Below are 144,179 nucleotides of genomic sequence, written 5' to 3'. Positions count from 1 at the left end.
TTTGAAGAACAGTTATGTAAGCTTATCATGTTTCCGCTAAATACGTTCCGTTACAAACAGATTCTGTCATCCGCCACAGAGTTACAAACAAAAGGAGACGGGAATTGCATGTAGAAGCTATCACTGTTCATTTTATAATTATGTTTGTAGGGTTCCGTAGCCAAATGGCAAAAAACGGAACCCTTATAGATTCGTCATGACTGTCTGTCTGTCCGTCCGTATGTCACAGCCACATTTTTCCGAAACTATAAGAACTATACTTACTTTTTTATAATGAAAATAAGGAATTAGACAAGCAGGATGGTAATTGATACGTCCTGCCCATTACAATGCAGTGCCGCTCAATATGATTTAATTGATTATTAATGATGAAAACCCAAAAATTCTGAGTGGCACTACAACTGCGCTCGTCACCTTGAGACGTAAGATGTCAAGTCTCATTGGCCAGTAATTTCACTAGCTACGGTAGAAGTTGGTAGTAGGTAGAGTTGGTAGAATACTGTCGAAACTTGGTAATTAGATGTATTCTGTGAGCTGCATTAAGATTTTGATTAAAAAAATAGAAAAAAAAAAAAACAATAAATTTAGGGGATTTCCGATACTTAGAACTGCAACTCAAAGATTTTTTTTTGATCAAACTCATACGTGTGGGGTAACTTTTTGAGCATTGAAATACCGTCGACTTTAGTAGACTATTGCGTCATAACAGATGTTAATGACGTCATAGTCTATTAAATACAACTGCTACCTTTCTTTATATGAAAATAAGGAAGGAGACGAGCAGGACGTTTAGCTGATGGTAATACGCCCTGCCCATTACAATTCCGCCGCTCAGGATTCTTGAAAAGCGAAAAAATTCTGAGCGGCACTACAATTGCGCTCGTCACCTTGAGACATAAGATGTTAAGTCTCATTTGCCCACTAATTTCACTAGCTACGGCGCCCTTCATACCGAAACACAGTAATGTTTACACATTACTGTGTCTCGGCAGAAATAGGCGCCGTTGTGGTACCCATAATCTAGCCTTTTAGCCAAATTTATTATTATTAAACTACTTATAATTCATAATAATTTGTTATAAAATATATTCATTTTATTTCTAAAATTATAAATTTGAATTAGGCTGTATGGCTAGGCGCGGTGTTTCGGTCAAATAGTTTTTGTGTGAAAACGTTACAAACATACATATAAAAACACAAATGTTTTATAATATTAATTTAGATATAGTGAAATGATTTAAAATTGAATTGAAAGAAATTTATATTTTTTTTTTATGAAAATACGGGACGAGACGTTCAGCTGATGGTAATTGATACGCCCTGCCCATAAGAATGCAGTGCAGCGCCGAATTCTTGAAAAACCCAAAATTTCTGAGCGGCACTACAGTTGCGCTGGTCACCTTGAGACATAAGATGTTAAGTCTCATTTGCCCAGTAATTTCACTAGCTACCGGACAGACTAAAGTTCTGTCAAAAGTTAAAATTAAAAGTTAAATAAATATAACGTACCTATTTCCGAGTGATTCAGTTATTTATGTGTCAACATGCATTTTAAATATGTAATATTTTCGAAACTATTCATTTAAATTACATGCTGTCATAATAATGTAAAGTATTAAACTAATGGAACCGACAGACGTTGTCCTGTACACACGTCTTAAATTTGAAAAATCGCTCCAGCCGTTAGGAGGATTTCACTAACATACACATGAGTAGGAGAATTATATTATATGGACGGAATTGAGAATCTAAACCAATCTCAAATTCAATGGAACACTCGAAAAAATGATCAAAATCGGTCCAGTCGTTTAGGAGGTAGTTCAATTGTGAATCTAAACCATTCTCGAATCCACCTGAAGACACACAGAAAGTTTCATTAAAATCGGTCCAGCAGTATAGGAGGAGTTCAGTTTCAACGGACGCACAAAAAAATATGTATCTATTAAGATGAACAATGTATTTAATGTTCCTATTTAATTGGATAAAGATTAATAAATGAATGGACGAAATTAAACCTCTCATTTCTCGTCTCGTCCTCAGAGTAAAAAAATGTTTATTTTGTTTTTTTTTTTTATGAAAATAAGGGATGAGACGAGCAGCACGCCCAGTTGATGGTAATTAATACGCCCTGCCCATTACAATGCGTTGCCGCTCAGGATTCTTGATGAACCCAAAATTTCTAAACGGCACTACAGTTGCGCTCGTCACCTTGAGACATAAGATGTTAAGTCTCATTTGCCCAGTAATTTAACTAGCTACGGCGCCTTTCAGACCTAAACACAATAATGTTTCACGGCAGAAATAGCGCCTTTGTGCAGCCCATAATCTAGCCGGCATCCTGTGCAAAAGAGCCTCCCACTATCCGTTATCCCTAAGAGATAGACATATAAATCCCGAACGTTTTTGTAGGCCAAATTAAGGTCTAACTAACCTCTAAAATTATCAGTGTTTCTATACTATATTATTCAATTATTATATCTATAAAACTTCTTTTTGAATCATTCTATCTATTAGAAAAAAACACAATATCAAAATACGTTGCGTAGTTTTTAAGATCTATGGTTATGGCATGGTGATATACATTCCCAAGGGCTCCCACGTTACCATATGTGTACCTAATAAGGTAATTGATCTTAAAGGGCAAGTCTTACAAAAAGCACTAAGGCCTATGGAACGTCATGTAAAATAATAATTAAAACAACTCACTAATAACACATAACTAAACCGTGTAATTAATTACACGCGACTAAAATTGCTAATTAGTGTGTTTACAAAAACACAACAAAAACAAGTATCCATAAATCGTAATCCTAGAAAGGATTTCAATGTTTCGTGCTTACTTTCACATTTGGCGTATGTTAAAATAACTGTTTCCAGCCAGTTTGCTGTGTGGCTGTATGCGTGGCCCACGTACATTGAGTGTAATAAAAAAGTATTTTAGTAGAGCTTCGCGCCAAAACATTCGTGTGACAGTTCTGTGGTGTGTTTTATTTTTAATTTGAAAAGTTTATGTGCGGTAAGCAAGAAGGTTTTATATCTTTGGAGTAATATTGTTTAAATTATATTATTGTGTATTACGACTTGGAATATGCGACGCATTGAAATTGTATTTACCGCTTTCAGATGTCTATTTATAATGGAATACTTTTAAGTGTTTGGAAATCAGCCGTAACATATTCTATCGTACTTAATACAATCCTACTAATATTATAAATGCGAATGTAAGTTTTACGCCAGATTTTACGCCAGAGCTACTGAACCGATTTTGATGAGATTTGGTACAGTGATAGACTAGAGGTTGGGGGAAGGATATAGGCTACTTTTTATCCCGGATAATCTATGGTTCTCGCGGGATTTTTGAAATATGACGTCAAAAAATATTAGTATAATATGTTGGGAATGGGAGTAAAAAATGGCAGCGGAACTGGAAAAAGACATGAGATTCGTATCTTATCGTAAATCTTCGATTTCAAACTTGCTTATTATTTTTAAAAACCCTTTATCTACGCGGGCGAAGTCGCGGGCATCAGCTAGTATATAATATACTTTGGATACACGTTTATGGTCGCTATAAGTCGGCTTATAAATTATTTGGTCGTAGATTCGTTATCCGGTGGGAATAAAAAATCCTCGCGTATGATATTTAGTTACTGTTTTGAAGTGTGTAAACTCCGCAATACAGCGTACCCATACCAGTGTGAGGCTCATACCAGGAGGTACCACAAACGGCAGTATGCTTACACATTACTGCTTCACGGCAGAAATAGGCGGCGTTGTGGTACCCATAATCTAACCGGCATCCTGTGCAATGGAGCCTTCCACTCGTAAACAACCTACGTACAATCTATTTTTGAATGTGTATGTTATTATGCTGAATTAAATCCTTAAATTAAATAATTAAAGAGTCTAGAACTTGTCTATTAATAAACTTAGTATACTAGAGTATTAGACGAACACTGTGTGCAAGTGAGATAGCTATCCTTACATAAAAACCTAGGTGTGAGAAAGAGACGGGATGGATGAAGACCATAAAACCGTTATGAAACGATTTAGTGTCCATTAGTCTCCTTTCAGATTGAACCACGTTTTAATTTTATTGTTTTTATCGTTATTGTTCTGTGTTTTAACGGATATTAATTAAAAAATATTAGTCATAGGGATTCACCTAAAGCAAAATACTACACACTTCACTAACGGCCGCTCCGAATATACTATCTACAGATAGAGATAAATTATTACCTTCTACTGTCAGTAATTAGCTGTCAATAATCTGAAGCTGTACTAATATACCCGATAAGTCCTTCTTATCACCTTATATTGGGACGCGTGAATTGCAATTTCCATACAAACTTCTATCGCTACGTCGTCCCATTGACAGACAGCGTGTGCGGATAAGGTGAGTTACTGTAGATAAGTTTATTGGCACAGAAAAGTCAACGATAGTAACGATTTTTATCTCAAGTAAGAGATAGATTGGATATTGGGAACGGCCGTAACTCACTAACACATCTGTAAAACTATCACACATGAACATTTTAAATTTAGTCTCGCCGTAATGAAGAGAGTGTTTCTCTATTACGTAGTAAACTAAGTTTATGAGACTATTTCGCTCTAACCGCCATCTTGTGTGGCTTGCTTGAAATATTTCCATTATGTCATTGCATAACTGTTACTTAGTGCTTAAGTGAACTTAATTGTCTATTAAATGCTCAGTAAGTAAGGAAGCTTGTAATTACAGTCTAACCGTATTTTGTGTACATTTCTGAACAAGTAACAGTAAAATGCATTGCTTTATTTTAATGTTGTTTGATTCTGTCGCAAAATATTTTATATTAATAATATCTTAATATATATAAATCCAGTGTCCTGATGTTTGTATCCAGTGAACTTCTAAACTAATAAACGGATTTGATTAGGGATTACTTCATGGAGTGCAATTGGGGACCCATAATTATTTTTATTTACCCGACAGACGTTGTTCTGTATATAATAAAAAAAAATATTGTTTTTATATGAATTTGTCAATAATATATCATAACATCAAAAATTACTTCGTAAAATATGCACCCTGCAGTCGTAATGAAATTGTTTCACAGCGAACTGTCAAACCGTGCGTCAATAAATTCTCTCATAGAAATTATGTATGGACACATCAAAGGAAAAACAAATATGTTGTTTTTATTTAATTTAGCAGCATTTTCCTATTTATTCACCTTTTAAACCTTCCCTGGACTTCCACAAATATTTCAAGACTCAAATTGGCCAAATCGGTCCAGCCATTCTCGAGTTTTAGCGAGACTTACGAACAGCAATTCATTTTTATTTATATAGATATCTGTTTTGTATGGACATATTTTCTATGAGAGAATTTATTGACGCACGGTTTGACAGTTCTTTTGTATAACAATTTCATTATACATACATCAAAAAAAATAACTCTAAGCAACATGCATGATATTACAAATTTACCATTTATATTAATTAATTTCTATGTCTTTATCCACTCAAAGTGCATAGATATATAAACTTTTTTGTTATTGATGACATACTGGCTGGTTGTAAAAAAAAAAATCGACTATGTTTTGATTTTTTCATAAAATTAAATGAAAGGAAATTGAAATTGAAGAATTAATTTCTTTAGAAATTTAATTTTCGTTAAAAAAATGTTTGGTTGCTTATGTACCATAGTTTCTGCAGTAAATTCTAATATTGTTATTGTTCATTTATGTTATTAAAATAACTTATAAAGACAACAGCTGTTATTTTTACATCATAGGACCCTAAAAATATTATTTTAAAAATAAAATACAACGTTATAATGTGAAAAACCGTGCTATAATTAAAATTAGTACATGTTGCTTAGACTTTTGATGTTAGTATTTTATATATTATAGTATTTTAGTGCATATGTTCTAAAGTAAACATCACGAAAGTAGAATTACAGAATCAGTATTTACACTTGCTATATATATATATAACAATACAATCTAAATATAACGATAAAAACACTAAAATTAATACGCGTTACAACTTGACAGGAGACTAATGGACACTAAATTGTTGGTCTTCATATCTGTCTGATTCTCACACCTATGTTTTGTGTAAGGTTAGTTACCTCACTTTATACAGGGTTCGTCTTTTACGCTAGTACACTAACCGCCGTTCCCAATATTCAGTCTATCTCTTACTTGAGATAAAAATCGTAACTATCGTTGACTTTTCTGTCCCAATAAACATATCGACGGTAACTCACCTTATCCGTACACGCTGTCTGTCAATGGGACGACGTATAGCTTACCAGCGATAGAAGTTTGTATGGAAATTGCAATTCACGCGTCCTTTTAACTTTCAACTATTGCCGTAATAAAATATCTATTGTTCTTAGGTAGTGCGGTACAGTAGTGCAGCGGAGACCAATTCCTAATCTAAGATGTAGCCATTAATTTATCTGGCCTATAAAAATCTGCTACTTCACTTGGACATTGTGAAAGAGCCCTATAATAATTTATCTATATTATATTGTATACTGAAAATGGTCTTTGTTTGAGGCTCAATCACGCCTAAACTACTGATCGTATCGACATGAAACTAACACCATTCGATGACAAATTTATCCTAGATGGTTGTTAATGGCTACTTTTATGGCTTATTTTTCGAATTCCTGCGTACCTTCCTTTTAAAATTCGCCTAGCGAACGAACAGCTAGTTAACTATAATAATAAAATTCACCAAATAGTTAAAATACACTGAAGTAATTCTTGAAGTGACTACTTCTTTAGTCGCAGTGATCACTTAAGCAACGCTTTTTTTAATTGGTACTAGGCGAACATGAGTACAGAAGAGATCTGTTTGACTAGTAGGTGTCGATTGACGCGTGTCTTAGCTTATATGGCGACGTAATACTTCCTTGTTACCAGGTGATCATAAGTATTATAGTGGTAGTGTTTGATAATAGCGATGGAATTCACGTGCAAGTCTGACGATATGTACCAGGACTTCATAATTAGTTTAGAGTCTCTATCTAATACTACATTTTATATATATATTTTCTTATTGTATTTGTAATAAGATTAATAAAATCTAATTTATTTCCATTCATAAATTCGCCCAGCGAAGCGTGCAATTTTTTCAATTTTTATTTATTAAAAAAGGTACTAGATATACAACTAATATTATGAATTCTTTTAATGTAATAGTTATTTATGCAACTGTTGTGTAATAAGGGGTATTAAAACACGAATGTGGATTTATCTCACGAGGCGAAGCCGAGTGTGATAATAGTATTATCACATGAGTGTTTTAATACCTAATTATCAACAGTTGCATACAAGACTTTATCTACACCCAGAATATGAATCCTCTAAAAGATTCTGGAACAGTTAGCTTACTGCTAACATTAAAACACCAGTCCTAGTAGTAACCTAATATCATTCGTTACTGATTATATCCAAATAAAATAAGTACTAATGAAACAATAATTATTTATTTTAGTAGTAATTTACGTTTTGTATAGTGCAATAATTAAAATTCACTCGAATATAATGTTCTTTTGCAGCGTTTAAAATGAATCGCTCATTTTTTGTAAAAAATTAGCGATTCATTTAAAAATTCAAATTCATTTCAAAAAACAATAAAAATATCGAAGAAAAATGGCGGGGATTCGAATAACCAACTTTTTTTTACGGCGCGCGACGTTCTGGGTCTGTGGAGCGCGCGTAAACGAAAATGTTCTTTTTTTGAAATTCATACAGATACCACGCATCGAGCAATAAGAATGTGGCTGTATGTTGAAACTCTTTGCGCATGAAGTGATAAAAAAAAAACATAGGGAGTGTTGTTATGAAATTCAGTACAACATTACAACACTCTTTTGGATGATGTAATGGTTATTAGAACATTGGGTGTTTTAATGTTGGTAATAAGCTAACTGTTTCAGAATCTTTAATAGAGGATTTAAAGTATGGGTGCAGATAAAATTTATTTTATTTAATACTTATATATCTAACTTATAGGTTATTACATACCTTCATTTATTATTGTAATTTAAGTAATACAACTGTAAAGACGACCTGTACAGCCAAGTGGTTAGCGATCCTACCTACTAAGCTAGAGGTGCCGGGTTCAAATCCCGGTAGGAGCAAACATTTATATGATGAATATGGATGTTTGTTTCCGAGTCATGGATGTTTAAATGTATTTATGTATTTTTAAATAAGTATATTGTATTAAATATATCATTGACTTGTAACCCATAACACAGGCTATATATGCTTAACTTGGGGCAAGGTAATTTGTGTAAAAAGTGTGTCAATATTATTATTATTATTATATTAACTATAAAATGTTTGTTTACTATTACTAAAACTACTTATAAGTTAATACATCCAAATTATAAGGGTTCAAAAGCTTATATTTTAAAATTGCCAAATTTATTAAAATTTATATCTAACTAGGTGCTATTACTATGGAATTTACTGTTATATAATTTTGAAATAAGTTGGATAGGCGAATTTGAGCCATAATTGGACGTAATTCCAGAAAAACGTTACAAACCACAATCATGTCGAAATTGAGTTAAGAACACAAAACTGGTCACGTGATTCATATTAAAGGATTGACAAAAAATGGCAGCCCTACTGTTACTCTTTAAATGACATCATGACTTAGTAGCCAAGCCCACATGTATGGAATACACTTATATTTATTAAGGCGAAGAGTAAGCAGAAAACACGCAAAAAGGTGTTTTTAGACAAGTTTTGTGGTGAAAATATAGCATATGGAGCTATGAACACTACTTTATCCTGTTACACATACCCTTAAGTCTTACTTGTAGGTTGCTAATGCTTGCTGTTAGTTAAACTTAACACTCCAGAGCTATTATGAACTACCAGTTTTGTTTGGAGTTAAACAAGTTTTTTCTCGGCATGATGCATTTGTTTAATATACTGCTCTCATAAAAGTTTTTCTTATAGCTTTTACTTTTTTGTGTTGGTACATTTATTAAGATTAGTAATCAATAATGAGGATTGTAAGCAATTAAACTGTTTGCGCCTGTTAAAATGTTAAATTTTCGACGCAAGATTTTTGAAAATATTGGCTTTGTTACATAGGAGTCGTGAACTCATATCGCTCAAGGTCGCCGGCATTTAGTGTCGCCTTAAACTGTAAACATGAACTCCTTAAAATATAATGTTTGTGGCTTGGAATATTTTTCACGAACTACGTCCAGTTGTTTCTGTAAAATCGTACATATACTGGCTGATATGTATACATATACTAACTGACCCAGCAAACGTTGTATTGCCGATATTAAAATCGCGATACAAAAGTAACTGTTGATCGTAGATGGGTGAAAATTTGAAGTTATATATATTTTTTAATGCTGACTCATAATCAAATTTAAAAAAAAAAATGTCAAAAAAATTATCGTGTGACCACCCTTAACATTTAGGGGGATGAAAGATAGATGTTGTCCGATTCTCAGACCTACCCAATATGCACTCAAAATTTCATGAGTTCAAAGTTTAACACCATGACACGAGAATTTTATATATTAGAGGTGATAATTACCTACATAAATTTATTTTTCTGAATTCGCCATAGTATGGCATTGAATCGATTGAATTGAGGCTGAATGAATTCGGGTCGAGGGACTTAGTTAATAAAAGACATAACATATAAACTCACTTGAACTAAAAACCGTAATAAAACAATGAACTTTAATTGACCCAACTTATTTTGCAATTGTAATTCTGTAAATACATTATCGTATGGATTTTTGTTGATATGTATTACGTTTTAAAATCTATTAAAAGTACCTAAGTGATTTTAACAGTGGGAGGCTCCTTTGCAGAGGATGCCGGATAGATTATGGGTACCACAACGTCGTCTATTTGTGCCGTGAAACAGTAGAAAAAAATACAAATTATAACGTGATAAAAATTCTTTGTTAGGTTCAAGTTTTGAAGCCATAATTGGGAACCAGAGCTTAAATCTGGCGTATTATACCACTTGACGAATCTGACCTGACTGTACACAGTAGAAATTAACAATTCCTGTCTTTCTCCGGGGTATAAAAGAAATAGGGAAGTCCTAGGCCCAAGGGTGTCGAAAGAGGCGATTAAGGGTTAGATAATGGGTACCACAAAGTCGCCTTTTTCTATCGTGAAACAGTAATGTGTACGCATTATTGTGTTTCGGTCTGAAGGGCGCCGTAGCTAGTGAAATTACTGGGCAAATGAGACTTGACATCTTATGTCTCAAGGTGACGAGCGCAATTGTGATGCCGCTCAGAATATTTGTGTGTTTCAATAATCCTGAGGAAACAGGGCGTATCAATTACCATCAGCTGAACGTCCTGCTCGTCTCGTCTTTTACTGTCATAAAAAAACGTAAGTGACCACTTAAGCCTATTACTAACATCATCGAGACATTGACAATCTTGTTTACTTGAACCTTGCAAAACGAGGCCGTAACGTAGTTAATACGCTATAAACAAGAAAAACAATGTTTCAAACTTAGTTGTTTATACATCTAGAAAGAGATTCTTAGCTTCTTGCAGTTAGGCACGCATTGACAAAACAATTTAAAGTGTATGGTGGTTATATTAAGGCATAGAAGGCATTTATTTTCTCAAAATTGATTCCTTTAGAATTCTTTTTGATGTCATTTCTAATAACTACTAGATACTACTACCGCTTCGGAAACAAATCGCGCTCTGAGATAGAAGAAGCGGCGCAAGAAACTCTCCCAGCATTCTTTCTTTGCGCTCTTTTCAATAAAAATATACAATATTGTACAGTCATTTCTATCGCTATAAAATAATCACAATCTAGTCCCAGGCTGTCCGATCATTTAGATATTCAGCAGTGGAGTAATAGGATTTACGACAGAGCCATTTTTAATTTTTTTAAAACATTTAAATTTATTTATAGATAATGCCTGAACAGTGGCTGGCACTTTATTATAGAAGTGTATACATTTACCCTTAAAGCCTGTATCTTACGAAGTACACTACTATAATTAGTTACAAGCAATCCCTTATTTCTAGTGTTGTAATAATGAAAATCACTATTAAGAGCAAAAAGGTGCCGATTTTTGTGAACATATATTAAATTTTCATGGACTGACAATGAACAGTCATAATATTTATTTCTTTAATTCTTTCTCTGAGAGACTGTCTATAGACTATGCTATATGCTGGTTATAACCAAGCTGATATATAGACACGAACAGCTCTCTTTTGCAGAGCAAACACTATATCAATATCAGCAGCATGACCCCACAGTAAAATACCGTAAGTCAGGGGTTTCGGAATGCATCATGGGGTCTTATGATATGTGGGTAGATAAAGTAATATTGTACATAATTAGGAATTAAAACACCTGTGTGATAGTTTTACAGATGTGTTAGTGAGCTAGTGAAGTGTGTAGTATTTTGCTTCTGGTCAATCCCTATGACAAATATTGAAAAACGGCGTCAAATTTACGTACTTATACACAGTGATCACTGCGTATATAAAATGTAATACGAAATATTTTAATTAAAATCCGTTAAAACACTGAATAATTACGAAAAAACACTAAAATTAAAACGCGGTCCTATTTGACAGGAGACTAATGGACACTAAATAGTTTCTAAACGTTTATAGGATCCATCTATTCCGTCTCTTTCTCACACCTAGGTTTTTATGTAAGGATAGCTATGTCACTTTTACACAGGGTTTGTCTGTTACGGTAGTATACTAAGTTTATGATTATGCATTCCTATTATTTGATTTGTTTATAAAATAATGTTATTGTAACTGGTAAATACCAGTTTTTAAAATAGCGATCATGTACTCTCATTTGACGACCTGTATAGCCGAGTGGTTAGCGATCCTACCTACTAAATTAGCGGTCCCGGGTTTTAATTCCGATAGGTGCAAGCATTCATATGATGAATATGGATGTTTGTTTCCGAGTCATGGATGTTTAAATGTATTTATGTATGTTTATATGAATTTATGTATGTTTAAGTAAGTATATTGTATTAAAAATATCATTGTCTTGTAACCCATAACACAGGCTATATATGCTTAACTTGGGGCAAGATAATTTGTGTAAAAAGTGTGTCAATATTTTTATTATTATTTCAACAGATTTTTGTGCTCGACTCTGGGTCGGTAATGAACCTAAGTACGGGCATATGCTAAGTAACTTGGTTCAAGTGTTTTTCGTATGAAGATGTGGTGTTGATGAGTTGTGTGTTAATGAATGATAATTGGTATGATTTTCGTCTTGGATTGTCAAAGAAGTTGGGTTCATAAAATGGCGGACTATAGAGCAAGTGTCTATAGTTATTGATTTTTGTAAGGGAATATATATATTTTCGTGAAGATCTAAAAGTTTGAGAGCAGATTTCAAAGATTTTGGTATTATTACACCTGTTGACGAAATTATGATGGTTATAACTCTGACAGTTTCTTGGTGCCACATTTGTTTGATTTCATCTGCGAGTGATTTATATTTTTGGATTTTTTCGGTGTGTTTCTGCTTAAGATTGTGGGTATTTGGTACGGCTACATCTATCAGATATTTATATATTTTTTTTATTATTTGTCCAGTAATAATTCCATCGAAAACCCTATTTGTATAACAATTTATAAGTGTAAAAGAAAGTACATAGTATGAGATTGCCATCCGCAATTCTCACAGCATTAGGACCGTAACGAATAAATAGAACATGACCTGTTACTTCACACTGCAATGGTATATTTCAAATTAATGATAATAATAATAATATATCTATTTATTTTCTCCTCACAAAAGATCTTAATGCAAAAACAGTACATAAGTTTAAATAAAACACCTTTAAAGAATTAAAACTCGTGTAATTGTAACTGTTTTTACATTAGATTTTTGCGTTAAAGTTACATTTTTATTTTAGTTGACACGACGTTTAAGACCTTTCTTTATGAAAATAAGGAACGAGACGAGCAGGACGTTCAGCTTACAGGGGCACCTCAGGACTCTTGAAGAACCCCAAAAAATTCTGAGCGGCACTACAACTGCGCTCGTCACTTCATCTTTTGAGCAAAGTTGGCATTTTCTCTAGCTAAAAAAAATGCCTTTTTTAATACATAATATAATTAATTCTATTTTATCAATATCAAGTGAGATTTTATTTATTTTACAAAGAATGATATAATGTTATATTTTGATATTATTATTCGTCAGAATATAAACACATACACTTCTTACAGGTCAGGTCATAATCAGGTTCTTGATTTTCTCTTTTATACTTATTTATTGATGAAAGAGTAAAATGTTCATGGGATTCCGCCATTTTATTTGACTGATTATTATTTTTATTATATTATATTCTATTTATAATACAGTGATACCATTCGCACATTTTAAAATTTTCACTCATTAATAAAATAATTGATAATATAGAAATTTAAGGTTATATTATTAATAGCACATATAAATATGACGTTGTTATTGAATATTAACAAATATGGCTGAATGGGCTCGAGCCCTTTGCCTATCCTAATAATGGAACCAAAAAACAAAAACGGAGAACAAATTATCGAATGTCAGAAAATTTCTGAAAACTTATATATTATATATATCAATAGTAGTAATAAATAAACAATAAAAACATATAATATAACTGAGCAATTTAAAATATTTTTTAAAACCGTTAAATTATAACGGCTTAAAAAATTCTTTCAATTGACTTTTGTACTGAGCGTTACTTCCGTCAGAAAAAAATTCTGAGTTACACCTAAGTCACACCTAAAGAAGTTTTACTTCAATAAGAAGCCTATTTTAATAATAATTTTTTAAATTTAATATCGCTTGTCATATGCCATATCCAATTATTTTTCACAGCCAGCGTCCCACATTCGCGATTTCCCACGGTTATTTAATAATTTTCCACTAGGCTGAGCAGTTTCCATACCTATGTACACGGGTAATATATAATTTGGAACAATGGTGAAACTTATCCTACCTCCGCTACCTAAACAGTATCAGATAATTTATAATTTTTTTTAAAAGCCAAAAAGTCACAGGATGCCGTGAATCAGTAATGTGTAAGCATTATTGTTTTGGGTCTGAAGGGCGCCGTAGCTAGTGAAATTACTGGGCAAATGAAACTTAAGATCTTATGTCTCAAGGTGACGAGCGCAATAGTACCACAGTTTCTGAAGACGAAGGTTTTTAACCAGTGTGTGTTGCCAGTGATGACTTACGGTACGCAGACGTGGTTGCTAACTATGGGCCTGATGATTTCTCATCATGACCATGACCATTCGGTCATGTTCGCTCAGAGGGCAACGGAGAGGGCTGTGCTCGGAGTGTCACTGCGAAATCGAATCAGAAATGAGGAGAAAGATTCGTAGGAGAACCAAAGTCACTGACAGAACCCGGATGATTGCGAAACTGAAGTGGCAGTGGGCAGGGCACATAGCTCGATTGGGGCAGTAAAGTCCTTGAATGGCGACCACGTACCGGAAGACGCAGTCGTGGTAGCCCCCCTTCCCCACTAATTGGACCGATGATCTGATCGCCGGAATAGATTGGATGAGGGCAGGTTGTGGAGTTCTTTGGGGGAGGCCTTCCATCAGCAGTGGACGTCTGATGATGATGATGATAAATTGAAAGGTATTAAAATTTGTGCAATTTTTTTACAAGTACGAAATCCTAATGTACTGTGCCTTATATTCAGATGTTCCAATACGAGTACGAGAAACGGCCGACAGAAAGGTGCGACAGTCGCACGACAAAGTCGCACGATTACTATGCACGACGACCCCTGCCGCCGCGACCTGAGTGTGTCACCGCGCCTGCCAATACTGCGGTGAGTATTTATTTGATTTATAATACCAAACCTAAGAAGAATATAAATCGCAAACGACCTATTTTCGCGGGTTGAGAGTAATTGCAAAATAATGACAGCAGTGCTAATATAAAAAATAATAATATTATATATATCATTAACGTACAATAAAAAACTAGATTCACAATCAAACTTAAAAATTATCTGAAGCAGAACAGATTTTTAGTTCAGTTGTGTTTCGACCGCGCTTTGAATACAACGCCACGCAATGGCAAAGTGTTCAGTGAAAAACTGCCCAAATAACAGCATTTCCATTCTTAAAAAGGATAGTGTCGTGTTTCAGGTAAGTCGCCTTTTAATGAACAAAATTGTGAACTAACTTGACGTTTTTAATCATTTTCAATCAATGAGCTTCTTATAAGCGTATACATTAGACTTTGAACGTTACTGCCACGAATTAAGGTGTTAATTTGAATGATTGTTTTAATGTTATCTGTATAAGTTAATGTATGCGTATATATACAACGCCGTTTGGACATTTTTGACGACCATTTATTAGGCAATTGTCAGTCTAGTCAATATATATATATAATGAAAATGGTCTTTGTTTGAGGCTCAATCACGCCTAAACCAGCGGTGGATTTACAATAGGGGCAGTTGGGGCAAGTGCCCAGGGCGGAAAATTTTTTAGGGCGGCAAAAGTTTGAAAGTGAAAAAAAATTTTTTAGTCTTACCAAGATTGCTCAATATACTTAATTAATTCTTGAGTTAATTAATAATTTTTGGTTAAAAAGATAATTCAAGAAATTCAATTTATCTATTATTTGTAAATTCATTTTTATAGAATATATAGGTAACATATAATAAAGTTTCTGCAATAAATTAGTTCTTTTAGTTATCAAAAATAAAATATATAAACTACAAGTTTAAGTAAAATTCCAGTATTGGGGCGGATTTTTTTCCGGTGCCAGGGGTGCCATTAAGTTTAAATCCGGCCCTGCGTAAACCACTGATCGTATCGACATAAAACTACCACCATTCGATGAGAAATTTATCCTAGATCAGTAGTTTAGGCTTGAAAGAGCCTCAAACAAAGACCATTTTCATTATTGTATACAGATTCAGCTTGCAAGATTTGTACCTGTAACATAAGTACTAACAAATTAATAACTTTAACGAATTTTATCGAAAATAATATTCCGAAACCGTAAGGTTCATTGCAAGATACATATTACCTAACACAATACTTACGTAAGTAACCGTAGGAAGTAATTAAATCATTTTGTAACTTAAACAGAAATATGTAGGGCTGCCACTTTTATTTATTAAAACAAATCTTATAACTATATTTACAATACAATGACTACATAAAATTAAAACTATCATTACGTGGAAGCGTACCAACAATACTGGCAGCATTTCCATGTTGGATAGCAAGGCTGATCCGTTGACTGAGATAGATGCCAGCGCTTGGGTTTCCAGTAGCCTTATTGAGGCGCGAAGATAGTATTTTGAACATTCTCCGCGCCTCTGGAACCCACAGGCCAAGTGTCTCGACACCAGAGGGCACATTATTATTTTTGGGGTAGGAGGAGTTGCTCACGAGTTTCATACGCAAATTTTTTCAACACACTTCCGAGGAATAATTAAAATCCATTACTTAAAGCGCTTAATTAAGAGAAATGGCGCGCAAGTGTTTTTTTTTTCACGCGCCAAATGTAAGATGATTGATTACATACAGCCTACTTCAATATTATAATTTTAGTTTTAAAATACATATATTTTACAACAAATTATTGTGAATTTGTTGTTACAAAAAAAGCTGTATTACCCGGTTAAATTGAAAAAGGTCTGTTTACTCTTATATAATTTGGAGTAAGGTACTAACTTAACTTTGTAGGGTTAATTCTATTATGCACTAGTGTGTTATATTATTATGCGCGTGTGTGTTATTGTTCGATTTATGGCCTTAAGCGTGATGTAATAAGGGTCATTTTACGAGCAAGTGTGTTGAAATAAATATTTTAATTATTATTATTATTATGGGTTTTATGAGAAAACTCATGATCGATCAGTGGGCAATGGAATACCAGTGGGACGCTCCTTTGCACAGCAAGCCAGCTAGATTATGGGTACCACAACGGCGCCTATTTCTGCCGTGAAGCAGTAACGTCTAAACATTACTGTGTTTCGCTCTGAAAGGTGCCTTAGCTAGTGATATTACTGGGCAAATGAGACTTAACATCTTATGTCTCAAGGTGACGAGCACAATTGTAATGCCGCTCAGAATTTTTCGGTTTTTTAATAATCCGGAGTGGCACTGCATTGTAATGAGCATGGCGTATCAATTACCACCAGCTGAAGAACGTCCTGCTCGTCTCGTCCCTTATTTTCTTTCATTAAAAACAATGGAGTGACTAGGTAGTAATAATTTACTATTTAATCTAATAAAAAAAAGGGTTGTGTGGTTTTATGAAGCCACGATAATAGTGAAACTTTTTTTCACATTATAGATATTTAACTAAAAATTTTTGGAATAATATTCGATTAAGGGTATAAAAATCGCTTTATCAATCTTAATTTTATGCATGAAAAATTGGAATGATAATGGGAAATAATAATAGTAGACTAAGTCTCCAACTAATATTTTTATTGAACTCTGTGTCTTAGCCGTTAAAAATATTGATTGAAAAGGATTAAAAATTATGAAATTTGAGTACTTTCAATTCTTTTTCATGTATATATAGATATACAGTTTACATGGGGTGACTGATTCCCAATACTTTTCAATCGATATTTTTAATCAGGGAGAGTACGACAAACATAATACTTAACAATTATTTTGATTATATAAACATATTAAAAAACTGAAAACAATATTTTATAAGGGTTTCATTCAATAGTCTATACACTACTCGGTCAGCTGCTGCCAACTATAGGCGCCGCACAACCGTCACGCGACATGCAACACACAGATGAAAAAGTTTGAGACGACGTAATAAAAGTTTCACTTTGATAATAATAGTCAAAGTCAAAGTCAAAAAATCTTTATTCACTATAAAACTTTATAAGTTATTTAGTGCAAGTCAGGATGAAGTACAAAAGTTACAATAGCATTCAAATGAGTATAACAATATTCATTAACAAAATTTAGAATTCCAACTATCTTTATCATTCAAATAATCTTTCACGCTATAATAGGCCTTAGATGTTAATTTATTTTTTACGATACATTTAAATTTTTTAATAGGTAACATTTTAATTTCATTTGGGAGTTTATTATAAAATACAACACAATCCACTTTAAAAGATTTAGCAATTTTACGGAGCCTAGTAGATGGAATTGCGAGTTTTATGTTTGTTTCGAGTATTGACACTGTGTACATCACTATTCTTTTTAAATTGGCTAATATTTTTATGAGCGTATAGGAGGTTCTCGTATATGTACTGTCATAATATTTATTTCACTAAACTTTTCTCTCAATGAATCCCTTGAACGCATTTTATAGACTGCTCGAATTGCTCTTTTCTGCAGCACAAATATGTTTTCAATATCTGCAGCCCTACCCCACAATATAATTCCGTAAGACATGACACTATGAAAGTAGTAAAGAAAATAATCCGTGTATACTTACTTATATACACGTGCCAACCCTAATTATACGATACACACAGCCTATGAAACTTTGCATAATGTTCCTATAACTTGTTCAGTAATAGCAGGCGAGAATTGAGCTTGTCGGTCTAGAATTGAAGCCAAAATGTGCTTTTACACTCCACTGGCGTTGCTGCCTTTATGCCTGCCATTCTGCATTTAGAATATTTTTTTATGATAATAAGGGACGAGACGAGCAAGACATTCAGCTGGTAATTGATACGCCCTACCAATTACAATGCAGTGCCAGGATTCTTGAAAAATCCAAAAGTTCTGAGCGGCACCATAATTGCGCTCGTCACCTTGAGACATAAGAAGTCAACTCTCATTTGCCCATTAATTTCACTAGCTACGGCGCCATTCAGACCGAAATGCAGTAATGTTTACACATTACTGCTTCACGGCAGAAATAGGCGTTGTTGTTATACCCATAATCTAGCCGGCATCCTTTGCAAAGGAGCACTGGTGAATATTATTCAGAACATTCAAATCATTACTGATTTTCGTAAAACAGCGCCTAATTCAATAAATTTTCTTTAAGTGTTAAAAACTTAGATTAAGGATTATTCTCCGCTACGCTCCAACTAGATACCGCACTACGTAAGAACAATAGCTTTTTTATTACGGCAACTATTAGATGCTTGTGTACGCGGCATCTTGACACTCATTTATCTTAATTCAATTAATTAATAAATTCTTTAATATTTCAAATTTTGTAACACACGCTTCGTGTTATTTTACATTGAAATTAATAAAATACAAAATACTTACTGATGATATGTGATCCCAGTGTCTTTCTTATTTCTTGTAGTATTATTTTTACAAAGTTTCACTACGCAACCCGACATTTTAGTATAAATTTTTAGCAAAGTTAAACAGAACATGTGGCACGTCAACGTCACACATTGTTTGAGACTGGCTCGAGTATGTCCACTTGGGCGTAGTATTAGTTGCAACACGCCCGCGGCATCTAGTTGAAGCGCGGCGGTGACCAATCCTTAATCCAATAACCAAAAATTAAAAAGATACTGCAGCTAGCAAAAGAGACATTCTGTAACAGACAAATGTGTAAATCCAAGTCCAGCCGGGTCTAAAACTATCTTCCATTTTGAACTAATAACGTCTTATGGGATGGTAAACTGATTTGTAACGTAACGCGTTACTTCCGTCAGAAAAAAATCAATTGAAACTCTTTTTAACTGTTATAATTTATTATGTGTATTTGTTTAATTATTATAAATAAATAAAATAGCCTTTATTATTACTATTGACTTGATTTTTCTTATAAATAAAACTTAGATTAGCTTAACTAGTAATTTGTCTCTCGACAAAGGCCTCCTCCAAGGAGTTCCACCTTATTCGGTCTTTAGATACTCTCATCCAGTCTGGTCCTGCTATCCTTTTAAAATTCTCCCCCCACCTTCTAATCTGTATACCTTTCCTTCGTTTCCCGTCTCTTGGATACCATTCTGTAACGGTTGTTTAAATATTACTACTTCTTTAATCTATATATATAAAACAGAATCGCTGTTCGTTAGTCACGCTAAAACTCGAAAACGTCTGGACCGATATGGCTAATTATGGTCTTGAATTGTTTGTGGAAGTCCAGAGAAGGTTTAAAAGGTGAATAAATATGAAAATACTCGGAATTAAATAAAAACAACAATTTTGATTTTCCTTTGACGTGTCCCTCGTCGTTCAGAAATCAAATTGAAAGAATAGTTTAAAATCAATAATAACTAATAAGAATTTTTATATCTATCTAACTTTCTCAGGAGGTTAAAAAATAAACTTAATTTTAGCTAACTATAGTTGGTAGATTAACAACGGTTGTTTACTATCTATCAGATTATTTTTATGTAGACTGATGTCGAGTAATAAGTTCGACAGTGACAATGAAGTACATAGGCTTAGAATCCAACGAGTTCGTGCACATCAAACAGCTATAATATTGTCATTCGAGCTGATAAAACATCTACCGGTGAACACACAAGGAGGTTCAATTCACCCACCATTGACGAAGTGGCTGTTTGTCATTGTGGGAGAAAATTTACAATCTAAAGCAATTATTAGACATATTTTATATTATTGACAAATTAATAAAATAAAAATAATTTAATAGTAATAATATAATATTGACACACTTTTTACACAAATTATCTTGCCCCAAGTTAAGCATATATAGCCTGTGTTATGGATTACAAGACAATGATATATTTAATACAATATACTTACTTAAACATATATAAACATACATAAATACATTTAAACATCCATGACTCGGAAACAAACATCTATATTCATCATATAAATGCTTGCACCTACCGGGATTCGAACCCGGGACCTCTAGCTTAGTAGGTACGATCGCTAACCACTCGGCTATACAGGTTGTCATTAGTCGGGTCAGCTAGTCTTAAATAAATAATAAAGAAAAGTTTTTAGATGTTTTCTGACGCGTGCGACATTACTTCCGTCAGAAAAAAATTGAATGGAGCAATTTTTAAGTATCTAATATTTCATAGTATTAAAATCGATATAGTATTTTATCCTTAAGAGATAAACATATGCCCTTGAGGACTTTTTTGTAGACCTATATAAGATATACAATTCCACTACATATTATTTTGATATATATCTCAAAGGGCTTAGACAGCGTTTTCGCTGAAAGTTCCTAGGTGGCTTATTTTTTTACCGTTTTTTTTAAATGCGGTTGAAAGGAAAATATTTGTTTTTCAGGTGCCGCTTAAAGTATGGATCATAGCCGGTGCTTCCTGTTTCGCTGTGTGTGCGGTATTGGTGCTAGCGACCGTGGTAATTACACGGTGGGGCACCACAGAGACTTACGCACCCCGAGAAGTCTACGCTGAAATCGCCGTAAGTAATTAAAAACATAAAATAGAATAACCGACAGCAGTGAAGGCTTGGCCCCAAATTATTCCAATTATAATGGACATTTTTTTTTCTAAACATAAAGGCACAACAAAAATGTGCCAATAGAAGCGCGAATGGCTGTACACAATGGAATGCTTGTTGGAACGTTAATGTATGGAAGTGAGAGTTGGGTATGGCAGAAGAAGCATAAAAGCAGAATTAACGCAGTTGGGATGCGATCACTGCGTAGTATGTGTGGGGTAAGACTGACTGACAGAATTCCGAATGCGGTAATACGAGCGCGCTGTGGTTTGAAAGAGGATGTTGTGACAAGGACTGAAAAAGGAATGCTGAAATGGTTTGGACACGCGGAGCGAATGAGTGAAGAAAGAATGACGCATCAAATATATAAGGCAAGTGTGTGGGCAAGTCGGTCGCGGGAGATCTCGTAGAACATTCGTCGACCAAATTGGGGACGTTTTGAGAAAAGGAGAGTTCCGAAGCACCCGCAACCGGCGAGCATGCATGAAAAGAGTAATGAATGTAGAGGAAGCGCGTGAGGTTTGTAAGGATAGAAGCAAATGGCATTCTATTGTCTCTGCCTACCCCGACGGGAACAAGGCGTGAGTTTATGTATGTATTTATTTTTGTTGTATTGATGGAATATTGAATATATAAATTCAAATATTTTTATTCAAAATAGGAATTGATATCACTTATAGAAAGTCAAACACTACTACCCATTTGTAACAGTATGCCTCAGACCTGAGAAGAACGGGCGCAAGAAACTAAGCGGGATTGTTTTTTTTTTTCATTATTATGTGGTTGCTGGTCGCTCCATTCCCAATTTGTATCATTATGAAGGTCATTTATGTTATAGTAACCTTTAACACACAAACGTTTTTGTCCAATTCCTTTGAATTTCGTAATACATTTGTTTTGGACATTTTCTGGGATTATAAAAGTTATGAGTTATCTTACGTCCATGAGTTAGAACTGAGGCTTAAAACACATGTTTTTATGTGGTTTTCGCAATAACACTATTTATAATAATAATAATATTGACACACTTTTTACACAAATTATCTTGCCCCAAGTTAAGCATATATAGCCTGTGTTATGGGTTACAAGTCAATGATATATTTAATACAATATACTTACTTAAACATACATATATTCATATAAACATACATTTAAACATCCATGACTTGAAAACAAACATCTATATTCATCATAAATGCTTGCACCTACCGTTATACGAACCCGGGATATACAGGTTGTCAATTTAGGCACTGTTTCACTATGTGTAAAGCAAAAGTTACGAATAGGCTACATGCGACTCATCTATCGAATAAAGATATCGTTTGCGATTCACAATCTGATGAATAGTGATAACCAGCAGATACAAAGCTTACAGCTTTGAGTCTGAATAAATCTATGTAATATATACCGAATAAACTATAAAATAATCATCAAACTTTGTATCACTATGGTCATTACTGAAACCTACAATTACTATTCTTCTACTTCGGCGTTACACTCTTGTCAGAGTGGTCGTGGTCGTCACGTCGAGGTTAGTGGCCTGTTTCACAATGCGACGCCACTCGTCGCAAACTGCCGCTCTTTTCGTGCATTGTCGTTACCGGAGAAATAAACGACATGGGTGTCCGTTGTGAAATGGCCATTTCCTTTCCAGTGGGTTTCACTCAGACCACAGATCCATGTGTTGCCTGGTTTCCTACATCCACATGGCCGGTAGTCCATTTCACACCGACTGCCCCGGACGCAGCATCGTGGGCCGGTTGCTAAGCGGGTCGCATGGCCACTTATTATTCGTTGCTTGTACTGACATGACGACTTTCATGGGAAAATAATGCAGTGGTTTCCCGTTGCCTTCTGCATCAGGCATTTCAGGAGTTATATATACTCCTAGGCCGCTGTCACCTCTTCTGACCAGTTGGCCGATATTATTATTATTATTCTTCCCGAAATTTTACATTCGTCTCATTATCTTGAAGCCAACATTTTGAAGCTTCACTTCTACCATGTGTGAATTGCACACATGTATTTATTTTATTTATATAAAATTATTTTCAGTCGCCAGTATACGCCGTTCCATATCCACAAGGTCGTACAAAACCACCTGCTGAAACCTCTGAAGAAATAAACAATGATATACAATATCCGATCCTCGAAAAACTATCAATATTCAAAAACATCGTATCGAACAGAAACAAAAAGAAAGAAGATACAAATCTTGCCCTTAAACCTCAACTACACCCAGCACACGATACATCACTGCAACATCCAGAGAGAAAGATCGAGAAGAAAGATCAGGCGAAACTGCCCGAGAAAATACCAGAATTTAAACCGACACTACCTGATATATTTCTTAACCAACACATAAAACTATCCGACGGGTATTTAACTGATTTTAAACATGATGATTACGAAGATTATTATAACGATGAAAATCTGTACGATGACTATATGCAGAGCAATTCAATGACAAGTTATTTGATTGAAAAAGTGCAAGAACTACACGATTGGCTAACTTCGGACGCCGATTTTGAGACTGGCAAAAATCGCGAGGACAAAAACGAGTTTGGACAAGTCCTAAAAGCATTAAACGATAGTCTAATTGAAGGGAATATAACAATAATTATGAGCAAATTGAGGGATATGTATTTCGGCGATCGTAATTATACTTTTGACAATAGCAGTCGGAAAATAATCTTGACAAACAGCACCAGTTTACTTTCGTTTGGTATTTTGACGTTGGATGTCATGCTTCTACATAATATTCAAGAGATGGCGTGGGAGAATCAGGTGAGCGGAAAGTTTTCATTATTTTCATTATACGAACAACAATTCTATTGTCTAAAGACATATAAAGCTCTGTTCAAACTGAGGTGAATAACGCGCGGGACGCGGGACGGAAGTCGTTGGCGCCGATTGTGTCAGCTAACTTGTATGGACGTGTTCAAATTGACGCGAGTAGTCGCTCAAGTTGAAGCGAAACAAGAGACGCCCGGCGGGATTGTTTGATCTCACAATGCATGATGTTTCTCTACTGAAGAACCAAAAATGACACGCGGGAAGTCGCGTCAGTTTGAGAGGCTAAGCAAGCGAGCGAATTACGCTAAAACGAGTCCCGCTTCCCGCGCGTTATTCGCCTCAGTTTGAACAGAGCTTAAATTGAATTTTTAGATATATTTTCTATATAGCAATAACCTAGTATACAAGCGTAATAGACGAACCCTGTGTTAGAGTGAGATAACTATCCTTGCACAAAAACATAGGTGTGAGAAAGAGACGGAACAGATGGACTGTGACACCGTCTTGAAACAATTTAGTGTCCATTAGTCTCCTATAAATTTCACCGTTAAATTTTAGTGTTTTTATCGTAATTGTTCTGTTTTAACGGACATTAATTAAAAAATATAACGGTGTCGGGTTCTGTATTAGATTGTGTTGTTACATATAGCAAACAATCCAACTAAAGAAACATATCACAGGTAATTCTTCAATATTACTTTCGTTATGTTTATCTTCTTTATTCTAAACAGTATATTAATAAAAAATGTGTTAGATAATAAAATATTGTATACATGAATATGACGCTGTTTATCAATATTTGTCATAGGGATTGACCAAAAGCAAAATACTACACACTTCACTCTCTAACACATCTGTTAGCCATCACACATGATCATTTTAAATTTAGTCTCACCGTAATGATCTAGTGTTTGTCTATTATGATAGTATACAAAGGGTATGTTCCGATATGCACTGCGAGCACTGCACAGTGCTATCACTGTAGAAAAATTCGTTCCGTTATGGACTATCAGCATACTGCCGCAGTACCCTAGGGTAATATATGACGGCATAAATCGCCGCCATATTCTACTGTGAGCACTGGCGTTATCGAGGTAACGTACTCGCAGTACTTTGATTACGTGATCAGTCAAAACCATCGAGTGCCTAACACTTTATAAACAATACCTACAGTTTAATCCCAAATATTTTTAATTTGACAGCACTCCAACAACAGTTTTTTTTAATGAACTAAAAAACTTTAATACACTCATTTGAATGCTGCGTCAAAAAATGCGGCTGACAGTATACGGGATTGCATTCCGTTTTAAATAGTAACCAGTAACTGGCTATAAAGGAACGGCTTCACAGTATAATAAATTGACGTCACACTGTACAGTGGTCGCAGTGCATATCGGAACATACCCTAAGTTTGTGGTATTAAGTGAATATATTGACACGAGAGTGGGTCAGGGATTGGGAATAATACTCCTCTTATAGGAACGAGTCTTTATTTACGTTCACTTTTTCTGAATTCTGCATTTCGTCGGTCTGCCGCTGTTCCTCTTGTGGGCGGCGGTACCTTCAACGCGTCACACCGCACCGAACACTAAGTCTCTTCTATCTTCTTCTTCTTGGAACACTTCCACTTTCCACTACTTATTCTTTTCTTCTTCTTCTCCTTTACACTTTCGAGTGAGAACTAGAACTGCTGTAGGCCACGCTTTGTACGCCTTATATACCCCCGGATCTGTTCTATTTTCAAAATGATTCTCCCATTCCATCTTTAAATTTAAATTGTACTAGAAAATTCTTTTATTTATTTTTATTCTGCTTACACATTTTCCATCCCTTTTTTTCTGTTCGATTTGAGCCTGAACTTACTAGAAATTTCCTATTATTTTCTTTTTTCCTTCCTTTAACTTTACAAAACCCAAAAAATTCCATACACTGGTAGGTGTATCGAACCCGGATCTACAGCGTCTAAAGTAAACACTTTCCGCTGAGCTACGAGTATTGAAATTAACAATGTCTTGAAGTTTGACAACTCTCGTCATTTACGTTGCTGCACGATATGAAGTTTGACAACTCTCGTCATATACGTCGAAGCGATGCTACGCAACAATATGTATTTATTTTCTATAATCTACCTTTTTTATTCTGTGACCCAATTACTAGTTAGAATTGTACACTTATCTTTCAGGAAGGTGCTCGGAATAAGATGTTAAAAGATCCAGATGTATTCGCTTTCAATGCATTATTCATGGAGCCAAGCAAAGTAGAATCCAAGAGGAGTGAAATTTACAATCATTTTGATTCTTCTAATTCTTTGGGGTAAGTCTATCTTCTTGTGTTACACACATAATTTTTGGCTTAAAAACAAACAGCATGTAATTTAAATATTTTTTTTTATGGAATAGGAGGTTAAACGAGCGTACGGGTCACCTGTTGTTAAGTGATCACCGCCGCCCACAATCTCTTGCAACACCAGAGGAATCACAGGAGCGTTGCCGGCCTTTAAGGTACCCATGTCGTATCGTTCTGGAAACACCGCACAAAGAAGTTCATTCCACAGCTTTGTAATACGTGAAAGAAAGATCCTTGAATACCGCACTGTGGAGGACCGCCACACATTTTCGAAGATATTACATATTTAAAATGCACGTTGAGACATAAGTAACGGAATCACTCGGAAATAGGTACGTTATATTTATTTAATTTTTAATATTAACTTTTGACAGTACTTAGTCTGTCCGGTAGCTAGTGAAATTACTGGGCAATTGAGACTTAACATCTTATGTCTCAAGGTGACGAGCACAATTGTAGTGCCGCTCAGAATTTTCGACTTTTGGACTTTTCAAGAATTCGGAGCGGCACATCATTGTAATGGGCACGGCATATCAATTACCACCAGCTGAACGTCCTGCTCGTCTCATCCCTTATTGGCATAAAAATATAGGGTGTATATACATCCTATATTATGGTTATTCATTGGCTTATGCCAAATACCGCAGTATCTAAAGACGAAGGTTTTCAACCAGTGTGTTGCCAGTGATGACTTACGGTACACAGACGTGGTCGCAAACTATGGGCCTTATGAGAAAGCTCATGGTCGCTCAGAGGGCAATGGAGAGGGCTCGGAGTTTCCCTGCGAGATCGAATCAGAAATGAGGAGATCCGTAGGAGAACCAAAGTAACCGACATAGTCCAAACGATTGCGAAACTGAAGTGGCAGTGGGCAGGGCACATAGTTCGACGGACAGATGGCCGTTGGGGCAGTAAAGTCCTCGAATGGTGACCACGTACCGGAAGACGCAGTGTTGGTAGGCTCCCCACAAGATGGACCTACGATCTGGTCAAGATCGCCGGAATACGTTGAACCGATCGTCGTGGAAATTTTCGGACGAGGCTTTTGTCCAGCAGTGGACATTTTCCGGCTGATGATGATGATGTCAAGTTATAAATAAATCTCCTACACCTTTAGGTTACCTGGAAGAGATTGCCGAATAGCGTTAAGTTCACCTAATTGTGCTACTATAACTATTATGATAAAATTGTAACTTTATTTTATATGTTCATTCATTCCTCTTCAATTAAATCGGCTTCATTACTTCTCTTATTAAAATTTTCTAAAAATTTCAGAAAACGCCAGAACCGCCAAGAAGATAACTTCGGTATCGAAAAGAATCTTCTAGAAAACGTTCTCGAAATAGGAATGAGTACAGCAAGAGCCGCCATACAGTTGGGGAAGGCGTATAAAAATACTAAGTAAGTAACATTGATGTACAATAATCAAACAGACTCACAATTACGCTCAAAAATTGTCTGAAGCAAAACTCTAGCTACGCGTCTATTACGCACAGTTCTCGTTCAGTTGTGTTTCGACCAAAGAGTGTAATAATATATAGGGAAAAGAGAGCCCTCTCTACGCATTATGAGCTGTCTATTTGAAAACTAGCGCCATCTGGAGATTGGCCCCGAAAATAACAATATTCCTCGAAATTATAAAATTTATTTTTAATGTTGTGACGCAATTAAAATAACTAACACTACTTTTTAATGCAGGTATCGCAATTTTTTACCATGTTGAAATTGCGCGTAGAGTTAGTTATTTAATTTTGTCAAAACATAGAACATAAAGGATAGATTTAGTAGTGTAAATATGCAAAAAGGAACACGAGAGTTACATACATGCGCAAACGCTAGAAGTAGCCGCCATTTTATGACCAGTGGGCAGTGACACAAATAAAGAAAAGTTAAAAGGTTTCAAAGCGAGTGACAGCTGACAAAGCTTTCATTTTCGGGCCAACTAACAGATGGCACTACAGTCTTCTAAAAACGTCACTTTAAGGCGTCTGTCCCACCCCTGGTTTCGACTGCGCTTTGAATACAACGTAGGCAACTAGGCACAGTAGACATATGTACTGTGACGTAGGTATCTATAAATTTGAAGGAGACCGCTGGGTTACGCTACTGTTGTGGTTGCTAAGGAATGAAATTTCCAACGTCGCGTTTTCCATAATATAATATATAGATATAGTTGTAGAGATTTCCTAATTTATTTTGAGAAAATATATCGAATGTATAAAATTCTCGTGTCGCGGTGTTTGTTGTTAAACTCCTCCGAAACGGCTTGACCGATTCTCATGAAATTTTGTGGGCATATTGGGTTGGTCTGAGAATCTAAAAACATCATATTTTCATCACCCTAAATGTTAAAGGTGTTTAAATATTTTTTTATATTTTTGACATTTTTTTTTTCATTTCTTTTATTATGATTCAGTATTAAGAAATAGTTACAAATTCAAATTTTCGCCCTTCTACGATGTACAACTATTTTAGTATCGCGATTTTTGTATTATTCTGTTTCATCCACAAATCTGCTATAAGGTTGCAAGATGGCAATCGAATACAATAATTGTAGTACGATAAATTTGGTAGGTCTGAAAATCGGTTTTTTTCGACGTTTCCAAAGCTGTCATAGTCTATCTAGACGTAAATCCTACTACTCCACAGCTGAATATCTAAATGATCGGACAGCCTGCGACAAGATTATGATATTTTATAGCAACAGCAATGACAGTAGAATATTGTATATTTTATTAAAAAGAGCGCAAAAAAGAATGCTGGGAGAGTTTCTTGCGCCGCTTCTTCTCTTTCTCAGAGCGCCATATGTATCCGAAGCGGTAGTAGTATCTAGTATATTAGAAGTGACATTACAAAGAATTCTAAAGGAATCAATTTTCAGAAAATTAATGCCTTTTATGCCTTTTGCTAATGATCGAAGTATATTATATGACTTAAATAACTTTCATAACACATTACAGGTTAATTTTAAATCAGCTAACAAACAGAGAATCGTTGAGTGCCAACATTCAGAACCAAATGTCGCGTAATTTAGATGCCAACACACACGCACTGAATCACCTGCAAACATCTTTCAAACATGACAACTCAAGTGTTGGTAGCGCTGATGAAATACACACGGACTTAGATTGTGTATGGATGTTGTATTGCAAGAATTTAGGAGCCACGGCTAAATTGAACGCGCCTTACGGGACCATGGCAAGAATTAATGGGTAAGCATAGTTTAACTGACCTGTATAAATACCACCGGACAGGCTGTTCCATATGTTTGACAACAATTTTTTTGACATTTGACACATTATTGACATTTGGCACATTTCTGACGAAATACATTGATTGTTTGTTTTATTTATTTAGAGCAGTGGTTACAAGGCCAAACCAAACCAAAATACAATAAACGAATATTTAAATCATATTTAAAAAGGTTTATAACTGCAAAATTACATTGACATAAAAGCAAAACATGTCCATTATGTATATCTTTTTGATGTTATTGAAGATAAATTTCTTTGACTATTACGTTGCGCGCGCACAACGACATCTAAAAATAAAAGTTTTCAGAAATTTTCTGACGTTTGACATTAGTTAATTTTTTGGTTTCTCCGTCCATTATTAGGTCAGGGTTCAAGCCAATACAGCCGTATTCGTTAATATTCAATAATTATTCACAATTATTATTTCACGATTTTTACAATATTGTTCTTTCGACAAACGTAGAATAGCACGACGAATAAATTATTTTAAGGATTTGTTTTGTTACGCCAAAGAAGTATTAACTTCTTGCGTGCATACATAAGTATACACACACTTTTATTTTTATTTTAGACAGTGGAAACTGCCCATTTTTTTTTAGTAAATCAGTAAAATTAATATTTTTATAATGAGGAACTTCGTTCCTATCCGGTGTCCCACGACATCACACGGTTTTTTGCATTATTTCACCGTATTCGTTCCAGTTTGGCACTCAGGATGCTGGCTGGAGAAATCTCAACAGACCGAGCGTTGGATACAATGTTGTACGAAGTTCTGACTGGCTGGACGGAGCTGAGATGTCATGATATGTTTCCAAGGTAACTAGCATGAAAGATGAAAGGTTCACATTATTGTATTATTTGGGCAGGACAAGTTCGACGGACAGATGGCCGCCACCGGCAGAAAAGTCCTCGAATGCAACCACCTAGTGGAAGACGCAGTGTTGGTAGGACAAGATGGACCGATGATCTGGTCAAGGTTGCCGGAATACGTTGGATGAGGGCAGCGCAGCACCGATCGTCGTTGAGATCTTCTGGGGAGGCCTTTGTCTAGCATTGGACGTCTTGCGGCTGATGATGATGATTATTTCCAACAAATAACATACGCTCGCGACGCCCAACCATGGTACTGACCGTTATTTTGTCACAGGCCATATATTTTTATTCAAAATAGGATATGAAACTATAAATATTTATTATTCAAACAAAACAAATCTTATAACTATATTTACAATACTATGACTACATAAAATTAAAACTATCATGACGTGGAAGCGTACCAAGAATACTGGCAGCATTTCCGCGTTGGATAGCTAGGCTGATCCGTTGACCGAAATACCTGCCAGCACTTGGGTTTCCAGTAGCCTTATTGAGGCGCGAAGATAATATTGTCTCGACACCAAACGGCACAAAGATGTATGACTCACTGAGACCGACATATTTGCTGCGGTTGCTGTCTTCGGCAGTCGAAGCAGCAGCCCCAGCACCAACTAACGTAACTTAGACCTGAGAAGTAGCCAGAGTGTCGACACAAGTCGCGTGACACACCAATGCCCTTCCCCGTGCCCGACAGCTAGTATATTAAGAGCGGCATATGCCCTGCGGACGACTTCCTTAATATTTTCTTCTTAATGACGACTGCGTCACGCCAGCATAATACAGAATGGGTGGTAGTTTTTGACGTTCAATAAATGATTTCATATCCTATATATTTACGTATCAGTAGACCGCCTGCCGAATTTAAGCAGAATTACCCGATGACAGATGTAAATATATAGGTTATGAAATCATTTATTGAACGTCAAAAACTACCACCCATTCAGTAATAATAATAATAATAATGCCTCTCACATTCACACTCAAAAATTGTCTGAAGAAAAACTCTATGTACGCGTCTATTAGGCGTATACATATATATGTATGTATATTCATTTTGAGCAAATTTAAACGTACTATAAGATTTGGGTAACTGGGTCAATGATTCAATGAACTTGAATATTTCAATATTATAAAAAATGAAAAGTATACTTTTTAACAAAACCAATGCGCGGATTTTGTTAATTTTTGGTATATCGTCAGCAAATATGCTAACAAGTATTGTACCTATATTTATTTCATATATGCTAGTTCCATACTGTATATAAGATCGAATGGTCTTGTCGAGAATGTAGTCCTTAATCAGCTTTTATCCTTTTCAGATGCAGCAAAGTGGACGCGGCCTCGATAGTACTAGATTCGATATTACAACCTTTAAGAAAAGGACAGATTAGTAATAAGTTCTTATAACATTTAGTAATAAATTATTTACAATAAGTTAAAAAATTAATAGCGGATGGGTTTGGATGTGTGCTTCGCGAAAAGACATTTAAAAATATAGACCAATAATAACTAGGCGATTAAACCGCACAGCGGTCAAGTGACCTCTACTAACAAAATGACGTTTGATGCGCGTTCAGTCGGCATTCAGACATAGAACGTGAAACGCAAGACGAAGAGCGATATTTATGCCTTTTCGTGGTGTAAAAATCGAATTGTAGTTCAAATCTAAGCTCACTGTAACATTACCTTTAGCCGGTAAGTACAATTGACTTAGATTACTTAATAAATATAAAAATTAACACGTCGTATATTATTGTGTATAATCCGACCAAATTATGAGAGTTGCAATAACACAATTATCATTAGGTCGTTATTGACGCGTTATACCGCTTTTGGCGGGAAGCGATATGATTGGTCAATTATAATCGCGTCATGGACGCCAAGCCCATATCCCCGCAGACTCGGACTGCATAGTATTAGTTGTATTGTCGTTTGTATATCTTTAAATGTCTTTGCCTTTTCCCTTCCGTTGTACAACATCTTCCCCAGACTAACTCCTTCCCAATTGACAGAATGGTATGTTTTAATCATTAACATTGGTCGTTTTCAATAACCTATCTATCCTTTTACGTTTACTTACATTTCAATAAACTATCGACAGAGAGCATTGGACTATAACTAATAATATAACTATATTGGACATAACTATGGATAAATTAGATCTTATCATTAAACGGTGATAGCTGATAGCAATGTATCCGTAACTAGTGATACGTTATTGAAAACGGCTGTTAGTATACGAGAGTAAAGTCAACAAGGTTTATGGTTGTAATGCAACTTACCGGTGGGAGGCTCCTTTGCACAGTATGCTGGCTAGATTATGGGTACCACAACGGCGCCTATTTCTGCCGTGAAGCAGTAATGTGTAAGCATTACTGTGTTTAGGTCTGAAGGGCGCCGTAGCTAGTGAAATTACTGGGCAAATGAGACTTAATATCTTATGTCTCAAGGTGACGAGCGCAGTTGTAGTGCCGCTCAGAATTTTTGGGGTTTTTCAAGAATCCTGAGCGGTACTGCATTGTAATGGGCAGGGCGTATCAATTACCACCAGCTGAACGTCCTGCTCGTCTCGTCCCTTATTTTCATAAAAAAAAACTTGGCAAATTAACCGCAGTTTTTTTTTTCAAGAAAACAATTATTAAACGACACAGTACTATCCAGTGAAAGTCCGCACCACAGATTACTTACAGGGTGTACCGAAATGATATAATAGAACATTGATTTATTTATTTAATTGAATTAATTAATTTTATTTTTGAATTGAGTGTTTCACAAATCATTCAGTATAATGTTATAAAGAAATTTAAATATACTCGAATATGCATTTAAAACTTATGTATTGTAGTAAGTTAAGATACAATTAATGTTGAGGCTAGATAATGAAATATTAGACGTATAGTTAAGATATTCATAAGTTAAAATATACTAGCGTTTAGACGACCCGAGAGCCTGATAATTTGTAATGAGACATGGAATAACTTACCAATAGGTGTGTCGTTGTTTACTAAAAGCATATCAAAGTTTTACTTTAATAAATAACAACATTTACATTAAACACTAACAATAGTTACATGAAACACTGATAAAAACAAAGAAAATAGCGTGGAGCACTGGAACAAATGAGTAATAGTCTATACACTACACCAGAGGTGCTCAAACGGTCGATAGGGATCGACAGGCCGATCGCGAGTACCATTTGAGTCGATCTCGAGAAAAAAATCTTGTATATTAACTAAAATCGGTAATTACGTTTTTTTATTTACCATCTTATGAAAAGTATGCTCAGGACATGCAGTGTCATGCAGATTCAACATCCAAAGTCACTATTTAGTTAAGCTTAGAACTTTAGAACGCGTTTGTTTTGTAAGAACCTTTGACATTTAAGAGCAGACCTACACTTACCTTGACGCAAAACTAATATCTATGTCATCGTGACACTCTACCTAGACGACAATCCTTGATCACACATACTTGAAGCCTCTCAGAGCCAATCGATCGTAGTCTAACAATTTTGAGGTAGATCGCCAGCAGTTCAAGCTTGAGCACCCTTGCCGGTCAGCTGCTGCGAACTATAGGCGCCGCCCGACTGTCACGCGACATGCAACACACAGACGAAAACGGTTCAGACTATGTAATAAAAGTTTCACTTTAATAATAAATATTAACTATCCTGTCAATAGGAAGTGTACGACTTGTCATTCAAAATCGGTTAGTCACAATAAATTCCCTTTCCATTTCTTCCTCGTTCTATCTCCGTTATAGGTATGTCCTTCTCTTTTACTCGCTTTGTTCGTCTACTCGCTGGTATATTGTAAGTTTAGGATTACAAGTTACGACCTAGGCTTAAGTATTGACCTAGACGCGACCTTATTAAGAGTTAAAAAAGATTTGCCACAATTTTATGTATTTTTACTTGACCCATTCCCTCCGTATACAGTAGTGACTGCAAATGAATGAATAAAAATCTGTAATCAAAATAATATTTGGTATGGCTATATGTCCGTGTGTGTATAAATCCAAAAACACCCGTTTACCGACCTTTAGACGGAGAGGTTAAGCGGCAAAGGCATAAAAGGCATTTATTTTCTCAAAGTTGATTCCTTTAGAATTCTTTTTATGTCTACTACCGCTTCGGAAACAAATGGTGCTCTGAGAGAGAAGAAGCGGTGCAAGAAAGTCTCCCAGCATTCTCTTTATGCGCTCTTTTTAATAGAATATATACTGGGTTCCATCTCCAGACTATGTGTACTTGTAATGACAATCTGATTAGAACTTTGAACTGGTGACATCTGAAGGCTTTGCCTTTGTCACCTTGAGACCAGTGTGAGGCTCCTTTGCACAGGATGCCGGCTAGATTATGGGTACAACAACGGCGCCCATTTCTGTCATGAAGCAGAAATGTGTACACTTTACTGTGTTTCGGTCTGAAGGGCGCCGTAGCTAGTGAAATTACTGGGCAAATGAGACTTAACATCTTACGTCTAAAGGTGACGAGCGTATTTGTAGTGTCGCTCAGAATCTTTTGGGTTTTCAAGAATCCTGAGAGGCATTGCATTTTAATGAGCAGGCCGTGTCAATTACCATCAGATGAACATCCTGCTCGTCTCGTCCCTTATTCTCATAAAATAGACATAAGATGTTAAGTCTGACATACAGATGAATCTATCGTAAAATGCTGGCCTGAATAAAAAAATCCTTTATCAGTTTATATTTATTCATCAATGTTAACAATTTCATTTATGTACGCATTAAGCATTGTAATGAGCTTATCTAAAATAAATTTAATTTTCTCGGCCGTCTCGTAAACTTGGTATATATTCGTTTCATTCCACACTTTATCGCGAATACCATTTTGAGGAATGTCTACAAAATACTTCAAAGCGTCTAAAGAACCCGACAAATATCCCATTTTGAACAATATATCATCGCAATACTTCTGTTTGACAAATGTAAAGAGCTCAATTTTAGATTTTATTTCGCTCAGCATTCCATTTATATTTGAAATTAAATTAAATTTTAAGACATTCAAACTTAATGATCTTGTAGGCGTGGCAGTTGTCATATCCAGTGACTTATTGCTCGTGGTAGTATCAGGATAGTCTGTGGTAGCAACAGTTTCATCTTTTACTTTATCTGTGTCATTACCGTTTGTTTCCACAGATGTTTTATTCGTGATATCATCTGTGGAATTATTTATAGCTACTCTACGTTTTCGTAAGTGATTATCGTAATTGTTAATTCGTTTGTATTTCTTTTTGTTAAACTGACGACCTCTTTCGGCTAATATGTTTTGTATTTCATTATTTTGGTCCCTTTTATGTTTGAGTTTGATTATGTTTAGTATCCAATATGGTGTTCGTCGATAATCCTCTGCGTCAATGAGCGCCGAATCAAAAATTTCATCTATTTTTCTTGTTATCGCCGGCGCAGATTTTTTGTATTTCTCTATGGCGCGCATTTCTAACTCGCTAAAGTCGTTGTACTCAATGTCTCCTGGAGTCCTGTACTTATGGTGTGTCTCTCCTTTAAGAGCCACTAAAAGACCTAGAATAAAACGCATGACTTTTTTATTTACAAGTGGGAGGCTCCTTTGCACAGGATTCTGGCTAAATTATGGGTAATACAACGGCGCTTAATTGTGCCGTGAAGTAGTAATGTATAAATTCCTTACTACTTCATTTTTATGAAAATAAGGGATGAGACGATCAAGACGTTCAGCTTATGATAAGTGATACGCCTTGCCCATTACAATGCAGTGCCGCTCATGATTCTTGAAATACCCAAAAATTCTGAGTGGCAAGTGGTCTACAACTGCGCTCCTCACCTTGAGACATAAGATGTTAAGTCTCTTTTGCCCAGTAATTTCATTAGCTACGGCGCCCTTCAGACCAAATCACAGTAATGCTTACATATTACTGCTGCACGGCACAAATAGGCGCCGTTATTGTGCCCATAATCTAGCCGGTATCCTGTGCCACTCACAATCTAAAAGATAATTTAAATCTCGTAGTATACGCTTTCTATTTGTAATGTAATAATAATCTTGGTGCAAAATAAATTAGGGGCTCTTGCGGGCGATAGGCAGCAGTTACTACCCGCCCACTGTCTCTTTAGTTTTGCAACCATTTGCGTGACTATGGTTATCCTACGGATCTCCTCATTTCTGATTTGATCTCTGAGGGACACTCCGAGCCCTCTCCATTGCCCTCTGAGCTATCATGAGCATCCTCATAAGGCCCAGAGTTAGTGGCCACGGCGTTCGGGCAGTAAAGTCCTCGAATGGCGACAACGTACCGGAAGACGTAGTTTTGGACCACGTACCACAAGATGGACCGACGATCTGGTCAAAATTGCCGGAGTAGGTTGGATGAGGGCAGCGCAGGACCGATCGGCGTGGAGATCTTTGAGGGAGGCTGCAGTGGGCCTCTTCCGGCTGAAACGATGTTATTGAAGAATATTTTCTCCATCTAAATTCAAGGCACTGCCGCTACAAAATATTGAAAATGCTGAATGCAGTTAAAAAACCGACTAAAAAATCACCTAACCTAAATATATTTAAATAAAACACTTTTAAAGGATTAAAACGCGTGTAATTATAACGGTTTTACATGAGATGTTTGCGTAAAAATTACATTTTTATTTTACTTAACCCAACGTTTCAAGACCTTTCCAGATCTCGTTTTCAGGGGGACTGCAGATGAAGTGGTCAAAGATAGTGTTTGTCATAGTTGTCACTATGAAGTTTAGCGCCATTTATTTCCTTGGAGGTGGTATTTGCTGTACACAGATGGTTTTTGACAAAATTTACTGCAGTGCATCAAAGAAAATACTATGTGCAACCTAAATATAACTTACTCACGGAGTGTTTCATTTTCAAATACATTAATTGTTTCGCTGCAACTAGATACCGCACTACCTAAGAACAATAGCTTTATAATTACGGCAACTATTAGATGCTTGTGTGAGTGGCATCTTGACACTCAATGGCATCTTTCAAATTTTGTAACATACGCTTCGTCTCTTATGATACTTAATGATGATATGTGATCCCAGTGTCTTTCTTATTTCTTGTAGTATTATTTTTACAAAGTTTTACGACGCAACCCACCATTTTAGTTTCAATTATTAGCAAAGTTTAACAGAACATGTGGCACATCAACGTCACACATTGTTCGAGACTAGCTCGAGTACGACCACGTCGCAATAATATTAGTAACCGCTCTTTAAGACTACGTCTGCGGTATCTAATTGGAGCGCAGCGGAGACCAATCTACGACCTTCGACTTAGATTAACGAAGTGATCACCGAAATGCTTCCCCTTCTCTTACGATGTTTATTAACATAAAAATACTTACACAACAGAAAAACAAAACGACCAATCATTTTCTAAACGCACCAAGATAATAAATAATTGATTTTCACTCTCTCAAATGTGAGTAATTGGTACAAGCATATAATTACATTGATAGTGACGTACATATGTGTACAACTTACATTAACATACAGGGTGTGATTAAGTTGATATTATTATCGTATTGTTAGTCAATCATTTGTAGTCGTTAGTTTGTAGTAGATAGTTGTTGCCGCCGAGAACTGGGAAGAAACGATTGGCGAGACCGCGGACGATGTATCGGTACTTCATCGTCTGTGCCGCCAGATTACCAACTCGGCACCTCCAGCTCGCGCGCTGCGTCACCCCGACGGAGCCTTCAGATACGCAGCGGTGGATCGTGCCGACATCTTCGCCGAACATCTTGAACGCCAGTTCCAGCCGAATACAACTGACGACGCAGCTCACGTGACAGCAGTTGAGAGAGAGGTCGCCGAATATCTCGAACGACCGGTAGCGGCAGAAGAAGACGCGGTGTTCTTCTCCCCACCAAAAGTGAGAAGCTCCATCCTTCGTACGAGGCCCAAAAAGGCCCCGGATGTGGATGGTCATCTGCCGCGTCAAACGATCGCGGCGATGACGCGACTCTTCAATGGCATCCTGCGCTCGGGGCACTTTCCATGTATCTGGAAAGAAGGCCTCGTTATAATGATCCCGAAGCTGGGGAAACATACCGCACTAGCACAAAGCTACCGGCCAATAACTCTTCTGACGACCCAATCGAAGATATTCGAATATCTCCTGCTGTCACTCCTGAGACCCCACATCGAGCTTAGGGAAGAACAGTTTGGATTCCACGCTGAACACAGCACCTCGCTGCAGCTGTCCAGGGTACTCCACACCCTCACCGCTTCTCTTAACAAGAGAGAGAAAGCTGTGGCAGTATTCCTGGACATGGAGAAGGCGTTCGACCGTGTTTGGCACTCTGGACTCGTGCACAAAATAGCTGCAACCTCGACACCTCCCCGCCTGGTGAAGATAGTTGCCAACTTCCTCGAAAATCGTCAGTTTCGAGTAAGGGTAGATGATGCCATCTCATCGCCCAAAATGATGATCGCCGGCGTACCGCAGGGGAGCTGCTTGTCACCCCTGCTGTACGCCAAATACACAGATAACATCTCGCTCGAACCGACGGCAACTCTGGCGCTGTATGCAGATGACGCGGCGTACATTACATCGTCACTCAACCTGACGCACGCCGCCGTGAAGATGCAGCGCCAGCTGGCACCCTGCTAGGATGGCTCAAGAAGTGGCGGCTATCGGTGAACGTGGGCAAAACCCAGGCACTCGCGACCAGGAGTGTGCTCACTGCCAAGCATAGGTTGCATCTAAACGGACAGGACATTTCGTGGTCCCCGACGGTAAAGTACCTCGGGGTCACTATCGACCGCCGGCTCAACATGAACGAGCACGTCACGAAGACCATCGCGTCGACAAACGTCGCGATGGCCTTACTTCGTCCAGTGCTCTCCTCAAGCCTCCCTCTGAGGGTGAAGGTCTTGGTGTACAAGACCCACCTACGCAGCCGACTCACGTACGCCGCGCCTGCATGGTACGAGCTAAAAAAGGCCTGATCAGCATTCCCCCACCGCGCCCATGTGGGCGCAGCGAGAGAAGACTACGACGTACTAGCTAGTTCAAAATATATATACACAGTATATCAGTTCGGTTTTATTTAATAGGGTAGTTGTGAAGTGTCTTCGTGAATATTAGGGTTCCCTGGTGCTGGGTACAACAGGGTGTTAATGTTATAACAATGTAATTTACATATGTCAATTAAATTTTTATATGTATGCTCATAGGCACATAAGTGAATTTGCTAGAAACTGTCATAACCATAATGTTAACACCAGGAACAGACATAAACTTATAATGCCTACTACTCGGCTAAGTCGAGTTAGTAAGTGTTTTATGGGGCGACGTATATGCTTTTGCAACAAGATCCCAGAAAATGTTCAAAACAAAACTATTATGTTATTCAAATGAATTATTAAAAAACGTTAGTGTGGTAAAGGTTACTATAACATAAATGACTTTCTTAATGATACCACGGATTGGGAATGGAGTAACCGCCCTCAGTCAATAATAAATAATAAGTTTAATTGTAAAATAAGGGACGAGACGAGCAGGACGTTCAGCTGATAGTAAGTGATACTCCCTGCCCATTACAATGAAGTGGCGCTCAGGAGTCTTGAAAGACCCAAAAATTCTGAGCGACACTACAACTGCGCTCGTCACCTTGCGACATAAGATGGTAAGTCTCATATCCTCAGTAATTTCACTAGCTATGGCGCCGTTCAGACCGAAACACAGTAATATTTACACATTACTGCTTCACGGCAGAAATAGGCGCCGTTATGGTTACCATAATCTAGCCGGCATCCTGTGCAAAGGAGCCACCCACTGGTAAATTATTATAGTTAATAAATCATTGTATTTTTTTAATGTGATAACTAATTATGACAGTAATCACGACCATCATGTTCACGAAGAGTCCTATGCTTTACACAAACAATGAATTAGAATTTAATGTTTATGTAAGCTTGAGAAGTTTGATGTGTCCAATATACGATAATTTATATTTATACAGTTTTTTATTTATATATTTTTATTTGATATTTAAAACGCGTTTAACTTTGAACTCGTTTCATATTCAATCTCGTGCGATTACCAATTCCATGGCCATCTGGAGGGCAAAGCCAAATTGGCTTCCAAGAAACTGGGCGTCAATCAATAGAGCACGGCAATACTTCAAGCCGGCCCACTTTCTAGCGCTCTACAAAGCGCAGGTCCGGCCATTCATGGAGTGCTGTGATCAAGGATATCATCCCCACCCTCTGGACGTGTAGCGGTTCTCCACAGTGCGGTTTTCAAGGAGCTTACTTCCAAGTACTACAAAGCTGTGGGAGGAGCTTCCTTGTGCGGTGTTTCCGGGAGGATACTACATGGGTACCTTTAAAAAAGCGCGAACACCTTCCTTAAAGGCCGGTGATTCCTTTGGTGTTGTAAGGGAATGTGGGCGGCAGTGATCACTTAACACCAGGTACGCTCGTTTGTACTCATATTCCATAATATTGGGTACAGCACCTTACGAACTAATTTCTTATATATATTACAGCCATTGTAAGCTACTCTATTGATTGAAAAGAGTGATTGTTCAGTTTCTTACAATGATATTTAAAAGTATAGATAGGTTACCTAGACAACATTCGGTGTTTGTAAATGATACACAAACGCACACATGAATAATTTAACATTGCAAAAGCACACTACATTGCGATTACACGTCAAAGAAGGATAGTAAATGCAATTATCGCAAGTGAAAAAGAGATACGTCTAATTTGCTAATTACTTCGTATTTGCATAGCGAAAACACTGAATCATTCACCAGATATGATTTTTTACCGTACACCGTGATTTATCCCTAAAATACGATTAATTCATGAGTTCATGTAATAAAAGTTTTAAAGTGGTAAAACTACATTTAAATTAGGTGTTATTGATTTAAAAAATTATAATTTAATATTGATTATAATATATAGCCATAATGATGATATAAATTATTTGTACAGTAAATACTAAAAAACATACAGACATATGAAAACAAAACCGAAATGTATTAACAATAATGGTTCCATTTTTACAATTGTACTAACGACGGCTCCCAAAAAGTTTTAAGTTTACAATTATTATTTCTTGTTTATCATATTATTTATGAATGTATTTCTGTTGAGGGTTTATTACAATAAGATAATGGGAGAAACAGAAAATGATCCATTGATTCTTCTGCAGTTAGCAAGGGAATTACCGAAAGGGCAGTGTTACTGTAAAAACTCCTACGCAAGCAGATAGCACTTACTGTCTACGTCCGCTATCTACCCTAAAACTTGTTTTTGTAGTTTGATAGTTCAGCTATACGCACTTGTTTATTAAAAAATATTAAATTTCGTATTACATTCACTGCAACAACGCCTTTTTTACATCATTTCCTAAATTGTCCTAAAATATACTACCTCGATCATCCCGCAGCAAACAGGGTAGTTGCGGTATATTCGGAGTATTATCGTATCGTTCCAAATGTGTCGTGGTCGATTTTGCGAGTAGACCTCCTGGTACGTTACATACATTCCAAGATTAAGTACTAATAAAATATCAAATAGCCTACTATTACTAATCTCATTCTATACCACCTTTATTATAAGACTTTGAAAGCCAGAACTTATTATAATCATCATAATATTATTTAAGAAAGACGCTCCCTAACTAACTAGAAAACTCAAGTTTCGCAATCAAGCGGTTACGAACGCTATGTATTCTGCCTACGATTTCACTTCTGGTTGATTAATCTTTGACACATACTATTTGTCTTTGTCGCGCTGCAGTTGACACCATATTCTCTATCTTGCTCGAACCACCACGTTAATAATTCGAGATTTATTTGTAAATAAGAAATAAAATCGTGATAAAATACAAATACGAAATTCTTTTATACAATTTCGTATGGTATGAAATACCTTCACTCTTTTTACATTTTCTTAAGACACAGGTTGGCATTTTAGATTATTATTGTCACGCCACGAGAACGTTTGGCTTAGTTCGCTGCTATTAGCCGACTAAATGAAATTACGACAATTGTCTGAATTTGTCTGCAACATTTTGCGCGCGCTAGTGCTATATCTACCTCTTTATTGTATATAATATCATTGGTTTCTTATATGTTCTTCTCACGAGCTCAACTTTTACCGAACATATGGTAGATTTAGTAATTGAAAATAAATATTTATAGTGACGATTCGAAAACGCTTAGTTTAAACCTAATTAAATTTTAAATTGACTTTGACAGATGTTGATCTATCAATCTCTATATATCTCTCAAAATATCTCTGACTTAAGATAAAAATCGCAACTATCGTTGACTTTTCTGTCCCAATAAACTTATCAACGGTAACTCACTATATCCGTACACGCTGTCTGTCAATGGAACGACGTATAGCTTACCAGCTATAGACTTTTGTATGGAAATTGCAAGTCACGCGTCCCTTCAGATTATTGACAGCTAATTACTGACAGAAGAAGGTAGTATTTTTATCTCTGTCTGAAGATGGTATATTGGGAATTGTTCTGTTTATTTTGGTAAATATTTTTTTTAAATGAAAATAAGGGACGAAACGAGCAGGGCGGTCAGCTGAAGGTAATTGATGCGCCCTGCTCATTACAATGCAGTGCCGCTCAGGATTCTTGAAAAACCCTAAAAATTCTGAGCAGCACTACAACTGCGCTCGTCACCTTGTGATATAAGATAATAAGTCTCATTTGCCCAGTAATTTCACTAGCTACGGCGCCCTTCAGACCGAAATACAGTAATGCTTACACATTACTGCTTCACGGCAGAAATATGCGCCGTTTATACTAGTTTTGCAACTACAACTTTCTACAAGTCTCAGAAAAGGTATAAAAAAACAATGAGGTAAGTATTTAAAATATACTTTATTTCAGTACGTTATTTACATTTACCAAAGTACTTAAATATTATAGACACAAATAATTCACGCTGTATATAAAGGTACTTTCACACTAGAGCAATTTGCTAAGATAACATGCACAATCTTATGAAATCGAGTGTGATTAATAATTTCACCGCGAGACTAGCTTATTAAAAAATATTTAAGTTAATATTAGCTTATATTATTAATGACTTACAACGTTTAGATTTACCATCGATTCTCGCCATTGACGTACAATAAACAACTAGACTCACAATCATGCTCAAGAGTTGCGTTGCGACCGCGCTTTGAATACAACGCCGAGCAATGATAGTGTTCAGTGATAAACTGTCCAAATAACAGCATATCTAAACTTAAAAACGATGGTGTGTCGTATTTTAAGTAAGTTCCAATTTAAATTAACAAAATTGTGTAGCTTACTTGAACTATTTAGTCACTTTGTTAAATAAGTACATTTCAATTGCTAAAACAAAAAAAAGACAATAGAAAAAAATTATGAACTTTACTGCTAACAAATAAGGTGTTAATTTGAATGAATGTTTTAATGTTATCTGTATAGGTTAATGTATACAACGCCGCTCGGACATTTTTTGACAACCTTTTAATAGGTGATTGTGATTCTCGTTGTTTATAGTACCTACGCCAATTAGTATGCGATTGATGGGTTTTCGAATAACTAAATAGATGTATGTATTTTTTATGAAAATAAGGGACGAGACGAACAGGGCGTTCAGCTGGTAATTGATACGCCCTACCCATTACAATGCAGTGCTACTCAGGAATATTGAAAAACCCAAAAATTCTGAGCGGCACTACAATTGCGCTCGTCACCTTGAGACATAAGATGTTAAGTCTCATTTGCCCAGTAATTTCACTAGCTACGGCGCCCTTCAGACCGAAACACAGTAATGTTTACACATTACTGCTTCACGGTAGAAATAGGCGCCGTTATGGTACCCATAATCTAGCCAACTTGCTGTGCAAAGGAGCCTCCCACTGGTAAATACCTTGTATACATATATCTATTCATACGACAATAGTTACGACTATTGTCGGAAATATGAATAAAGAACTACGGTTCTTATTTAGATTTTGAAAAACAATAATAAACTTATAAATAAACATATAAATTATTAAAGTATTTGACATTATTTTTAAAAAAATATTCAAATAAAACGAACAAACTTATATTTATTTCCTCTAATTTAATATATAAAACAAGCGTCAATAGTTCAATCTTACAAAAAGATTTTGGAACAAGTTAATTATTTATAAAATCTGTGTGATCCTTAAATAAAACTAATATTGCAAATATTTTTTTTTATAAAACAAAATAATGATATGGACATATTTATATAACAAAGGTAAAAAAAAAACAAAATTAATAATAAAACTAAAAAAAACTAAAAAGTAATTAAAAAGTATAAATTACGAATTATTCAGATGAATAATATTTGTTATAGAGCTGCGTCCGTTTTTTAAAGATTTTATGACGATACGTCACTCGAACGGTTGGCTCAGTTGGGAGGGCACTCGCACGGAACGCGAGAGGTCGTGGGTTTGAGTCCCGCATCGCTCATAAAATTTTTTTTTCCAAATTTCATTTCAACTATTTATAACATTGTTCCAACTATAAAAAAAAACATAATTTTATCAGTATACATTATCTCCGGACCTCGCTAGAACGTGAAGCCCCCACCCGTTCCGCTTTCACCCCCTCGCGCTCGTCCTGTTGTGTCAGTACGGTGTGCAGATTCATTACCGTTAGGTACTTGATATTTTCGTGCTATCGCTGCTTGTTTTTAATGTTTTCATTGTTACGTTTTGTTTTTTGTCGCTATAAGTACAGCCAGAAAAATAAACACCTTTTTTACTTAACCCAAATTCTATCATTGATTATTTATCATTATAATAATAATAATAATCAGCGCCACAACACAACACCTTTACATCAATCTATAATACTGATAAAATAAATCATAGTTAATTTATTTATTAATAATAATATCTTACTGATGCTTGTTTTGCACACCGTACCAAAGCGATGATGTGACGTCATCGTCCAGGTAGGTCCAGTGATAATGTAATCGGATAATTAATACTTTCACATAAAATTGTAAAGTATTCTTATTATAAATCAATAAATAGGAATGGACTATTATTTAAAGCGACTTTAAGCACCATTAACTACATTCAGTACGATGCAAATATACAGAGTGTTAGAAAATTTGCTACATTACATTATATTAAAATTCATATGATTTAAAAATTTAGTAAATACCTTATAAATATAAATTTCACTTATTAAATAAACATATTTATAATTAAATATATTGAATTAATTAATGTATAACTAAATAATTTTATAAAAGAAAATACTCAAATATGACTTTTACAACACACATGTAGCTACTAAGAGTTTTAAGTTATCAATATCAAAATAAAACGATACGGGTTTAAATTTTTTTTACCATTTCATGTTCATCAAAAATCAAAGTTAAAATTTACCGAAAAAAGCACCTTATTTAAGTAATACAAATGAAAATTTAAGTCACAATGAAATTAAACATAAGCACAACAGCCTATATATTATTAAAGAAAGGGACGGCGAATCTAAAATGTAATGGCGTTATATTTAATAAAATATGTATTGCAATAAATAAAGAACCTTAACCACTGATATTAAAATAATATATAGGATGGGCCATCTTTGACTTAGAAAGAACGAATTCTTTTTTTTAAGTAATTAAATAATTTTTCGCGGTCAAAAGTCAAAATTTCTCTTCTCAAATAAAGGAGTTTCAAAGAAAATACGTGTTAATAACAAAACAAATCAATTTAAGAACCATATAAGAGTAAATCACCATTGCCGTATCTATAAGGTGGGCCATCCACTTTTTCCACTTTAACTTTGAAAGGAAGAATGACATCCACTTTTTATTTCGTTTCATCATTCATTTGTAGTCATGGGTATAAGATATAAGATGTTACGAATCACAATAATAGTTCTCCATTCCTTGGCCGCATGCTGTGGCGTACACAAAATAATTATTAAAAAAAGAAATTGTGTGGTTTTATGAAACCACGATGCAAGTGAAACTTTTTTTCACAAAATAACATAGGTATTAATATCAGCATAGAAAAAAAACAAATTTATATATTATGCTTTACATTTTCATAAAATAAAAAAAACTTTATCAAGTGTGTGGGGTTCGAACCTACTCTTCCACCCGAACGTAATTGCATCCAATATGCGAACTATAGGCACCGCCCGACCGTCACGCGACATGCAACACACAGACGAAAAAGTTCGAGACGATGTAATAAAAGTTTCACTTTAACAAGTCTGACAGGAAGTTAGTTGCTAATTTGACTTTTGCAGAATGGGACGCTATATACTCGAACAAAATTGGGTAACAATTAAAACTTACTTCCAAAGTAGTCAGTCTTTAACGCAACTTTTAACCTCACAAACTGAATTGATGATCATTTCTCGAAAAGGAGGATGGCGACAATACATGTATTTTGAGACCCAGTGAAAGAAATGGCGTACATCATGGAAACTTATTAAGAATTATATAACGTAACAAAACTAAGAAAAAATCAAATCGTAAGTAATTCTAAAAAAGTTGGAGAAAAAAGTTATACCTAAAAGTAAAATATAACCTAAAATTATAAATCAATATGTGTCTATTGTTCAATCAATAATTTGTATCTTATGACAATGCCTAATTACTGTCAGATAAAAGATAATTTATGTGGAGGGTTGGCCAGCAGCTAATAATTGAGGATTCACAATTCATTTCCTTTTTCAAGAACGTATCGAAACTTATAAAGATACTACCTACTGATTTTAGTATCAAAAATCTATAATAATCTTATTGAATCTAATCGTGAATTACTGATTTGAGTAGTTATAGATAGTTTGATGGTGTCAGAACATCCATATAAAAATGACTGTCATGTCAAAAAAATGTAGATGTCAAGTGCGCAAAACGTTAGTGCAAGATGACTTATTTTTTAATAAATTATATTAATTTATTTCTTTTGAGTCCCATATCTTAGCGCCTCAATATTTTTTTTAGAAACATCGTATAAACTTAAGTTAATAATTAATACAAACTTGTACTTGTACGATGCTTCCTTAATTTTAAAATTATACGTTAAATTCCTTACAGTTAAAAGACTCACTACTTTGGAAGTAGGTTTTTAATATTTCCCAATTTTATTCCAGCATATAGTGTTCCATTTCGCAAACGTCAAACATATAAAGCGAATGACATTCTACCTTTCAAAGTCAAAGTGATCGATACTTCAAATTTAAAACACTAATTACAGCACCCCTATAGATAGGGCAATGATAATTTACTTTTCAATGGTTCTTAAATTGATTTGATTAGTTATCAAAACGTATTTTCTTTGAAACTCCTTTATTTGAGAAGTGAAATTTTGACTTTTGATCGCGGAAAAACATTTAAGGATAAATTAATTACATTAGCACTGATATTTTTTTTGTTTTTTTTTCTCAGATAAGAGTTCATTAATGGTAGGTGACCGATATGAGATTTTTTTCCGTAATTTTAAGGTAACGATGTATTCCACTCAATGTTTATGCCTATTTTTAACAATTTAGATCATTTATACGTCTAGATAGACTATGACACTTGTGATAACGTCGAAAAAATTGAGTTTAGAACTACCCTCTATTTTGAGCAATTCACGAAACTAATATTCCTGGCCTGTTTTTGTCGGTTATCTAATAGCAAGAGACTCTATCTAGACATATTAATCATCTAAGCAATTTACGAGTTACACCTCAATGCCTTATTCTATGTCAGCGAAATATAAATAATAAAAAACCCTGTGAAATCATACTCGTCTCGATGTGAATCTTTTATACTAAATACTAAGATAATTTATACGTCTAGATATACTCAAAAGTTAGGAACGCATCGAAAAAAATAGCGGCAAACTGTTAGCCTCTATTTTCAGCAACGCACGCACATTTAAACTAAGTGAGTGTAGTATCGTGAGCATAAGACGCACAGACGCAGTCACGCACAGTAAAGTTATAAATCTGGCCTGTTATCATGCGTTGCCATAACAATATCTAGACGTATAACAGCCGTTCCCAATATACTATCTACAGATAGAGATAAATAACTATCTTCTACTGTCAGTAATTAGCTGTCAATAATCTGCAGCTGTCCCAATATACCCGATAAGTCTTTCTTATCGCCTTATATTAGGACGCGTGAATTGAAATTTCCATACAAACTTCTATCGCTGGTAAGCTATACGTCCTCCCATTGACAGACAGCGTGTACGGATAAGGTTAGTTACCGTAGATAAGTTTATTGGGACAGAAATGTCGACGATAGTTACGATTTTTATCTCGAGTTCTTAGTTCTTCTCTTGACAGTCTGAATATTGGGAACGGCCGTAAATGATCTAAGACTAAACTAATTAAATTTGAAAAGTATGCGTCTTAAATAGTATTTACAAAGTATTATTATAAGAGATATATATATATACACTGGCCTTCAAAATTAAGTATCACACTTTTAAAATTGGGATAACGTTTTAAGTTTACAAGATATACTTTCGAAATAAAAAGGACTCCAAAGAGAATTTAATTTTGTACATAAAAACTTTATAGTCGGTAACCTTCTTTTAAGAATTGGCTTCAAAAACAAAACCATTCCTTTTTCAAAGTGGACGTTTCCGAATTACTATTTTACGATTCACATTTTTCTTTCTGTTTTAAATTTTTTTCAAGATCGATGGGTCTTGTTTTAAAAATTTATGCTAAAAAGCACATAACATTTATTTATCATGCCTCTTTCAGTTGAAGAATGTGCTAGGATCATGGCTTTTCTATAACTAGGCATCAGTATGCGTCGCACTGCAAGAATGGTGGGTGTGACGGTACGAACGGTCCAGAAGGTAAACCGAAGGTACGAAGAGACTGGACACCATCTGAGGAGACCTTGTAATGGCAGATCCAGGTGTACCAGTGCCCGAGAAGATCGTTATATTATTTCCACTGTGTTAAGAAATCGCCACCAAAATGCAGTTGAAGTCCAGCAACAGCTACTTCAGACCCGGAGGGACTACATTAGTGACAGTACAGTGAGAAGAAGACTTGCTGAAGCTAATTTGAAACCCCGAAGAACAGCGAGTGGCCCAAAACGCGAGAGACAGCATCGAGTAGCGAGACTACGATACGCCCGTGAACACATGCAGTGGGATAAAGAAGAATGGTCAAGAATTTTGTTTGCAGATGAGTCTCGATTCTCCCTTTACACTTCTGATGGAAGGTGAAGTGTTTACAGGCGACCTGGTGAGCGATACCTTCAAGCCTGCATCTCAGAAAGAGTCCAATACGGTGGGGGCAGTGTACATGTATGGGCTGGCATATCTTCAGAAGGTCGCACAGAGCTAGTAGCCATAGAAAATGGCACCCTCACTGAGCAAAGATATGCTCATGACATTCTCAATGAGTATGCAGGGCCGTATTTAGCAAATATGGGTGATGGATCGATGCTGATGCATGATAATGCCCGGCCACACACGGCTCATATCGTACAAGAGTATATTCAGGAGGTCGGTATCAGCGTGATGGCTTGGCCATCAAGAAGTCCTGATCTCAATCCGATTGAACACGCCTGGGATGAGCTTGGGAGGCTAGTCAGAAATCGCAGACCACCACCTTACTACCCTCAGGGCACTAAAGCAGGCCCTCGTAGAAGAATCGGAGAATATTCCCCAACATCGGCTCCGAAACCTAGTGTTCAGTATGCCAAACCGGCTCGAAGCTGTAATCAGAGCTCGAGGAGGCAATACATGTAATACATTTTAGTTGAATTTTTTTACACTAAACTAAAAATGTCTATTTTCATTGTTTTATCTTTTTTAAATTAAAAATGTTACTAATGTATAATTTTAGTTTCTAAGAATTAAAGCCTATAAAATTTGCACTAAACGGTTTTAATCTGAAATCTCTACCTTCTATAGTTAACAAAAAAAAAATTTGAAAAGTGTGATACTTACTTTTGCAGGCCAGTGTATATATATGTATATGGCGGTTCTTACACTAATAATTCCATAAAGATGACCAAAAAGAAATACATATATTACTAGCTGACCCAGCAAACGTTGTATTGACGATATTAAAATCGCGATACAAAAGTAACTGTTGATCGTAGATGGGTAGATGGAAAACTTGAATGTATTTTTTAATGCTGACTCATGATCAAACAAATTTAAAAAAATTTCAAAAATTTTGGCGTGGACCACCCTTAACATTTAGGGGGATGAAAAATAGATGTTGTCCTATTCTCAGACCTACCCAATATGCACTCAAAATTTCATGAGAATCGGTCAAGCCGTTTCGAAGGAGTTTAACTACAAACACCGCGACATGAGAATTTAATATATATAGATGAATGTAATAAAAAAAATATTTAACATCTGTGTAGCGGTTATATGTTTTTGAACGAATAATCGTCAAAACAATTTGTTATTTTTTTAAAGTATTTACAAAAACACAAATTAAAATTGATAACAATATTTATGAACGATGCGGGACTCGAACCCGCGACCTCTCACGTTCTGTGCGAGCGCTCCATCCGCTCATAAATTTTGTTTTCCTAATTTAATTTGTGTTATTAATCCCAGAAGTTAAGGTTATCACTTTAAAAAAATAACATATTGTTTAGATTTTAAAGAGCGACATCTCAAGTCAATTTCCTAATATGCGGATACTGGGGTTGAGCAGATTATCAACTGTAAAGTAGATCCTTTAGATGAACAAGACAAACAAGATTTATCAACGATACGTCACTCGAACGAATGGCTCAGTGGAAAGAGCGCTCGCACGGAACACGAGAGGTTGCGGGTTCGAGTCCCGCATCGTTCATAAATATTGTTTTCATATATAAATAAAGTACACTGTATGAAATTTCAATGAATTGTCATCATACAGGTATTTCGACGTAAAAAAAAATATAGATTCCGCATAATAAATCACCAACAAACATATACTAAAACCTCCAGAACACGCTGCTTCTTATGGTATAAGTATTATTCCGATCGGTTTAGCAGTTTTCACGGTATAAGCGAAGAAAAAGACCGGCTCTCATTTATTAGAAAATCAGTAGCGAGTACTCTCCGTGACTATCGTTACCATTCATACTGTATATGAAATAAGAACAACAGAAGGCCTACCATGAACTTTAAATTGGCGATTCAATTCCGATGCAGTTCAGTTTAGGTACCTAAACTGAATCGCTAAGATTCGTACCATGATATGCCTATAACTGAACGGCGTTTGAATCGCTTATGAATGAACGAAAGAAATTTGTCTGTGGTCGACGGTGTGAGAAAGAGATGACGCTGTACAGTCGTTGCATAAGTCTGTCTCTCTTACTCGAACCATAGGCGCTGCGTTTCGCTCTTATGACGTCGTGGTATGAAATAGCAAAGCAGTTCATTTTAGGTCTTCAATTGAATCGCAATAACAGTTCATGGTAAGCCCGCAGGAATCATATATATTAAACTGAATATTCTATTGCAATTATTGTACAAAACAAAGTTATAAATATATTAAAGATACTAACTTATTTTAGTAATTTTCTCCATTAAGTGACTAATTAAAGTTTTATTGATGAAAAATTAACCAAATTTATATTTACTAAAAATTTCTACACTCGAATTCTTAACATAAAAATCACGCAAAATAATGTTAAATAATTTAAATATACATATTAATTTGATTTCCTTTTTGGTCACCCTGTATGACAGAATAATTAACATAAAGCGTGTATTTACAATAATACTAAGATTTAATTGGTCATGAAGAGAGATAAAGTCTCCTCATAAATTATACAGCATGTAATCATTTATTACGAAGATTCAATTTAAATATAATATTATAACTTTCAAATTCCTAATGACAGAACTTTTTATTCATTGATAAACTCTATTTTTACTTAAAGGATATTAAAAATCAAATGTCCCTATTCTCTATTATACTATTATTACCCCCATTTAATAAACTTTATTGTATTAAAAAAAATAAGTATTTTTAATATTGAAGTAGGCGTTACTTTGCGGAAATCCATAATTATATAAATGATTTGAGTTTTCTTTCGTGTTAATTCCGCCAATATTTGTCTTTAAACAATTCGACACGTGTTTCGCCTCTACACGAGGCATCCTCAGGACGTGTTGTCTCGCCAAAATCTGCCAGACTTTTCCGCCGAATTGTTTAAAGACAAATATTGGCGAATTAACACTAAAGAAAACTCAAATCATTTATATAAAATAGGTATGCAAAAGTCAACCAAAATCATGACATAACTATAAAGGAAAATATAGAACTTTACTGACAACTGCTCTGCACGTTAAGAAATAAGATGTATCACTTAAAAAGGGAATTCGTTGCCTATAAGATATATTTTTGAAATAAAACTTCTAAGGAATCGTTGTGATTTTAAACTCGATGAAACGAAAAATCGAGACGACAGAGAAGAAAACTATCAATTAGTTTACAAACACTTATAAAAATAAAGATGATTGCAACTAAAAACTTTTGTTACATTAGCAGAAATAAAAAAACAATAATTCAAAGAACTATCCAGTACACATGACTCATTTTTTTTTATAAAAATAAGGGACGAGACGAGCAGGATGTTCAGCTGATGGTAATTGATACGCCCTATCCATTACAATGCTGTGCCGGGCTTTTCAGGATTCTTGAGAAACGCAAAAATTCTGAGCGGCACTACACCTGCGCTCGTCACCTTGAGACATAAGATGTTCAGTCTCATTTGCCCTGTAATTTCACTAGCTACGGCGCCCTTCAGACCGAAACATGATGTTTACACATTACTGCTTCACCGCAAAAATAGGCGCCGCTGTGGCACCCATAATCTGTTAACCGGCTTCCTGTGCAAAGGAGCCTCCCACTCAATTATGACGACTTGGTTTGAACATCCTGTCGAATCTCTAATTAAGAACATCTCTAATGAAGATACTGCAAGATATAAAAACTGTTTACTGTAACCAGTTTTGATTGACAAGTCGGAAACGGTCAGCCACGCTTGGAATTACCTCTTAATTATTTTAAATATTAAACTAACTAACGATATAAATGACAAATCTAAATTGGTCATAAATTGTCGGCCTGTCGGGTCGTATATACACTAGTATATATTCTATGTCTGCGTCGGTAAAACTGTAAACAGACCAATACATAAGTTTTTGTTTAACGTGGCGATATATAATAAATAAATATAATTTAAAACTTGGGGCTCTTTTTATAATTTACCTGCTACTGTAGCCGCCCTTAATTAATACCTCTTAAATTGATGTACAATAAACAGCAAGACTCATAATCACGCTCAAAAATTGTCTGAAATAAAACTCTATTACGACGATTTTCCTTCAGTTGTTGCGACCGCGCTTTGAATACAACGCCGCGCAATGACAAAGTGTTCAGTGAAAAACTGTCCAAATAACAGCATATCCAAACTTTTAGAGGATATAGTGTTGTATTTCGGGTTTCATTTTACTGAATGATTACATTTCAATTGTTAAAACAAAATGTTCTTGCATCGTGTTCGCGTCCAAGCTTCCAATGAGCGTATACAATATGCTTTGAACATTACTGCCACGAAATAAGGTATTAATTCGAATGAATATTTTAATGTTATCTGTATTTGTTACAACGCCGCTCGAATTATTTTTGACGACCTTTTAATAGGCGATTGTGAATCTTGTTTTTTATTGTAGGTCAATACTTTCAACGTACACTAGCGCCACCCTAACGAACACTTAATACACAGAAATAATTCAATTAACCTCTGGTTCATACTTGGACGAAGTACCTGAAACCGTTTCAAGCCACAACCATCACATTTTAAGGAATTCGTGTTTAAAGTTTAATTAACATTAGTGTATTCCATACATGTTGGGCTACTAACGGCGGTTCCCAATATACTATCTACAGTTAGAGATAAATTACTACCTTCTACTGTCAGTAATTAGCTGTCAACAATCTGAAGCTGTCCCAATATACCCGATAAGTCATTCTTATCGCCTCATATTGCGACGCGTGAATTTCAATTTCCATACAAACTTCTATCGCTGGTCAGTTATAAGTCCTCCCATTGACAGACTGCGTGTACGGATACACCTTATCCGTTACCGTCGATAAGGTAAGTTTATTGGGCCAGAAAAGTCAACAATAGTTACTATTTTTATCTCCGGTAAAAGATAGATTGAATATTGGGAACGGCCGTAAGTCATGATGTCATTTAAAATGTGACACGAGGGCGGCCATTTTTTTCAGTCCGTTAACATGAATCACGTGACCAGTTTTGTGTTCTTAACTCAATTTCGACATGATTTGGTCTGGAACGTTTTTCTAGACTTACGTCCACTTTTAACACTACTATAAATATGACTAAACTGTCAAAACGTTTGACAGCGCGTACACTAATCCTGTCACTAATATAATGACAGCTGATGTCTTGACAGCTGAAGCGCTACAGACTAAAACATCATTCGGGTATAAATTCGGCGGGGGCGCCTCTTCACCACCTTTGCAGTACTCTTTGCGCGACTGCAAAAAAAAAATTATGTATATACACAGTTTAAATTTAAAATTAATATCTATATTATATTTACAATATACTTAAACGAGACTCCCTTAGAGATTCAAAAATTATATATAAATAAAAATAAATATAAGTCATCGTTAAAAAAGTACTTCTTACAAAATCCTTCATTAATATAATTGTATCTGAGGTAAGCTAAGTAGACAACTAATTTGTAATTACTAACATTTACTTGATAATTCATTTTTGTAATCACTGTATTAATTAAAAATAAATGTTCTTTTCTTTTTAAATATTATGTAATTTAATTTTAAGCGGCTTCACACACAGATAAGCTTCCTAAAGTTTAAGTGTGTGTTTCTATATTGTAAGCTATTACATTGTATTTTAAATAAATATTTAAAAAAAATAAGACTAATAATAATATTGACACACTTTGACACAACTTATCTTGCCCCAAATTAGGCATAGCCTGTACTATGGGTTGCAAGAATACCATATATTTAATACAATATACTTACTTAAACATACAAAAATACATATAAACATTCATGACTCGGAAACAAACACCGGGATTCGAACCCGGGACTCCTAGGGAACCTTCGGGAACCCCTCTAGCTTAGTAGGTAGGGTCAACAATACTATAATTACATTAAATTAAAACTACCATTACGGGGAAGTGTACCAACAATACTGGCAGCATTTTCATGTTGGATAGCAAGGCTGATCCGTTGACCGAAAAAGTTGCCAGCACTTGGGTTTGCAGTAGCCTTATTGAGGCGCGAATACAGTAGTATACTTTATACATTCTCCTTTCTTAAAATCCATTCATTAGTTTAGGATTATATATTTACCTCCGCAGTCTGTCCTAACTAAACACATACATATTACCTAAATGTAACAGTACATATGGTAGGCGGAAATGGGAGTATTTATTGCCAGACACACTAAATGGTTTGCCAGCAAACGTTTTAGAAAGTATTGAGACAAACCCGGAAAAGGCAAAGTATTTACTAACCAAATAATTTTTAATGTTATTATGTGTATATAAGGCGTGTTAATATAATTAGTATAAGAATTTAATATAATAATGTAAGTAATTAAGAGCGATCTAGTCCCCACGGAAAAACCTAACATGGTTTCTTGTGGGTTATATGTATTTTCTCTGTAATACTTTTTATTGTGAACAATAAAGAAAAAAAAAAGGAGTTCACTGGAAACAAACATCAGGACTCTGGATTTATATATATGAATTTTTTTTTTTTGAATAATTCCAAGCAATCGGCAAAGATTAAAATTGATTTGATTGGTTTTAGCCATTCGATTACGTCCTTACCATATTAGTGTTAAATATAACAAATTAATTTAACATCAAATAAATACGTTTTTTTAGCGAATAAACTGAAAAAAAACCTCCGCTAAAAGATCTTCTGTGTATAAGTAGGTTTTCTGTGTCTTCATAATTAAATGACGTTATCCACTCAATTATTATTTTCTTGCATTCATAGTATGATTTTTCATATATATTGTTGTGGTTAAATATAAGCAATGTCTAAAGAGTGGTGAACGCTAAACAACAGAAAGACAAAGATTTGTAATGGAACTTTTTTAAAACAAGTGTTCAACACATGTTTAACTTTTTTGTAATAACACAGCTTATTTTTAGGGCCTACCCACAAACAAATGCCGCTTTTCACCTATTTCTGCTATTTATGCCACGTCCTGAGAGTTGAACAAGACCTACAAGATTTATCAACGATACGTCTCTCGAACGGTTGGCTCAGTGGTAAGAGCTCCCGCACGGAACACGAGAGGTCGCGGGTTCTAGACCCGCATCGTTCAAAATGTTTGTATTCAAATTTAATTTGTGCATTTAATCCCAGAAGTGAGGGTTATCAACACCACCCGCTACCCGCTGACATCTTATTACCCCGCCCCCCCACCGACTGTCACGCCGTGAGAAGGTCGCGCACCAAGTATCGGACTATAGTTATCAATAATTAAACTCACAGCAAACTCATCGCCGCATAGTTCTCGACACGGCGGGCAGACGACACCTCCCTTATGCAGCCATCCCTTCTGAATTATTCGAACTTGCAACACTTGGCCCGCAAAGTAGCACGTGTACGAATAGTTGCCAACCTACAAAATTTTAATATAATTTAGAGGCAAGAAATACTTTGAAGTCCAAATTAAACATTAGAACTTACTATAATATGAAGCCTTCCACTTTCACACTTATATTTGTAGCAACCCGAACCCCAGTGTTGCCACTCTCTTATCTGAAAACAGTAAAAGTACAAAAACATTGAACACCATACGTCTTTACTGCTGCATACTTCTAAGAGGAAAGGATCACGCATCGGCGACAATTTGTCTATCTGTGTGTACTTTTTCTCACTAACGCGTAAATTATGGTTAAACAACGGCGTATTGTAAGCATGAGTGGTGTATAATCAGCAAAAAACATAATTCGATATTGGGATATAGGAATAGAAAAGGTCCTAAAATCGTGCCCTGTGGAACCCCCATTTTAACGAATGATTACTACTTGAAAGAGACTTCTTGGCTAACCCACCGGTGCCTTATTCTACTTTCAAACAGTAATGGGCATGCTCTATTGTGTTTATATTTGGAGGTCGCCGCAGCGTCTGTCAATCATCTAGCGTTTCATGTCTCAAAGTGACAAAGACAATGCGATTTCGCTCAGAATTTTAGGTTATCTTCTCTCGTCTTTTTTCTCCTAAAAAAAAAATCTTATTGCGCTTACGAAATTTGCTTTTGGTTTTGCAGCATTAGCTGCCTTTTTCACCTGATATTTAGTTTGATCTTTCACTGTGTATTATAATAAATTAGATATATCTTTGAATGTTTACGTTTGTGACTGTGTACCACTTTCATTTTTCTTTTTGTTATTAATGTATCTGTGAAAGTGTTAGGACGCATCTATATTTATATCTCTTCCTATATTGTTTAGGTCTTGTGATGTTTTATGTTTTCTTGTCTATATACCAAATTATTTGTCGACCTCCAGAGAAGGTTTAAAAGGTGAATAAATATGAAAATTTTCGGAATTAAATACAAACAACAATTTTGTTTTTCCTTTTATATGTCCCCCGTCGTTCAGAAATCAAGTTGAAAGAATAGTTAAAATGAATAACTGATTAGAATCTTTGTAACTTTCTAACTTTTTCAGGAGGTAAAAAACATATTTAATTTTAGCTACCTATACTTGGTAGATTAACTACAGTTGTTAACTATGATGGCAATACAACGTTTGCTGGGTCAGCTAGTAAGAAATAAATAAAAGAAAGCGTATATATTTATTAGCACGATAAACACCCACACCTATTTTGAATGGATATGCCCTTAAGAGCGGCCAATAAGTTATATTATTTACCTTTTACAAACGATTGATCGTATCATGTGCTTTGTATCTAGGTTTCTATCGAAGCAAGGAATACAAATTTCAAGAAACAAATATCTGCTTTTTTGCATAAATTATACATGAACTTCGGCCGTTCATAATGTACTCATAAATTGTAAAAGCAATTGCAATAGAAACCTCGCGCGTGTAACGGGGATTCTATTTAATAAGCATTTATTCTACAAATTTGCAAGGATTACTCAAAAACACATATTTCCTCGAAGAAATTTTATGTAATTTCTGCACACAATTTTTCGTTTAATGTCATCGCTATCTTTTGCTTGTCTTCAATAGGCGGTGTTCGTTGAATCAAACATACTTTTCGACCATGTTCGCGTTAACGATAAACAGGACCGGAAAGGGGCCTCTTAATCATTCTTATATCTTATGTTTATTTTAAAGTGAAAACTTCATTAGCATAGTTGTGATTTGAAAGTGTAAAAAGAGACAGACATAAATTAATAAGATTTAACGTATATTATAAAGTGTTTTGGTACCAGGCGATCATAGCTGAAGAAGAGATTGTCTTATGTAGGACGCGAGTATACCTTAATATATTCCGACGTCATGCGCACGACGTATTACTATTACATAGACACCAGGAGAACAAAAATATGGTAGAGGTCATAGTAATGTCTTTTAAGCGGTTGAAATCATGTGTCATTCTAGTAACATGTACCAGGACTTCATATGTAGTGTAGAGGTTCATTCACTAAGCAGGGTTCACTTCTGACATGTGTACTTTGTACGCACGCAATTTTTTTTATGACCTACCTGTCTGCATGACTTCTGTTCCCATACACGTTCGCTATGGTCAAAACATTTGGAATGGTTGCCATAATTCTCAAGCGCGAAGTTGATGTCGCTTTCTGTAAATAATAACAAGAAATAAACTATTTATCTTTCGAAAACTTAATGTTTTGCTGTGACTGGGCCGAAACTAATCTCGTACTATATATGCTGCTAAAAAAGTTGTATGAAAGCCCATCACAAAGGTGTTTTATGCGAATAAAAAAAAAATTAAAAAAAAACTTCATTTAATCTTTAATGTGTTATAAAAATTAATTTCTCATGTGTTTTAAGCGATCAAAAAATGTTTAAAGTAATAAACATTTTTACTTACGTAACTTGTTTTGGGTGCATATTATTTCAAAACCAAATTCTAATGTGTTATAAGAAAAAGAAAAATTAATGTTAAGACATTAATTTTTCTTTTCCGTTGGACTCTTAAGTCCAATCGTAATTTATTGCAATAAGAATATTAAAAATCAAATTGTAATGTGTTGAGAATAAAAAAAATATTCAAAATCTAATAGTAATGTGTTGAGAATAGAAAAAATATTAAAAATCAAATTGTAATGTGTTGAGAATAGAAAAAATATTAAAAATAAAATTGTAATGTGTTGAGAATAGAAAAAATATTAAAAGTCAAATTGTAATGTGTTGAGAATAGAAAAAATATTAAAAGTCAAATTGTAATGTGTTGGGAATAGAAAAAATATTAAAAGTCAAATTGTAATGTGTTGAGAATAGAAAAAATATTAAAAGTCAAATTGTAATGTGTTGAGAATAGAAAAAATATTAAAAGTCAAATTGTAATGTGTTGAGAATAGAAAAAATAAAATTGTAATGTGTTGAGAATAGAAAAAATATTAAAAATAAAATTGTAATGTGTTGAGAATAGAAAAAATATTAAAAATAAAATTGTAATGTGTTGAGAATAGAAAAAATATTAAAAGTCAAATTGTAATGTGTTGAGAATAGAAAAAATATTAAAAGTCAAATTGTAATGTGTTGAGAATAGAAAAAATATTAAAAGTCAAATTGTAATGTGTTGAGAATAGAAAAAATATTAAAAGTCAAATTGTAATGTGTTGAGAATAGAAAAAATATTAAAAGTCAAATTGTAATGTGTTGAGAATAGAAAAAATATTAAAAATCCAATTGTAATGTGTTGAGAATAGAAAAAATATTAAAAATAACATTGTAATGTGTTGAGAATAGAAAAAATAGTCACTCCACAAAGTGATACTTACTGGGGGTATTTTCTTCGTATGAACACCTGCTCCCGCGGACTAATACACTCTTGTGTTTCCACGTGAACTCCTGCAGATAAGGGCAGTAGTCGGCCAAGGATACTGATCCACCGTAGTGGCTCTCATCTCCCGCCGGTACGTTGGGCAGAGTATCAAAATGCTGGAAACAAAAGAAGAGATAATTATTTATACCAGTGTATTCTTCCAATCTTCGCACAGGATATCAGTTAGGTAGGGGATGATAAATAAGTAGGTACATATATACATTGAAATGTATATATATACCTACTGAAGCTAGATACCACAGTGATGCTTTTTTCTGCCGTGAGGAAGTTATGTGTAAGCGAGAGGTTCCTTTACACAGGATGCCGGCTAGACAACCGATGAAAACAGGTCAGGCTGATTAATTATTTTAGTGTGCGTGACAAGCTACGTCTTACACTCGCGATTTGTATGTCACTTTGTGTTAGTGTGCCGCTATTTTTTTCGATGTTTTCACAGGTGTCACTGTCTATCTAGATGGGTAAAAGATCTAAGGTCAAACAATTTATGCTCACTGGGCTGTGGTGTGTGATACCAGATGACTTGATTCTCGTCGCATTTATCAGTGGGAGGCTCCTTTGCACAGGATACCGGCTAGATTATGGGTAACACAACGACGCCTTTTTCTGCCGTGAAGCAGTAATGTGTAAACATTATCGTGTTTCGGTCTGAAGGGCGCCGTAGCTAGTGAAATTACTGGGCAAATGAGACTTAACATCTGAAAATCTTTGTATCAAGATGACGACCGCAATTGTAGAGCCACTCAGAGTTTTTTTGGGTTTTTCAAGAATGATGTTATGGGCAGGGCGTATCAATTACCATTACGTGAACGTCCAGCTCGTCTTGTCCCTTATTTTCATAAAAAAAACCGCTTAAGAAGTTTTCACTTTTAAAAGCATTTAATCGCGTCTAATTGCTACTGTCTTTTTACATTCTTTTTTGATTTTATTACCTGATATTTTCTTGGTAGTACATTGTCATGTCTCACGAGGTTACAGAGAACAACAGCAGTCCGGTGAGGGGAACACTCGGTGCGCAGGGGATCACCTTTGATACGCTCACAAAATGGCGCTGGGTTCCGCCGCCTGGTAACATTGAAATAACATTAAAACTATTCTAATCTGACAACATTTCATTTAACGTCACATGTCATCATTATGACAGTGACTTACTACTTGACCAAAAAGGATGTAAATTCTATCTAATAAGAGGCGGTACTGCCTACGTAAAAGTTGAATTTTAGTTGAGTACGAAACGTGCAGTCATTTGACATAAGTTCGAAATATTAGTAATTACAGCATAGCGATTGGCGACTAAGTATAATCCGGCTAAGTTTGAAAGCGAACAGTTGCTTAAAACGTAGTGGGTTTCAGATGTCTCCGTTTTTACAAGATTATAGCCGTCATCTGTCAATCTATCAATCACTGCACGTTTCAGACAATTGAGTGAACCCCTTTTTTCTTAGAGAGTTTGAGACTGTGGAGCTTATAAGAAGTCAACTCACTAGTGGTGGTGGGCGATTATGAGATATATTTATCAAATCATTCGACTATAAAAATATCTCGAGATATCTCGATTAAAAACATTAGTAGGTAATTACTAATTTAATAGGTAATTGTGTTCGCAAGCCGACGCAGACAACAATAAATTGTTGGTATTTTTAAATTAATTTTAAAAAAACATATTTAAAGTTTAATAGAGTCAACAAAATATCATTAAACAATGTGCTGCATGGATGAAAATAGAGGCTAACAGTTCACCGCTAATTGCCTCAACGAGTTCACTGCTGTCACAGTTTATCTAGACCTATAAATTATCTAAGAGTGTGTAGTTTTAAGTTTTGTTAAACAAACATAAAAAAATCGTTGAAATATGATAAATACACTTACATTATTTCCGTCCCATTTAGATCGCTTGGTAATAAACAGAGGTATGAAAATTATAATAGTTAATATTTATTGACCACTTAGCAGTATCATTAAATAATAAATAATAACTACCGTCATTAGCAGATGACCGTGATTGATAGTGAGCATTATTAGATGATGAACATTATTAGATAGTGAGCATTATTAGATAAATAGTGAAAATAACAGAAATCGCGTGATAAAATAACGAGAGTAATAATTTATCGTCATGTTTATATTCTTATGATCAGACTGGTCATCATAATGACTATAAGTAACTGTTTGATAAATAATGAATATACTTAGACAATCACTATTAGTAGTAGCTCTATTGCACAGGATGCCGGCTAGATTATGGGTACCACAAGTAATGTGTAAACATTATTGTGTTACGGTCTGAAGGGCGCTGTAGCTTATGATTTTAATGGGCAAATGAGACTTAACATCTTATGTATTATGGTGACGAGCGCAATTGCAGTGCCGCTCCGAACTTGGGATTTTCAAGAATCCTGTGACACTGCATTGTAATGGCCAGGGAGCATCAATTACAATCAGCTGAACGTCCTGCTCGTCTTGTCCCTTATTTTCATAAAAAAAAACGGCGTCTATTTCTGCCATGAAGTAGTAATGTGTAAACATTGCTGTGTTTCGGTCTGAAGGGCGCCGTAACTAGTGAAATGCAGTACGCATTGTAATGGGCAGGGTGCATCAATTAGCATCAGCTGAACGTCCTGCTCGTCTCATCCCTTATTGTCATAAAAAAATCACTGTCATTAGCAAATCACCGTAATAAGAAGTTACTTTGGATTAGATTATAAAGTTTGCCTAGCTACTTGTTGATGATTTTTTTTTTTTATGGAATAGGAGGACAAACGAGCGTACGGGTCACCTGGTGTTAAGTGATCACCGCCGCCCAGACTCTCCTGCAACACCAGAGGAATCAAAAGAGCGTTGCCGGCCTTTAAGGAAGGTGTACGCGCTTTTCTTGAAGGTACCCATGTCGTATCGTCCCGGAAACACCGCACAAGGAAGCTCATTCCACAGCTTCGTGGTACGAGGAAGAAAGCTCCTTGAAAACCGCACTGTGGAGGATCCAGATGGTGGGGATGATATCGTAACTTGTGGCGTGTCGTGCGAAGGTGAAATTCGGCGGCAGGAATCAGGTTGAACAGCTCTTCGGAACACTCCCCGTGATAAATGCGGTAGAAGACACACAATGAAGCGATGTCTCTACGCAACGCCAAGTGATCCAGCCGTTCACAGAGTACTGGGTCCCCGACAATTCGAGCTGCTCTGCGTTGCACGCGGTCAAATGGATCGAGCTGATACTGGGGTGCGCCAGACCAGAGATGACAGCAATACTCCATGTGAGGCCGGACCTGCGCTTTGTAGAGCGCTAGAATGTAGGCCGGCTTGAAGTATTGCCGTGCTCTATTTATGACGCCCAGTTTCTTTGAAGCCAGTTTGGCTTTGCCCTCCAGATGGCCACGGAATTGGCAATTGCTCGAGATTTCGAGACCCAGTATTTATTTATTTCGATTATTAATTTTAATAAGATTTTTAACGTATTAATAATAATTATTAATAATTAACGAGCATAATTATATACATAACCACCAGTGTTAGTTAGAAGGATTAGAATAAACGCTACAAATTAGATGGTGAGCATTAATAGATAATTGAAATGTTCATTGAGATAATTTAGGAGCATTATTAAAATAAACGCTACAAATTAGATGATGAACATTTATAGATAACTGCAGAAGATATTATAGTGATCATAGTAAGATAATCACTGTCATTAGCTAATAACTATATATGAGATGGTGAGCATAAAATGTATAATATCTAAAATCAAAAGTCTGTCTGGCAGTCCCTAGTAGAATGTTAACGGCCGTTCCCAATATAATATCTACAGATAGAGATAAATTACTACCTTCTACTGTCAGTAATTAGCTGTCAATAATCCGAAGGTGCTCAATATACCCGATAAGTCATTCTTATCGCCTTATATTGGGACGCGTGAATTGCAATTTCCATACAAACTATATATCGCTGCAGCGCGCTGGTAAGCTATACGTCGTCCCATTCGTGTTGTCCCGACAGCGTGCACGGATAAGGTGAGTTACCGTCGATAACTTCATTGGGACAGAAAAGTCATTGACACTTTCGATTTTTATCTCAAGTAAGAGATACTAAGAGACTGAATATTGGGAAGGGCCGTAAGACAACAGCCTATCTTTGCTGTACCATTCTGTCGTACGAATTATAGATGAAACACATTTATTTTAAGAGCTATGCAGTCATACAATCATTTTTGTGACACGGATTAAATCGATCTTCTTAGCTCCAGTATTAATTCAATTAGAGCTCATTTGGTAAAACAATTTTTTAACATGCTTTCATCTGGAGTGCGAGTAGTTTTGTTTAATAATTTTATGAAGTTTTAAATTGGAACTTTTATTGCATCGTCATTAGATCGCAGCAGCTGACCGTGTAGTGTATAGACTATTACTCATTTGTGACAGTGCTCCACGCTATTTTGTTTGTTTTTGTCAGTGTTTAATGTAAATGTTGTTATTTATTAAAGTGAAACTTTTATTAAATATTTTTAAACAGGGCTAAGACACAGAGTTCAATAAAAGTATTAGTTGGAGACTTAGTCTACTTTTATTATTTCCCATTATCATTCCAATTTTCCAAGTATTAAATTAAGATTGATAAAGCCGTTTTTTATACCCTTAACGGAATATTATTCCAAAAATTTTTAGTTAAATGTCTTTAATGTGAAAAAAACGTTTCACTTTTACTGTGGTTTCTTAAAACCACACAATCCTTCTTTTATTTAATAATTTTTAATATTACTTGTGTTGTTTATTTGTAATTAATATGTTAGATTTAATAATATTATAATTGTTCATATGTACATGTGGAAGCCTATTATTGGCTCGAATGAACTATTCATTTTTAGTTAAATGTCTTTAATGTGAAAAAAACGTTTCACTTTTATTGTGGTTTCTTAAAACCACACAATCCTTCTTTTATTTAATAATTTTTAATATTACTTGTGTTGTTTATTTGTAATTAATATGTTAGATTTAATAATATTATAATTGTTCATATGTACATGTGGAAGCCTATTATTGGCTCGAATGAACTATTCATTTATTTATTTATTCATGTATACGAAACAAACAGTATTATGATAAATATTAACAAATTTTAACACTTACACTTTCAGCAGTGAAGTTTCCAACAATTTATACGACATTTTTAGTTAAAAGGTAAGCAACGGTAAGATAAAAACCACAAAACAGAAGTAATACAAATTAACAACTAATTACAAGCTATATAAGTAAAACAATACTATACACGCCTATTATACAATACTATAATGAATTAGTTACACATGAGTTAAGTATTCAGAAAAAAAATATAAGAATGGGGTTAAAAAAATCAGTAATTATTTAAATTAACACAAACCAGTGATCTGAAAAGATTTAACTTTTCATGAAATATGTCAATATGACTGTATGCTCTATTATAACAGCTACATCTGGATGTGTCCTCTACAGTGCGGTATTCAAGGAGCTTTCTTCCACGTACTACAAAGCTGTGGGATGAGCTTCCCGTTGCGATGTTTCCGAGACGATACGACATGGGTACCTTCAAAAAAAGCGCGTACACCTTCCTTAAAGGCCGGCAACGCTCCTGTGATTCCTCTGGTGTTGCAAGAGATTGTGGGCTGCGGTGATCACTTAACAACAGGTGACCCGTACGCTCGTTTGTCCTCCTATTCTATAAAAAAAAAACATGCCTGAATTATAAACTTATATATTTGTTATTATTTTAATGTATGTACAACTAGCTGTTGGCTTTCTTAAAAATATTAAAATAAAATAAAATATTCAATCAATCTGTAATGTATTTAGGCTCGTTTTAAAATATTTTACTTACTCGGTGTCATTTTCCACGCTGCGTGCAAAGTTGAGAATAAAAATTAATATAGAAATATCGTCTACTCTTCGGCACCATAAACTCATGCCAATTCTGACATTGAGATTGGGGCAATGCCTAAAGTTAAGAACTAACTTTTGGCATTTCCCTAAAGCATAGTTTCTCAACCTTATTTTGCTCACAGCCCACTTTGAGAACATGTTTTTTTCTAGAGAATTTACGTGTATTTTTTTGCCTTTTAGACTATATTTTTTTAATTTACCCACGCCCCATCTGCGCCATCTCAATGCCCCCTAATTTTCTCTGGGTCTTCTACTGTCCCCCCGAAGTTCTCAAACGCCCACAAGGGGGCGTTATCGCCCACGTTGAGAACTTTTAGAAGAAGCTTGTAAAATTTTACCGTAGAATCATAAAGTAGTTGGGACTATCTGATCATGTCCAAATGGGCTATCTGATCTATAGAGGCAATCTAAAGCCCATATACACATGCCCACAGCTTTCACGCTAGCATACCAGCTCCTTGCACGTTTTTTTTATGCCATATGCAATGCCTTTCAGGATTCTTGTAAAACCAAAAACTTCTGAGCGGCACTACAATTGCGCTCGTCACCTTGAGACATAAGATGTTAAGTCTCATTTGCGTAGTAATATCACTAGCTACGGCGCCCTTCAGACCGAAACACAGTAATTCTTAAACATTACTGCTCACGGCAGAAACGGCCGCCGTTGTGGTACCCCATAATCTAGCCGGCATCCTGTGCAAAGGAGCCTGTCACTGTTAGCTGTTAACTGTCATAAATGAAGCTAGAATTTGATTTACTTACATGCCACTTGAGGGACCCAGGGGGTTGCCAAACTGGCATGTGTGAACAGACAGCAAGCACAGGAGGCCGTAGCTAGTGAAATTACTGGGCAAATGAGACTTAACATCTTATGTCTCAAGGTGACGAGCGCAATTGTAGTGCCGCTCAGAAATTTTGGGTTTTTCACGAATCTTGAGCGACACTGCATTGTAATTCATGGGTGTATCAATTACCATCAGCTGAACATCCTGCTCGTTTCGTTTCTTATTATCATTAAAAAAAATAATAAAAGTTTAATTTCCAAACTCCCAGAAGTGAGGGTACTTTGAAAATAACGAATTGTTTATCATGCCCGATGCCCATTCTCAATATCTAAACAGAAAATACCTGAACCTTTGCGCATTCAGCCATTGCTTGCAGGATGTAGTGGCGAAGGCACAGCCCAGGTTCTTTCCCCAGTGGAGTGGAGCTGCGTGGGTGTAGTCTGCTCGGTACCAACCCGTGTCTTCTAACATTGCGAAGGTTATTCGGCTGAACACGGAGTTCTGGGTGTGGGTTCCCGTCATGGCTTCGTTCTGAAAATATTTCGACTTGGTAACATTAGCTCTGGAATTGACGTAGATGACGTCACATCGTAGCTTTGTGTACGGTGTGCAAAACAAACATCACTAGGTTTAAATATCATTTATTACCATTAAAAACATAAAAACTGTCACTTACACGAGAACAATATTTATGAATAACAATCTATGAATCGTCGGTTTTTTTTTTTGAAAATAAGGGACGAGACGAGCAGGACGTTCAGCTGATGGTAATTGATGCGCTCTGCCCATTACAATACGCTCAGGATTCTTGAAAAACCCCAAAAATTGTGAGCGGCACTACTACTGCGCTCGTCACTTTGAGACATAAGATAATAAGTCTCATTTGCCAAGTAATTTCACCAAACACAGTAATGCTTACACATTATTGCTCCACGGCAGAAATAGGCGCCGTTGTGGTACCCATAATCCAGTCGGCATCCTGTGCAAAGGAGCCTCCCACTGGCCCGTATGATAAACATAGGTATAAAACTAAATATACAGTGCTCCCAATATAATAATGCGCATACAGATATTCGCTAATGGGCGTACTCCCGGAAACACCCGAATCATTCAATCGTAAGAGGCCTAAACAATGCACTTGCATTTTGTACCTTGTGCGAAAGAAATAGGAGTCAAATCATGTATGCACAATACGAATCGGGCGGTCGGCTGTGGTAGCCGGTCAGTCAGTATTGGTGCCGACTGCACGTGGTCAGTCTATGTGGAATTATATAGAGCTCCTATCACACACCCCTCTTGTTATTTTTGTAATATAATTCTACTAAATTATCCAAAAGTAATGCATTTTACCACTCTATATAGATATCGTCTCCCGACGGTCGGGAAATACGACGGTTGCCGAAAAGTGGCGAAGATCTGAAAGCGCATTATTAATTTGGGAGCACTGTAAGTGTGTGCACTAGACAAAGGAAGTGTCATCTGTAATACATTTGGCTAAACGGGGCTTGAATAAATTAAAAGTGCCTGCATCTTTGATATCCGAAGATAGTCCTTGTGCAGTTTAGCACCTTCATACGTAATTATTTCAGTGCATAATAATAATTGGTCCTTGGCCTTTGGTAATATGAATATATTATGTATTGGTCATAACTGCGTCTATTTTCTATTATTATTAATAAATATACAACGATTAACTTTTTCAGTATAATAGATTGCTGTAAAGATATTCAAAAAATTCAAAATTCAAATATTTTTATTCAAACGTCAAAAACTACCACCCATTCAAAAGAGACTGCCTCAGACCTGAGAAGAATGGGCGCAAGAAACTCAGCGGGCTTTTTTTTAAATATAAAATATGGATTACAATGTGATATCGTACAATAAACATTTATAATTAAAGAGCCTGACGGTGTTCGCTTTATTCCCAGTACGTGGAGTCATTAAGAAAATCGTTTATGCTATAATAACCTTTCCCACACAAACGTTTTTTAACAATTCTTTTAAATTTCGTAACACATTTGTTTCGTACATTTTCTGGGATCATATTGTAGAAGCATATACATCGCCCAACAAAAGACTTACTAACTCGACCCAACCGAGTAGTAGGCATAACAAGTTTATGTTTGTTCCTCGTGTTAACATTTTGAATGTCACCGTTTCTAGAAAATTCCTCAATGTGCTTACGTACTTACGTTTACGTACGTATTACTATGAAAATAACTAAAGTATTGTATCACAACACAATTACATGATTTTTATAATGATGAAAAATCAATGAAAGAATCTGGGTTAAGTAAAAAAAGTATTTCTTTTTCTGGCAACACTATTAAAACAACACAGAACAAATGCCTATGGACTTGCATCCCGTGCCACTAAATAAATTAAAAAAAAAAACACAGAACAAACATAAACTACAGAACTATTAACAACAAAAGTCAAAACGTAACAATGAAAACTTCCAAAACAAAGCAGTGATAGCACGAAGATATCACGACATGTACCTAACCTAACCTAAACTAACGGCAAACCACACTGACGCAACAGGACGAGCGCGAGGGGGTGAAAGGGGAACGGGAGGGGGCTTCACGTTCCAATGAGGTTCAATAAATGTTGCCGTGTATTAATCCTCCACCAAAAAAAAATTTCCTCCTCAACAAAATATGTGTTCGTAATTTCAGATAGCTTTAAAAATAGCAATACGTCTACAATAGATTTTTTAATGGAAGCAGAGGCTTAACGAGCCAATCAAAATAATTTACGGCCGTTTTCAATAACCTATCTATCCTTAGTTTAACTAACGGATGCATTGCTGTCACCGTTTAATGACAAGATCTTATCTATCCCTAGTTATGTCCAATATAGTTATGGTTTAATGCTATGTGTCAATAGGTTATTGAAATGTAAGTAAGCGTAAAAGGATAGATTTGTCTACCTCTAGTAAGTTAAATTAAGGACAGGTAGGTTATTGAAAACGGCCGTTAACGGATGGCCTTAAAGTACTGCGTGTACTCAACACGTCGTGCCGTGAATGCAAAATGAAAAAGTCTTTAGTGGTATGTAATCATAATCAATTGTAAGATCCTTTAGATTGAGCCAAAAACTGAGAGTCGAACAAGACGTACCAAGATTTACGGTCGATGCGTCACTCGGACGGTTAGCTCTATTGGTAAGAGAGCTCGGACAGAACCAGAAGGGGCGCGGGTTCGAGTCCCGCATCGTTCATAAATTTTGGTTACAAATTTAATTTATGTTCTGATTATAACCTGACCAATCACGGTAAGTTGTGATCATTACCTGACTAATTACGATATGTTGTGATCATTACCTGACTAATTACGATATGTTGTGATCTTTACCTGACTAATTACGATATGTTGTGATCTTTACCTGACTAATTACGATATATTGTGATCATTACCTGACTAATTACGATATATTGTGATCATTAACTATTTACGAAATGATGTAATCATTAACTAATTACGATATGTTGTGATCATTACCTGACTAATTACGATATATTGTGATCATTAACTATTTACGAAATGATGTAATCATTAACTAATTACGATATGTTGTGATCATTACCTGACTAATTACGATATGTTGTGATCTTTACCTGACTAATTACGATATATTGTGATCATTAACTATTTACGAAATGATGTAATCATTAACTAATTACGATATGTTGTGATCTTTACCTGACTAATTACGATATGTTGTGATCATTACCTGACTAATTACGATATATTGTGATCATTAACTATTTACGAAATGATGTAATCATTAACTAATTACGATATATTGTGATCATTACCTGACTAATTACGATATATTGTGATCATTAACTATTTACGAAATGATGTAATCATTAACTAATTACGATATGTTGTGATCTTTACCTGACTAATTACGATATATTGTGATCATTAACTATTTACGAAATGATGTAATCATTAACTAATTACGATATGTTGTGATCATTACCTGACTAATTACGATATATTGTGATCATTACCTGACTAATTACGATATATTGTGATCATTAACTAATTACGATATATTGTGATCATTACCTGACTAATTACGATATGTTGTGATCATTAACTATTTACGAAATGATGTAATCATTAACTAATTACGATATGTTGTGATCATTACCTGACTAATTACGATATATTGTGATCTTTACCTGACTAATTACGATATATTGTGATCATTAACTATTTACGAAATGATGTAATCATTAACTAATTACGATATGTTGTGATCATTACCTGACTAATTACGATATGTTGTGATCATTACCTGACTAATTACGATATATTGTGATCATTACCTGACTAATTACGATATATTGTGATCATTAACTATTTACGAAATGATGTAATCATTAACTAATTACGATATGTTGTGATCATTACCTGACTAATTACGATATGTTGTGATCATTACCTGACTAATTACGATATATTGTGATCATTACCTGACTAATTACGATATATTGTGATCATTAACTATTTACGAAATGATGTAATCATTAACTAATTACGATATGTTGTGATCATTACCTGACTAATTACGATATATTGTGATCATTACCTGACTAATTACGATATATTGTGATCATTAACTATTTACGAAATGATGTAATCATTAACTAATTACGATATGTTGTGATCATTACCTGACTAATTACGATATATTGTGATCATTAACTATTTACGAAATGATGTAATCATTAACTAATTACGATATGTTGTGATCTTTACCTGACTAATTACGATATATTGTGATCATTAACTATTTACGAAATGATGTAATCATTAACTAATTACGATATGTTGTGATCTTTACCTGACTAATTACGATATATTGTGATCATTAACTATTTACGAAATGATGTAATCATTAACTAATTACGATATGTTGTGATCATTAACTATTTACGAAATGATGTAATCATTAACTATTTACGAAATGATGTAATCATTAACTAATTACGATATATTGTGATCATTAACTATTTACGAAATGATGTAATCATTAACTATTTACGAAATGATGTAATCATTAACTAATTACGATATATTGTGATCATTAACTATTTACGAAATGATGTAATCATTAACTAATTACGATATGTTGTGATCATTACCTGACTAATTACGATATATTGTGATCATTAACTATTTACGAAATGATGTAATCATTAACTAATTACGATATATTGTGATCATTAACTATTTACGAAATGATGTAATCATTAACTAATTACGATATATTGTGATCATTAACTATTTACGAAATGATGTAATCATTAACTAATTACGATATGTTGTGATCATTACCTGACTAATTACGATATATTGTGATCATTACCTGACTAATTACGATATATTGTGATCATTAACTAATTACGATATATTGTGATCATTAACTAATTACGATATGTTGTGATCATTACCTGACTAATTACGATATGTTGTGATCATTACCTGACTAATTACGATATATTGTGATCATTAACTATTTACGAAATGATGTAATCATTAACTAATTACGATATGTTGTGATCATTACCTGACTAATTACGATATATTGTGATCATTAACTATTTACGAAATGATGTAATCATTAACTAATTACGATATGTTGTGATCATTACCTGACTAATTACGATATATTGTGATCTTTACCTGACTAATTACGATATATTGTGATCATTAACTATTTACGAAATGATGTAATCATTAACTAATTACGATATGTTGTGATCATTACCTGACTAATTACGATATATTGTGATCTTTACCTGACTAATTACGATATATTGTGATCATTAACTATTTACGAAATGATGTAATCATTAACTAATTACGATATGTTGTGATCATTACCTGACTAATTACGATATATTGTGATCATTAACTATTTACGAAATGATGTAATCATTAACTATTTACGAAATGATGTAATCATTAACTAATTACGATATGTTGTGATCATTACCTGACTAATTACGATATGTTGTGATCATTACCTGACTAATTACGATATATTGTGATCATTACCTGACTAATTACGATATATTGTGATCATTAACTATTTACGAAATGATGTAATCATTAACTAATTACGATATGTTGTGATCATTACCTGACTAATTACGATATATTGTGATCATTAACTATTTACGAAATGATGTAATCATTAACTAATTACGATATGTTGTGATCTTTACCTGACTAATTACGATATATTGTGATCATTAACTATTTACGAAATGATGTAATCATTAACTAATTACGATATGTTGTGATCATTACCTGACTAATTACGATATGTTGTGATCTTTACCTGACTAATTACGATATATTGTGATCTTTACCTGACTAATTACGATATGTTGTGATCTTTACCTGACTAATTACGATATATTGTGATCATTAACTATTTACGAAATGATGTAATCATTAACTAATTACGATATATTGTGATCATTACCTGACTAATTACGATATGTTGTGATCTTTACCTGACTAATTACGATATATTGTGATCATTAACTATTTACGAAATGATGTAATCATTAACTAATTACGATATGTTGTGATCATTACCTGACTAATTACGATATATTGTGATCATTAACTATTTACGAAATGATGTAATCATTAACTAATTACGATATGTTGTGATCTTTACCTGACTAATTACGATATATTGTGATCATTAACTATTTACGAAATGATGTAATCATTAACTAATTACGATATGTTGTGATCATTACCTGACTAATTACGATATATTGTGATCTTTACCTGACTAATTACGATATATTGTGATCATTAACTATTTACGAAATGATGTAATCATTAACTAATTACGATATGTTGTGATCATTACCTGACTAATTACGATATGTTGTGATCATTACCTGACTAATTACGATATATTGTGATCATTACCTGACTAATTACGATATATTGTGATCATTAACTATTTACGAAATGATGTAATCATTAACTAATTACGATATGTTGTGATCATTACCTGACTAATTACGATATGTTGTGATCATTACCTGACTAATTACGATATATTGTGATCATTACCTGACTAATTACGATATATTGTGATCATTAACTATTTACGAAATGATGTAATCATTAACTAATTACGATATGTTGTGATCATTACCTGACTAATTACGATATATTGTGATCATTACCTGACTAATTACGATATATTGTGATCATTAACTATTTACGAAATGATGTAATCATTAACTAATTACGATATGTTGTGATCATTACCTGACTAATTACGATATATTGTGATCATTAACTATTTACGAAATGATGTAATCATTAACTAATTACGATATGTTGTGATCTTTACCTGACTAATTACGATATATTGTGATCATTAACTATTTACGAAATGATGTAATCATTAACTAATTACGATATGTTGTGATCTTTACCTGACTAATTACGATATATTGTGATCATTAACTATTTACGAAATGATGTAATCATTAACTAATTACGATATGTTGTGATCATTACCTGACTAATTACGATATGTTGTGATCTTTACCTGACTAATTACGATATATTGTGATCTTTACCTGACTAATTACGATATGTTGTGATCTTTACCTGACTAATTACGATATATTGTGATCATTAACTATTTACGAAATGATGTAATCATTAACTAATTACGATATATTGTGATCATTACCTGACTAATTACGATATGTTGTGATCTTTACCTGACTAATTACGATATATTGTGATCTTTACCTGACTAATTACGATATGTTGTGATCTTTACCTGACTAATTACGATATATTGTGATCATTAACTATTTACGAAATGATGTAATCATTAACTAATTACGATATGTTGTGATCATTACCTGACTAATTACGATATGTTGTGATCTTTACCTGACTAATTACGATATATTGTGATCTTTACCTGACTAATTACGATATGTTGTGATCTTTACCTGACTAATTACGATATATTGTGATCATTAACTATTTACGAAATGATGTAATCATTAACTAATTACGATATGTTGTGATCATTACCTGACTAATTACGATATGTTGTGATCATTACCTGACTAATTACGATATGTTGTGATCTTTACCTGACTAATTACGATATATTGTGATCATTAACTATTTACGAAATGATGTAATCATTAACTAATTACGATATGTTGTGATCTTTACCTGACTAATTACGATATATTGTGATCATTAACTATTTACGAAATGATGTAATCATTAACTAATTACGATATGTTGTGATCATTACCTGACTAATTACGATATGTTGTGATCATTACCTGACTAATTACGATATGTTGTGATCTTTACCTGACTAATTACGATATATTGTGATCATTAACTATTTACGAAATGATGTAATCATTAACTAATTACGATATGTTGTGATCATTACCTGACTAATTACGATATATTGTGATCATTAACTATTTACGAAATGATGTAATCATTAACTAATTACGATATGTTGTGATCATTACCTGACTAATTACGATATGTTGTGATCTTTACCTGACTAATTACGATATATTGTGATCATTAACTATTTACGAAATGATGTAATCATTAACTAATTACGATATGTTGTGATCATTACCTGACTAATTACGATATGTTGTGATCATTACCTGACTAATTACGATACATTGTGATCATTAACTATTTACGAAATGATGTAATCATTAACTAATTACGATATGTTGTGATCATTACCTGACTAATTACGATATGTTGTGATCATTACCTGACTAATTACGATATATTGTGATCATTAACTATTTACGAAATGATGTAATCATTAACTAATTACGATATGTTGTGATCTTTACCTGACTAATTACGATATATTGTGATCTTTACCTGACTAATTACGATATATTGTGATCATTAACTATTTACGAAATGATGTAATCATTAACTAATTACGATATGTTGTGATCATTACCTGACTAATTACGATATGTTGTGATCATTACCTGACTAATTACGATATATTGTGATCATTAACTATTTACGAAATGATGTAATCATTAACTAATTACGATATGTTGTGATCATTACCTGACTAATTACGATATGTTGTGATCTTTACCTGACTAATTACGATATATTGTGATCATTAACTATTTACGAAATGATGTAATCATTAACTAATTACGATATGTTGTGATCATTACCTGACTAATTACGATATATTGTGATCATTAACTATTTACGAAATGATGTAATCATTAACTAATTACGATATATTGTGATCTTTACCTGACTAATTACGATATATTGTGATCATTACCTGACTAATTACGATATGTTGTGATCATTACCTGACTAATTACGATATATTGTGATCATTAACTATTTACGAAATGATGTAATCATTAACTAATTACGATATGTTGTGATCATTACCTGACTAATTACGATATGTTGTGATCTTTACCTGACTAATTACGATATATTGTGATCATTAACTATTTACGAAATGATGTAATCATTAACTAATTACGATATGTTGTGATCATTACCTGACTAATTACGATATATTGTGATCATTAACTATTTACGAAATGATGTAATCATTAACTAATTACGATATGTTGTGATCATTACCTGACTAATTACGATATATTGTGATCATTAACTATTTACGAAATGATGTAATCATTAACTAATTACGATATGTTGTGATCATTACCTGACTAATTACGATATGTTGTGATCTTTACCTGACTAATTACGATATGTTGTGATCTTTACCTGACTAATTACGATATATTGTGATCATTAACTAATTACGATATATTGTGATCATTACCTGACTAATTACGATATGTTGTGATCTTTACCTGACTAATTACGATATATTGTGATCATTAACTATTTACGAAATGATGTAATCATTAACTAATTACGATATGTTGTGATCATTACCTGACTAATTACGATATATTGTGATCATTAACTATTTACGAAATGATGTAATCATTAACTAATTACGATATGTTGTGATCATTACCTGACTAATTACGATATATTGTGATCATTAACTAATTACGATATATTGTGATCATTACCTGACTAATTACGATATGTTGTGATCTTTACCTGACTAATTACGATATATTGTGATCATTAACTATTTACGAAATGATGTAATCATTAACTAATTACGATATATTGTGATCTTTACCTGACTAATTACGATATATTGTGATCATTACCTGACTAATTACGATATGTTGTGATCATTACCTGACTAATTACGATATATTGTGATCATTAACTATTTACGAAATGATGTAATCATTAACTAATTACGATATGTTGTGATCATTACCTGACTAATTACGATATGTTGTGATCTTTACCTGACTAATTACGATATATTGTGATCATTAACTATTTACGAAATGATGTAATCATTAACTAATTACGATATGTTGTGATCATTACCTGACTAATTACGATATATTGTGATCATTAACTATTTACGAAATGATGTAATCATTAACTAATTACGATATGTTGTGATCATTACCTGACTAATTACGATATATTGTGATCATTAACTATTTACGAAATGATGTAATCATTAACTAATTACGATATGTTGTGATCATTACCTGACTAATTACGATATGTTGTGATCTTTACCTGACTAATTACGATATGTTGTGATCTTTACCTGACTAATTACGATATATTGTGATCATTAACTATTTACGAAATGATGTAATCATTAACTAATTACGATATGTTGTGATCATTACCTGACTAATTACGATATGTTGTGATCTTTACCTGACTAATTACGATATGTTGTGATCTTTACCTGACTAATTACGATATATTGTGATCATTAACTATTTACGAAATGATGTAATCATTAACTAATTACGATATGTTGTGATCTTTACCTGACTAATTACGATATGTTGTGATCATTAACTATTTACGAAATGATGTAATCATTAACTAATTACGATATGTTGTGATCATTACCTGACTAATTACGATATGTTGTGATCTTTACCTGACTAATTACGATATGTTGTGATCTTTACCTGACTAATTACGATATTTTGTGATCATTGACTCATTACGATCTGTTGTGATCATTAACTAATTACGATATCTTGTGATCATTAACTAATTATGATATGTTGTGATCATTACCTGACTAATTACGATATATTGTGATCATTAACTATTTACGAAATGATGTAATCATTAACTAATTACGATATGTTGTGATCTTTACCTGACTAATTACGATATGTTGTGATCTTTACCTGACTAATTACGATATATTGTGATCATTAACTATTTACGAAATGATGTAATCATTAACTAATTACGATATGTTGTGATCTTTACCTGACTAATTACGATATGTTGTGATCATTACCTGACTAATTACGATATGTTGTGATCTTTACCTGACTAATTACGATATATTGTGATCTTTACCTGACTAATTACGATATATTGTGATCATTAACTATTTACGAAATGATGTAATCATTAACTAATTACGATATGTTGTGATCATTACCTGACTAATTACGATATATTGTGATCATTACCTGACTAATTACGATATATTGTGATCATTAACTATTTACGAAATGATGTAATCATTAACTAATTACGATATGTTGTGATCTTTACCTGACTAATTACGATATATTGTGATCATTAACTATTTACGAAATGATGTAATCATTAACTAATTACGATATATTGTGATCATTAACTATTTACGAAATGATGTAATCATTAACTAATTACGATATGTTGTGATCATTACCTGACTAATTACGATATATTGTGATCATTACCTGACTAATTACGATATATTGTGATCATTAACTATTTACGAAATGATGTAATCATTAACTAATTACGATATGTTGTGATCTTTACCTGACTAATTACGATATATTGTGATCATTAACTATTTACGAAATGATGTAATCATTAACTAATTACGATATGTTGTGATCATTACCTGACTAATTACGATATATTGTGATCATTACCTGACTAATTACGATATATTGTGATCATTAACTATTTACGAAATGATGTAATCATTAACTAATTACGATATGTTGTGATCATTACCTGACTAATTACGATATATTGTGATCATTAACTATTTACGAAATGATGTAATCATTAACTAATTACGATATGTTGTGATCATTACCTGACTAATTACGATATGTTGTGATCATTACCTGACTAATTACGATATATTGTGATCATTAACTATTTACGAAATGATGTAATCATTAACTAATTACGATATGTTGTGATCTTTACCTGACTAATTACGATATATTGTGATCATTAACTATTTACGAAATGATGTAATCATTAACTAATTACGATATGTTGTGATCATTACCTGACTAATTACGATATATTGTGATCATTACCTGACTAATTACGATATGTTGTGATCATTGACTATTTACGAAATGATGTAATCATTAACTAATTACGATATGTTGTGATCATTACCTGACTAATTACGATATGTTGTGATCTTTACCTGACTAATTACGATATATTGTGATCATTAACTATTTACGAAATGATGTAATCATTAACTAATTACGATATATTGTGATCATTAACTATTTACGAAATGATGTAATCATTAACTAATTACGATATATTGTGATCATTACCTGACTAATTACGATATATTGTGATCATTAACTATTTACGAAATGATGTAATCATTAACTAATTACGATATGTTGTGATCTTTACCTGACTAATTACGATATGTTGTGATCTTTACCTGACTAATTACGATATATTGTGATCATTAACTATTTACGAAATGATGTAATCATTAACTAATTACGATATGTTGTGATCATTACCTGACTAATTACGATATATTGTGATCATTAACTATTTACGAAATGATGTAATCATTAACTAATTACGATATATTGTGATCATTACCTGACTAATTACGATATATTGTGATCATTAACTATTTACGAAATGATGTAATCATTAACTAATTACGATATGTTGTGATCATTACCTGACTAATTACGATATATTGTGATCATTAACTATTTACGAAATGATGTAATCATTAACTAATTACGATATGTTGTGATCTTTACCTGACTAATTACGATATGTTGTGATCTTTACCTGACTAATTACGATATATTGTGATCATTAACTATTTACGAAATGATGTAATCATTAACTAATTACGATATGTTGTGATCATTACCTGACTAATTACGATATATTGTGATCATTAACTATTTACGAAATGATGTAATCATTAACTAATTACGATATGTTGTGATCTTTACCTGACTAATTACGATATATTGTGATCATTAACTATTTACGAAATGATGTAATCATTAACTAATTACGATATGTTGTGATCATTACCTGACTAATTACGATATATTGTGATCATTAACTATTTACGAAATGATGTAATCATTAACTAATTACGATATATTGTGATCATTAACTATTTACGAAATGATGTAATCATTAACTAATTACGATATATTGTGATCATTAACTATTTACGAAATGATGTAATCATTAACTAATTACGATATGTTGTGATCATTACCTGACTAATTACGATATATTGTGATCATTAACTATTTACGAAATGATGTAATCATTAACTAATTACGATATGTTGTGATCATTACCTGACTAATTACGATATGTTGTGATCTTTACCTGACTAATTACGATATATTGTGATCATTAACTATTTACGAAATGATGTAATCATTAACTAATTACGATATGTTGTGATCTTTACCTGACTAATTACGATATATTGTGATCATTAACTATTTACGAAATGATGTAATCATTAACTAATTACGATATGTTGTGATCATTACCTGACTAATTACGATATATTGTGATCATTACCTGACTAATTACGATATATTGTGATCATTAACTAATTACGATATATTGTGATCATTACCTGACTAATTACGATATATTGTGATCATTAACTATTTACGAAATGATGTAATCATTAACTAATTACGATATGTTGTGATCTTTACCTGACTAATTACGATATATTGTGATCATTAACTATTTACGAAATGATGTAATCATTAACTAATTACGATATATTGTGATCATTAACTATTTACGAAATGATGTAATCATTAACTAATTACGATATATTGTGATCATTAACTATTTACGAAATGATGTAATCATTAACTAATTACGATATGTTGTGATCTTTACCTGACTAATTACGATATATTGTGATCTTTACCTGACTAATTACGATATGTTGTGATCTTTACCTGACTAATTACGATATATTGTGATCTTTACCTGACTAATTACGATATGTTGTGATCATTACCTGACTAATTACGATATATTGTGATCATTAACTATTTACGAAATGATGTAATCATTAACTAATTACGATATGTTGTGATCATTACCTGACTAATTACGATATATTGTGATCATTACCTGACTAATTACGATATGTTGTGATCTTTACCTGACTAATTACGATATATTGTGATCATTAACTATTTACGAAATGATGTAATCATTAACTAATTACGATATATTGTGATCATTACCTGACTAATTACGATATGTTGTGATCTTTACCTGACTAATTACGATATATTGTGATCATTACCTGACTAATTACGATATGTTGTGATCTTTACCTGACTAATTACGATATATTGTGATCATTAACTATTTACGAAATGATGTAATCATTAACTAATTACGATATATTGTGATCATTACCTGACTAATTACGATATGTTGTGATCATTACCTGACTAATTACGATATGTTGTGATCTTTACCTGACTAATTACGATATATTGTGATCATTAACTAATAAGAGATATGTTGTGGTCATAAACTAATTACGATATGTTGTGATCATTAACTAATAAGAGATATGTTGTGGTCATAAACTAATTACGATATGTTGTGATCATTAACTAATAAGAGATATGTTGTGGTCATAAACTAATTACGATATGTTGTGATCATTAACTAATAAGAGATATGTTGTGGTCATAAACTAATTACGATATATTGTGATCATTAACTAATAAGAGATATGTTGTGGTCATAAACTAATTACGATATGTTGTGATCATTAACTAATAAGAGATATGTTGTGGTCATAAACTAATTATGATATGTTGTGATCATTAACTAATTACGATATGTTGTGATCATTACCTGACTAATTACGATATATTGTGATCATAACTTTACGAATTACGATATGTTGACTGACATTACTTGAAAAATTAACATAAAGTACCACCGCTCATCTTGGTTTTTTGACTGAATAATTTCCATTGCTAATAGTACTAGGAGACATGGTTATAAAATCAATGTGTGAAACGCACCTCAAACAATCGCTTTTCCCAGTGCGTCAGCGCTGTCCCATCGCCACCTTGGTCTTCCAGTTCAGCACCCTCCAGTGTTGAACAGTTGAAATGATCTCGGACCTATAAAACAATAACATACATTTTTTATTAAAAGGCACAAAGGCATAAAAGGAATTTGTTTTCACAAAATTGATTCCTTTAGAATTATTTTCGTTGTCATTTCTAATATACGAGCTACTACTACCGCTTCGGAAACAAATGGCGCTCTGAGAGAGATGAAGCGGCGCAAGAAACTCTCCCAGCATTCATGTTTTTGCGCTCTTTTTAATAATTTATACAATATCGTTCTGTCATAGCTATTTTATTTATGGAATCGGAGGACACACGAGCGTACGGGTCACCTGGTGTTAAGTGATCACATACAATTCCCTTGCAACACCAGAGGCATCACAGGAGCATTGACGGCCTTTAAGGAAGGTGTACGCGCTTATTTTGAAGGTACCCATGTCGTATCGTCCCGGAAACACCGCACAAGGAAGCTCATTCCACAGCTTTGTAGTACGTGGAAGAAAGCTCCCTGAAAACTGCACTGTGGAGGACCGCGACACTGTTACTATTGCTATAAAATAATCATAATTTAATCCCAGGCTGTCCGATCACTTAGATATTCAGCTTTTTTTTTAAAGAAAATAAAGGACAAGACGAGCAGGACGTCCAGCTGATGGTAATTGATACGCCCTGCCCATTACAATGCAGTGCCGCTCAGGATTCTTGAAAAACCCCAAAAATTCTGAGCGGCACTACAACTGCGCGCTGTGGAGTAATAGGATTTATTCGTTCAATAACTGGTGAAAGTTCTTCTGATCACGACAAAGACTTCAGATAGAAAATTGCAAATAACAAAAAAATCAATTATTAATTAGATTAATTAAAAATATTAAGACTGACACAGTTTATATGTTAACTGTTATGTCATTACGTATTACTTTAAAATAAACAAATTTCCAAATAAAAAAAAAAAAAAAAAAAATCCAAAACATGTTGGTGATGGATTTTCATAAAAATTTTCCAAAAAATGTTTTTTTTTTGTAGGAAAATAAGCGACGAGACGAGCAGGACGTTCAGCTGATCCGTGTAAACAGATTTATTGAATAAAGGTCCACTCACAGAGATTTTTTTTAAAACCATCAAAAATAGCCAAGTTTATTTAAAAAAGGATGATTTGTTGTTGTCGCGCATGCAACACTCAAAATGTCCTAATTGGGACGCATTTTGACAGTATATGCCGTTTGACAGTGACATTAGCTGCCTTATCATGACAGTCTTTTTAATGACAATAAGGGACTGGTCCCTGGTCATCTGGATGAGCAGGACGTTCAGCTGATGGTATTTGATACGCCCTGACCATTACAATGCAGTAATGCACTCTTCACCTTGAGATGTTAAGTCTCATTTGCCCAGTAATGTCACTAGCTATAGCGCCCTTCAGACCGAAACACAATAATGCTTATACATTTCTGCTCCACGACAGATAAACGTGCCGTTGTGGTACCCATAATCTAGACGGCATCCTGTACAAAAGAGCCTCCCACTAATAAATGTCATAAGTCGCCTCTTACGATGCTTCTCGCCCTTGGGTCTGGGACTTCCCTATTCTTGTTATGCCCGGGGAGGCACAGGGCATAAATGTCATCGTAAATGACTGACACAGGTGTGTATGATTAACAATCGTACCTCTCGAACAACCCTGGGAGTGACAATCATGTGGAATGTCCTCTCCATGTACCCTCCACGAATCATCCATTTCGGTCGCGTTATATTCTTCACAACTCGCTCCGACCATTTGTGAATCTGCAACCTGGACATCAAAGTGATCAATGTAAAAAAGTAACTTTTATTTTTTTTATTAATTACTGTAGAATATTCACAGAATGAAAATTATTTGAAACGCATCTACGAAATTCATAGACAGCCCGTTGAAAATCTTCATTAGTTAGAGTAATTAGTTAATTTAAATTATTATAATTTAAATTATAAAAAAATTCATAAGTTAGAGTCATCATCTAATTTAAATTATAGAAAACTTCATAAGTAAGAGTATTCAACTTAATTAAATTACCTACAATAGCTAGTTGAATTTTTCATTTAATTGATTAATAAGCTAATTTAAATAAAAAGGGGTTGTTTGGTTTTATGAAACCACGGTAAAAGTGAAACTTTATTTCACATTATAGACATTTAACTAAAAATTTTTGGAATAATATTCCATAAAGGGTATAAAAATCGCTTTCTCAATCTTAATTTTATACTTGGAAAATTGGAATGATAATGGGAAATAATAAAAGTAGACTAAGTCTCCAACTAAATGAGTAATAGTCTATACACTACACGAACTATAGGCGCCGCCCAACCGTCACGCGACATGCAACACACAGACGAAAAAGTTTGAGACGACGTAATAAAAGTTTCACTTTAACAAGAGCTCACAGAAATGATCCAATCATTGAAGTGATAAACTAATTTAAATTATACTTAAACTTCGTGTAATACGAGTATTTTCAATTAATCGGTACATTTGTTGCATACCAAAACTAATGGCACAAGACGTCATGCCCCCGCGCCGTGGTATGCCATAGATCGGCGCCATTTTGGCACGCGCGCAGCGTTTATTTTACATGTATTAATAGATTGCTTATAATAAGAATGATATGAGAGAATATATAAGAAAACAATTGAAACAAGCTGTAAGACCATGCAAAATAAACTATCTTATAAACAAAATGAGAGTCAGAACTTGGTCAGGGCCTGGTGTGCCAAACGGCACTTCCGATTTTGGTGTGTATGAAAGATCTAGTGCCAAACGGCATTTCCCGATTTCGAAAGGTCGTCATTTCGTAATTTTTTTTTGCAATTTATTTAATGGTATTGGTGTGAGTCTATAGGGGCCAAGCTTACTCGTCATCTAACGGTGGGTTGCCAGTGTCCTGTCGCCTCTCCGTAAGAGGCTCTCCGTTGTCGTCTCTGTAAAGAAAATATCATTTTTTAATTAGACGCCCACTGCTGGACAAAGACCTCCCCCAAAGATCTCCACGAGACGATCGGTCCTGCCCTGCCCTCATCCAACGTATTCCGGCGATCTTGACCAGATCGGCGATCCATCTTGTGGGGGTCTACCAACACTGCGTCTTCCCGAACGTGGTCGCTAATCTAGGACTTTTCTGCCCCAGCGGCCATCTGTCAGTCGAACTATGTGCCCTGTTCACTGCCACTTCAGTTTCGCAATAATTTGGGCTACGTCAGTGACTTTGTTTTTTTTATACACTAAAAAATTTAAAATTACGATAAAATATCCCAAAATTCGGATTGTTGCTAAATTTTTCCAAAGGCCATTGATATCGTACAGTTCATTTGACATCATTATTGAAACCACTCAAAGCTGCATTCGTAGCGTGCCATTTTTTTGAGAGAGAAGAAGAGAGAAGACAGAAGACACAAATGAGCTAATGGGTCGCATGAACTTAAGTGATCACCAACGCGCACATTTTCTTGCAACACTGGAGAAATTGCAGGTGCGCTGTCGGCCTGTTAGAAAACTGTACGCGCTCTTTTGAAGGTACCCATGTCGTATTATCCCGGAAACACAGCACAAGGAAGCTCATTCCACAGCTTTGTTGGAAGAAAATTCATTGCAAACCGTACTGTGGAGAAACATTCAGATCAGATAGTGGTGATGATATTCAAAATGTGTTATATGTTTATAATTAACTCCGAGACATTAAGTTTTTTTTTATGGAATAGGATGACAAACGAGCGTACGGGTCATCTGGTGTTAAGTGATCACCGCCGCCCACATTCTCTTGCAATACCAGAGGAATCACAAGAGCGTTGCCGGCCCTTAAGGAAGGTGTACGCGCTTTTTTTGAAGGTACCCATGTCGTATCGTCTCGGAAACACCGCACAAGGAAGCTCATTCCACAGCTTTGTAGTACGTGGAAGAAAGCTCCTTGAAAACCGCACTGTGGAGGACCGCCACACATCCAGATGGTGGGGATGATATCCTAACTTGTGGCGTGTCGTGCGAAGGTGGAATTCGGCGGCAGTAATCAGGTTAAACAGCTCTTCTGAACACTCCCCGTGATAAATGCGGCTGATAAGTAAATAGACAATTATTTCTATTCCATTCTTCCTACTGTGGATTCTGTGGAAGACACACCACAGATTTGCCAGTATCACGTTAAAGTATATATATCAAGCTATGAGTATGTGTCTCCTAAGTTTATTGGTAATTATCGGTATTAAGATTACACCATACACCAAGTATAGTAACTAGACATCGGTTTGGCGTGGCCAACATGAGATAGATAATATCCTATAAATATATACTAGCTGACCCAGCAATCGCTGTATTGCCATATAAAGTAATAAATAAAAAAATCCATTGCCATCTCGCAACCCTATTGCGGATCTGTGGATGTAACAGAATAATATAAAAATTGCAATAGAAAAATAGGTGTTTATCGTAGACGGGTGAACATTTGAAGTTGTATGTATTTTTTTAAGTTGTATCATAAAAAAATAAAAAATAAATATATATCTAAAAATTAAAAAAAATGGGGTTGACTACCCTTAACATTTAGGGGGATGAAAAATAGATGTTTGAGATTCTCAGACCTACCCAATATGCACACAAAATTTCATGAGAATCGGTCAAGCCGTTTCGGAGGAGTTTAACTACAAACACCGCGACAAGAGAATTTTATATATTAGATATATATAGGTACATTATATAACACAAGTGTTCTTTCACTATCACTTTTACATCGTTTGTGTTTTACACAACATCGCACCATATTTCCTTCGATTCTACTTAAAATTGTCACTGATGTTGAATAAATAGAGGATATATTTTCATAAATATCACAACAACAATAGCTTATGTTTATAGACGCAAATAAAAGTAAACAAAATATCTGTGCAGCGCTGTCAAGTTTGTTTAGCACACCGGGTGTGCTCATTTTGACCTTGAAAATACCGGCACTCATGGCGAAACAAAAAATCTAATCACTCTATCTCATCTCTTTACATAAGACTCGCATAAGTTTTTCTTTTTCTCGTGTGAGTGAGACGGAGCTATCAATTAATCTAGTTACTATACTTGGTCTATGATACATGCTGTTATAACAAAAACAAAACCATACACTCACCTGTAGAATCCAAACAGTGACACACTGAAACCTAGAGCATGTAACATCTCATGTTTGACAGTTGACAGCACCGACGGCATGTCACGGTACTTAGTTGACAGCTCGCCGGGACAGAAGTTGGCGTGGCCTGCTACCGGTCTAGAAACAATTTCGCGCCTTTTTTTATGTCATTCATCTAAGTGTTCAAATCAAAAACTAAGTATACTAGCATAATTGACGAACCCTGTGTGAAAGTGAGATGACGATCTATACATAAAACCTAGGTGTGAGATAGAGACGAAATAGATGAAGACCGTGAAACTGTTTTGAAACAATTTAGTGTCCATTAGTCTCATTGTCATTAGTAAGTTGTTGAAATTTTCAATAATTAACTACTTAAGTCGACAATTATAGTATTAAAGTTTTTAACTCGGCATACTTCAATTAGTTTACAATTGCTACATTCACCATACTTCATACCATACCATGTGCCTACACCAGCGCCTCCGTGGAAGCTTTTTGAACTATTATTTGCAGCATAAGCTGGACTCTTTCTCAACTTTTCAACATCCATATCAGATGATTCTCCTTGCCTTTAACCTCCATAGTTTCATCGAGATCAAGAGACTGGCATTTGAACTGGTTTAAGTTAAAGTGAGTTTTGTTAACCTCAGTTAAAGCTGCACTGGTGAAATCGGGATTAAGAAATTGTAACTCCATGCTGTAAAGCTATAGCTCACCTGTCCAGCGCTGACTCCTGCTGACAATGTGACGCGTAGGCGACGGTGAGGCCTCTTCGACAGCGTTCTGTCTCCACGGCACTCACGTAAAGGACAAAATCAGCGTTCTCTACTCCAATGGCTTCGGATTTTGACACTGGAACAAATTTTTATTCAAAATAGGATATAACTTATTAAAACTCAAAAACTACCACGCATTCCAAAAGGTATGCCACACACCTTAGAAGAACGGACGCAAGAAACCCAGTGCGCTTCTTTATTTTTAATTTCATTTATTTTTCATTTATTATATTTAATTCAATTTTTTTTTATGGAATAGGAGGACAAACGAGCGTACGGGTCATCTGGTGTTAAGTGATCACCACCGCCCACATTCTCTTGCAACACCAGAGGAATCACAAGAGCGTTGCCGGCCTTAAAGGAAGGTGTACGCGCTTTTTTTGAAGGTACCCATTTCGTATTGTCCAGAATTCAAATTCAAATATTTTTACTTTTCTGCGGAAAAAGGCGCCGTTGTTGTACCCATAATCTAGTCGGCATCCTGTGCAAAGGAGCCTCCCACTATTTATTGTTTGTCTATTTCGAAAAGTCTATTTTAAGTCGTTTGTATTTATGTATACCAACTATATATTTCAAAGTGACATTTTTCTTTCAAATCTAAACAATTTGCTATTTTTTTAAAGTGTTAAACCTGACTACTGGGATTAATTACACAAGCGCTCTTACCGCTGAGCCAACCGTTCGAGTGACGTATCGTTGAAAAATCTCGGTATGTCTTATTCAACTCTCAGGTTGTGGCTTCATCTACAGGATCTACTTTTATTCTTTCATACCTCTTTCTTGCTGTTTAATTACTTACCAGGCGTTTCTGTGGTCTCATTGAGAGCGTTCTCCACCTCAGGAATATCGAAGTTTTCTTCAAATGGCATCATTCGGGGCAATGATCTACAGTTGTGTCCCGTGCTATTGCACACATAACATTCCTGGAAAGAAACAAATTTGAAATTTTTCTTTTGTTATTTCCATCGTGGCAACAAAAAACTGTCAGAATTATACCCAAATAAAATCATTTTTTTTATGAACGATGCGGGATACGAGCCCACGACCTCCGGCGTTCCGTGCCGGTGCTCTAACCAACTGAGCTAACCGTTCGAGTACCGCCTCATTATAAAATTCTGTTTGATTTGTTCAACTCTCAGGTTGTGGCTGGCTCATAAAAATTTTGTTTTTCCAATTTTATTTGTGTATTAATCAACATAACATATTGTTTAGAATTATAACCATCATAATTTCGTCAACAGGTGTAACACCAAAATCTTTGAAATCTGCTCTCAAACTTTTAGATCTTCACGAAAATACATATATTCCCTTACAAAAATCAATAATTATAGACACTTGCTCTATAGTCCGCCATTTTATGAACCCAACTTCTTTGACAATCCAAGACGAAAATCATACCAATCAACATTCATTAACACACAACTCATCAACACCACATCTTCATACGAAAAACACTTGAACCAAGTTACTTGACATATGCCCGTACTTAGGTCCATTTTTTTGTATGGAATAGGAGGGTAAACGAGCGTACGGGTCACCTGGTGTTAAGTGATCACCGCTGCCCACATTCTCTTGCAACACCAGAGGAATCACAAGAGCGTTACCGGCCTTTAAGGAAGGTGTACGCGCTTTTTTTGAAGGTACCCATGTCGTATCGTCCCGGAAACACCGCACAAGCAAGCTCATTCCACAGCTTCGTAGTACGAGGAAGAAAGCTCCTTGAAAACCGCACTGTGGAGGACTGCCACACATCCAGATAGTGGGGATGATATCCTAACTTGTACCGACCTAGGGTCGAGAACAAAAATAATAATAATAAACCATTTAATTCAGTCTAAAAGGCCCATAACATATACTTATTCTAACATACGACTAATAACTTATCTTCTAATATATGCAAAATTCTCGTGTCATTCAAAAAATTAAGGGTTGGTCTGAAAATCGGCCAACATGTGACCCACCCCTAAATATATATTTTTTTATATTTTTGACAATTTTGAAAAATACATACAACTTCAAATTTTCGCCCGTCAACGATCTACAACTATTTTTGTATCGCGATTTTTATATTATTCTGTTCCATCCACAAATTCGCTATAGGGTTGCAAGATGGCAATCGAATACAATAATTGTATTACGATATATTTGGTAGGTCTGAGGATCGGTCGTCACCTATTTTTTATACCCCAAAAATTTTCGCTTGTAGATAATGAGACGAATTAACCTCCTTAACATTAAACCTCTAAACTGAATATGAAGTCCTGGTACATGTTGCTAGAATGACACATGATTTCAACCGCTATGAAAGACATTACTATCACCGCTACCATACTAATGTTCTTCTGAAGGCCTACCATCACGTATTAATTACCTTTTATTTAGGTACCTAAACTGAATCGCTAAAATTCGGACCATGAAGTGCCTTTTACTGAATGGCGTTTGGATCGCTTGTGAAGAATGAACGAAATAAATTTGTCTGTGAAAACCATTAAGGCTTTTATTTTGTATTTATTAAATAATACTAATATAAATAAATAAAGTTTTTTGAATTACAAATGTTTGCTTAGGTGTTTTCGTAAAAATAACGAGTTATCGGGTATATTGGGACAGCTTCAGATTATCGACAGCTAATTACTGACAGTAGCAGGTTATTGGGACAGAAAAGTCAACGATAGTAACGATTTTTATCTCAAGTAAGACTGAATATTGGGAACGGCCGTTAGAGAGTTTTAGGCTGATATGAGTTGTCAAATGCCTACTCGAATTCGTTTAAAATATTAATGTTCACCAAAAATCAAATCATGTGAAAAAGCCGTGTGACGAAAGCTAGCTGGAAGTATATAATTGTAAAAACCATAATAAATATAAATGCAGTAAAATACTATCGCGAAAATTCTGCAAGAAATGCATTTAAGTTGGTGTTGTTTTATAGGTAATTTCATTTTTTAATATGTTCACTTTTCACAGAACTTTTATGTGCACACTCTAGTATAGACCAGGGGACGGCAAGTAGTTTTAAATAGGGTCTAGACGATGTGGGAAAATTTTATCAAAAAAAAAATACTGATAATAATGACATTGTGTATACTATTTATTGTATACTTTCGAATAAAATCAGAATTATAAAATACAAGGCCTAAAATTAATGTTGGAAACTCAACCGGCGGTTTGAGCCAGTTTTTTATAGTTTGGTTTTCGAGAAGAATAGCGAATCATATAAGTAATAAAAATAATAATATGTATGTTTAAGTAAGTATATTGTATTAAATATATCGTTGTCTTGTACCTATAGTACAGACTATGCCTAGTTTGGGACAAGATAATTTGTGTTAAAAGTATGTCAATATTACATAAAAACAAATAATAGTTTAAAAAAAACTAAAAAAATACGATTTTATAGAAAATCACCCTAAAAAAAGTTTTTTTTTTTTAATAAATTTGAATTAAAGATAGTGTACGAAAAAATGTATTTTTTTTATAAAAAGCGCGGAGTGCATGGTATCAATAGTTGTAAATGTTTTATGAACAGATATGAATAGAAGGGTTATTTTGATAATATTCCGAAAAGCACCCCACGCTTTTTTTTACAATAAAATCATTTTTTCTTACACTAATTTTAATTCAAATTTATCAAGATTTATTTTCTATTTTTAACCGGTTTTTCTATAAAAGCGTCTTTTTTAGTTTTTTTTAAAACTATTGTTTACTTTTCATTTTTTAGTTTTTTTATTATATCGAATTGTCATCGGTCCTTAACAAGTGTGCCAAATTTCGAGTTAATCCGACGTTTTGAAGGGGGTCAAAATCATGTTCAAAGATTCCGTTATATTCTAACATACGTATGAAGCTACTAAAAGCGTAGTGTCAATCCAAACATTGCGGCTTACTTGATTTCCCTTATCATATTTAGCTTTAATTAATTCAATAAATAAACCTTTATTTAGTATACCTTATCTACATATTAATTCGTAACTGATATGCAATACATTACAATATTTGGCCGCCCGAGATTCGACCTATCGCGGTCGCCCGTTGCCGTCCCTTGGACTATAGACGAACAGTGTGCAAGTGAGATAGATATCTCTGAAGGAGATACACTAAGATACAAAAGGTAAGCGAATCTAAGTGCCTGTAACCAATTTTGATTGAGAGGTCGTCTAAGGTCACCCATTCTTGGCTCCTTATTATTTGAATATATTTAAAAATCTACCAATGGGAGGCTCCTTTACATAGGACGCCAGCTAGATTATGATTACCACAACGGCGCCTATTCCTGCCGTGAAGCAGTAATGTGTAAGCATTACTATGTTTCGTTCTGAAGGGCGCCGTAGCTAGTGAAATTACTGGGCAAATGAGACTTAACATCTTATGTCTCAAGTTGACGAACGCAATTGTACTGCAGCTTTTTGGTGTTTTTCAAGAATCCTGAGCGGCACTGCATTGTAATGGGCAGGGCGTATCAATTACCATCAACTAAAGGTACTGCTCGTCTCGTCCCTTAGTTCAGTAAAAAAAAATATTAAAACGGCTAACTAGCTAAACTAGCTAACGGGCTGTTAGGTGGTCTAGACGGTATTATATTTTAAGTCTGTGATATTGAATAACACTGAGCTGTCACGCTCAAATAAAATGGCAATACCGTTGTAAGCCTTTGAGAATCGTGCAAATCTCATCTACGACTGATCGATCTGGAAGTAATGGAGAATGTGCCAGAACTACCAGATTCTGGAGGTGATATATCTCTTCGTAATGTACAATGCAATTCTAGAAGTCGACTGCAGATATCAACTGTTCAGTATAAGCCTCGCGACAGATACGTGACTCCATTCAAAGACACACAAAAGCTACACCAACATGCAGCTTTGATTCCATTTGCAAGCCCTTAATAAAACCATTAAGGCATAAAAGGCATTTATTTTATACATTTAGAATTCTTTTTGATGTCATCTATACTAATATTATAAAGCTGCAGTGTTTGTTTGTTTGTTTGAACGCGCTAATCTCTGCCGGGTCAGCTAGTTTCTTATAACTACCTAGATACTACTACCGCTTCGGAAACAAATGGCGCTCTGAGAGAGAAGAAACGGCGCAAGAAACTCTCCCAGCATTCTTTTTATTGCGCTCTTTTCAATAAAAATATACAATAGTGTACAGTCATTTCTATCGCTATAAAATAATCACAATCTAGTCCCAGGCTGTCCGATCATTTAGATATTCAGCAGTGGAGTAATAGGATTTACGACAGAGCCATTTTTTTTATAAAATACTAGCTGACCCGGCAAACGTTGTTTTGCAATATATAAAGTATAATTCACGCGATAGTTTTATAAGTAATAAAATATTGCCTATATTATAGCCTGTACATTATTTTGTTCTATTGTCAATAGTTTTTGCAGCGCACGCAAAAATAGGTTTTCGATTTTACACCTTGTGTTACAAAATAGCAATTTTATTACGGATCCCTAATTTTGAACATAGCCTATAGCCTTCCTCGATAAATGGACTACCCAAAACTGAAAGAATCATTCAAATCGGACCATTAGTACCAGAGATTAGCGCGTTCAAACAAACAAACAAACAAACACTGCAGCTTTATAATATTAGTTTATAAAATATTTAAATTTATTTATAGATAATGCCTGAACAGTGGCTGGGACTTTATTATAGAAGTGTATACATTTATCCTTAAAGCTATTATGTATCTTATGAATCCTACTAGAATTAGTTACAAGCATTATTATTTCTAGTGTTATAATAATGAAAATCACTATTAAGAGCAAAAAGGTGACGATTTTTGTGAATGTACTGATAATGAACAGTCATAATATTTAATTCTTAAAATTTTTCTTTGAGAGACTGTCTATAACCAAGCTGATATATAGCAAGAACAGCTCTCTTTTGCAGAGCAAACACTATACCAATGTCAGCAGCATGACCCCATAGTAATATACCGTACGTCATGATGCTGTGAAAATAACTGAAGTACACTAATCTAGCGGTCGCAACATTCGTGTACTCTCTAATCTTTCTAACTGCATTCATTATTATTATTATTTGAAGAGGGTGGCTATTATATAGTCCTAATAATTCGTAGAAACACCAATTCATACTATAGCTCGTTGTCAAGGCCTGCAGCCTTTACGAACCGCAGTATCTTCTTGACGAGACTGTTACAAACACCATCTGGTGGCAAGGTATAGTCGCCAATGATTGTGTTACGCTTATGCATTAGTGGGCCGCAATCGCAGAGTAGATGAAGAGGCGTTTCATCAGCCTCAAGGCAAAATCTGCAAGTTTTATCATTTTTGATGCCCACCACACTGAGGTGCTTGTTTAGCCGAGAGTGCCCAGTTAGCATCCTGGTATGCATAGATTTTTCCTATTCAAAGATAGGGCTTAATTTGCATATCTACTGTTGAATGCCCTTATCGGTAATAATAAAACAATTGTCTTGATTCCAGTTAGCCAGTACGTACTGCTGGAAGTAAATTCATTGGTGCTCTTTACGGCGAACACAGAAGACATTAAGAAAATCGCACAAAAGTTCGTATCTGACTCTTGGGCACAGAAAATAGCAGATCTCATTGTATCAGCATCAGGCAGTAGCAACGCAGCCATATCCGATGAAAACAATGCAAACTCAAATGAGGATCCTATGAATGATAAACTACGAGATTCAAGAAAAGAGTCAAGTCAAAAACAACCAAATGCCGCCAAATATAATGGAAAAAGTCGCTTTGAAACGCAATCAAGACAACCAGACAAGAAAGATAGTCAAAAAACTCGTTTCGATTTAAAGTATACAAGGAGTTCTGGAGAAAAATCATCCTTGCAGAGACAGAATCCATATATTGTTGACTTTTGCCAACGATATATGGATTCTGACTGCAGTCAAAACAAAGCTAAATCCGAAAAGTATACAAATAACGATAAGTCCAAAAAGAACCATGTGGGCAAGCTTAAATTTTTAAATTCAGAGGAAAAATCACAATACATTAATGATCTTAAGAAAGTAAAGAAATTGAAAGATGGCATTATGCTTGACAGTAATAAGTTTATAAAAAGAGCTAATACATTTATAAGTAAGAGAGAGAATAAAGAGTTTGATCAATATGACGAGACTAAAAAAAAACGCGGAGGAAAACTTATATTTCTAAATTCCGAGGAAGAATCGCAATACATTAACGATTTAAACAAAATAAACGAATTAAAGAATGGCATTTTGGATGACAGTGCGAAGCTAATAAAAAGAGCGAATAAAATTACAACTAAAAAAGAGAAAATAGAGTTTGATCAGTATGACAATACGAATTATCCTAGAGCTGGAGTTGTTGCTACCAGTGGAGCCGTATCTCTTACCATAAGACCTGAACACAACATTGGAACAGACACTGATGAAGAGAAATAAAGTATTTATTAATTTATCTTTTTAATACCGATTTTTTCACATCTTTTGCTTGCTGACAAAATTCAAAATTTTAAGGGCTGTGTACCCAGAGGGTAACGAACGGGAACTCTATTACTGAAAAGGCTACACGTGGCGGCTTTTTAATACGACATATAAGTAAATTATTTATTAAATTTCAAAGAAGGTAAAGATTATGTGGGTCTCTCTGTAATACATACCAATGAATGTCGACTGAACGCGCATCAAACGTAATTTTTTTATTAGAGGTCAATTGACCGCTGCATGGTTCAAGGCGAAATCTTAGCTGCCGAATTACTGTAGGAATCTCTTTAAATGTCTTTGTCCAAGGAGATAAGGTGCACTTTTGCATGAAGGTTATTTTGCGTATGAAAAAAATTGTTGTTTAATTCAAAAGTCGGGTCAAAGCGGTGGTATCTATGAATGTGTATTCCAGCGAACTTAAAAATCATGCCTCCAGGTCCTTCAAAAGAGTTATTGCTAACGCGAATCAAATCCGGCATGGTGCCATTTTTAAGGCGCTTCTCACCTATATTCACAAATCGAGCGAACAGCCACTTTGTGGAATCAATTACCGGCAGCGGTTTTCCCGAACAGATACGACTTAGGGACCTTCAAGAAAAAAGCATACTCCCACCTTAAAGGCCGGCAACGCATTTCTTGACACACCTGTTGTTGCGGATGTCCATGGGCGGTTGCCTCACCTCTCCCTATCCCGTGAGACTCTTGCCCGTTTGCCCCCTCTTATATAAAAAAAAAGAATTGTGTTGGTGTTTTCCACACGATACGACATGGGTACCTTCAAATAAAGCGCGTACACCTTCCTTAAAGGCCGGCAACGCTAACTAACACAACATGATAACGTTTGTCCTCCTTTTCCAATAAAAAAAACAGATAATTGGGGACTCACATTGAGGTGGTCTTCTGGAACTTTCACTTCTCCGCACATGGTCTCCCTACTGCAGGCGTCGATACAATGCGACCTTCCAGCTCTGATGAAGACTTGTCTTGTTGGGCATTTTCTGCAAGTAAATATATCTATACAGATATCTATAATAATAGCCTTTAATAACTTAAGTATCAGTTTTGTGCCCCTACCCCGGGGCATAAAAAGAATAGGGAACATTCAAGCCCAAGGGTTGTAAGAGGTGACTAAGAGCATTTACCAGTGAGAGGCTGCTCTATCTACAGGATAGCGGCCCGACCGGTACCACAAGGGGGTCTTTTTCTGCCGTGAAGCAGTTATGTGTAAGCATTATTGTGTCTGAGTCTGAAGGGCGCCGTAGCTAGTGAAATTACTGGGCAAATGAGACTTAACATCTTATGTCTCAAGGTGATTAAATAGTAATTTCACTAGCTACGGCGCCCTTCAGACCGAAACACAGTAATGCTTCACGGCAGAAATTAGCGTCGTTGTGATACCCATAATCTAGCGGGCATCATGTACAATGGAGCCTCCCACTGGTAAAAAGAAACTGTCCAAATATCAGTATATCCAAACTTAAAAAGGGCGTAGTGTCGTATTTCAGGTAAGTGCCCCTTTAAATTAACAAAAAAACTGCACTCCACAGAAGTGAAAACTTATTTTGGCGCGTTAGACATTTATAGATGGTCACTAGGGTTATTGGGTTATGAATTGCATTTTATTTATGAATTGTATTTTATTATTTATTAAAAACTTTAAAATATGTACATTTAATATTCTTCTATGAATCATCGTTAACAATTTCGACAACTCTTGCACAATGACTATGTTTAGAACGTCATTGCTCTTGCATGATAATCATTAAAATTATTACAATCTATCTTCTTCTTTCCATATATATATATATATAAAAGAGAATGTATTATTTTTTCAAATTTTTACTATTACTTATTTTATCTTAAATAGTTTACTGTTATTAAATTTGCGATGAATAATAAATAAAAGAATGTTTTAATATGAATTTGTCAATAATATATCATAACATCAAAAATTACTTCGTAAAATATGCACCCTGCTGTCGTAATGAAATTGTTTCACAGCAGAACTGTCAAACCGTGCGTCAATAAATTCTCTCATAGAAATTATGTATGGACACAAAACAAATTTGTTGTTTTTATTTAATTTAGCAGCATTTTCCTAATTTTTCACCTTTTAAACCTTCCCTGGACTTCCACAAATAATTCAAGACCAAAATAGCCAAATCAAAAAATCAGTCCAGCCGTTCTCAAGTTTTAGCGAGACGAACGAACAGCAATTCCTTTTTATATATATATATATATATATATATATATATATATATAGATACAAAACTGACATCGAAACACAATGCTATTGGTTGAAGCGAAGTGTGACGTCAGAGACTATCCCGAGAATCTATATTGTACTAATAAATGTATGGCCGGTTTTTTCCATCGGTTATACTACGAAAACTACAGAACCGATCGGAATAATTCTTGTACCATTATGCAGCGTGTTTCGTGAGAAAATTTTAGTATATAACATGTTACTGATTACATATTTAGAACCTATTTTTTTACCTAGAAATGCCTATCAATTCGCAATGCAACTAATTGGTTAAGCGCAAAATGGCGCGTTTGAATAGCCGAAATATCTTGCCGGTAAAGAATATTTATTAAATTAATAATTAAAATTTTTAGGGTTTAAAAAATAGATGAAGACCGATTCTCAGACTAAATATTTAGGTTATAAATAGTTATTTTATAATTATATAGGCATTAGCCTATATAATAACGGGTATGCAAAATAGATATCATCTGGAAACAGCTGTTATATTTGAATGTTGTCCAAGAAGTGCTTAGTGTCATTTAGAAAGAAAGATATATAAAATCGAATTAGTTATTTATTTTAAATTATTCTTTCAATTTGATTTCTGAACGACGGGGGACACATCAAAGGAAAAACAAAATTTTTGTTGTAACAGACAATATTTCATTTTTTAAAATCATCATAATCGGTTTAGCCGTTTAGGAGGTAGTTCAATTGTGAATCTAAACCATTCTCGAATCCACCTAAAGACACACACCAATCACAAATTCACTGGAACACACAAAAAATCATCAAAATCGATCCAGCCGTTTAGTAGGTAGTTCAATTGTAAACCAAACCATCCTCGAATCCACCTGAAGCCACACAGAAAGTTTCATCAAAATCGGTCCAGCCGTCTAGGAGGAGTTCAGTGACATACACACGCACACAAGAAATATATATATAAAGATAGATTACAGAAGAATGTTCGTATAAAAATAAATTTAAGTATTTTTAAAATTCATGCATATACCCTTTATGCTACGGAACCCTAACAACAATATGTTAATACAAAACTTTACGCAAATTCAATACAGGATACAAACACAATACAAATTATCACATTATCTCTTCTATCTTATCAGATACGTTTCAAGTTTTTTCTTTCGATATTGTTGTGTTTGACGGTTCGTGGTAATGTGCTGTGAATTGGATGATATTATAAACATGATGAAATTCTGCACTAGATCTTAAAGGTAAGATTTAATGTAAGGTAAGAAACATGGTTTACAATGGTGTTATAAGACATATATGCTTACGTGTTTTGCTGGCATGCAAATATTTAACTGAGTACATCTAAGATAAGAATTTTTTGTCCATTTATTCTTTAAAGCTATAGAAATTATAAGAATTTAGCCAAATATAAAGTTTTTTTTTTATGAAAATAAGGGACAAGACGGGCGGGACGTTCAGCTGATGGTAATTATTGATACGCCCTGCCCATTACAATGCAGTGCCGCTCAGGATTCTTGAAAAACCCCAAAAATTCTGAATGGCACTACAACTGCGAGCGTCACCTTGAGAGATAAAATGTTAAGTCTCATTTGCCCAGTAATTTCACTAGCTACGGCGCCCTTCAGACCGAAACACAGTAATACTTACACATTACTGCTTCACGGCAGAAATAGGCGCCGTTGTGGTACACATAATCTAGCCGGCATCCTATGCAAAGGAGCCTCCCACTGGTAGTTTACTGGTAAATAATCTAGAATTTAAATTTTTAATGCTACTCGGTAACGTATTATAAACACAAACACAATTTAAATATATATGTCGCAGGGATATGACAGAAACAATGATTTGACCATATCCCGGAGGATGTTTAAAGAAACGGACGGTTTTCATTTCTCGAAACAAATCTAGTGATTTGACCAAATGCCAGAGTTGGTTCCGTGAAATGACAAAGAGTCTTTTCTTTGGTATTTAAAAGGTTAATTTGATCAGACTTAGACATAATTTGGTGAGAATTTAGTATCGTGTCCTCTGTCCCCTGGCTCACTCCCCCACTCCCATGAAAAGGTAACGCAGCATTCTCTTGAAAATCAAATCAATGTAACCTTACCTCAAAACAGATAAAAGTTTCTCTAAAGGGAAAGTAGAAGCCATATTATTAAAAAAAAACCCACGAACCACCACCTAACCTGACCGGTTCGGGGTATGACTCAAGTCTGATGCTCGCTTCGCTCACTTTTACATCCTAAGTTCTTCTAGTAGCGTCACTCATTGTCATTTGACGGAACCACTGGAAATACTGGCGCACCCCACTATCTGCTCGATCCATTAGACCGCGTGCAACGCAGAGCAGCTCGAATTGTCGGGGACCCAGTGCTCTGTGAACGGCTGGATCACTTGGCGTTACGTAGAGATGTCGCTTCATTGTTTGTCTTCTACCGCATTTATCACGGGGAGTGTTCCGAAGAGCTGTTTAACCTAATTCCTGCCGCCGAATTCCACCTTCGCACGACACGCCACAAATTAGTATATCATCCCCATCTGGATGTGTGGCGGTCCTCCACAGTGCGGTTTTCAAGGAGCTTTCTTCCTCGTACCACTAAGCTGTGGATGAGCTTCCTCGATCGGTGTTTCCGGGACGATACGACATTGGTACCTTCAGTACCTCCAATACACCTTTCTTAAAGGCCGGCAACGCTCTTGTGATTCTTCTGGTGTTGCAAGATAAAGTGGGCGGGGGTGATCACTTAGCACCAGGTGACCCGTACGCACGTTTGTCCTCTTAATCCATAAAAAAAAGAACCCTGGCATTTGATCAAATCACTAGATTTGTTAAGAGAAATGATAAAATCGTGTTGTTCTACTCCTTGAATTGATCGAATCACTTAGGGAATTGACCAAATCTCTATTATTATCATTTCCCCGCGACATATAAAACCTTTATTATATATAGTAATTTTGAGAACAGCATGTAGAACGAGTCTTTGTGGTTCACATCGGAAAGAGAGAGACTTTCGCCTTACTGTCGGCAGTTTTATTTATAAATCAATAACCCGATGGCGCAGCATTATAATTCGATTGTTACATAGGCTGCACTAAAAGTATCGGGAACGGAATATTTCCACTGTTCCTGTCATATTAAAATCTTTTTAATTGAAAATTCCTTGGTTTTAAACATCGAATACCATTTATTTATTTAAAAAAAGATTCTCGGTCTTGCTACAAGGTCTTGTCAAACTTGTTTAGTCGTTGAGAAAATGGAATTGACTCTAGAAAATTCTATAGCGATGATTTATTATGACTTTCAAAGTGGGTTAACACAAAAACAGTGTGTTGACCGGATGATTTCTGCATTTGGTGATGAAGTCCCATCCAAAACGACAATTTATCGCTGGTTTGCTGAATTTCAACGTGGACGTGGCAAGCTCAGTGATGATCCCCGTCAAGGTCGTCCAAAAACTGCAGTCACCAAAGAAAACGTTGATGCTGTGCGTAAGCTGATTGAGGAAGATCGACATGTAACATACTGCGAAATTCAGGCAACTTTAGACATTGGCATGAGTCAAATACAAATAATCTTGCATGAACAATTACGTGTAAAAAAGTTGTTTTCCCGATGGTACCGCATTTGCTCTGTGAAGAGCAAAAAGCCGCTCGCGTTACTTGGTGCGTCAGAACTCTCGAAAGATTCCACGCAGGATCCTCAAGTGCTGTATACAACATCATAATAGGTGACGAATCCTGAATATACGCGTACGAACCCGAAACAAAAAACGAGTCACGAGTTCGTGTGGATAGTGATCGAAAATGAGTTAAAGCCAACAAAAATTGTTCGTTCACGGAGTGTTGCAAAAAAAATGGTGGCCACGTTTGTCTCCAAAACCGGCCATGTTGCGACTATTCCTCTTGACAAATTACGGATGAGATTTATTTACAATTGAGTAACATTTTAACAAACAAAATGACCGTATTTATGCTCAAAGCTCGAAAGTAGCTTCCCAATAAGTCGACAGAGTGCAACGTGGGCACTATCCGACGTCAGTGATGGTTTGGTGGGGTATTAGCTATGAAGGAGTGACTGAGCGTTACTTTTGTGAAAAAGGTATCAAAAAATCGGCACAAGTGTATCAAGATACCATTCTTGAGAAGGTAGTGAAGCCCCTTAACAACACCATGTTCAATAACCAAAAATGGTCCTTGCAGTATGACTCGGCGCCGGGTTATAAAGCTCTTCGTTGGAAACGAACGTTTCGGACTTCATCAGAGCTGAAGACTGGCCGTCGTCTAGTCCCGATCTTAATCCGCTGGATTATGATTTATGGTCAGTTTTATAGAGTACGGCTTGCTCTAAATGCCATGATAATTTGGAGTCCCTAAAACAATCCGTACGATTGGCAGTGAAGAATTTTCCCATGGAAAGAGTGCGTGCTTCTATTGATAACTGGCCTCAACGTTTAAAGGACTGTATTGCTGCCAATATAATAAGCTTGTTATATTTTAAATTGTTTTATATTTATGTATTAAAATAACACACTGTAAAAGTATTTTTTGCAATAGAATTTTTTTCTTCTTTGTTTGAGTATTTATGGCAACACTAAGGTATACTAGACAAGGGTCGATAATTTTTGAAACAAAAATAACTAATAGTAGGATGAAACCGACTGGAAATGGACGGGAATATAACAAATATGTTATATTATCTTCCTATTCCAATAAGTTTCATCCTACTATTACTATTTTTTTCTTTTTATCATTTTCAAAGGCTTCAGCACTAGTCGTATAGACTAGTCATCATTAAACTTCTAAAGCCCTACAAAAAAACTTGGTATGGTAGTTATACCTGAGAATAAACCAAGAATATTCGAAGGTTATTTCCAAGACCTTTATAGTTTTTTATCTGTTTCAGTATTAGCTCGTAATGAGATAGGCTTCAACTTCAAGTTGGCGATGACATCAGACGAACAGAGAAAGGCAGAAGGCAGTAACAAAGATGTAGCAAGAAGGACATCTATTCCAGATACTGTCTATATAGACATACCAGGACAGAACGACTCGTTAACCTATTTGGTAAGAATATGCTGTCTCGCACTGGCAGGGGCGGGCATTCCATATAGACCAGGGGTGCTCAAGCTTGGACTGTTGGCGATCTACCTCAAAATTGTTAGACTACGATCGATCGGCTCTGAGAGGCTTCAAGCATGTGTGATGAAAGAGTGTCACGATACCATAGATATTAGTTTTGCGCACAATACGCTTTTTTTTGTCAAGTTAAGTGTAGGTCTGCTCGAAAATATCAATGAAAAAACTCATAATTTATACAAAATTGCGAGTTTATCTTACAAAACAAAGACGTTCTAAAGTTCTAAACTCAACTAAAGAGCGTCTTTGGATGTTGAATCTGCGTGACACTGCATGTCCTGAGCATACTTTTCATAAGATGGTACATAATTACCGATTTCAGTTTACTATACCGGATTTTTTTCTCTAAATCGACTCAAAAAGCACTCGCGATCGACCTGTCGATCCCGATCGACCGTTTGAGCACCCCTGATATAGACAATTAGGCAATGCCTTCCTCGTTACGAATCTAAATAAATATAGCACTAGTGTTAAAGTTTAATTTTTTAATACAGATGCTCAAAAAGTGGCGTATTGCAGGGACGTATAGCGTTCGGGATGTGGGCTATTACATACTAGAGCTTTTTCTTTACCTTTTTCCGAACTAGTGTGTTCCCTTTCCCAACTGTCAAAATAATATCTATTAAAAAGAAAAAACCAACCACGAAGTTTTTACAAAAAAAAATCATAGAAGTTTTTATGATCCATGCAAATATTTCTGAAAAGAAGCTACTAATTTGTTTCAATATCAGATTAAATGATTTGATTCAATGAGTTGTAATGGTTAGGTTTCATTTCATTAATTTTCATTTCATATCAATAAAAAAAATCTAATGAAGACTTGGCTGTATGTATTAGTATTAGTTCCCTTTGCCTACCCAGAATGGGTGAAGAAAACAAAAAAATGTAAGCTTCTATTCTTTTACGGTTGGCGCCATTTTCACATGATTAGTTAGTTGAGTTTATTGTGTTTTTATTATTCTATTAAATTGCTTCATTTTTTCGCAACTGTATTAAAAATAGTTGTTCAGTACACGTGAGGAACCGTCATTGCAACTTGTTCCAACTATCAACCCTCACCTTCAGCTGCGCCTCGGCTCGGGTAGACATGTGTCGGTACTCTTTGCAATGAAATATACTATACTATCTACTGTAGGCAGTCTACAGATTGGATATACGATACAAGCAGCGTTTCATACAACTTATGTCGTACTGTCGGACTAACGTGCAACCACGACTAGTTAGATCTACAGTGCCTACCTTGCTAGAAAACCAATGCACGCACACAAATGTCTAGTCTCATTTGCCCAGTAGTTTCACTAGGTACGGCGCCATTCAGATCGAAACACAATAATGCTTACACATAACTGCTTCACGGTAGAAATGGGCGCCGTTGTGGTACCTGTAATCTAGCCGGCATCCTGTGCCAAGGAGGCCTCCCACTGAGTATTTTTGAACTTACGACACTGTTACCGTTACCGACACCTCTGTATCATATCAGACGGATGACGGAAAAAGGCCTCCCCCAAAGATCTTCACAACTACCGGTCCTGCGCTGCCCTCATCAAAAGTATTCCTGCGATCTTTACCAGATCATCGGTCCATTTTGTGAGAGGCCTACCAACATTGCGTCATCCGGTACGAGATCATCATTCGAGGACTTTACTGTTCCACCTGCCATCTGTCCGTCGAACTATGCGCCCTGCCCACATAACCATCCAGAATTTAACATTTCCTACTTTAACATTACAACGTCGTCGTTTTCAGACTCCTGTGAGACAGAGCATCAATAATGCCACTCCAACTGTTTCCACCAGTAACGAAATGAGAGAGGATCATCCCAGAAGAAGTTCAGGTAGCTCGCATGAACGATTCGTCGAGGTACGTAAAAGATATTAAATAGACACGAGTGTCTAGTGAAACTTCTTATAAAACTGATTAAGTTAGCAAGTTATTCGTTTTATTATGTGTTCTTAAAAAGCAACATTTAAACGCAACTACAGCTACCTCGGCATCCATAAAACGTTTTCCTGGAAGGTTTTTTTCTGTTATTTTCGGGAATAAATAAAATCACAAATTGCGAGGTCGGGGCTATACAGCGAGTGACCCAATAATTCTACCTGTGACGTCGCCAAATAGTCAATCATTCGCCGGCGATGTGCGTGATATTTTCGTGGTGAAATAATGATCCTACTGCGAGGTGGTTTCTCCCGAACTTTTTCCAAAACAATTGGCAATCAATTGTTAGGGCACACTTCTGCAGTAACTGTTTTTCGATCCTCTAAAACAATTGTCGCGTTGTGACTTGTTCTTCCAAAGAACGAAGCCACCTTTTTCCACGCTTCGGCTTCTCTTCACTCTGGCAACACCTACTGATCAGACTGTATTTTGGTTTTTGTGTTTAAATACAGCTTTCGTCACCCTTAAGTACATCGAACACAGCATTTGAATTACCTTCGTTTAATCTTTCACCCATTTCACGACACCAATCAACAAGAAGTTTTGGGACTCGGTCAAATTATGGGGTATCCACCGGACACAAAACTATGCCTCATACTACGCCTAGGCTTGACCGAATCTGCTGATAGGTCACCTTTTTATCAGTCGTTATTATATTATATAAAGGCCAATCGTTGTAGTTTCGTGTTAACTAAAATGACATCGAAAAACATCAAATCTTTGCACTAAGTTTTTCTCCCGTTAAATTCATCGCTGACGCGACTCAGACAATTTTCAATTTGCCGCCAACTCGAAAAACAAATCAGAAATGAATAAAATACATACTCATCGATTTTGCCAATAATAAATAATTAAACTTATTTTCTTATGCAAATGTTTATAAATGGCCAGTTCTAAAAACTTTCGTAGATGATGGAAGTAAAACTGTAACAGTAAAACTAATTGTGCAGTGTTCCTCCGGGACTGTATTTATGGAATAGAACGTCATAGAAGGTGATCACTGATAATCTCTAGAAAATTAGAGCGTTAAAGTCTCGTAAATGTATATTCAAAAACCGAACACATTGTATATTGCGGGCGAGGTTCGAAACATGGTCAACTCGTTGGGAATCAACTGTACCTATTGCGCAATCAGACTGAGTGCTGCTTACATCAGGTGGACGATATTATCTTAAATTTTTCCCATAACAAGCACGAAGTTTTACTTCACGTATTTATAATTAATATAATAATTTCAGGAAACCATATTCTACGATCCGTTTGGAGATAAAAGGATAATGGTCAGTTCAGAGCATTCCACCACTACAGCTTCCGACTCTCAGAACAGACTCAGGTCAGCTCCTCCACCTCCACCTCAAGGATCATCGAATACTACATCAGGTAGCTTCTTAAAGATAAAACTGTTTTTGTGTTCTACGTTGCGACCGTTATTGGATCTTTTACCTCCTTTCCCTGTTCATGATACAATATCTCCCGAACATCCGGTTCCATAGATCGAGTTGAAAAGTTTTAAATGAATTCCTTCTTTTCCTACCTAGATGCTGGCTCCTATTATTTTGAGGCGCAACTCATGATGGCGTCTTCAGCAGTAAGTAAACGAATACGCGGTTATTTTTATGTTAAAAAAGGGTTGGCAATTAGTATGGATACAACGAAAGCTTTTGATAAAGTATATTAAAATTCACTTCCCTGCAAACTTTATTTTCTAGAGAATCCCAAGAAGTTAATCAGGTCGATCACCAGGTTCTTAACTTTTCGTACCATACAGGACGTTGTATACGCTTGTTTCTTGAACCACTAGCCCTTGTACGCCGGTGTTACCCAAGGCTGTGTGGTATGTCCAATACTATTCCTTCTGGTTATTAATGATATGTTGGAGATCTGAAATACGTAATACTACCAGAACGCTGTGCTGGATCTCAAGATTTCATATGCCTGCCAGTAACATTGAACTTTTTTTGTTTGAAGTTTTAAAAAAGATAACAATTTTCGTTTAATGTATTTTAGGGTTCTCTTAAGTGACGTCATTCATGACATTGAATTTATTCTTATCTCAAAATTTCTATCAAAACTGTCATTTGCAGGATCCAATCACATTTTATTTTTATTTATTATGTAATTTAATTTGTGACAAAACTTTAGATTTATCAATCTACATAAAAATAATCTGATAGATAGTTAACAACTGTAGTAAATCTACCAACTATAGTTAGCTATGTTTCTTTTCTATCTCCTGAGAAAGTAATAAAGAAATAATGTAAAAATTCTAATTAGTTATTCATTTTGATATTTATATTCACCTTTTAAACCTTCTCTGGACTTCCACAAATAATTCAAGACCAAAATTAGCCGAATCAGTCCAGCCGTTCTCGAGTTTTAGCGAGACTAACGAACAGTAATTCATTTTTATATATATAGATAGATTTCTTTGATTTAAGTTTCTCCTTGTAATAATGTGTTCCGTCACAATCGTCTAGCAAATTTCACAAACTGTCATAACTTTTTTGTGACTATTAAAGCAACATATTGTAATTACAAATTGGTATTAAGACACTCTAATTTCATTCATAAGTTGCTACAGAAAATGATACTATATACATGAACTCAATTAGCAATATAATTATTACGACGACCCATATAGCCGAATGGTTAGTGACCCTGACTATTAAGCTAGAGGTCATGGGTTCGAATCCCATAGAATATTTATGTTTGTTTCCGAGTCATGGATGTTTATACGTATTTATGTATGTTTAAGTAAGTATATTGTATTAAATATATGATTGTCTTGTAGCCCATAACACAGGCTATATATGCTTAACTTCAGGCAAGATAATTTGTGTAAAAAGTGTGTCAATATTATTATTATTTCAGAACTCTCATCACAAGGCCACCCAAAATTACAATTACCTCCGCCGCATAGTGGTTTAATATCGCCAGAACCACCGCCAGCTTATGTCGAGATAGAGCGACCGTTTTCGGAGCAGGCCGTTATAACACCGCAAACCCCAGTGGCTTCACCGCGTAAGTAATAACAAGCCATGTAACACCAGAAACACAAATGACCGCACGACGTAAGTATGGAGGAATTTTCTAGAAACTGTGACATCCATAATGTTAACACGAGGAACAAACATAAACTTGTTATGCCTTCTACTCGGTTGGGTCGAGTTAGTAAGTCTTTTGTTGGGCGATGTATATGCTTCTACAATATGATCCCAGAAAATGTACCAAACAAATGTGTTACGAAATTTAAAAGAATTGTTAAAAAACGTTTGTGTGGGAAAGGTTATTGTAGCATAAACGATTTTCCTAATGACACCATGGACTGGGAATAAAGCGAACACCCTCACCTTAATTATAAATGTTTATTGTACGATATCACATTGTAATCCATATTTTATATTTAAAAAAAAGACCGCTGAGTTTCTTGCGCCCATTCTTCTCAGGTCTGAGGCAGTCTATTTTGAATGGGTGGTAGTTTTTGACGTTCAATAAGTGATTTTAAATCCTATTTTGAATAAAAATATTTAAATTTGAATTTGAATTGAAAAGCCACGTAACACTAGAGCCCCCCTACGAGTAGCTTTACGGCGTAAGTAATAAAAACCCTTAATACACTAAAAACACCAGTGGCCTCAAGACCAAAGCAATAAATAGCCGTGTAACACTAGAAACACAAGTGGCAGCACAACGTAAGTATTGAAAAGCCACGTAACACTAGAGCCCCCGTACGAGTAGCTTTACTGCCTAAGTAATAAAAACCCTTAATACACCAAAAACACCAGTGGCCTCAAGACCAAAGCAACAAATAGCCGTGTAGCACTAGAAACACAAGTGGCAGCACAACGTAAGTATTGAAAAGCCACGTAACACTAGAGCCCCCGTACGAGTAGCTTTACCGCGTAAGTAATAAAAACCCTTAATACACCAAAAACACCAGTGGCCTCAATACCAAAGCAATAAATAGCCGTGTAACAGTAAAATCACCGTGGCTTCATTGCGCACGTAATAAAAATATCATTTTTCAATGCATCTATCGAATTTATATAGAACATAGAATAAAAGCATAAGTTTCACATTGCAATAATAATATGTTCCGTCGAAATCGTCTAGCAGTTTAAGAATAATTAAAGCTACAGGTTGTAATTTCAAATAGGAACTTAGGCATTCCAATTTTAAACAATATGTTATGTTTTTTTAAAGTGATTACCCTCACTTCTAGGATTAATACACAAATAAAATTTGAAAAACAAAATTTTATGACGAGCGTTCCGTGCCGGTGCTCTAACCAACTGAGCTAACCGTTCGAGTACCGCGTCGTTATAAAATTGTGTTTGCTTTGTTCAACTCTCAGTTGGTTAGAGCACCGGCACGGAACGCCGGAGGTCGTGGTTTCGAATCCCGCATCGTTCATAAAATTTTGTTTTTCAAATTTTATTTGTGCATTCCAATTTTTATTGATAGGTTTCCAGAGCAATGTATACTATAAACTTAAACTCAATTAACATATTATTTCAGACTGCTCATCACAATGCCATCCAAGTTTACAGTCACCTTCACCTCCACATAATGGGTTATTATCACCAGAGCCACCGCCAGCGTATAACGAGATAGACCGAGGGTGTTCGGAGCAGTCCGTTGTAACACCACAAACCCCAGTGGATTCACTGCGTAAGTTCTGAAAACCCTTGTAACACTAGAAACACCAGTGGTTATGTGTACCTACTTAACTACAACCAACGGACGAGAATTAAATCAATATGTATGAGTTGTTATTTATCTAATATATAAAATTCTCATGTCGCGGTGTTTGTAGTTAAAATCCTTCGAAACGGCTTGACCGATTCTCATGAAATTTTGAGTGCATAATGGGTAGGTCTGAGAATCGGACAACATCCAATTTTCATCCCCCTAAATGTTAACGGTGGTCCACACTAATTTATTTATTTTAAATTTATTTGATATTCTTTTTAAATTTGTTTGATTATGAGTCAGCATTAAAAAATACATACAACTTCAAATTTCCACCCATCTATGATCAACAGTTACTTTTGTATCGCGATTTTAATATCGGCAATACAACGTTTGCTGGGTCAGCTAGTAACTTTATAAAAATAATTTCATAATATTTATCTAAATTATAACTATATTTACATTGGTTGTGTTTAAAGCCTCTTTTATTACACTATTGTTCTTTCTACAAAGGCAAAATAGCACGGGAAAGTATAACTTCCTTATATATATTTCATTTTTCTTTTTCTATTACTAGCTGACCCGGCAGACTTCGTACTGCCTCAATGGATAAATAAAAGACCTAAACTTGTATAAAATAAACTTAAAACAAACAAAAGGACTACTTTTTTTAATTAAAACAAATTATAAAATGCTCAGTATGAATGAAATTTTATTATTTTCAATTTATTGCTTACTTACAAAACAGAGTTTTCCTAAAATACTGGCTATTTATAAGGTTTCAATATGATATTGACAGACACACACAGTTGTGATACAGTCTGTTAATAAATTTAAAGCTTTCTGATAAACCATATTTTTTGTTCTGTTTTGTGGTGCGGTTAGGTTCAAAAAATTTATTTTACGTCAATACTTATGATTTATCAATCTAGATATAAATAATCTGTTAGATAATTAACAACTGTAGCTAAATCTACCTACTATAGTTACCTAAAATTAAGTTTTTTCTACCTCCTGAGTATGTTAGAAAGATATAAAAATTCTAATTAATTATTCCTTTTAAACTATTTTAATTTGATTTCTGAACGACAGGGGACACACAAAAGGAAAATCAAAATCGTTGTTTTTATTTAATTCCGAGCATTTTCATATTTATTCAAACCTTTTAAACCTTCTCTGGACTTCCACAAATAATTCAAGACCAAAATTAGCCAAATCGGTCCAGGCGTTCTCGAGTTTTAGTGAGACTAACGAACAGCAATTCATTTATATATTTGACAATAATATTTCAAAACATCAAAAATTATTTCGTAACGTATGCGTTGTTGTAATGAAATTGTTTCACAGCAGAACTGTCAAACCGTGCGTCAATAAATTCTCTCATACAAAATATGTACATACAAAACAAAAATTGGAAATAAAAATAATTATGGGTCCCAAACTAAAATAAATACTAGGTATCCTATCTCTCAAGTTGGACTAAACTGCACTCCATGAAGTAATCCCCATTAAAATCCGTTCATTAGTTCAGGAGTCCATCGCGGACAAACAATGTGTCACGTAATTTATATATATTAAGATATATTAGTTCTGAACCCTTAAGAGAATTTTTTATCCTTCCATCAACAGAAACACCACAAACGTCTACCGCGATTGTAACCAGGACTGGGAGGAAGTATATGGTGTGTCCATTCTGCAAGACAAGCGTCCACACGCTCGTGGTGAGAGAGTCCGGACCGTTTACACACTTGCTTGCTCTTATTCTCTTCATGTTGTAAGTAAATATGTTAATGTTAACACGAACGAGTAAAAAAAGAAGGATTCCGCGCCGTGATATTAGCAAGTGAAGCACCGTTATGCTAGTGTGTGTGCGGTTACGGGGGATACTAGTTACACAATTTTTTCTCCCTTAAATAATCATATATTGCCAAAAATACTTATATAGTATCGTTTTTACACATTTACACCAAGCACGACAGCATTTTTAAAATATTTTATTGAGACGCAAACTGATCGTTCACAGACGATGACAATTCTCTGGCCCGCATATCGGCCTGTAGTAGTGTCAGTGTGTGCGTGGGACTATGTATTTACATGTTAAGGCGAAGAGTAAGCAGAAAACACGCAAACATGGTGTTTTTAGACAAGTTTTGTGGTGAAAGTATAGCATTTCGAGCTATGAACACTACTTAATCCTGTTACACATATCCTTAAGTATTATTTGTAGGTTGCTAATGCTTGCTGTTGGTCATAGTTAACACTGCCGAGCCTTTTTCAACTACCACTTTTCTTTGAAGTTAAACAAGTTTTTTGGCATGGCGTGACGCATTTTTTTGGTACTTCTCTCAGAAAAGTTATTCTTATAGCTTGTACTTTTTTGTGTAGGTTTAATTATTCAGATTAGTATTGAATAACGAGGATTGTAAGCATATAGACTGATTTCCACCCAAGAATTTTGAAAATATTGGCTTTGTTACATAGAGTGCGGGCCGGCAGCCGTGAACTCATATCGCTGGCATTTAGTGTCGCCTTAATCGGCTTGTTTTGGTGCAACACTGTTATGTAAGGTGGCACGGAGCCCTTATTTTTTTACTAGTCCGTGAATGTTAATTGTAATAAATATACCACTATTAATAAGCCAAGGGGTCTTCTTTTTTGGGATAAATTATAATTAATATTTGACGTTACAAGCAACGAACAGAAATTATCTATTTATTTACATGCGGCCACTGAGTATACAAGTAGAACGTGCTAACTTATTCATTGCCCATCGGTAATTATAATAAGATCGAAACACTTAACAAATTAATTTTAAATTAGGTAACCTTATGTAAGTTTATAATATTTAGTTTTTATACCACGTTACTTTTAGTTTCCTACCAGTAAAAAAGTTTTGCTTTTATTTTATATCAAAATATTTTTCGTGACGTCACAAAATGGCCCAACGGAAGACCAGCGTTTGGATTTCAAACCAGCAAACATGCTGAGTTGGGTCCATTTTTTGAATCGTATATATTAGAAATGTTTCTGTCTTTGTTTTTTGCTTGTGTATCAATCTTAAGTTTATATTTATTTTTTATGTTATGTCTTTTGTATTTGTACAAAACTGTGGAAGGCTCCTTTGCACAGGAAGTCGGCTAGATTATGGGTACCAAAACGGCGCCTATTTCTGCCGTGAAGCAGTAATGTGTAAGCATTACTGTATTTCGGTCTGAAGGGCGCCGTAGCTAGAGAAATTACTGGGCAAATGAGGCTTAACATCTTATGTCTGAAGGTGACGAGCACAATTGTAGTGCCGCTCAGAATTTTTGGGTTTTTTGAGAATCCTGAGCGGCACTGCATTGTAATGGGCATGGCGTATCAATTACCATCAGCTGAACGTCCTGCTCGTCTCGTCCCTTATTATCATTTAAAAAAAAATCTTTCTTTTTTTCTTTAATAACTTAGGTACGCTGTTTTGTAATAAAGACATTGTCGCATTTATCAATACATCTCTTTCCAGTTGCATGCCGATAATATTCCTCGCCTACTGCTGTGACATTTGCAAGTACAAGAATCACTACTGCCCCAACTGCAACAAGGTGATTGGCTACGAGACTCCACTGCTCTGTACGGGAATGGTCTACACAAAAGCGAGTGCGTCTAATCATCGCGTTGTGGTCGTTTCGAATTGAGGGCTTTCAATAGACAACCGACCAAAGTCCGGCCGCAAAGCAGAAAGAATCTCGTACGTTGACCTTTATTATCTGTCTCTGTCACTCCCGCGTAAATATAACGCGTCTTGTTCGCTTTACAATCCGTGATGACGACAGCCATTTGAATCTGTGCGAGCGAGACGCATTATATTTACGCGGGAGTGACAAGGACAGGTAATAATAGGTCAACGAACGAAATTCTTCCCGCTCAGGACTTTACATATTAAAACGCCGAGTGACATACGTCTAATGATACAATAACAATCCATTTAGAATATATGCACTTAATATAAAGGTGGCGACTGACTTGTACCGTTTGTTTGGAATGTATCATTCGAACTCTTGGCTCAAATGTCCTCCATTTCTTCTCATGATGAGACGTAGAGATAATTTGCATCAGTAGGATCCTATAAAATGAGTTTTTCTTCGTAATTGTCGATAAATAAAAGTGTTTTTCGTTATCCCACTGCATTTTACTTATTGAAAATCGTGAGTGAAAAACGAGACGGATTGTGCTTGCGACTTGCTCGCGCGACAACGCAGCGTACACTGACTGAATGACTGCTTTGTGTCAGCTTGATGTGTTCACAAGTGCTATCAACGTCATGAACTGTCATAAGATATCCCAATTAATAATTTAACAGTACTTAATATTGTTAATATTTAAATACTATTTAATATATAATTATTTCTATGATTAGAAATAACTATAATAGCATATCTTAATATATATATATATTTCTTGTGTGCGTGTGTTTGTCACTGAACTCCTCCTAGACGGCTGGACCGATTTTGATGAAACTTGCTGTGTGTCTTCAGGTGTATTCGAGGATGGTTTATATTCACAATTGAACTACCTCCTAAACGGCTGGACCGATTTTGATGATTTTTTTGTTTGTTTCAGTGAATTTGAGATTGGTTTAGAATTAAGATTCTCAATTCTGTCCATATTATATAATTCTCCTGCTCATTTGTATGTTAGTGAACTCATCCTAACGGCTGGACCGATTTTTCAAATTTAAGACGTGTGTACAGGACAACGTCTGTCGGGTCCACTAGTAATATTTAGATGTTTAGTTAACTTGATTCGTCTCAGTCGGCACTACAGTAGTGCCAACTAACAGTTGGCAGCATCATCACGGTAGACGGTCGTGCTATATATAAGACAGAGCGCTGAGTTCGAGTGGGCATTACTTATAGTGAATTCTAACGGGAAACACTGCCAAAATTGTATTTATTAGTGGAAACTGTAAAAAACATATATTTCAATGTTCAAATTATCAACCCCTTCGACATTTGTAATGTAACACTCAAAGGGATTCGCTAAAAAACGGCCTGTGCAAAAAAGAACAAGTTCATTAATTGATGTTCCAAAGTAAAAAAGGCAAGTGATATCAGCATAAAGTTTAATCTGACCGTACAAGCCAATTTTATGAATATTGTTGACGTAAATTAAGTATAAAAGGGGTCCTAAGATTGAGCCTTGAGTCACTGCGTATAATTAAGGCTTACTTTGATGATTGACAATTTGCTTTCGTTGACTCAAATATGATTCAAAATTTTTATTAGAGCTATTCCTTTGATAGTAGAGTGGAGCACGGTGCTCGTACATAATACATTATAAAGTGACGTAATACCAAGAGCCAATAGAATTAAATACCTTAAGAGTTAGGACTGTTTGAAAATTGGCCCTGCAATTTAATAATTCCAAGGGCGTAGCTAGGATGTTGTTAAGATTCAGGCGTAGATAAACCAAGAATATATCTAAGGTAAAGGCGAATAAAGATTCAACCATATTACCAGTTTCCCTTGCACTGGATGCCGGCTTAGATTACGGGTACCACAACGGCGCCTATTTCTGCCGTGAAGTAGTTAAACATTATTGTGTTCTGGTCTGAAGGGCGCCGTTGCTAGTGAAATTACTGGGCAAATGAGGCTTAACATTTTATGTCTCAAGGTAACGCGCGCAGTTGTATTGCCGCTCAGAATTTGTGTGTTTTTCAATAATCCTGAGCGGCACTGCATTGTGCAATGGACACGGCGTATCAATTACCATCAGCTGAACGTCCTGTTCGTCTCGTCCCTGATTTTCATAAAAAAAAAGAATCAATTTTGTTTTTGTTTATTAATTGGGTACTTACGTAATATTATTAATATTACTTCAACGTTTTGCGAGCATTCCTGTACTTAGCAAAGCCCTTGAATAAATTCTCGTAAATGCAAGCCTTAAGTTATATGTAAAATTACTTGCGTTCAGTTGGTGTGATCATATGTGTACCTACTAAGCATTTGGTGGGTTAAATCTCTCGTTCTGACTCGACGTCTAGTTCCTCTAAGACTAGTGTCTTGTTTGTAGGTGTAACACGAATGTGGATTGCTGATTTATGTCATTACGTATATGTTTTAATAACAATATGAATAAAAGTCAAGTTATCTGGAATTAACTTCAATGCATAATAGATTTTAATAGATTGTTAAGGCAACTATCGCGAATTGCAAAAATATAACCTCAAAATAGTTTTATTGGTCATGACGTCATGATTACACGACGGACCAAGCACTTCGTACCCTTTATATGGCGCTAGTCCGTAGTATTCTTGAGTGCAACTCAGTTGTTTGGAACCCACATGAGAGCAAATATACTTTAATGATTGAACAAGTCCAAAAACAATTCCTTAGACATTTGTATAAGAGGCAATATGGATACTATCCATTTATATACCCATCACTCTTTTTACAAGGACATCTGAGCTTTGATTCACTGCAGTTACGTAGGAACGTAGCTCTTACTAAGTTTGTTCTCAAAATAATTCGGGGCAGAGTGGACTGCATATACTTATTACAACGTTTGTTGCGTTTCTTTGTACCGACCTCGTACGTACGCGCGCGGCGACACGCACTATTAGCGCAGCCACCTGCACGCACTGAAGCGCATAAGCACACGCCTGTAATACGAGCCATCTGTCTTCTAAACTCTGTACTTGAGGTAGCACCACAGTGTGATCTAATTGCCAGCTCGATGGAATGTTTGGTCAAAGAATGTAAGAAAAGATTTGAGAGTATGATGCCTGTAAGCTCTATAGAATACGATAACTAGTTTATAATTTTCATTGTTGTTTTTTCTCTAGTATTATATCTTTGTAACGCTTTAGATTTAATCTGTTATGTTACATTGTATCTTTAATAAATAAATAAATAAATACACAATCAAAGTCATTCATCCAAATGATGCAGCCCAAATGGGAGTTGAATCTCTTGAAATTACCCTGAAAACAGATCCTGATAGAACTAGAAAATCTCATGATGACAAAAGGTCTAAATTGAATCGAACGAACTCTAATTTAATCAAATGCGCAGAATGTGATGTTTATTTCGTCGTAGCTGAAATGTGCTTCGATCATGTTCGTGCGCATACGCCTTTTGATCCGATCGAATATATTGCGTGCAAAATATGTGATTTGCAAATACTCTGCGAGAGTCTCGGCGTGCATATGCGAACTCACAGAGAGTCTAAGTGCTGTAAAAATATTTAAACTAAAAATATCCAGACGACAGAGCCTTTCTCGGATCTTTAAGAATGTACAAAACTTGAACAAAAAAAAATTAATAGGACATCTGGATTCGGACCGGGGTCTTCTGCTTTCCGGATCACCCAATGTCCCATCTGAGCTATTACAGTCTTGTATATAGTGGCGAAATTTACCTTTGTATTCTAATGTTATTGTAGCAGTTTCTCATTAAAACACAGATAAAATGTTGTTGTGGCTGTTTTTTTTTAAATTGAAACCTAGATAGATCGATTTATCGTCCCCGAAATCCCTTGATACATCATTTTACGAAAATCGTTGGAACTTCCGAGATTTTGATTATATATATATATATATACTAGCTGAACCGACAGACGTTGTTCTGTAGATAATAAAAAAAATACTGTTTTATAGGAATTTGCCAATAATATTTTCAGACATCAAGAATGCTCCCTGTTGTTAACTATAATGAAATTGTTTCACAGCAGCACTGTCAAACCGTGCGTCACCAAATTCTCTCATAGAAAATATGCCCATACAAAACAAATATTGAAAATAAAAATAATTACGGGTCCCAAATCGAAATAAAAACTATCCTATCTCTCAAGTTGGACTAAACTGCACTCCATGAAGTAATCCCTATTAAAATCCGTTCATTAGTTTAGGACTCCATCGCGGACAAACAACGTGTCAGGTAATTTATATATATCTCGAAATCGTAGCTCAGTGATGATCCCCGTCAAGGATCTTGACACGTCCACGTTGAAATTCAGCAAACCGGCGATAAATTGTGGTTTTGGATGGGGCTTCATCACCAAATGCAGAAATCATCCGGTCAACACACTGTTTTTGTGTTAAACCACTTCGAAAGTCATAATAAATCATCGCTCTAGAATTTTCTCGAGTCAATTCCATTTTCTCAACGACTAAACAAGTTTGAAAAGACCTTGTGACAAGACCTAGAATCTTTTTTTAAATAAATAAATGGTATTCGATTTTTAAAACCAAGGAGATTTCAATTAAAAAGATCTTAATATGACAGGAACAGTGGAAATATTCCATTCCCGATACATTTAGTGCAGCCCTCGTATATAACAAGAATTGCTCGTTTAAAGATATAAGATAGTACTAATCTATGGAGAGAAAGAAGACTATTTAATTATAATAACAATTTAATTAAGACTACATTCGCAGATTTTAAAATAATTTCCTAGTTATAGTATTACTTGCAAAATTAATATCATGAAAATATCATCACTTCAGCCGGATGACGTCCAATAAGGCAAAAAACACGACGATCGGTCCCACGCTGCCTTGACCAGATCGTCGGTCCATCTTGTGTGTGCCTACCAACACTGCGTCTTCCGGTACGTGGTCGACATTCGAGGACTTTACTGCACCGACCGACGGCCATTTCAGTCCGTCGAGCTATGCGACGTCTTTTTTCAATTCAATTCAATTTTCTTTATTTGCGAATTTGGGTGACATACAGGTGTTGAATATCTACGAAAATATATGAGCAGCCAAACTCTGCTTAGTTACAGCATGCAACATTAAAAAAAAAAACATATTACTATACTATTACATAATGTTGTTAATATTATCATCTAAGATGTCTAATGTTCATTAATATCTTATCTTATATCTTTAAACGAGCAATACTTGCATATTTCTTGTATATATATATATATATATATAAACTGAATCTCGGAAACGGCTAAAACGATTTTCATAAAATTAAGTATGCAGGGGATTTCGGGGGTGATAAATCGATCTAGCTAGGTTTCAATTAAAAAAAAAATGGTTTTATCCATGTTTGAATGAGAAACAGCTACAATAACATTAGAATACAAAGGTAAATTTCGCCACTATATACAAGACTATTATAGCTCAGATGGGACATTGGGTGATCCGGAAAGCGGAAGACCCCGGTTCGAATCCAGATGTCCTATTAGTTTTTTTTTTTGTTCAAGTTTTGTACATTCTTAAAAATCCGAGCAAGGCTCGGTCGTCCGGATATTAATTATTATATGGCGAAAATCTAAATGTCAAACAACTAAATAGATGTCAAAAACAATATTTATAATAGTTAAAAAATTTCCGTAAGGTAATCACTGATTGTATAGTATGTCTTATCTATTAGAAACATTTTTAACTTTTTTTTTAACTTTCGGGATCTCCTCCGTTTCTATAATAACCCTGGGTAAGTGATTATGTAAACGACGCTTCTTCTTCCGGCTGAAGATGATGATTAACAGTAAATAGTCGACTTTTTGTTAATGATAATGGATTTGCATAATACTTATTACTCGACCGGCACTAGTATAGTAAGCATTGCGTAAATAATAGTATTTTAACATACTTTATTAGTGGTATGGATAATTTGTAATGTTTTTAAAGCGATGATTTTGTTGTTTTTCAAATTTTATTTGTTTACTAATCCTAGAAGTGAGGTTTATTTATTGTTTAGATTTACAAAAGCGACATATGAGGTTCAATTTCCTTATGTGTAAATATTGTGGTTGAGCAGGTTATCAACTGTAAAGTAGATCCTGTAGATGAAGTCACGGCCTGAGAGTTGAACAAAGCATACAAGATTTTATGACAATACGTCACTCGAACGGTTAGCTCAGTTGGTTAGAGCACCGGCACGGAACGCCGGAGGTCGTGGGTTCGAGTCGCATCGTTCATAAAATTTTGTTGATTTTCAAATTTTATTTGAGTGATATAGATTATAGACTACGCCAACATGATAAAATGTACAATACTCTATTTTAGACTACAATTGACAACCCTACGTATCGGTTACCTGCTGATAAGTAATGACCGCCGCCCACATTTTCTTGTAGCACCAGAGGAATCACAGGAGCGTTACGGGTCTTTATCTGTACCCGGTATTCGAGACTATACTTCTATAAAGTTCCACAGTAGTGCATCTAACGCCATCTAGTAATGAGTAGGGGGTTTCATGTTGTCTTTGTTCTTTGAGTGGTTTTATTGGTTGACGCTAGATGGCGCTACTTTCTTTGGGCTATGTGTGTTCCTAACAAATCAATATTAATATATTTAAATCCAGTGTTTGTTTCCAGTGACCTCCTAAACTAACGTATCGATTTAATGGGGTGCAGTTTAGTCCAAGTTGAGAGAGATAGGATAGTTTTTATTTCGATTCGAGCCCATAATTATTTTTATTCCCAATATTTTGTATGGACATATTTTCTATGAGAGATATTATTGAGGCACGCTTTGAAAGTTCTGCTGTGAAACAATTTCATTATTATAACAACAGGGAGCATATTTTACGAAATAGTTCTCGATGTTATTTATTTATTTATTTACTAATAATCCAACAGCTTTATACACCATTACAATAGACTTACAAATAATTTTACAAATATGCCAATTTAGGATTAAGAATAATAGTTACAAAACTTTAATAGGTATACATCTGTTATTTAATGCTAATATTATTACATACGTTAATAATAATATTATTTAAGAGGTGTGTGTGTGTGTGTGTGTATAGTGTAGGTGAGTGAGGGTGTAGCTGATTGAGTGTTTTCGTGTTTATGTTATACAATTTTATTTTCGTGTGTTTTAAGTATTGAGATTTCGTGTAAAAAGCGTTGCTTAGACGTCGCAAAAATGTCAGTACCTGCGTACTCGGTATTATATAAGTATGTTATACGTTTTAAAATATTGTTCTGGGCATAATTTGTAGTTACTTGGGGGACGTGAAACAAGGAAGTGTGACGGGTTCTGTAGTCCGGTACGCTTAGATATATAGATTCTAATAATTCCGAACAGTCTATAAGGTTATTCCATAACATATGGAGTAACAGTATATCGCTTTTTTTCCGCCGTATAAACAGAGGTTCCATTCCAAAGCGTACACAGACATCGTAATAGGTGTCGAAATGAGAGTAATCCTTGAAGCACAAGAATCTGACAAACTTCTTCTGTATAGACTCAATTTTGTTTATATGTACTGCATAGTGAGGTGACCAAATACATAATGCATAATCAAGGATACTCCTTACGTATGTTGAGTACAGAGTTTTTATGCATGTTATATTTGTAAAAGAACTACATGTACGTTTGATAAATCCGAGTCGTTTAAGGGCTCCATTAGTTATAATTTCAATGTGTTCAGACATAGTTAATTTAGAGTCCAGTTTAACACCAAGATCCCGAACTTACTTTACTTCTTTTATTAAGGAGTCACCTATCTTGTACGTAAATTTAATCGGACATTTTTGCCTCGTGAATGTTATTTTTTGGCATTTGCTGCCATTTATACATATGCGATTCTTCGTGTAATATACTGCCAGATTATTCAAATCCTTTTGTATGAGATGACAGTCTGTAGTTGAATCAATGGCATAGTAAATTTTCTTATCATCTGCATACATCAAGAAACGTGCGTGTTTAAAACAGGTAAATATGTCAAATAAGTATGCGTTATACAGCAATGGTCCTAAAATAGATCCCTGTGGAACTCCAGATAACGCATATATAAAATCACTTTTGGCACCACCCAGAACTACAGCCTGTCTCCTGTTTATTATGTAGGAGTAAAGCCATCTATGTAAATCACCTCTTATACCAAGCGCATATAATTTTTTTTTGCAGAATAATGTGATCCACGCGGTCAAAAGCCTTTTCAAAATCCGTATAGATAACATCCACCTGTTTTCCTTTACTCATTTTATCGACAGTGTAATTAACAAGCACAGACAAGTTTGTAACAGTAGAGCGCCTCTTCATGAAACCATGTTGTTCTGGTGGTATAAATTTATGTACGAGAGGTGTAATACGCTTCTGTATTACAATCTCGAAATTTTTTACCATCGAGTTGAGGATTGATATAGGTCTGTAGTTAACGATCTGGTTTCGTTGTCCAGTTTTGTATATTGGCACAATGAGGGCCTCTTTCCATTTTGCAGGGAACTCTCCGTAACGATTAACAGACAAGGTAAATATAATTGATAAAGGTAAAGCTAAAGTATCGGCACAATTTTTAAGAAACACTGGAGGTATTCCATCACTGCCCGCGCCCTTATTTATTTTGAGTGATTTCAGAATGCGTTTTATTTCATGTGCATCTACTGATATTTTCGATATAAGTTCGTTGTTTAGGCAACCCTATGGAAGTTCATAATCATCATAGGAATCTGCGGGATTTTCAAAAACACTTTTGAAGTGTTGACTAAAAGCAGAGCATATCTCGGTCTCATTATTGAAATCTTTTCCGTTGTATGACATAGTGTTAGGATGACCTATATTACCCGTTCTTAGGGATTTAACGTATGACCATAAACGAGTAGGATCTTTATTGATATATTCTTGCATACGATCGATATAAAATTTATAACATTTTTTTTGTAAAAGTTTTTGTCTTGAACGGAGTAAGCAAAATTCATCGAAATCTAGCGGATTTTTATATTTTTTCCATTTTTAGTGAAGTTTTAATTTATCTTTTACCACGTGTATAAGTGCTCTACTATACCAGCATGGAAATTTTTATGATGATTTATTTGTAATTCTAGGTATGAACAGAGCTATCAGATTATTAATTTGCTTATAAAATATATCAAGTATGTCGTTGATGTTGTCTCCTAGTAGATTGTTATGCCAGTTTATTTTGGAAAGGCCTTCATTTATTTCAATAAAGTTTGATCTATGAAAATTAAAGCGAGAGATAGATTTATTTTTCAAAAATTTAATATTAAGATCAGTTGTGTCTATTTCTAAGGACGGGTGATAATTATCTTCTGGAACGAGTGACTGCTTAGCTCTCAGTATATCAATTTGGAAATTGCAAAATATTAAGTCAAGAGTATTATGTGCTGTATTAGTAAGAAAGTTGTATTACTCCAGCTCAGCTATGCTGCACATATCCAAAAATTCTATGGCAGCATTTTGAAGACCTATTGAACCTTTTTTTAAGTGAGTTACCCCCTGTTGAGACCATTTCACGTGAGATAGATTGAAGTCCCCACATAGAAGTACATTATCGTTTTGATTGTTAACTAAATAATTAGAGAGTGCTGCTGTAAATGTCACAAGATTTGTGGCCTGATTTTTATCAGGTGGCATATAAACAACACCGACATGAAGCTGACGGTGATTACGGGATCCCAGTGTACTACTCGGTATGGTAATCCAAAGTGATTCTAGGCCAATACATGACCATTCCGATTTCTCTTGAGCAAGTAGATTTCTTTTACAACAAATCATGACACCTCCGCCAGTTTTCTTTGCAGTATAATCACGATCGCTATGAAATACTATTGACAAATTCATAATAAAACAGTATTTTAATTATTATGTACAGAACAAAGATTGTCGGGCCTGCTTGTAATACCTTACCTTACCACTTACCTATTAAGTTTAATTGGTCCTCCTGTTTTCCTCACTTTTAACGCTTGCTCCCAGAACTTGACGGCTTCCGGTAGTATTGTTTTCTGTACAGAACAACAAACCGTTTACTCATTTTAAACTTTTTTTTATGGAATAGGAGGTCAAACGAGCGTACGGGTCACATGGTGTTAAGTGATCACCGCTGCCCACAATTTTTGCAACACCAGAGGAATCACAGGAGCGTTGCCGGCCTTTAAGGAAGGTGTACGCTCTTTTTTTGAAGGACTTGGAAATAAACTTCTGCTTTCATTATTTTTTTATTAAAGAGTAGAATGTCTATGAAATATAAACAAATATATTCATTTTGTTATGTTTTTAGTGATAACCCTCACTTCTGGGATTAATTACACAAAGAAAACTGAAAACAAATTTTGTGAACGATAAGGGACTCGAACCCGCAACCTCTCGCGTTCCGTGCGAGCGTTCTTTCCAACTGAGCCAACCGTTCAAGTGACGTATCGTTTATAAAATCTTGTTTTACCAGTGGGAGGCTCCTTTGCACAGGAAGCCGGCTAGATTATGGTTACCACAACGGCGCCTATTTCTGCCGTGAAGCAGTAATGTGTAAGTATTACTATGTTTCGGTCTGAAGGGCGCCGTAGCTAGTGAAATTACTGGGCAAATGAGACTTAACATCTTATGTCTCAAGGTGACGAGCACAATTGTAGTGCCGCTCAGAATTTTTCGGTTTTTCAAGAAACCCGAGCGACACAGCATTGTAATGGGCAGAGGGCATCAATTACCATCAGCTGAATTGCGATCGTCACATCGCTTTATTGTTATAAAAAAAAGTTATGTTAATACTCACATTAATCATTTCAAATTTCTCTTGCTGTAGCCTGAAACAAAACAAATTATTATAACATATATAAAACAGAGTTGCCTATAATTAGGATTAATTTATTAAAAAAAAAAAAAAATCTTATAACTATATTTACAATACTATGACAACATAAAATTAAAACTATCATTACGTGGAATCGTACCAAGAATACTAGCAGCATTTCCGCGTTGGATAGCAAGGCTGATCCGTTGACCGAGATAGCTGCCAGCGCTTAGGTTTCCAGTAGCCTTATTGAGGCGCGAAGATAGTATTTTGAACACGCAACGCGCCTCTGGGCCCCACGGGCCAAGTGTCTCGACACCAAACGGCACAAAGATGTTTGAGTCACTGAGACGGACATATTTGCTGTCTTCGGCAGTCGAAGCAGCAGCTCCAGCACCAACTGACGTAACTTGGACATGAGAAGGAGCCAGAGTGTCGACGCAAGTAGCGTCCCAGCGCCCTTCCCCGTGCCCAAGCCACCAGCGTCATTCCATCAGGACGCTTGCCATCGCCGCGGGTAATACCATTTGGCTCTAACACAGCTGGTATATTAAGAGCGGCAAATTCCCTGCGGCAGGATAACCCGTTGCCAATATTAATACTATTACGAGTCAGGACTACGAGGACAAGACAAGTGACAGTAACAATAGCGAAACTCAGCGGTCTCCCTTAAAAAAAATTAACTCACAAAATTCTCATAAAAAAAAAAAAAAATATGTCACCGACATAACACAATTGATTGCGAAACTGAAGTGGCAGTGGGCAGAGCATATATTTCGACGGACAGAACGCCGTTGGGGCAGTAAAGTTCTCGAATGGCGACCACGTATCGATAGACGTAGTGTTGGTAGGCCTCCACAAGATGAACCGACTGGTCAAGATCGCTGGAGTAGGTTGGATGAGGGCAGCGCAGGACCGATCATGGTGGAGATCTTTGGGGGAGGCCTTTTTCCAGTAGTGGGCGTCTTTCGGCTGATTATGATGATGATATAACTAAATTAGGAAAACGGTTGACCCTAAAGGTCATCCCTGCAACTTCCCGCTAATTGCATACCTAACCGCTAAACTGTACTTATGACGATTATGAGCTCTTCGAGCTCAAAGTGTTAGCTATGCTATGTTTATTAGCAATGAATAAACCGATTTTCATGCGGTGTTCAGTAGATCGATAAGGCCGTTTAAAAACTATTCTCAAAAACCTTGAGAAATTTTTTTGTAGTTTTTTTGAGCTTTCTCAAAATCTATCGGTCCGAATTGTATTAAATATACAAATGATTTGAGTTTTCTTTAGTGTTAATTCCGCCAATATTTGTCTTTAAACAATTCGACACGTGCCTCGCCTCTACACGAGGCATCCTCAGGACGTGCCGCCTCGCCATAATATGCCACGAGACTAAAAAAAAAATGTCTCAAACTCAAATTATTTGTATAATTATGGATTTCCGCAAAGTTACGCCTACTTCAATAAATTGTATTAAATATATCAGTTTGGTCAAGCCCTTTCGAATGGCAACACATACACACACACACACCCACATGCAGTCAGACAAAAAGACACCAGGACCTTAAAACGTTGAGATCTGATGAAAACTCGATTTTCAAAAAACGGGGTAAAACCACTAACTACCCGAAAAAAAATTGTGTGGAATCTCACCTATATACAGAATGATCGTAAACAATGCTGATCCTCAAGGGTTGGTCTATGCTTCTCTTCTTCACAAGATGTGGTGGCTCGATGTGGACTCCACGAATTACCTGAAATCAAAAAAAAAATATCGAGGGTAGTTCAATATTATATTCTTCTAGGACCAACCTGGTTGGCAATGTGACCAATATTTTTTTTATGACAATAAGGGACGGGACGATCAGGACGTTCAGCTAATGGTAATTGATTCGCCTTGCCCATTACAATGCAGTGCCGCAGTCTCATTTGCCCAGTAATTTCACTGGCTCCGGCGCCCTTCCCACCGAAACTCATAAATGCTTACACATTACTGCTTTACTACGGCAATTTATATAGAATTTCGTTGAATAGATAATATTTATAAGAATACAACTGCGCCTATTTCTGCCGTGAAGTAGTAATGTGTAAACATTATTGTGTTTCGGTGAAGGGCGCCGTAGCTAGTGTAATTACTGGGCAAATGAGACCTAACCTCTTATATCTCAACGTGACGAGCGTTCAGCTGAACGTCCGGCTCGTCTCGTCCCTTACTGCCATAAAAAAATCAAAAACATTGCTGGACACTGGACTATGAGCAAAACACATACAGGCGTATCCATACAGAGCTGGACACTTCAATCTACAGTTAGCGCGTGAGTTGAATGCAGTTGAGGCCTGTGGTAAATAGCGGGAGCATATCCCCCCGTTTGCCGCACGCCTCACCTACGACTACAGTGTAGTGATGTGCCGTCCTTGACAGTTATCGACTTATCGTACGCTGGAACGCATTACGGTGCACGGTGACTAGAGCGGTGCTGCACTACGCGTCGCGGCATATTGATTATAACACTAGAAATAAGGGATTGCTTGTTACTAATTGTAGTAGGCTTCATAAGATACATAATAGCTTTAAGGGTAAATGTATACACTTTTATAATAAAGTCCCAGCCACTGTTCAGGCATTATCTATAAATAAATTTAAATGAATTATAAAAAAAATGGCTCCGTCTTAAATCCAATTACTCCACTGCTGAATATCTAAGTGATCGGACAGCCTGGGACTAGATTCTGATTATTTAATAGCGATAGAAATGTACAATATTGTATATTTTTATTGAAAAGGGCGCAAAAAATTAATGCTGGGAGTTTTTCTTGCGCCACTTTTCTCCCAGAGAGCCATTTGTTTCCGAAGCTGTAGTAGTATATAGTATATTAGAAATGGCATGAAAAAGAATTCTAAAGGTGTCAATTTCGAGAAAATAAATGCCTTTTATGCCTTTTTTATTTGACTCTCAATGAGACACAACAAGCAGCGCGTCGCTGTATGTAAAAATATTCATATATTGGATGCATACCCTTTACAAGCTAATTTATTTTGTATATAACAGCCTATCTCTCAAAGAAAAATTTAAAGAAATAAATAGTATGACTGTTCATTGTCAGTACATTTATGAAAATTTAATATATGTTCACAAAAATCGTCACCTTTTTGCTCTTAATAGTGATTTTCATTATTATAACACTAGAAATAAGGGATTGCTTGTAACTAATTCTAGTAGGCTTCATAAGATACATAATAGCTTTAAGGGTAAAAATGTATACACTTCTACAATAAAGTCCCAGCCACTGTTCAGGCATTATCTATGAATAAATTTAAATGTTTTATAAAAAAATGGCTCTGTCGTAAATCCTATTACTCCACTACTGAATATCTAAATGATCGGACAGCCTGGGACTAGATTGTGATTATTTTATGGCGATCGAAATGACTGTACAATATTGTATATTTTTATTGAAAAGAGCGCAAAAAAAAGAATGCTGGGAGAGTTTCTTGCGCCGCTTCTTCTCTCTCAGAGCGCCATTTGTTTCCGAAGCGGTAGTAGTATCCAGTAGTATAAGAAATGACATCAAAAAGAATTCTAAAGGAATCAATTTTGAGAAAATAAATGCCTGCCATTGTAAGATACTCTATTGATTGAAAACAGAGGCCGTTGATTTTCTTGTATGTTCTTCTCACGAGCTCTACTTTTTACATAACATATGTTAGATTCAGTAATTTAAAGGAAATATTTATAGTGACGATTCAAAAGCGCTTAGTTTAATAAAGTTTATTCGACTTTGAGATCTTTTTTTTCTATCTTCAATAATTGGTTCTTAATGTGCACACAATAAAGAAATAATGACCAAATCCTCGTCACTATCGCACATCTTGTTGCTCGCAAGCGAACAAGTATAGAAATGATGCGAGCTGTCACTTACTGCGGTTGTAATGCGATAGGTACCGTCTAGCGACGTGAAGCAACGCGCTGCACAGCGAAGCTGTAATGCACACACAGTTCTGACTCTAGTCTAGTACTTTTACTAATACTTGATCGTATCATGGCACCGAAGACGAGCGGTAAGGCGCAAAAGAACATATCCAAGACTGATAAGAAAAATAAGAAGTACAAGAGGAAGGAAAGTTACGCAATTATCATCTGCTTGAGCACTTTGTAAATACAATGTCACGTCTTGCGCACTACAACAAGCGCTCCACGATCACATCCCGTTAGGTGCAGACTTCCGTGAAACTCCTGCTGACCGATGAGCTGGCCAAGCACGCGGTGAGCGAGGGCACCAAGGCTGTCACCAAATACACGAGCTCAAAGTGATGATGAAGAAAGTGAGGACGACACAAATATTATTAATTATAAAGGCCCTTTTTATCATAAAAAAAAACTATAATGAGTTCCGGCCCTTACCGTGCTATCGCGTTTTAATACTAAAGTTTTAACCCCTTTTATTCGTCAAAGCCAAGCACGTGAAATGGCGAAAAATGTATGAGACATTTGTGCTAAGAAAGGCAGAACAAAAAATTTTAGACTTAATTTAAAAAAATTATTCATCATAATAACCTAGCGTAAAATGGTAAGCTTGAAGCATTGTTTAAATTTATCGACACACTCATTATTATCGTAAGCAATTATAATTAGGTCACAGCACTATCGCATTCCTGTACTCTGCATTCAACTCATGCGTTACACGACTAATATTCAAACAGTAATCGGGCTGAATGCCCTAACTCGGTAACGGTTGCAGCGGGAATGTGTCGACGCAAAAAAAATTCAAAATTTACTAATAATTTTAATTTTCTATTTTTATTGGGATTTACAATAAAAGCGTATTTTTTTAGTTTTTCACCGACTTCAAAAAAGGAGGATGTTCTCAATTCGTCGGTATGTTTTTTTTTATGTTTGTTACCTCAAAACTAGACTGGGTGAACCGATTTTGATAATTCAAATTTATGGAGTCATCTAAGATAGGTTTTTTTACTACATACATAGTTATAGGTGAGATGTGCTTGAGTCGTGAGGAGGCGAGAGCGGGTCGCGGCGGAAGGACACTGATTCCAAACATAACAGTAATGTTATCTAGAATTAGATTAATTAATTAGATTCTATAAAAATACGCAATTATTTTTACACTTTTTAGTGCACATTTATATCTATTGTTTTGGAATAGTGTTTAAGAGGGCGGTTGTTTTTTTGTTAAAAGAATATTGTAACTATTATTTATTTTTTAGTTTTTTTTTGTTATATTGAATTGTCATCGGTCCTTAATTAGTAAGCCAAATTTTGAAGGGGTTCAAAATCATGTTCAAAGATTCTGTTACATAATAACATACGTATGAAGCTAATAAAAGAGTTACTGCCTTATTCATAATAAAACGCTTATCGAAGGTATAAAGCTATATTAGTTATAAAGAATTTTAAGCCTATCGAACGTTCGATAAAATTCCTAATTCATATTCGTATGATAAATCTTCCATTACTAATACGTCTCTACAGTACGCAATGTTGCCATTTCGTGCAAAAAAAAACATGATTTTAACTAATTTAATGAGAAACTGTCAATGGAAACAGACATCTTTTCAATGTTAATAGTTTGTCAGTTGTCAAAAGTCGATGTCAAAATGATATCAAACTTCAAAAATCAAAGTTTTGAAGTCTGTCGGTTGTCAATCCATGACGGATATCCAACAACTTTGAGCGGGAAGCTAACGAACAGCTCATCGATGTCGGCCATGTTTTTTAGCGTTCGAGTGCTTCAAATAGATGTATAGAAGGGTCCTAGCTACTATAAGTCACGTCAGCTTTATCGAAGAGATAATAAGCGTTTTAGCTCTAATATGCGATTATGAATACCATTTCTTAACAAGCGTATATTAGCGATTTTTTAAATCTCCGCTAAGTGATTATGAATAAGACGGTAAGTATTTAAAACTCCATTTGATTTTATTTCGCAAAATATAATTGTTCTGTCAAGGAAAATTTGACACGGTTCGTTTAGTTGATCGTTCCGCCACATTGAAGACAGACATGTTCCACACATCAAATACTGTATTGTACTCTTACAACACGATGCTAAAAACTAATTTATTCGAGTCGGTATGTCCATGTTAAGTCACTCGAATCGCCGAGGTGTAGTGCGTTACCAACAATTTCAAAATAAACATATTGGTTTAGTTTTAAGAGCTATAACCAGGTTATATTATCTGTGGACCTGACGTCGATGACGTCACACAGGCTCTTTGTGTACGGTGTGCAAAACAAGCATCACTAGGATATTATTATTAATACATAAACTACGATTTATTTGTCAATATTATTGATTGATTTACGGCCGTTCCCAGTATTCAGTCTATCTCATACTTGAGATAAAAATCGCAACTATCGTTGACTTTTCTGTCCCAATAAACTTATCGACGGTAACTCATCTTATTCGTACACGCTGTCTGTCAATGGGACGACGTATAGCTTACCAGCGATAGAAGTCTGTATGGAAATTGCAATTCACGCGTCCCAATATAAGGCGATAAGAATGACTTATCGGGTATATTGGGACAGCTTCAGATTATTAACAGCTTATTACTGACAGTAGAAGGTAGTAATTTATCTCTATCTGTAGATAGTATATTGGGAACGGCCGTTAATGACAAGATCTTATCTATCCAAAGTCATGTCTAATATAGTTATAGTCCAATGCTTTATGTTGAAAAGTTATTGCAATTTAAGTAAGCGTAAAAGGATCGATTTGTCTACCTCTAGTAAGTTTAACTAAGGATAGATAGGTTATTGAAAACGGCCGTTAGTTTATATTATCTATGGACGTCAATGACGTCACATCGTCGCTTTGGTACGGTGTGCAAAACAAGCATCACTAAGATATTATTATTAATAAATAAACTATGATTTATTGCAGTATTATAGATTGACTAGTGGACCCAACAGACGTTGTCCTGTACACACGTCTTAAATTTGAAAAATCGGTCCAGCCGTTAGGAGGAGTTCACTAACATACACATGAACAGGAGAATTATATTATATGGATGGAATTGAAAATCTACAGCAATCTCAAATTCACTGAAACAAACAAAAAAATCATCAAATTCTGTCCAGCCGTTTAGGAGGTAGTTTAATTGTGAATCTAAACCATTCTCGAATCCATTTGAAGACACACACCAATCTCAAATTAAATGGAACACACAAAAAATATCATCAAAATCGGTCCAGCCGTTCCGGAGGAGTTCAGTGACATACACACTCACACAAGAAATATATATATAAAGATATAAAGTGATGTGTGTTGTGATACTGATTATTAATATTACACGGCAACATGTTTACTAACTACCAGTGGGAGGCTCCTTTGCACAAAATGCCGGCTAGATTATGGGTACAACAACTGCGGCTATTTCTGCCATGAAACAGTAATGTGAGGCATTATTGTTTTTCGGTCTGAAAGGCAGCGAAGCAAGTAAAATTATTGGGCAAATGAGATTTAACATGTTTTATCTCAAGGTGACGAGCACAGTTGTAGTGCCGATCAAAATATTTGGGTTTTTCAACAATCTTGAGCGCAGTGCATTGTAATGGGCAGGACGTATCAATTACCATCAGCTGAACGTCCTGCTCGTCTCATCCCTTATTTTCATTAAAAAAAAATTTTTCGTTAAACATACTAGGAAGGCAGAACTTTAAGGATATCATCCCCATCATCTGGATGTGTTCCGTTCCTACACAGTGCGGTTTTCAAGGTACTTTTTCCCAGGTACAGCCAAGCTGTGAAATAAATGAGCTTCCTTGTGCAGTATTTCAAGGACGGTACGACATACCCATTTTAGACGACCTGTATAGCCGAGTGGTTAGCGATCCTACCTACCAAGCTAGAGGTCCCGGGTTCGAATCCCGGTAGGTGCAAGCATTTATATGATGAATATGGATGTTTGTTTCCGAGTCATGGATGTTTATATGTATTTATGTATGTTTGAGTAAGTATATTGTATTAAATATATCGTTGTCTCACAACCCATAACACAGGCTATATAATATGCCTAATTTGGGGCAAGATAATTTGTGTAAAATTTATTATTATTATCCTTCTAAAAGACCGGCAACGCTCCTGTGATTCCTGGTGTTGCAAGAGAATGTGGGCGGCGGTGATCACTTAAAATCGGACTCATTTGTCCCGCTAAACATAACGAATTGAAATCGAATGCCTTTCATATGTTTAAAATATAAAAACTTATTTTAATTTAAAACTTATTTCTTAAGCATAAAACCTCAGTAGAAACGGTGATAAAATGTTATCAATATATTTTATTGTTTTTCTGCCTGCGTTGCTCTGTAAGTAATTTACGCAATTTTTTCGAGTTAATTCAGCAACTGTTCTATACTTGTACTGTGGTTTGGTCATGTAGGTTTTTTTTTATGAAAATAAGGGACGAGACGAGCAGGACGTTCAGCTGATGGTAATTGATACGCCCTGCCCATTACAATGCAGTGCCGCTCAGGATTATTAAAAAACCCCAAAATTTCTGAGCGGCACTACAATTGCGCTCGTCACCTTGAGACATAAGATGTTAAGTCTCATTTGAGCAGTAATTTCACTAACTACGGCGCCCTTCAAACCGAAACACAGTAATGATTACACATTACTGCTTCACGGCAGAAATAGGCGCCATTGTGGTATCCATAATCTAGCCGGCATCCTGTGCAAAGGAGCCTCCCACTGGTGAAGGTATGTTGGGTTGTAAAATATTAATTTTATTTGTGTATTAATCTTAGAAGGGTTATCACTTTGAAAACAATTAGTTAAATTGTTCTGTGAAGTTTTACCTAAATAGTAGAAAAAAATATATGCCATAAATAAGTTTCACATCTTACCTAAGTACTCTGGTACACATACTTTTTTTTTTACTTAAATTGGCAATAAAACGTTTGCTGGGTCAGCCAGTGTATATATCATTGAAATTAAAATTCAAATATTTTTATTCAAAATCACTTATTGAACGTCCAAAACTACCACCCTTTAAAAAGAGACTGCCTCAGACCTGAGAAGAACAGGCGCAAGAAACTCAGCGGGCTTTTTTTTAATATAAAAAATATGGAGTACAATGTGATATCGTACAATAAACATTTATAATAAAAGAGCCTGAGGGTGTTCGCTTTATTCCCAGTCCGCGGTGTCATAAAGAAAATCGTTTATGCTATAGTAACCTTTCCCACACAAACATTTTTTAACAATTCTTTTAAATTTCGTAACACATTTTTTTTACATGTACATTTTCTGGGATCATATTGCAGTAGCAGCATTTGCGATAAAAAAAAAATTAGGCAGCTGACAGATGTTGAAACGACTAGACTTGTATATTTCAGCTACTTTCATAGTGTCATGTGATACGGAATTATATTGTGGGGTAGGGCTGCAGATATTGAAAACATATTTGTGCTGCAGAAAAGAGCAATTCGAGCAGTCTATAAAATGCGTTCAAGGGATTCATTGAGAGAAAAGTTTAGTGAAATAAATATTATGACAGTACATATACGAGAACCTCCTATACGCTCATAAAAATATTAGCCAATTTAAAAAGAATAGTGATGTACACAGTGTCAATACTCGAAACAAACATAAACTCACAATTCCATCTACTAGGCTTCGTAAAATTGCTAAATCTTTTAAAGTGGATTGTGTTATATTTTATAATAAACTCCCAAATGAAATTAAAATATAACCTATTAAAAAAATTTAATGTGTCGTATAAATAAATTAACATCTATGAACTATTATAATGTGAAAGATTATTTGAATGATAAAGATAGTTGGAATTAATGTTCTACATTTTGTTAATGAATATTGTTATACTCATTTGAATGCTATTGTAACTTTTGTACTTCATCCTGACTTGCACTAAATAAATTATAAAGTTTTACAGTGAATAAAGATTTTTTAACTTTGACTTTGTAGCATATACATCGCCCAACAAAAGACTTACTAACTCGACCCAACCAAGTAATAGGCATAACTATAGGTAAGTTACGTCGTCATGATATCGGAACACGTGTGACAGTAAATGTAAATATTTACGAGACAGCCATACTTATGAGGGATCGCATACATATTCAATCCGTTTCGCAATGCAGTGCTCGAATTGAAAGCGCGCGTGGTTTCATTATTAAAAACTTCACGGATGCACGTTTCAAACAACTCGCTATTCAAATTTAGTTTGAATCAATTAGGTCATTTATTGACACTTATAAATGTCAAAAGGTGACTAGATACCGCACTACCTGAGAACAATAGCTTTTTTATTCCGGCAACTATTAGATGCTTGTGTGCGTGGCATCTTGACACTCAATGGCATCTTTCAAATTTTCTAACATACGCTTCGTGTTATTTTACATTGAAATTAATAAAATACAAAATACTTACTGATGGTATGTGATCTCAGTGTCTTTCTTAATTCTTGTAGTATTATTTTTACAAAGTTTAACAGAACATTTGGCACGTCAACGTCACACATTGTTCGAAACTTGCTCGAGTACGCCAACTTCTTCACACATAAGACGTCAAGTCCTTCAGACCGAAACACAATAATGCTTACAATTTTAATACTTCACGGCAGAAATAGGCGCCGTTGTGGTACCCATAATTTAGCGGACTTTCTGTGCAAAGGAGCCTCAAATCAAAATATTTTATTGCAAGTCACATTTTACAGTAGGATGGTTGGTACATTAATGGGTAGATAATATGTGACGCCCTGCAAGGGCACAGCAACGTTATACATAAAATAAATAAGTGTAATACATTTTATACATTCTTACACTCGCCCTCTGGTGGTGGTTGATATAAGTTTGAAATAGTAGTAATTACAGTATGGCGATTGGTCACGAAATATAATCCGGCTATGTTTAAAAGGGAACAGTTCCCCTTCAGACCGAAACACAATAATCCTTACACATTACTGGTTCTCGGCAGAAAAACAAGCGCCGTTGTGGAACCCTTCGGATAAATGCCCTTACGACACCTTTGGGCCTGAGACTTGGCAGTACTGACTACTTCATAGTGCTTGTATGATTTGGAATACAACGCGAAATAGGCGTCTTAACAGGGCAGTGTATTATCCTAACCTAAAATCAAAATTTTCAAACTCCAGACGCAGAAATATACCTACCGTACAAGTCAGATGTAATACCGCATCTGATTCAGAAACCCGACAACGACTTGATAAAGAAACAGCTGGAGGAATACACGATGGAGAGGAAGAAGACACATTACTCCACTTTGCAGTATCACCGGCTGATGAGGCCGAATAACATGATGGGAGAGGAGGAGAAACGGTTTTGGCGAATGCAACTTGAAAGGTTAAAAGGTATTTGGCAGGGGAATTTTATCTAGGGAAATACTAGGAGAAATTCCCAAAATATATAGAAATAGAATTATATTTATTTACCATGGGGAGTGAGAATAACATAAGTTACTGCAACAACACTTGGTTAACATCATGAAGCGACATCAGTACGTAAAGTGGCTTTGACATGGGGAGACGAACTAAAAAAAATTCCCAGCCCATCTTTTATATCCTGCCTGCGCAGAACTAGACAAGACCCATGCATTATTATCCTCTATATAAACTTCTTAACTATAGAAAGCCTTCTTTGTCATTTTAGCTTAAATATATTGCACTGTTGTGTAACCCACCAGCAGACATCCCGACAAAAAGCCTTCCAAAGTTTTATTTTTCATCGCCATTTGATTTTGAGTAAATTCCCTGTTTTTGCGCTGTTTTCACCATAATGCCTACGCTCACAATCTCATTTTCAGGACAAGACGAATACCTGCCTTACAATTCACAAATAATGCCATACCCAACACAGAAGGCCGACAGTAAATTGGTTATGAAACAAATAGACAGATACACCATGAAGCGAATGAAATCCCACATACCCACCGTGAAGTATCAGGAACCATTGTATCCGAACATGAAGAGAAAACTGGAAACAGAACTTCTCCCAAAACAAATACAATTACCACAGTATATCGACTTCTCCAACGCTGATTTACAAGATATAATTATAAAGCAGAATAAACTGCTTCGTGACATAAATAGCACTTTAGAAGAAGAGGACGCTCTTCCTACAAATAAACCTAAAACCGATTATGAAAAAATGCTAGAATCAATGGAGAAGAATAGTAAGATAAAGTATCCAATGGAGGTTTACCTTCCAAAGATTTCGAATAATTTTAAGGGATTTACCACCTTCGTCGACGAGACTGCAGTGAGAATGGCGTTAAAGAACGATCCGTTAGTGAAAAGGGTACTTAAAATGGCAAGAGATAAGAGAGAGGAATATATCAATAGTGCAAAGACGTGGAAGCCATAGCACAGAATAAAGAGTAATGGTACAGAAGCTTCACTTAATTGCATCCATTACAGAAATTGCTACATTAAATTCCGTTTACGTTTAAATCTTACTCATTTTATAGCAGCGTTGAACTAATAATAAAGGCATAAAAAGTTAAAAATTATGTATCTTATGAAGCCTACTAGAGTTAGTTACAAGCAACCCCTTATTTCTAGTGATATAATAATGAAAATCACTATTAAGAGCATAAAGGTGACGATTTTTGTGAACGTGTATAAAATTTTTATAAATATACCTACTGACAATGTTAATGTAAACAGTCATAATATTTATTTCTTAAAATTTTTCTTTGTGAGACTGTCTATAACCAAACTGATATATAGCACGAACAGCTCTCTTTTGCAGAGCAAACACTATAATCTATATCAATGTCAACAGCATGACCCCATAGTAAAACACCGTACGTCATGATGCTGTGAAAATAACTGTAGTACACTAATCTAGCGGTCGCAACATTCGTGTATTCTCTAATCTTTCTAACGGCATATGCCGCAGAGCTGAGTCTATCTGCTAGTTGGGCATTATGTGGATCCCACTGAAGCTTTTTATCTAACGTGATACCCAAGAAGACCGTAGTGTCCACAAGTTCCAATCTCTGGTCATTTATAACTACGTTGGTTTGTACCTCCGCTGTGTTTCGTGTAATGAACCTTTAACCACTTTGTTTTTTTTTAAGTGCAGATTATTCGTCTCAAACCAACGCATTATCTTTGAGAGTGCATTGTTTACCTCCTCATCAAAATCTGCACGTTGCTTCACTTTAAAAATAAGTGAAGTATCATCAGCAAACAATACAATCTCATGTACCACAAACGGTAGATCGTCAATATATATAAGAAGCAAGAAAGGACGGAGAATAGAACCCTGCGGAACACCTATTGCCACAGGTTTACCCGAAGACCGTTTGCCATTTACATCGATATTACAAAACAACAATACATTGATAAATAAGTTTACGTACTCGTACAATGTGATCTGTAGATTATTGGGTACCAACTCAAGAGTCAGGGCTGAGGCGCTAATAAATATGTTAACGAAGGTAACAGCTAACGAAAGATGCGTAACTCTGTAAGGTACTCTGTACACTAAGATATATAATTTTTTAGTTTTTGTATTTCATTTATGAATTAGTGTGCGATTGTTGGGTTTCCGAATCAATAAATAAATATTGTGAAAGAAAAAAAAAGCAGCAGGGACCATTTTCTCACTAGTTTGCTATAAGTTTTAATACCACAGAAATTGGTATGGTGCCACTAGGTACTGCTCTGCACGTATGTCAGTTCCACTGCTACTACAGCAATTTGTGTGGTGCTAATACTACCCTGGACAAACTCTGGAGTTAGTTCTTCAGCACAATCATCATCATCAGCCGGAAGACACCGATCGGTCGTGCGCTGCCCTTATCCAACGTATTCCGGCGATCTTGACGAGATCGTCGGTCCATCTTGTAGGGGACCTACCAACACTTCGTCTTCCGCTACGTGGTCGCCATTCGAGGACTTTTCTGCCTCAACGGCCACCTGTCCGTCGAACTATGGGCCCTGCCCACTGCCACATTTGGGCTATGTCTGACACTTTTTTCTCCTTCGGATCTCCTCATATCTGAGTCGATCTCGCAAGGAAACTCCGAGCATAGCCCTTTCCATTGCCCTCTGAGCGACCATGAACTTTCTCACCACACCTACAGTTAGCGACCACGTCTGCCATAAATCATCACTGGCAAAACACACTGGTTGAACACCTTCAGACGCTGTGGTATTTGGGACGATAATTTTACTGAGCTCCCCAAACGCTGCCCATCCGAGTTGGATTCGACGAGTGACCTTTTTCACGAAATATCTTAGTTCTTATGCTGCCACAGAATAAGAAACAGTTGTGATGACAGTACTCGTACCACCCAGGACGAACACTTTAATTTAATTTTACTGCATTCAACTTCTTGTATATTTACTAACCTGTTGACTTCTTTATCAATCATTACGTATTTTATACTTAATGTTATTTTAATGTACATTTAATTATAATGTTATTTACGAGTTCATAACAGATAATTGGTTATAACTCCTCTTAACGATTTTATTACTACATCATTATGATAAAATAAATTTATTCCTACTAATATTATAAATGTGATTGTAAGTTTGTTTGTTACGCTTTCACGACTGAACCACTCAACCGATTTTGATGGAATTTGGTACAGAGATAGACTAGAGATTGGAAAAGGACATAGGCTAAAATTTTATTGCGAAAAAATAAAAGAGTTTGTTATGTTTTTGAAGTGATATATACTCTCTTCTAGGATTAATACACAAATAAAAATTGAAAACAAAATTTTATGAACGATGCGGGACTCGAACCGGGCCGTGCCGGTGCTCTAACCAACTGAGCTAACCGTTCCAGTGACGTATCGTCATAAAATCTTGTATGCTTTGTTCAACTCTCATGTTGTGGCTTCATCTACAGGATCTACTTTACAGTTGATAACCTGCTCAACCCCAATATTTGCATATTAGGAAATTGACTCGAGATGTCGCTCTTGTAAATCTAAACAATATGTTATGTTTTTAAAGTGATAACCCTTACTTAGAATTAATACACAAATAAAATGAAGTTACAACGTGAGAGTTGAACAAAGCATACAAGATTTTATGACGATACGTCACTCGAACGGTTAGCTCAGTTGGTTAGAGCACCGGCATGGAACGCCGGAGGTCGTGGGTTCGAGTCCGTCATCGTTCATAAAATATTGTTTTTTAAATTTTATTTGTGTATAAATAGAGGGGTTGCAATAGGGGATGGAAGTTTGAATCGAAGATGACGATGTAAAATTTTGTATTTAGGCACTTGATAAACAAATAAATTTATATATTTAGTCTAGCGTTTTAAAATTTCGACCTGTGAAGGGATGAAATAGGTGATCAAAATTCATATGGACGTCCAAACAACGTCACGCTGTCACCTCTAATTCCGAATTCGATTTTTTTTTATGGAATTAGAGGACAAACGAGCGTACGGGTCACCTGGTGTTAAGTGATCACCGCCGCCCACATTCTCTTGCAAGACCAGAGGAATCACAAGAGCGTTGCCGGCCTTTATGGAAGGTGTACGCGCTTTTTTTGGAGGTACCCATGTCGTATCGTCCCGGAAACACCGCACAAGGAAGCTCATTCCACAGCTTTGTAGTACATGGAAGAAAGCTCCTTGAAAACCGCACTGTGGAGGACCGCCACACATCAAGATGGTGGGGATGATATCCTAACTTGTGGCGTGTCGTGCGAAGGGGAATTTTGGGAAATGACATATTGTTTTTGTAAGAAGGGCACATCCGCTGTATCGCAGAAGAGCAGCAGAAAGAGCAGTTTGTATGTGTATCATTTGCAAAGCACTCTAAAAAATAAATGTTGTCTAAAGTAACCCTGACGTCACATCGTCGCTTTGGTACGGTGTGCAAAACAAGCATCACTAAGATATTATTATTAATAAATAAACTACGATTTATTTTATCAGTATTATAGATTGATGAAAAGGTGTTGTGTTCTGGCGCTGATTATTATTATTATTAAAGTGATTGACAATTTTTGAAAGTATTAAGATGGATGTTGCATTTTATCCTTAAGAGATAGACATATGGCATCGAAGACTTTTCTGTAGACCTATATAAGATACATAATTCCATCATACATTATTTTGTTATATCTCAAAGGGTTTAGACATAATTTTCGTTGAAAGCTCTAAACTATATATTAAAACCTTCCTGGATCCACGCTTACCAATAGGAGGCTCCTTTGCACAGGATACCGGCTAGATTATCAGTGCCACAACAGCGCCTATTTCTGCCGTGAACCAGTAATGTGTAAGCATTATTGTGTTTCGGTCTGAAGGGCGCCGTGGCTAGTGAAATTACTGGCAAAATTAGACTTAGCATCTTATGTCTCAAGGTGACAAGCGCAATTGTAGTGCCGCTCAGAACTTTCGGGGTTCTCAAGAATCCTGACGTCCTGCTCCTCTCGTACCTTATTGTCATAAAGAAAAAGGTAGGGATGTATCACATCAGGGGCATGCATTGGTTTTCTAGCAAGGTAGGCACTGTGGATGTTACAAGTAATAGTTGAGCTTTGGAATAAGCAAAGATTGCTTACTGCAGGTATTGTGCATCGAGCGCAAGGAAACATTTTATGAGTGGGTGTTCAATAGAAGCTTGGTAATAAAATAACGGAACCAAATTGAACTAAGTTAACTTTAACACTAGCTCTATATTTATTTAGGTTCATTCCGAGGTAGGCACTGCCTAATTGCCTATATGATATGCACGCCCCTGGATCATATACCATACGGCAAACAACTGGCTCGTCTTTTTAAAAAAAAATGGTATATTTTATATTTCAACAATCGCTTGTGAAAGTTTGAATTAGATTTCATTTCACTTTTGTCACGCGCCGTTTCGGATATCAAACCAGGCTTTTACGCCTTTTACCTCCGAAATATCAACGAAGTATAATTGCATTCATATAATTTGGTTTTACTCAAGTGAAAACTTCTTTAGCGGCGTTGAGAACTTTCCTTGGGATGGGTATAAAATGTTAAACTCGCGTCAGGACACGTGGTCTGACCGAAAACTCGTAAGACAGTCGTTGAAATTATGGATGAAAGATTTATGCTTCTTTTTTATGAAAATAAGGGACGAGACGTGCAGGACGTTCAGCTGATTGTAATTGATACGCCCTGGCCATTATTATGCCGCTCGGGATTCTTGGAAAACCTCAAAAATTCTGAGCGGCACTACAGCTGCGCTCGTCAACTTGAGACATAAGATGTTAAGTTTCATTTGCACAGTAATTTCACTAGCTACGCTGCCCTTCAGACCGTAAAACAATAATGTTTACACATTACTGCTTCACAGCAGAAATAGGCGCCGTTGTGGTACCCATTATCTAGCCGGCATCCTGTGCAAAGGAGCCTCCCACTGGTAAAGTAATGTTGTATAAATATTTTTATATATAAAATTTCGTGTTTCATTTTGTTTGTCCGCGATGAACTCCTAAACTGCTGAACCGATTTTAATCAACACAAATAAAAATGAAAACAAAATTTTATGAACGATGCGGGATTCGAAATTATGTTTTTCAGTTTTATTTGTGTAATTAATCCCAGAAGTGAGGGTTTTCACTTTAAAAAAACATAACGAATTGCTTAGATTAACAAGATCGACATCTCAAGTCAATTTCCTAATATTCAATTATTGGGGTTGAGCAGATTATCAACTGTAAAGTAGATCCTGTAGATGAAGCCACAACCTGACAGTTGAACAATGTATACAAGATTTATCAACGATACGTCACTAGAAAGGTTGGCTCTGTTGGAAAGAGCGCTCGCACGGAACGCGAGAGGTCGCGGGTGCAAGACCCGCATCGTTCATAAATTTTGTTTTCAGATTTTTAAAACATAAAAATTTATTCGATTTTAAACAAATTTTGCACATGTGTGCAGTTTATTCCAACTTGAGGATAGATTTTAGATCGATTCGTGGCTGTTAATATTTTTTAATTTCACACCTTTGATTTAGGATTGGTCTCCGCTGCGCTCCACTAGAGACCGCAGGCGTAGTCGCAAAGTGCGGCAACTAATACTTCGCCCAAGTGGGCGTACTCGAGCCAGTCTCGAACAATGTGTGACATTGACGTGCCACATGTTCTGTTAAACTAAAATGCCGGGTTGCGTAGTAAAACTTTGTTAAAATAATACTACAAGAAATAAGAAAGACACTGGGATCACATATCATCAGTAAGTATTTTGTATTTTATTAATTTCAATGTAAAATAACACGAAGCGTATGTTACAAAATTTTAAAGATGTCATTGAGTGTCAAGATGCCACCACGCACACAAGCTATTAGTCGCCGTGATAAAAAAGCTATTGTATTTAGATAGTGCTAGATCTAGTAGGATCGCAGCAATCAGGTAGCAATAAATTTCTAATATTTACATAAGTTCATATTAAAACATCTACATATTATTACATGCTTTAAGTACTCTCATAAAATTTGTAACAACCGTAAAATTATTTAATACAAAACTTGGAAGACGGTCGTGCGCGAAGTTTATTGACCTTTAGTTTAGGAGTAAGACAACTTTTTCTACATATGTATTTTTTATAGAAGAGTAGGACAAACAAGTGCACTGGTCATCTAATGTAAGTGATAACTGCTCCACGTACTCTGTTCTACTGGAGGAATCTGAGAAGCGGTGTTGGCTCTTTCAGAAAGTCTACGTGTTTTATTTTGAAGATGTAATTTCAGTATTCATCTTTATAATTAACTTTCGTTTGGCGCTGTCAATAATTGAATGTCACCGCCAATTTAGTCATAAATTATTCATTCGTTATATTCATTTTTTTTATGGAATAGGAGGACAAACGAGCGTACGGGTCACCTGTTGTTAAGTGATCACCGCCGCCCACAATCTCTTGCAACACCAGGGGAATCACAGGAGCGTTGCCGGCCTTTAAGGGAGGTGTACGCGCTTTTTTTGAAGGTACCCATGTCGTATCGTCCCGGAAACACCGCACAAGTAAGCTCATTCCACAGCTTTGTAGTACGTGGAAGAAAGCTCCTTGAAAACCGCACTGTGAAGGACCGCCACACATCCAGATGGTGAGGATGATATCCTAACTTGTGGCGTGTCGTGCGAAGGTGGAATTCGGCGGCAGGAATCAGGAATCATCTTCATTTGTCTAAAACGGCTTTACTTGCGGTTTGTCGGAGTTGGTAGCAACTATTTTCGAACTATTCGGAGGTCCAGGAGGAGGAAGACCAGTTTGAGACGAGACATCACCGCGAATTCACTACACACGCCCTGATTAAGTACCTCCGAATGCTCCGAAACTAGTCGGTACCAACTCAGAAAATCTGTGAGTAAAGCTGTTTTAGACAATTAAAATTTA

General features: G+C 35.3%; 2 protein-coding genes across 2 annotated transcripts; one reads left to right on the top strand and one right to left on the bottom strand.

Moving 5' to 3' along the window:
- Positions 1-22,210: 22,210 nt before the first annotated feature.
- LOC126973594 (uncharacterized) lies at positions 22,211-34,563 on the top strand. The gene is made up of 9 exons (XM_050820926.1): positions 22,211-22,216; positions 23,450-24,181; positions 26,373-26,463; positions 27,193-27,213; positions 27,345-27,348; positions 27,812-27,937; positions 29,497-29,748; positions 30,493-30,606; positions 31,986-34,563. The coding sequence occupies exons 1-9, from the start codon at positions 22,211-22,213 to the stop codon at positions 32,071-32,073; spliced, it is 1,434 nt and encodes a 477-aa protein (XP_050676883.1). The 3' UTR covers positions 32,074-34,563.
- An 8,961-nt stretch (positions 34,564-43,524) lies between these two features.
- On the bottom strand, positions 43,525-128,703 carry LOC126973585 (leishmanolysin-like peptidase). Its single transcript, XM_050820913.1, has 18 exons — positions 128,680-128,703; positions 126,487-126,587; positions 124,815-124,845; positions 123,968-124,050; positions 97,240-97,351; positions 89,789-89,826; positions 88,844-88,987; positions 88,125-88,262; positions 85,876-85,941; positions 84,655-84,778; positions 82,939-83,040; positions 67,744-67,931; positions 61,642-61,774; positions 60,648-60,807; positions 59,386-59,480; positions 57,395-57,466; positions 57,195-57,326; positions 43,525-55,189 (listed from the first exon to the last, which is right to left on the bottom strand). Exons 1-18 carry the CDS (start codon positions 128,701-128,703, stop codon positions 55,031-55,033), a joined length of 1,902 nt encoding a protein of 633 aa, XP_050676870.1. The 3' UTR covers positions 43,525-55,030.
- Positions 128,704-144,179: the final 15,476 nt, after the last annotated feature.

The sequence above is a fragment of the Leptidea sinapis genome, chromosome 2, assembly GCF_905404315.1.
Source record: "Leptidea sinapis chromosome 2, ilLepSina1.1, whole genome shotgun sequence".
In the NCBI taxonomy this organism is placed as follows: Eukaryota; Metazoa; Arthropoda; class Insecta; order Lepidoptera; family Pieridae; genus Leptidea; species Leptidea sinapis.
Note: the sequence above shows the minus strand (reverse complement) of the source record. Positions and strands in the feature narration are given on the sequence as shown.

Excerpts from the sequence above, each read along its gene's own strand:
- LOC126973594 (XM_050820926.1), top strand. Across the intron at positions 26,464-27,192 it reads CAAAGTAGAATCCAAGAGGA|ACGAAGGTTTTCAACCAGTG; the intron begins GTGAAATTTACA and ends CAGTATCTAAAG. Across the intron at positions 27,938-29,496 it reads AAGGCGTATAAAAATACTAA|GTTAATTTTAAATCAGCTAA; the intron begins GTAAGTAACATT and ends AACACATTACAG.
- LOC126973585 (XM_050820913.1), bottom strand. The coding sequence starts at position 128,703 with ATGTGCGATAGTGACGAGGATTTG. Across the intron at positions 124,051-124,814 it reads AGAAATTTGAAATGATTAAT|AAAACAATACTACCGGAAGC; the intron begins GTGAGTATTAAC and ends TGTTCTGTACAG. Across the intron at positions 88,263-88,843 it reads CAGGAGTCAGCGCTGGACAG|ACCGGTAGCAGGCCACGCCA; the intron begins GTGAGCTATAGC and ends AATTGTTTCTAG.